Here is a 124,188-nt window from a genome sequence, read left to right as displayed (position 1 = left end):
CCCACGTATCAGTAAAAGAAAATTTCAAAATAAAATATTTTGTTCCCCACCGAAATTACCAAAATTCGTGAAATTTCAGCGAAATTTTAATCCCTAATGTGAACAAGCCAACCAGCTGACAAGTCTTCATGTATCTAGAGGTGGCATGGTCACATCAAGTGGTATGGTGTGTAATCAACTACACCTAATTGTTTGTGTTACTTTGAAGTGGCCATGTTAGCCCCATATTGATATTGGTGTATTACTGTTGAAGTATATGTGGATTGTTCATCTTTCTCTATCAATTTAGACTTTTGACTGAGTTGGTCGGTGCGTAGTAGCTCAATATGGTATCAGGATGCAATTAAATAAAAAAATACAGCCGACTCCTATTTTCACGTCTAATGCCTGGGTGAGTCTCCATGTTGTAACATCCCAGTTTTTAGCTAAAAATTAAATTTTAAAAATCTTTGCAAAAGAAATCAGTTCAAATCATTTTCAAATCAATTTGCAGAAACAAAAGTCAAACCTTTTCTTTCTTCCTCTCGTCGGGCTCAAACCCGACCAGCCCATCTCCTTCTCTCCCTCTCCCCTTTCTTCTTCTCTCCTATGGCCTAGCTTCCCCCTTCGGCCCACTTCCTTTTTCTTTTCTTCTCTCGTGGCCCACGCACGCAGCTGACCCGTCCCCCTCTCCTTTGTCTTCCTCCCGCCTCCACCGCACGCTCGTGCTCACATCGAGCCACCGGCCACTGGACCTCGCCACCGAGCCAACCACTACTGCCCACCTAACTCTGCCACTGCCACCCCGTACCAACGACAAAGTCGACCGTTCACACCGCCGTTTCCCGCCCCTCTGTCACTGCCACCGCGCACGGTGACCACGAGCACCGTCGGCCGAGCACGCATGAAGTAATTGCGCCATGGCCTCGACTGCCGAGCCTGACCCTTCCCCGTCCTGCGCCGCGCGAAGTCCTCGACGCTACACCGACGACATTAACGCTCTTTGACAAAGAATCGCGTTGCACCGCACGCGCAAGCGCTACCATTAGACCACAGCGCTGGTGCTGCCACCCTCCACCCGCCTATAAAAGTCGGCCACCCGCTCCGTCGCACCTCACCAAGCTCACTGAGGCAAGCACCGCTCCTCTCTTCCTTTCTCTCTCTCGCATTCTCACTGTGCTTCCCTTCCGATGGCCGCCACCGTCAATCTGCCGACCCAAAGCTGCCGTCGGCCAATTGACCTCATGGCGAGCTTCACCGCACCACAATCCACCTCCCTAGCCCTCGAGCCAGCTTCTACCCCTCTCTCCCGAGCTTCCACCGTGCCGCCATGGCTGCCGCACCCCTCTTCCGTCGCCGGTCGTCGTGGATGCTTTCTGGCCAAATCAAGCACGGGGAAACCTTCCCCGCACCCCATGCAAGCTTCCACCGCCCACAAATACAACCTACATCACCTCTCCATGTCTTTCCCTTTTTGGCCGCCGCTTTCTCCAGCTCCGACGTGCCACTAGTGCTGGCTCTCGTGAACCTATTCCCGGTCCAAATCGAAGCCGAGAAGGCTGTTACGGCGATGCACCGACGAGCCTGCCTCCATGAGCCGGCGACCGAGCGATGACGCCCGTTTAGCCAGGCGTCGTTGCCAAGGGCCAGACTAGGCCGCCACAGCCCAGCCTAGCCGACAGCCCGTTCAATCCCAAGTGAACAGTACCAGTACAGTAACTTTTCCTAATGTATGAAAAATCCTTTTTCCAGAGAATATTCCATATTCCAAGGAATATTCTCCCCTTTTATTTTTCTCGAATTAATTTGCCGATCAACTTCGGAAGCCCGTTTCTCCTCCGTTTCAACTCCCATTTCGACGATTCTTCCACCAATATTCATCTAAATTCAAATCCTATATTTTCATACCAGTTTCATATTTATTTATATTTTATTTTTATTTATTTGTGTGTATATGTTGTTTGTTTGCTCGCATTTTAGAAACTGGAGAGTTCGAGGGGGAGGAGGAGGAACCGGGAACGCAGGACTTCGAGCAGGACCCTCTTAAGGACTTCAATGGAGGCAAGTCTCAATCTATTTTTCTTTGATCATACTGAATCCAGTTTTGTCATCACAACCCGTAGCAGTCGTTTTCCACATATTAAGTGCATGAAGTATTACTTATCGGCTTAATTTAAACTGTTGATCTAGTTATAACCTACTTTAGATTAGCCAGCCTAATTGTTACCATCCTGAGTATGATCTTGATAAACCTAGGATATTAGTCTCGACTGCCTTAATTACGCTAAGGCAATCACCTTGATACTAGTATGCTTAGGACTGTACACTTTGCTGTTACTTCATGCTTAATCACGGTTAGTTTTGCGAAATGGATGAAACTTGGTGCTTTGGTCTTGTGTGAGTTGCTAGGATGGGAAACTAGTCGGATAATAACTGAGAACCGGTTAGAGCTGGGGCAAATCAGGGTTCTACCGGGAACACCTTGGGAGTTGAAGTGCTGCCTATGTGGCATGCTTCATGTGGAGATGTTTGCCTTAGCTCGATTAAGGATCAAGTTGATGTGACGTCCTACCTAGTATATACAGTACAACCACTCGACTCTGTATATGGCAGGGCTTAGTCAAAACCCCGTCAGCTAGTCTACTGATCGCCTAGAGGCAGGTGTGCAACGGGAAACCATGGAGCAAGTGCAAGTAGGTGCAAGCTTGGAGACCCGGTTGAAGGCCTAGCTAAAGGTCAGGAACCCTTGGTTAGCTCTCGTAGGCGGCTAGTGAGATGATGCTGTGGTGGGTAATGGCTTTGTTGAGTCGCACTGCTACGACGATGGTATGTTACCAAACTCAGCTTGTGGGTAAAGTGTACCACTCTGCAGAGATAAAACTATTCGAATAGCTGTGTCCACGGTCATGGATGAACTATGGTTCGATCGCACCAACTAGCATGTGTTGTGTGAGTTCCCTTGGAGTGTGAGTGGGCAAGGTGTGCCTGTTTTTGAAAATAGGTCCGGCGATGTGCCGTGAGTTGCCGTGGATAGGGTGTCCAACAACATTAAAACTTAGACCCTGATGACCTTCCACCACAGCTGAACCCCCTTCATTTAATAATAATGACATACGATTTCATAAAACCTGCCTTATGGGAAATGAATCTATCATGAGTAAACTTGGAATTTTCGCAAAGTTAACCTTACAGCTTCTCCCCTGACGATATCATATGCATGTATATATACCCCTGCCGTAGGGCAAGGGTTGGAACTTGCTGAGTACGTTTGTACTCATCCTTGCTTGTCCTTTCAGAGGACGATCCGAACTTCACCGAAGCAGACAGTGAGGCTGACGAGTAGGCTTGATCGTGTCCGCACTCGAGTTGCCTGTGGAGTGACGTGTTCAGCATGCTCTCCCTGCTGTGCACTCTGATATCGTGGACCTTTGTGTTTGTGCACCGTTGTGTAGTGTTGTACTGTTTATTAGTTTGGTAGAACTATTTCACCACACCCTTTGTTGTATGACTATGATTTCACCTGTTGTAAGACTCTTATTTACTAGTGATTGGTATAATAAAGGTTTTAAACACTGGGATGACTCGGGATGTTTTACACATGAGAAAAAATATTAAAATATAAGTGAATTATCCACATTTCTACATCTGCTTAGTCTTTTGAGTGAGTCGTCGGTCGGTGTATAGTCGCTCAATAATTACAATTGATCCGAGAAGTGCCAGCTGTTAGCTTATGGGCGATTGGCAAGATTGAAGTTTATGAAGCTACAGTTTAAATTAGTTTATTACTACGACCTCGAGCCCATCTCACGGGTCAGTCAAGTCTTGTTTAACAATCTCCTAACCAGCTGTTTTATGACTAATCTCCCTATATAATCCTGTTTCCAGATGCTCGGTGGACACACAATTCTGGGCTATAGCAGCATCAACTGCTAGTTAATTTCCACCACACTTGCAAACACAACGCAGAGAGATTGGGAGAGCAATGGCGGAGCTCGCCATAGGGATTTCGATGACCGCGGTTCAGGCGCTTATGAACAAGGTCGAGACCGCCATCAAGGAGGAGGTGGAGCTGTGGCAGATCGTGCAGCGTGATACTGTGTTCATGAAGGATGAATTCGAGATGATGCAGTCCTTCCTCGCGGCCGCCGATTGGGGACGAATCAAGAACAATGTGGTGAGGACGTGGGTGAGGCAGGTCCGCGATCTGTCTTATGACGCTGAGGACTGCATCGAGTCCATCCTCCTCTTAGACACAAAAAGCTCGCCCTGCACCTGGTGGTTCCGCTTGCTGCCATCATGCAACTCGGGGGCACTATCGCCGCTGGACCAAGCTGTCGCCGAGATAAAGCTGCTCAAGGCCCGGGTTGAGGAGGTGAGCAGCAGAAACATGCGCTACAGCCTCATCAACAATTCTGGCTCCAAGCCAGTAACGCCACAACAGTTGGCTTCCGTCTCTGGCGCCATGGGTACAACAGCAGTCGACATCCTCAAGGAGGCATGGTCCAACGCGAAGGAGCTGGGAGGCTCAGTAGATCTCACCATGTTGGTCACCGAGAACAACGATGCCCTTCGAGTGATCTCACTGTGGGGACCAGGAGCCGATCTTGGGATGGTATCCATCATCAAGGAGGCCTATGAAAAGCCAGAAATTTGCCGAAAGTTCCAAGGTCGTGCCTGGTTGAAGTTGATACATCCCTTCAATCCCAAGGATTTCATCCGAAGCTTGGTGCATCAGTTCTATGGAAACTCTTCGAAAGAACGAGGCCTGTGGAAGCTTGTTGTAGATGTCCTGACGGGGATGGAGGCGGCCCAAGGCACCAATCTCGTGGAGGACTTTGTGCAGCAACTCAACAAGCATAGATACCTTGTCGTTCTAGAAGACTTGTCCAGCATGGCAGAGTGGCACGCCGTCCGGATGTTCCTACCAGATGGTAAGAATGGGAGCCGTATTGTGGTGTCAACACAGCAGCTCGAGATCGCAAGATTATGCGCGCAACCCTACCAAGTACTGGAGCTCAGGAAGTTACCAGATAATCAATCCATCTGTGTCTTCTTCAATAAGGTACATCTTAAGTAAACATTAACAATTACTATCAGGAAAGTTTCGCTACATGTCACTACTCACTAGGGCATGGATTTATGCATGTTCCATATATTTGCATATACTGTGCTAATAATTCAATGTTCATTATACTGAATTTTAGTGTAGAACCGTAGTAGGAAACTCATATTACCTACACTTTGGGCATGAAACCTAAAAATGTTATTGAACTAATCAAGCGACTATGATCTATATATGAATTTGAGCATGCTTAATTAGGTATTCTGCCCATCCAAGCAACTGTCCATGTAGATCTCTCTCTCTCTCAGAGGTTTTTGGTCCGTATCTTCTCTTATTTGCAGGATTTTAAACGTGTCAAAGAGGGCATGGTGGATGGTGGCTCTTCCTTCTCGGGAACGGCCAACGGCGCTCGCCTTGTCGGGCGCAGTTCGGATGAGGATAAACTCTGGAACCTGATTTCTGCAGCAGGCCACAGCAACAGAGCTCATGTGATCTCTGTACGTGGCTTTCCTGGTGTTGGGAAATCAGATCTAGTAAGAACCGTCTGGCAGCGCCAAGCGAGTAGTCAGAGTCAGACACCCCGTCTGTTTGAGTGGTACGGCTGGGTCGATGTGTCCTATCCATTCAACCTTAGAGACTTCTGTGCGAGAATACTCTCCTATACGCTCAACCAGTCAGTAGGAGAGTACGCGGGTAGGGTCCCACAGTCAGAACCGGATAAAAAGATCATCCAAGAGTGTGAGGAGTATCTGCGGGATAATCGCTGCCTCGTTGTAGTTGACGGCCTACAATCCAAGGAAGAGTGGGACTCGATTAAGAAGTTGATACATGAATCTTCTAAAAGCTGCATCGTTGTCGTTACTGCAGAACAAAGTGTCGCCAAACATTGTGCCGTGCAAGACGATGCAGTGTACGGAGTCAAAGCTCTAGGATCTAAGGCAGCCCTTCAGCTCTTCAGACAGGTGCGTGATCTACTCATGAAAAAAGTTTTGATACTTTAGAAGTTTCCTCGAATGCAGCAGCATTTCCTCGGTGTGTTTGATCTATTTAATATGAAACAAACCCAACATCTGATGCACAAATTTCCATCGTTTTGGGTTTGTGGGTGTACATTAATAATTTATATATAAAAGATTACTATATATATAATACTTAATACATATACTAGTCGTTAACCCGTGCATTCACACGAGGTAGATGTTACATTTGTGTAATCTATATATAATGATAACAATTTCACTATTAAAATAGCATATTCCTTTAATTGAAACTATATCACTTTTAGAAATATAACAAATTTAACGCACAACTCCTTGCTTGACTTCCATTCATAGAGCTGGACAGAATTTTATGTACAATAGCTTAGTCCCACAAAATGTGGGCCTTCGTTTATTTCTTTCCAATGATTTTTTGAAAGAACTTTATACTTACATAAAATTTATTGTTTGAGTGCATCTTTTGAACAAATTTCAAGATACTTTAATTCCAAAATTATATATATACAATTAGACCTTTAAGTACAATGTTTTTTAAAAATAGAGTCATAGTATTAGCAGCAGGGTCATTATTTTCTATAACTTTTAGTCCTAATTTTAGTAATTGTATTAGATATGGAGCCTTGGTATAGTTGTACTAAAATATTATTCACTATTTTTCTTCAATTTTAAATCCGAATTTTTTTAATTCCCATGTAGATTTATGCTTGTCGTTGGTTCTACTTTCTGGAACTCCAACAGAAAAGATATGTGTAAATAGAAACAGTTATCCACCTGTAGACTCAATTTGCTAAACTTTTCCATGATATTGAGTGTATATGGATTTTTAAAATCTGAATTGTTTTCGATGGAAGTAGACATTCAAGAACAAATCTGTGTGCTAGGATACTTCCTCCAATTACGAAAATATGTCATTTTCGACATGCTTCTGATCGAATTTTTAAATATAATAATAAATATAAGCTAACATATAAAAAACATATTTGGAGACTTTTCTTAAAAATGCATTCATAATATATATTGTAACTTTATTGAATGTATAGGTACACTCCATTAGAAAATAGTGGTCAAAATAATGCTTTGGAGAAAATGATGATGTCCAGAATGTCAATTATTTGTGATCAGTGATATTATTAGATATGGAATTAATTTCAGATCTAATATGTTGGTGCTTATAAAGTAATATTAACCACATAACAGTAGCCCAATGATTTTTGGATGCTTTCACATTTTTCCATTTCCTGAGAATTTCTTGCCTTTTCATCCAAGAATTGACATGAGGGCTAAGCTATGCATCCACACAAGTGCAGTGATATCCGTATAGTAAGCAAAGCTTTTTTGGGGGGGGGGGGGGGGGGGGGGTGGGCAGGGGGGTTCTGAATTATATGATATCTTGCCTAGTTGGTTTCAGACACTAATCAGTTCCATCAATAGTGGCCCTGCAATTGTGCAGCTAGATCGCATAGTTATTTGAAAATGCCAATGTATGTTATAATTCATACATTAATTAAGGCATTGCAAAATATATAGTGGCCGTGCAATTGTGCAGCTAGATCGCATAGTTATTTTACATCCAAGTGTAGAATAATTGTTCAACATCACCCAAAGATAGCATCTGATTTACTGAATTCGATGTTCAATTTTTCTGACACTTGTTTCGCATCACCTCTTAAGTAACGACTGAATCGGAGACTCTCGATCAGGACCTTTCTTACCAATATAGAGTACATATCTGTTCTCGGTTCAATAGCTTTGAGTGCTATTTCTATGCGGCCCGGGTACACAAATGTCATTTTCTTGAAATTTATGTCCAAACAATTAAATTCATTTTCCTCTTGTTCTCATGAATTGATTATGTTTTATCCATGTGTATATATATTCATCATGTTGTTCATGGTTTGGTACAGAAACATCTAGGCTACGTTAGGCAGTATAGATATTAACTAATAATAGCTTTTTTATTTATTTTGAACAACAGAAACTTCAAGAGACCAGAACCTCTTGGGATGCACACATGCTGAAGGAAGCAAAATATATATTAGCCAAGTGTGGCGGGATCCCCGAAGTAATAGTGGCTTTAGCTAAATACTTGGACACCCAACAAGAAGACATACGGCAACGGAAGTTGAGCCGTCTGAAAGCCAACTTTATGCATGAGCTGGAGACCAACCCCGAGTTTGTTAGCTTGTGGAATCTGTTGGCCTGGATGCATCTCAGTGTTGATGCTTTACCGCAGTCCCTTAAGGCATGCATCCTGTATCTCTCAGTTTTTCCTCAGGCCGGTAGCATCCGGCGGAACCGTTTTGTGTGGCGGTGGATTGCGGAGGGCTACTCCAAATGCACGGACAGTAAAACCGCCGAGGATTATGCGGGGGAGCTCTTCAGGCTTGCCACACGGACAACTGCCATCGCCGAGTGGCAAGTCAATAGTTTCTTCCACGAGTACATCAACTCACGGCTCATGGAAGAGAGTGTGGTTTTCTTTCCACTGATAGTCTCTGTATTATCAGAGGAAAATTGCAGCTTAACCACAGAACGGCTAGGAAAACACCTAACCATCAGGAGCAACTGGAAAAGAGACGAGGCTGTGTTCGACGACTTGGACTTCTCGCAGCTACAGTCTTTGACAGTGTTTGGAGAGTGGAGGACATTCTTCATCCCTTACAAGATGAGGTCACTTCGGGTGCTGGATCTAGAGGGTACAGAGGGTGTAACTGATGAGGAGCTCCATCGGATCTTGGAGCGGTTGCCTCGCCTCAGGTTCCTCTCATTAAGAGGACACAGGGAAATAACTTGCTTGCCGGATTCCTTGTATGACCTAAGGCTGCTCCAGACTCTGGATATCAGAGACACCTCTGTTGGCAGGCTGCCATCAAGCATCGTCAAGCTTCAGAAGCTGCAATACATACGTGCCGGTACTGCTGTACCATGGATGGTAAATGAAAAGGAGCTATCAGAACCTCCAAGGTGCAGTCCACTTGCTTCTGTATTCTGGTTGTCCAAGTTCTTCGTAGGTGATGCTGATCGTGTCGCCGTTGAGGTGCCTAGTAAGATTGGGGAACTGACTGCCTTGCACACGCTGGGTGCTGTCAAAGTCAACACTGCATCTGGGGCGGCCATTCTGATGGAACTCAAGAAGCTTATTACCCGGTTGCGCAAGCTTGAATTGTACGGTATCAGCCGTAAAAACAGCCAAAAGTTGATTTCTGTCTTCAACAGTGGCACCCATTTGGAATCCTTGACACTGTGCCTTGAGCAGGACAACCATATTGTTCCTTGGGATGATATCCGTTGTATGTGCAACCTGAGAAGCCTTAAGCTGTACGGAGGGCATGTCAAACAGTTGCCACCAGAGATCATGTATCTTCACGATATCAAGAAGTTGAGTTTTCAGATGATTTCATTGACAGAACACGACATTCAGGGCCTTGGGAGGCTAAAAAACTTGCATACTCTACGCCTTCGCGCCAAGACAGTTCAAACTTACCAGCTCCAATTTTCTGTCAAGCCGGACGACGCTGACAGTGACAGGTATACACCCGACCAATTCCTCCAACTCAAGGTCCTCGAGATTGCTTGCAGCTCCAGGTTACATATAAAATTTGGTGAAGGTGCGGTGGGGAAGCTTGAGCAGGTGAAGCTTTACTGCTGCAATGGGTCGTCATTGCAGCTTTCTGGATTCGAGCACCCGATTTCCCTCGAGAAAGTCTGGCTTGGAGGTTCCTGTGACGACTCACTCAAGGAAGCGTTGCAGCAGCAACTTTCAGAGCATCCGAAAAAACCTACTTTGAGGCTGAACTAGGAAGCACATTTGTCCTGGTGGGTACTTCCTGAGCTTTCGGACGATGGTTGTGCCTGCCATCGTCCGAGGCGTTTGCAGCACCACACACGGCTGGGGCCGTTCATCATTTCCCTTCGTTTTTTCCTCTCTACAACTTTTTCCTATCTTTTCAACCGAAGTGCTGTCCTGTTTTCAACCGCCATCAGGAGTAAGATCATTCCAATCATATTCCTTTTATTCATCTCGTTACTTTTCTATTCTTCTCCTCGTTCGCATTCCTTTTATTTTTCTCTCATCTTCAACAGTTTCTCTTCGAAAAGATTTGTAAAGAGAAGCAAAGAGAATCTCATATTGAAGGGAATGATCTTGAGAATCTTTTTATAACAGAAACCGTGAAACAAAACCGTTGGAATATTGAAGAAACGAAAATTCTTTTATAAAGAGATTTTAGGAATCGATTGGAGATGATCTAACCATTAGAGCATCTCCAAGAGACTCTCTAAAACCCACTCCCTATATCCCCATATAGGGAGCCTTTCCAATAAATTTCACTCCCTATATTGCTACCCTCTCCAGCAGATTCTATACTCCAATCCCTATATTCCAATAGGTCTCTTTCCTATCTCACCAACAGATGGACCCCGACCGTCAGCTCCATCTCTCCCGAACTGTTCATCTGCGTTGCCATCTGATTCGCCGATCTGTCTAGGATTGCGTCGAATCTTCGGCTGCGCCGCCGCTCACCGTTCACACAGTGGCTCACCTTCGCGAACACGAACGTGTTGAGCAGTCACGGTAGCGCGCAGGCGATCAACCAGATGACCAACGCAAGCACCAACGCTGACGGCGGGGTGCGTACGCGCAGGAGCTGCACCATAGGAGGACGACGAGATGGGGTGGGCCCAGGGGCGGGAGAGCGTTTTGGGAACCAGATGCGTTCTCCAAAAATAGAGAGCGAGAGAGTGTTTTTGGGACTCCCTAAAGATAGGGAGTGGAATAGAGATACTGTTGGAGATGAATTTTGGATTAAAATCCTTATATTTAGCTATAGAGAATCATTTAAAGAGTCTCTTGGAGATGCTCTTATGCCACTTGATTTCTTGAGCCCCTAGCTGCCGGAGAGCCGGAAATCCCATGCCTCCGTGGACTGCCCGGATGGCTGAGTTAATGTTATTCTGTTGCTATACGGTGGACTGTAAATGCACACATACTAGTGTCAAGGAAGCGTTGCAGCAGCAACTTTCAGAGCATCCGAAAAAACCTACTTTGAGGCTGAACTAGGAAGCACATTCGTCCTGGTGGGTACTTCCTGAGCTTTTGGACGATGGTTGTGCCTGCCATCGTCCCAGGCATTTGGTGATGGGTAGGGTAGGTCGTGGATGGCCGCATCTGCCGCCGACAGGCCCGTGGCAATCGGATCTGAGGATGCTGCCGACCTTGGACGCACGGTGGTAGGAGGCGCAGCGGCGGCGGGGGCAGGTCCAGACAGCGCGCTGGGAGGGGTCGCGTAGGAGGCAGCAGCGCCTTGATGGGGGCATGGAGGAGGAGGTGCAGCGGCTGGAAGAGCCGCGCCGGCAACGGTGGCACGGCGAAGACGGCGCGTCGGGAGGGGCGACGGACAACGCAAATTCCAGCAGAGCAGCGCTCGCTTTTCTCGGTCGGGGCCGGAGTCGCGAGCGGGCGCATGCACATGGGTCGTGGGAGAGCGATTCCTTGGCTGGCCAATGACGATTTTTGCACAGATATATCGCCTTCCCATGCGAGATCCAACGGCCATGGATACGGTAGCGGATGGGACCATTTCCTTTACCGACCAGAATTAGAATATGGGTTTTATTGGTCATCTGCGCACCTTGAAAAGCGCAATGTTCTTTGCTTCAGCCTCCACATATTCTCGTCTGACTGGTTCGTTTAAGTTTCATGTAGGTGAGTTTTTTTATCCTTGGCGCACCTTGAAAAGCGCAATATTCTTTGCTTGAGCCTTTGAAGAGCAAATGTTCTTTGCTTCAGCCTCCACATATGCTCTTCTCTGGCTGGTTCTTTTAAGCATCACTTGCTAGCTTCTGCTTCTGCTTCTGCTTCCACCACACAACGAAAACCTCGGAGTAGAGACCAGAGAGCAGCAATGGCTGAACTCGTGCTTGGGCTGGCCAAGTCGGCGGTGGAGGGGACGCTGACCATGGCCAACTCGGCGATTGAGGAGGAGAAGAAGCTACAGAAGAGTGTCAAGTGCGACCTGATGCTTATCTCGGACGAGTTCAAGATGATGCACTCCTTCCTCAATGTCGCCAAGGACCACGTCACAAACGATATGGCGAGGACCGTGGTTTGGCAGGTCCGCAACCTGGCCTTAGATGTCGAGGACTGCATCGAGTCCGTCGTCCACCTGGCCAACAAGTCAAGCTGGTGGCGTCACTTGCTCCCGTCCTGCTTGCCTCCAGCGGCGCCGGTGGCGGCCTTAGAGCATGCCATCGCCGACATGGAGCTGCTCAAGGCCAGGGTTGATGCCATGGGGCAGAGGAACATGCGCTACCGCCACATTGGTGACTCCAGCTCCAGGCCCTCCCAGCAGAAGCGTCAGCAGGCTTTGACCAATGCAACAGCATTGGACATCCTCGTTGAGGCAAGGGGTGCTATGGATGACAGCAGCCAATTGGATCTCCTCAAGTTGACAAGCCAGAAATATGATGTGCTTCAACTTCAAGTCATCTCAGTGTGGGGAACAGCAAGCAATGTTGGGATGACATCCATTATCAAGGAGGCCTATGACAAGCCAGAACTCTGTGAAAACTTCAGACGACGTGCCTGGGTGAAACTGATGCATCCCTTCAATCCCCATGAGTTCATCCGGAGTTTGCTGATTCAATTCTACTCAAACTGTTGTCTACAACAAGGAAGCGCTGTAGATCTCCTGAAGCCGATGGAGATGATAGAGGCGACAAAAGGTGAACTCATAAAGGAGTTCAAGAAGCAAGTGAACAATCACAGATACCTAATCATTCTCGAAGATATGTCTACCATGGATGACTGGGACACCATCAAGCCGTACCTAATGGACAACAACAATGGCAGCTGCATCATTGTGCACACGCAGCAGCTCGAAATTGCAAGCCTGTGCATCGGGCAATCATACCAAGTATCAGAGCTGAAGCGATTCTCAGACGATCATTCAGTTTGTGTGTTTTTCAAGCAGGTATGTTCGGAACACTATTGTTACTTTCAGGAGAATATTCACTCCCGCTACTAATTGTCGTTTTGGTAGTCAACATGGTCTATACATTTAATCATTACATACTTTTTTTGACATACTTTAGCATAAGTTATTAGTAAAATATATTTTGGATTCAAATCTACTACGATTTTTTATCATTTTGCATATCTAAATTCTTTGATGTATATTAGCCGTTCAATTTTAAGTTGACTTAAATTTCTAGGATGACAGGAAAATAGAATGGTATGGAATTTTTCTATGTACTTGACAAGCCGCTGGTGGGCAAAAATGGAAAAATAGACAATATAGGTCAATGTATTTGCTAAAATAGACAATAGACCGGCATATTTATAAATCTAGCACCTGTATTTAGCACTCAAAATCTGAAAATCCGATTTCAGGACCTGAAACACCAAAAAAGACGGGTCCGACTGCATTTGGCACCTCAGGTGCTGAATACGGCACTACTCACCCGTATTCGGCACCTTATAGTGCCGTATTCGGCACCTCAGGTGCAGAATACGCGCATGTGCTATGCTGAAACTTAATTCACAAATTTTTTTAAAAAAATAGTCCAACAATTATAAACATTTTCATTAGAAAACTAGAGATCAGTAGCAACACATTTTACTTGGTTTGATCTAAAAAGTTTGAGCCAATATTTAATTAAAATTCTCTAAATAAACCAACTTTATAAATTCTAGTAATATTTAATGCCTCAAATAAATTCTCAACAATCTAGAAAAAATCACTATTATTATTCTCATGTGATGTACTAATTTATAAAAATATTTTTAACCCTATATTATTTGGTGAAAAAAATGAATTCCTTTGTAACGCTCCATTTATATGCATTTTTATCATTTCATGTGATATTCTCTTCTTAATTCAATTTGAATAAAAATAATTTAACATGCACAAATCATTGGTTATCATATTAATAATAAGCATTTGTAATGCTCCATTTATATGTATTTTTATCATTTTATATTAATATTAAATCTTGTTGGAAAGAATTCTGCAAGATAATTTTGCAATGAATTAACGTTGGGAGGATACAAATTCTAAATTATTGAACATTAATAGTTGTGAAGAACAATTATCATATAACCTGGTATAGAGATTACATACGTTGATAAACCTTACATTTGATATGAGGTTTTTCGTTGGTGCATGAATGGACAGTAACCATAAAGAGATGACGACAGCAAATATTGTAATGTACGGGACTGAGTTAATAGCGTGCCGCTGCTATTCCTGACATGCCTTAGAAAATGAAAATAGAATGAGTTACAAAAGATGGTCTCTACTGAGTGCACATTGGATATTTGCCCTTCCTCAAAGCATCGGGGCCGAAGCCTTAGCGCGACAGGCCCTCTCCTGCTTTCTTTCGCTTCCATCCTCGCAAGCTTTAGCCGCGACGCGCTCCTCCGCTACCATCTTCATGCGCTCCTCCTCCTGACACTTAAATCGTAGTTTCTCCTGCTGTTACTCGTACTCCCGGCGTTCGTACGCTTCCCTCCTCCACCGCATGCTCATTTGGACCCACTGCTTCTGATCATCACTTTACTCCATATCTAGCCATTCTATGAAGTCACATAGAGGTGGAGGAGACTAGACAAATGAAAGAAGATGAGAGATTAGTAAGACAGTGCATGAAATCATAGGGAAAGTGCCACATGAGAGATGTATGTCGCTATACCGGTGGGTACTCGTACGGTCCATATTGAGGCATGTCATACTAGTAGTTAGCACATATGAAGAAGCATAGACCATAGGTGTAGGAGATATCATGGGACTCGTGAAGCCTACAAGGATCGTCATAGAAACACATCGATGGTTCGACCCCCTGAGGGATGAAAAGCCCCCAATATTTCTAGGGTGGGCTTGATAGAGCTAAGTAAGACATTGCAGTTGAGAGAATTGCGGATGGACTGGACTATCCATGAATGAGGGTGGGGTTATTTATGGTGGCTGGGGGCTGGAGCATAGGATTCCATGTGAAAGCTGGAAAAGTTCTGGCACTGATACTCTACAGAGATTCTCTGCGAAAGCTGTTTCTTGGTGTGATCATTTCATTATGCAAAAGTTTAGCATGAGTTATTGTTGCCTCTGCATGGAGGCATGGATTCCTATAAAAGCTGAGTCGTATAGTCACTTCCTGTCTAAAGACTGACTCACGACAGAGGTGTTGTCATTTCATGGTTAAAGCTATGTAATGTGCTCACTTCCTGTGTGAAGACTGACTCACAACAGAGGTGTTGTCATTTCATAGTTAGAGCTATGTTGTGTGGTCACTTCCTGTCTAAAGACAGACTCACGACAGAGGTGTGGTCATTTCATAGTTAAAGTTATGCCGTGTGGTCACTTCTTGTCTGAATACTGACTCACGATAGAGGTGTTGTCATTTCATGGTTAAAGCTACGTCGTGTGGTCACTTCCTATTTGAAGATTGACTCACGACAAATGTGTTATCATTTCATGGTTAAAGCTACGTCGTGTGGTCACTTCCTGTCTGAAGACTGACTCATGACAGAGGTGTTGTCATTTGATGGTTAAAGCTACGTAGTGTGGTCACTTTCTGTCTAAAGACTGACTCACGACAGAGGTGTTGTCATTTCGTGGTTAAAGCTATGTCGTGTGGTCACTTCCTGTCTAAAGACTGACTCACAATAGAGGTGTGGTCGTTTCATAGTTAAAGCTACACCGTGTGGTCACTTCCTATCTAAAACTGACTCATGACAGAGGTGTTATCATTTCATGGTTAAAACTATATCGTGCCGTCACTTCCTGTCTAAAGACTAACTCACGACGGAGATGTTGTCATTTCGTAGTTAAAGCTACGTCGTGTGTTTATTACAAACATTAGATAAATTAAAGTTATGTACCAAAATTATTTGACAAAAAATAGATAAAATAAAAGTAATTACATCATAATAACAATGAATGAGATGTAATATGGCTGACTATTACATTATAGTGAACATTACATGTGTCATAAAGAATTATAAGTACACCGAACAACAGCGTTACCTCCTCAACAACGATGATGACGACACACGTAGTCCCCAGGAGTGTAAGTGTCTGGCGGGTGTGTTGCCCTCATCCCAGCGGCCTGCGTTGACTCCTGTCTCATGTTCCCTTGACCGTCATCATCATTGTCCTGCCCTGTGTGACCCCCACCGATCATGTATCCAGACCCACTAACTCGACCCTGCATGTACCATGATGATGGATCCTCATATGGAAGTGTTGACGCCCCTAGAACGTGCTCCGATAGAGTCATGTGTCCCGAAGGCTCGGCCTGCTGGTACCACTATGAACCCCTAGGTGCATCGGGATATTGGGGGTACTGTCCACTGAGGAGATCGGTGAAACTTGTGGCTTGCATTGTAGCAGCCCAGTCAAAATCATGTGTACCGCTCCAGCTAGGCGTCTGCTGCGTACAGTCAACGACGTCCTCATAATGCATCGAAGCTGCAAGCGGAGGTGTCATCATAGTATGAGGAGGTTGTGTCCACTGGGGGCTTGTGAACCCAGTGTACACTGCTTAGGCTCAGACGCCTGTGTGCACTCCTCGGCCTCAGCACGAGAACGTGACACATGATGTTCTGAAGCTGAAGGTGCCTCATGCGACTGTGCGTGAACGAGTTCATCATGAGCATTAGACGAGTGCCTGTTGTGGGAGGCACGGGACGGGTACATTGCTGGTACGTCATACCCCATCCAATGTGAGTCACAACCACCTAAACCGCATATAGTGGACATGAAGCGGAACCCTCTCATCCGCATGTTCTCCCGGAGAGAGTTTCGATCCCTCCGCATTGATGACCCACTTGTTTCCCCACAAGCTTGCTCTGCCTGCGTATGCATCGTGTACGCCTCTTCGGTCTGTATGAGATGAGGGACATGTTAGTAATACGGAGGTTTAACCAATTAAAATCGTTATAAGTACCACATCACCTACCACAACAGGAAGAAGACAGGCATAATTCTCGGGGAACGATCTGGGGCTCGGCTCCACAAGTCCGCTAAGTAAGGTGGCACGCGTGTGCGAACGATACCACAAAAGGTACTCATAGTAGGTGCCATCGTCGTATTGTCCAACAGGAACAACAACATTCACTGCGGCTGATTCCGTTCACCACTGTATGTGCTCGGTATTCACAGATGCCCAGTTTCGCATGCCTCCGGCCCCCTATATGCTCCTCCTGTACGTGACATATACAGTTAAAATATATTAATATTGATCACCTTTGGCACTAATGCTACCTACAATAACACACTTACTCGTGCGCTCGACTGGCGTCTCGTGGGGAAGGTACTGGCACCACCTGTCGGTACCCGAACTGCTTCTGTACATGCTCAAAAGAATATACTTCTACGTTGTTTATGTACAACAAGAAGCATCTAGTCATACATAAGCCTGAGCTACACCAACAGCACGATGCGATGAGCCTGCCAGTCGCAATTTTGCCCACTCGTGCCATGCGCCATGGATCCCACTCCACGAGATCTGCGCTAAGGATGTCCAAATCACTTATCACACGGGAGTAGCTACCATGGTCTTGTTGCTGACTCCATCTCAACCTAGCATGCATCAATCGATACCCCATCATAGGCCTTATGCCATCTACAATGCCATCGGAGATAGGGACTGGATAGTAGCTCTTCAGCACCCAAGGTCGACAAACCAGGAGGTACTCTCAGCTCCATAGCTATAAGAGGTGTAGACAGCCTGCTACAGATCCTTTCTTCGTTGATCGCTGTGTTGCATCACACAATCGTCTGTAGGTGGCAGCCAACATAGCAGATCCCAAACTGTAAGATGTAGGCTTGTAAGGATGTGAACCGAGCTAATTCGCTAACCATAAAATATGGAGAACGACATAATCGTCTGCTGTGTTGCAGAACATAATGTCTCCCAGCAAGACGTACAAGTACACATCATAGTGTTGTATTACTGTAGCCTCATTGGTATCCGGTGGACATGGACCGAACTGTGACAGCCCATGAATCCAGGACATGGAGAGGCCAACATCCTTCTTGTCATATGGCAGACCAAACCTACAAGATGCAGATGGTCAATGAAGCTTGAAAAACTATACAATATGTGAATTACAGTACATAAAAAATAATTACCTGCCCTCAACGTAACCCTTCCAATGTTCCTTCGTTGGTCGTGAAACTACTAACAGGCATCCCTGATTGGCAGCTTGGTTAGCATGGCCGCGTCCCTCATTGTTACGGTCATCTCGCCAAAAGGAAAGTAGAACGTGTGCGTCTCAGGACGCCACCGGTCGATGAGACCTGTGAGCAGTGGTTCCTCAATAGGCGGGAGGGGTGTCCTGCCACCACCCGTCATGGGAGCTCCGGCCATCATGAGAGCGAAAGGTAGTAAGCCTGCTCGTGCGAGTAGCTCGTGGAATCGAGGGTCCAACTCTTTAATCGTGTGGACACTCCGGGCTCGCAACGAAAACAACTGTAAAAGGTATCCAATACATGTACTACGTTAGTAGAAAATTATGTTAGCAATGAAAAAGCACATATATTCATGGTACCTACTGCCCTATGAAAATCATCTGCCCTCTATGGTTCTCGTCGTACCGCTGCTGAAGAAGCTCAGAAAGACTAGCATGAGTCATGACAATGATTTCGAGCTACATGGTTCAATAAGTAGGTGAACAACAAATATGAATATATTACAAGCTTCTTGGTTCAATAAATAGGTGAATAACAAAAAAGAATATACTACACTCTTCATGGTTTAATATTTATGTGAATAACAAATTAGAATATGTTGCAAGCTTCATGGTTCAATACATAGGTGAAAAATAAGCTTCATGATTCAATAAAATGCAACAACTCTAAAACACTACAGTATAGTGCATGATAGTTTATTACCGGGTCGGGCATGTCCTCCTGTCATGGCTAGGCTGTTTGCAAAGTTTACCCTTGCATAGGCCGTCAACAGCTATCTGCTTCATCCATGTCACCTTGTAGCCTCGTTGATCTAGGCCTTCCAGGATTCATGCGTCGTGCTCGGGGATAAGGTACCTATGTAGGCCCCTCGATCGCTCTTTAGCTGCTTCCGATGTTGAAGGACCGCATCTTTGCAAGCTATGTGCTCCTCAATGAATCTATCGTGAAGTACGGTGCTACGTACTGTGATCCGTCATTACTGCCCATGTCTCTGCAAGCAGCTAAGACATGCTGGTATAGGATATGGTGTAGTTTTGGCTTATTGCATATGCACTTCGCCTCGTGAGACCCAAGTTAACATTGTTGCACGGTGTCTCCTGCACTATACCCTGAAGCATACCTACGACAGCACATGACCTTAAAGTCATTGTTGGCCATGTCATAGATCCTCGTCCGATGAAAGTGTGCATTTTTCCTCCTTCTGGATAAGATTGCCTCCACCTTAGGTGCGAACCGCGTGCTGCAATTCATAGTAGCACTACCACGGTCTCGAAAGTAGTATGCCGTTCTATAGAATGTGAGCTCAATGATGGCATACAATGGGAGGCCCCATACTTCCTTTAGGACTTTAGGATATTGTTGAATGTCTCTACTATGTTCGTTATTATGATGGTGTACCTAACATGGGATACACAAATTTTAGAAGGTCTATTTGCATAAGACAGGGTTCAATATGTAATTTAAATGCTAAGTGCTAACCTGGCACCATGAGTGTCATGGATTAGGGCCTAACGCTCCGTCGGCTTCCCCGCTATCCACTAGCTAAACGTAGCACGTGAATGGCTAACGATAGTTTGTCCCCCAACCATTTGCGTTCGCAGATGGTCCTCCTGTTCTTGTTGATCTACCATCATCTTGCGAATAGTCTCATTTAACTCTCTCCATATCTCGTTGAACTTCACCAGCTGGTTCTGCAGACATAAATCTTTGAATCTCTTTACAAGAGACTTGCTGCGGTACCTTGTATACAGGTTCACTCCCAAGTGGCGCATGCACCACCTTTTCTCCACATTAGGCCATGCAATGATGTAGTTTGTGCTATCATGCAGCACATCCAACGCATGCAGAAGCTCCTTGTTACGGTCAGAGATGATGCAAACTCGTTCCCTGTTGCCCACGACACGTGTCCTCAACAAAGTGAGAAACCACAACCAGCTATCATTGTTCTCACTCTCAACTATTGCAAAGGCGAGAGGAATGATTTGATTATTTGTATCCACCACCATCACTGTCATAAGGGTACCATGGTACTTGCCACTTAGAAATGTGGCATCCACGCATAGAACCGGCCTGCAATGTCTGAAAGCTTCGATGTATTGTCCAAAGGATCAGAATAACCTAATGAGGTATCGGTTAGTGGTGCTGTATGACCCATCCTCTAGCTTGATCGGCTCATCCGCCATCACCCATTGAGTCTCTGGATTCGTTATGGTAATCTTGTGCAATAGCCTTGGAGTATAGTTGTAAGACTCCTCGAAGCTTCCAAATAGCATCTTCAATGCCTTCTGCTTCGCGCGCCACGCGATGTGGTAATTGATCAGCATACTCGTCTTAGTCTGCACCATCTCCATAATGGATTTTGGCGACAAACAAATATTCGTGCCAACAAGGGTGATGAGGAGTTAGGCTATGAACCTCGCATCAACGGTGTGGCTCACATTCCTAATAGCCTCTTCGATGCATGTATGTGGGGTGTGTCTACTGATCACAAAATAGTTCTCATATTTAGTCTTATATACTCGTACGAAGTAAGGACAAATCAGGTGTTTGAAACACCTAACCTCATACTCTGTAGGGTTCGACCGGGCACACTTGTGGCCCCTTCTTGTCATTACAGCATAGTTGCTAATAAAATGGACAATCTCCCCTCTGTTACAAAATTGTTTCCCGACCTGGATATCCCTATTCTGGTATCCCCAGTTAGATAATGTGTTATACTCAACGACGATACAATCAAGCAAATCAGCACCACAAAAGGACTGGATCGTCGGCACCGGATTGTCATTGTCAGCATTTTCTTCATCCCCGCTACCACCGGCTTCATCATCCATGCATCTTGTATCTATATCAGAATGGTCCATTCTAGCTCCATCTCTACCGGAACTGCCCTCCCCGACATGCCCTCCATCCTCTTCATGCATCACCTGTTGGCCTGGTCCTTCCACGGTACTCACTGCATCAACATGCACCAGTCGTGGCACTATGTTTACGTACACACTCATATCAAAGTTCTCCTCTAATACCTTGTGTGAGTACAAATCTCATACGTTGTTTCTTCTCATCTCGAACAAGATGGACAACGATCGAGCTGAGCTGAAGTGCCCCGAGTTTTTTGACTAATCAATTTCGTGCTAATTACTATTATACAAGACTAACATAAGTAAATAATTGCTATTACACAATAACATGCTAATTACTATTATACAAATTCACGCTAATTACTATTACACTACCTAAGCAAATAATCAGATTCATATAATCAAACTAAGCAAATAATTGAACAAATTTAATTGCCAGGTTAAACACTCTAATTACTATTATTGCTGCAAGTGCTAATTAAAAATATAATTTAAGTACTTATTGTTTCTCACGCTGCTCCTCCTCCTCGCCTCGGGTTGATTCTCCTTTCCTCCCGCTGTTTCTCCTCTCCTCTCCACGCGTTGCGCTGCTGCTTCTCCTCTCCTCTCCTCCTTTGCAGTTCTGCTCTCCTCTCGCACTTCTGCTCTTCTCTCGCGTTGCAGCTGCCCTTATTTTATAGCACAGAGTGGAGAAACAAAGGCAAAGATAACATGATTGGGCGGACCGATTTGATGGGGGCACCGAAAGCACAGACAACATGATTGGGCACGACGCCAAAATGTCGAATATGGGTGAGCAGTGTTGTATTCGGTACTTTAGGTGCCGAATATTGCTAGGCCTATCTTTTTTCGATGTTTGAGGTCCGGAAATCGGATTTCGGATTTTGAGATGTCGAATACAGGTGCTAGATTTGCAAATACGCCAATCTGTTGTCTATTTTAACAAATACATCGATCTATGTTGTCTATTTTTCCATTTTTACCGCCGCTGGTGCGTTATTTGTTCCATGATCATTATTTAGACCTTCAGAGCATAGGAAACACAAGAAAGCACAAGAATGGAGTGCCACGCACCTTGAAATTTAAGAATGCAGGAAAATTTCAAATGAACATTTGGCTGCTGCGTAGGGATAAAACATAGGGTTCAAGAGACGAAGAAAATATGGCTTTGGACCAGGGCTGCAACAAAAGCTTGACGCTCACGAGCTACTAGATCTTCACTCTGTAGGCTTGATTGGAGCTCAGCTCAAGCTCCAAATGAGTTTAACTTGAGCCCGGATCCGAGCTCGAGCATGAATAGTGTTGTTACTTAAGGCTTAATTTTTTCCCCACATATTTTCCTCCCAAATTTTTGAGCTGGGAGCTTACTCAAGCTTTGGCTGATGTTTATACAAGATATAATATTGAGTGTAGTTGCTCAGTTTTCTCAACACGATATTAAGCTCAGTCGAGCTTTTATAGAAGATTAAACGAGCCGAGCTCAAGGCAGCCTGTTGCTTAGGCTCGAGCTCGGGACAGGTTCTAGAAAGCTCACGCTGAGCCTAAGTTGACCTTCAATCTTAGAGCTTGGGCTCCAGGTCGGCTTGGGTAAAGCTCAACCTTGCTTGCGTCGACTCTCAAGAAAGCTTGATGACTACACTTAATTAGGACTATAAAAACAGATTGAGTCTCATGAGCTACTCTAAACTCAATTCAAACTCGGCTCAAGCTTAAATGAGCCGACCTTGAGCCTAGACCCGAGATTGCAAGGCTAATCATTGGAGTACCGTACAAGTTGGCAGTAGGACCTAGAAAAAAAACCAAACGCAAGATGGATTAGTATTTGATTCCCTTTCTAATGCTAGTAGCATGGAGCATTGTCCTGCCAATTCCTTCTAAGCATGTTACCTTTTGTTAAAATGGCATTCGATGAAGCTATGGCTCAAAACATTCCTTTCTCCTCTGCAGGATCGAGGAAACAAAGTGCTGACAACTAAAGAGAAAGCTGCACGTGTCTGGTTAGACAAATTTGAACGTGTACGTGTCGGTCGCGAGATCGATTTAAATGAACTTCATATGGCAGTTCATGCCGCCGACAGAGACGTGATCCTCGTGTGGGGGATTGCTGGTGTTGGCAAGTCATCTATTGTCAGACACGTGTACTGCTCAGAAGTGCTTGCACCCAGATTGAGTACTTTCGAAAGGTTCGGTTGGGTGAATGTATCCCATCCATTAAATATAAGGGAGTTATCACGGAGCTTGCTGTTGGATTTACACTCTGAGTCTCTACAACAGTGCAGCATGTTGAGAATCAAAGATCCGATTCAAGAATGTTGCGATCTTCTACATGAACATAGGTGCCTCGTTGTTATTGATGGTCTGCAGTCCATGGAAGAATGGGACTTGATAAAAGCTACCTTGGCACTTAGGGCAAGTGGGAGCCATATCATTGTCATTACAAATGAAGAAAGTGTTGCCACATACTGTGCAGCAACACTAATGTGGAACGTCAAAGGATTAGAAGTTGATGAATCCCTTGATCTCTTCAAAAAGAAGGTGTGTTTACTCCACTTCATAAGAAGCATTTGACGCCTCTAGTCCTGCAATGATGATATTTTGAAGTGTCAAATTGCTATAATGTGGAATATAGATTAAATATAATTCAAAATATCCGTCAAATCTGAAAGTGAAAAAAAGCGCATATACTTTCTCTGTAGCCCGAATATTACAAGTTTCGAATTTTACTAGCAGAGTACTATTATTATTATATTATGAATATTAATATTAGAATACTGAAACACTTTTCGTTCCTTATTACAGGGCTATAATTGATATTGATAGACTTTAAATGTAAAAAGAGATGACCTCTTACCAGCAATGATAGGAAGAATATTAAATCTTGGGTCAATGTACAATAAACCGTTCACACGACTTGGCGCACCTTAAAAAAAATCCTTAATCCATATATATGGTCATTGTATGTTGCAAGTGAAACATCTCAAAAGTATAATTATTTATATCTGTTGATTAGTCTAGCTTAGCATACCATTTAACGTTCGTCCTTAAATTGCTTGAATAATAGGTATCTGAGATGCAGACTGGTTCCTCTGACCTTAGCCCAGCCGTGATTGAGCAAGCAAAACTTATCTTACACAAGTGTGGTGGACTTCCCAAAGTGATAGTTGCTATAGCTAACTTCTTGGCCACCAGATTAAACACCTCAAATGATTTAGAGGTCTTGACAATGCTGAACGATAGCTTTATGCACAACTTGGAGACCGACCGAGCATTTGGTAGTTTACAGGGTCTATTTGATTGGGTGCATTCCTACTTCCTTACCTGCCCGGATTTCCTCAAGCCATGTGTCTTCTATCTGTAATGACAATGATATGGCTCAATGGAAGAGAACCTTGTATTTTCACTGGAGGGGCATTGCAGGATGAACTCACAACGCATAGGACGGCACCTAGCCATAGGAAGCACCTGGGACAGAGACAAAAATGTGTTTGAGAGCATTGACTTCTCGTGTCTACGGTCATTGACAGTTTTTGGAGAGTGGAGGTCATTCTTCATCTCAGACGAGATGAGACTGCTTCGGGTGCTTGATCTAGAGGACGCAAAAGGTGTAACAGAAAAGGACCTTGAGCAGATGGTGAAGTTCCTGCCTCGCCTCAAGTTCCTCTCACTGAGAGGATGCAGACATATCTCTCGCTTGCCGGATTCCTTTGGTGATCTGCGGCAGCTCCAGACTCTGGATATCAGGGACACATCTATAACCAAGCTACCAAAGAGCATCAGCAAGCTACAGAAGCTGCAGTTTATTCGTGCTGGTACCACCGTACCATTGGATGATGACACGGGCACGATTGAAACCCAACCAGCAGCAGCCGAGAGCCCATCACATGCTTCTCTAGTGTCCTGGTTGTCCGAGCGCTGCATTCGCCGCCGACCTGCTGCCTCTCAAACTTGCTCTGTCGAGGTGCCTAGAGGGATCGGGAGACTGACGGCCTTACACACTCTGGGTGTCATCAACATCAGTGTTGCAAGGAGGAAAGCTATTCTGAAGGAGCTCAAGAACCTTACCCAATTGTGCTGGTTGGGAGTGTCCGGCATCAACCGGAACAACAGCCAGGAGTTTTTTTCTGCCATCTCAGGTCACAGCCTCTTGGAACTCTTGGTATTGTATTTCGACAATGACAATGAAGGTTGTTTGGATGGCGTCTCCCTGCCTCCGGAGAACCTACGGAGCCTTAAGTTGTACGGGCTCGTAGGCAAGTTGCCAGTATGGATCAAGCAGCTTCAGAATCTCAGAATATTGAATTTACAGATGACCATGTTACCACAAGAGGAGATAGATCTCCTGGGGGGTCTACCAAAGCTAGCTATTCTATGTATTTCTTTCGAGGAGTTTCAAGATGGTGAGCTCCGATTTCGCACAGGTTTGAAGCCACTCCATGTCCTGGAGATCACTTGCAACTCCAGGTTACAGTCTGTAACGTTTCCCACTCTAGGGTTCTCTAACCTTGTGGCGCTGAAGCTCCACTGCTGTAGCGTGTCGCACTTGCAAGTTTTCGGGCTACGGTGTCTCGACAGTCTCAAGGAAGTCTGGCTTAGCGGATCCTATGACGAAGCACTACTCAAGCGGCACTTGGGGAGTCAGCTTGACGGGCATCCGAATAAAATCAGACCTGTTTTGCGGGAGGGACCACGTTGGTCCTGATGCGTGTGCTGAGCTCATGATGGTCAAGAGGAGACCCGTGATGTATGCTTTTCATTGGAAGTTATCGCCATGAAGCTATTTGCTAAGCACGGATGGAAGAATAAAGTTAGGCTTTGCAATGATTGAGATTGTAATTGCTTTTTTCCCCCCTCTATGATCGTAGCGATATGCTGATTATTGTAATAAGAACTAGGCTGTGTGCATTTCAAAATGAGGCTGGAAACATATCTAAAAAAACGTACAGTCCAGTTCATTGATTCGATAGTCTGCACTCTGCACAACCAAGGCTCATCAGATTTCATATTCTCGAAGGAAAAAAAGGCTCCCGGTGCATGTACAGTAATGCTATTATCATCCAAACCAATTTAAGGCACGCCATCGTCGAATTTAAACGAAAAGGCCTCAAATTTAAACAAAAGTAGTCCACAGGACCCGAACTGGTTCACAGCTTTCGTTGACTTCACAACAGCGTAGCACTCTCCGTGGATCGAATTTGCCTTTGCAATTTCGGGATGGTTTAGGCTCAAACTTGTAGTAGGGCGGCACAGCCCGCCCTTGTAAAACTCTGATCATCCCGTGTAAGACTTGGTCAGTTGGTCAACGCTCGGCAAGCCCGGCAAGCTAAACTTGATGACTCACGAGTAGAAATGGAGAAAAATCAGAGTGGTCTTGCTGCCACGATCCACTGAAATTCAGTCTTACATCATACAGATTTGTCCCTCTGAAAAAAGAAATGGAGAAAAACGGTGGACACGGATTTATGCCGACGTTCAAGGCGCGCCGGAGTGCAAGAGGGGGAGCCGGGGATCTTGGGGGGGGGGGGGGGGGCTGAGAGGGAGTCTACTGCGCCACAGGGAGATCCCAGAGGCACACCGTCGCTGGCAAGCACGGCGAGGGAAGGCGACTCAGCGCGTGCGGCAGCGACGACCAACGCGAGGTATGCAAGCTAAACACAGTCAGCTTCGATCATGCTACGGTTTGGGCGTTCGCTGTCACAGTCGCAGCTGGCTGGTAGCAAATTATTCCACTAGCAAGCAGACTTTGACCATGTAAGGGCTGGGCCTTCGTCATTACATTCGCAGCTGGCTGACAGCAAATCAATTACGAGTACATAGTAAATGTACTTGTGAATTGTGGTGGTATGCGTGTAAACTTAGTTTATGCTGTAGGTTGTCTAATTAACAAATTGTGTGTTGTTCTTATCAATCTACCCCCATGTCCATGTGGCATCTACCAATCAGTGGCCTCTAGCTGATTAAGACAGTTCAGATCCATTGGTTCAAGGAATCCGGCGAAGATTGGGCTCGCCAAGTCTATGGCTCAATTAATTTTTTAGGTATCAACTGGTCTTGCTGACCTGGCTAATTATATCCAAACTTCTTCGGTGGCTCATTTCCCCCTATTGTTCCCATGTCCAGATGCTCAGTCGATGCAATCATCAACTGCTGGACCGTACCACACACAACAAACAAACAGGTTAGACGAGAGTGAACTGGAGAATTACCTGTGTGCTACTGTTAGGGATCGAAAATCCCCCCACAGATAGATAGCGACATCTCTCTCCAATAAGAGAGAGTTCAAGCTGGAAGAAAAGGAAGAGATAAGCCTAGGACCTGGGAGAGACGGAAGAGAGTGCGAAAAATGAGTGAATGAATGGAGGTCTGCCCTCCTTGGCCTTTGGGAGCTTCTTTTATGCATAAGGGACGCGACGATTACCACTTTTGCCCTAGGATTTTACACTGAGTCCAGCTCTACCACATGACTAGAGGGCATTATAGTCAATTACCCTTGGATCAGGGGGCAATCGTTGCCTTCATATTATTACATTATTTCTTATGCATTGCATCTAATTGACACCCTAGGGGTAGGGCATTCTCCCTAACAGCACCCCCTCTGTCACCAGCCCAGCTCAAGCAACGCCTACCAACCCAGAACCCACGAAGTCCAGGAAGAGTTCCAGAGAAAGAAGGCCCAACCAATTGGTGACCAGGTCGGAGTGGGCCCAGTAGCTTCCGTGCATTGCTAGTTAAGAGAACGAGAGAGGAAGCTAGAGGTTTATCCATTATTGTAATGTGTGAACAATCTTCTTCTCTCTTGAAAGAAAACGTGCGATGTAGCCCTCGGCTTTCTGGTCGATATGATAATCAAGACAGAAAAAGAGTGTAAGCATCGACACACTACTCTCGATCACACGCTCGAGAGTGCTAGCCCCCGAGCTCATGGCTATAACTATTCCACGGTCATCGAGTAAAGTCGAATAGGCGGGTAGGTGAGCATTAAAAACCCACTCCCTCTCATGCTCATTTTCACCACAACCCTTGATTTGACTCATCATCATGACTATGCGCTCCTCTTTACATAGAATAGATAGGTCATAATACCGCAACGACGCCTCAACTTTCGCCAGACGTACTGCGTGACCGAGATGGCCTCATTATCATGCCCAGCGATATTGGATCTTGATGACTCTGTGTGTACAGTGCGACCCGTTCCCACCGCTATAAATAGAGGGGACTCGAGGTCGTTTGTTTTTCACCTCGTCTTCCTCTTTTCTTCCTATATGCTCAATAGAACTCGTAGAGCTTGAAGCCATGGCCTCGATTCCACTGTCATCTCCCAAGCCCGATCCAGAAAGTGAAGAGATAGGATCTCTCATCCCAAGGCCCCTCGCCATGGTTCCTCTGGGAATCATCATTGTTTCTTCTGACGAGGAGGAATCAATCGAGAGGCCTGCGAGGAGAAAGAACAGAACGTCCGTCAGAGGTCACCGACCCTTCACCTGCCACCTCCGGCATCTCCTTGATGTTGATGTCGTAGAATGATCGACACGAGCCGGCAACACGATTCATGCAGGAGGGAGATGAAGATGGTGGTGATCTAGATGAAATCATCGACCGGGTCGCCAACGAGGTCTTCGGTGATGAAACCCCTAAACCTTTGGTGGTAGAGAGAATACGGTCGTCTTCTCCATCGACAACCGCTAGATCGCCTTCGCATCCTACAAAAGACCACTCGGTATCATCCGCGGCGGTCAGTAGCTCCAGCAAGGTCTTTGCCTCAGCCACTCTCTCTGGCCCTTACATTGGCCAACGTCCAATCCTCGACGCGATCAGCTACCATCTGAGGGATGAGTATAGACGGTTCCTTGACTCGTTCAAGGGAAAGTAGAACCTACACTATTTGCAAGAGCTAGGCGGATCCTTTCCGTCAACTTTGCACTAGCTACACAGGTTAGAAGAAAAAGAAAAAGTGTGTAGTCGAATCAAGTATAATTGAACTACCTGTATTTTACCTTTTCTATGAATGAAACTGTCGGAGTTGGTCGATGTTCCACGAGTGCTCGAGTATCTCTCCATTTGAAGCAGATAATTGTACTGATCCTGGTCGAGTAACTTCGACTACTATATATGGCCCTTCCCACTTAGGTGATAACTTATGGCATCGGGTCTGTTTCTGCACCCTTTCACAGGACAAGATCCCCAGCAGTGAGTTTCCTGGGTTGGATTTTCTGACTATGGTATCTATACAATGCTTGCTGATACTTAGACACTTGATCACGATACTCCTCGAGTAGATTAATGTCGTCCGCTCGTAACTGCTCTTGCCTCTCCTCTGAATAACTTTCCACTCGTGGTGATTCAAACTGTAACTCAGCAGGGAGCACTGCCTCTGCTCCATAAACTAAGAAGAACGGAGTTCCATCGGTGGCCCTGTTAGTCGAAGTACGAATGGCCCATAGTACCGAGGGGAGTTCTAATGCTTCGAGTAAGCCTTTAGCCTGTCGAAGACCCGAGTTCTGATACCCTGCAAGACTATGCCATTGGCTCGCTCAACCTGACCATTACTTTGAGGGTGAGCCACTGAGGCGAAACATGTTTTGATGCCAAATTCTTCACAGAACACAGTGAAGGTCCCGCTTCTGAACTGGCTACCATTATCCGTAATTATACGATGCAGAATATTGAATCGAATAATTATACTCCTCATGAACTTCTTAGCCGCTTTTGTGGTTATCTTTCCCATGGGTTCGGTCTCGATCCACTTAGTGAACATATCGATAGCCATAATTAGGAATTTATAACCACTCTGGGCCCTTGGGAACGGTCTTATGATATCCAAGTCCCAAACGGAGAAAGGCCAAGAAAGAGGAATTATTTGCAGAGCTTGGGCTAGTCGAGTGGTCTTCCTTTCAAAAAAAAGGTAGCTCTCGCACTTTTTGACCAGCTCGAAAGCATCCTGGAGGGCAGTCGGCCAATAAAATCCTTGGCGAAAAGGTTTTCAGACTAAGGTGCGGTAAGACGTGTGATTACTACACATGCCTCCATGGATATCAAGCAATATTTTATTATCCTCTTCCTGCGTGATGCACTTCATCAAGATCCCTTTACTCCCCTTTCAGTAGGGCTTGCCGTTTACCAATGAGTAGAGCTTGGACTTACAAGAAATTTTATCTGCAGACGAATCATCATCAAGAATATCTCGACCTTCAAGATAGGCTTGGTACAGAGTCATCCAAGTCGGTTCATTTCGAGTAGTGCAGCATCCGTGTCTACGGATTCTGCCTCGCTGACTAGACCATACTGCTGGTCGAGTTGGGTAGCATTCATTCGCCGAACTGTCGGGATAGATGGTTTGAGGAGTTTCTCGAAGAAGTCTTGAAAGTGCATCTAGACCCCCTAAGTGGGTTTGTCTTATTGATGACAAAATGATTAAGGAACTAATATGTTTATCGAAGCCATGAACAGGTCTTAGTCTCAATTGTGAAGACTCACGACGATTGATGCCCCTCGAAAAGAAAAGAGAAGCAATGAGTAGTACTCAATATGATTTAAATTGTTCACCGGATACTCCGGTCCTCAGTATTTAGGCCGGAGTCTCCGAGAAAAACTCCGCCAGAAGAGCCTCGGTTCCAAATTTTTAATTGTCCAGAGTTCCGGTGTTCACCGGACACTCGGGTAGTTGGTGAGTTTTTAGGTTGGAGTCTTCGAGGGAGACTCCGCCAGAGGTCGTTCGGTTAAGCATTTATTTTTGGTAGAAAAAGGCCGAAGTCTCCAGTGTTCACCGGATACTCCGGTAGAAAAATGTTTTTGGCCGGAGTCTTCGAGAGAGACTCCGCTAAGGGTCGCTCGGTTAGTATTTATTTTAAAAGATCGGAGTCTCCGGTGTTCACCGGATACTCCGGTAACTGGAGAGGCCGGAGAGTCCGGCAAGTCTTCGGACTTTGTCTCTGTGGTAACTAAGTCTGGGCCGGAGACTCCGGCAGCTTAACAGAACCGTAACGGCTAGTTCTGAGACCGTTCTGATGCTGTTTTGGATTTTAGGCCGGAGACTCCGGTGTTCACCGGATACTCCGGGGTAGGTATGTCAAAACAGTAACGGCTAGTTTTTTGAGAGTGAGCTATATATACTCCCACACCCCCAAGCATTAAAGGCTTGCTGTTGCTGCTGAGCTCCACTGTCATAAAGCCTTCCAAGAGCATTTAAAAGCCCTCCAAACATCTCTAGTGCCTAGTTTTTGCGCCAAATTCGTGAGATTGTGTTTGGAGTGAAGTTGAGTCACTTGAGCATTGAGTTCATCATCAAGCATTCATTGTGATGATTGCTCTTGGAGTCTTGTGCTCCTAGACGGCAAGGTGTCGCCTTAGAGCACCCAATCATTGTGGAGTGCCACGGGAAGTTTGTAATCGATATCGACTTGAGTAAGGAAGTTCTAGCTTGATCTTTGTGGTCGCTAGAAAAGGATAGGGTTAGAAAAGACCCAGCTCTTTGTGAGTTCCTCAACGAAGATGTAGGCACTTCTTTGTGAGGTGGCCGAACTCCAGGATAATCTCTTGTCTCATCATTTGTGCAATTTTATTTAGTTGTGTAGTTTTGGGATTTTTCCCATACAATTAGTTTTTGTGATCATCTTGCTAGTATCTCTTATTGTTTAAGCTTTGTGCTGATATTAGACCAAGTTTCACCTTTTAGACTTTAGTTGTTCCTGATTAACTTTAGTTGTTCTCAAAGGTCCCTCCAGAGCCTTCGGCCTACAAACTCGGCAGGAGGCCCCATTCCCAGAGGCAACAAATCCCTTCGAACCACCTCTCTGGCTCATACGTGGCCTTCCGAAGACTCGGGGCTACAACAAGTACCCCCGGAGCCTTCTGCCTCCAAACTCAACAGGAGGCCTTATCCCTAGGGGCTGCGGACCCCTTTGGGCCGCCCCTCCGGTGCCCATGCGGCCTTCCGAAGCCTAAAGGCACGACCGGCCTCCGGAGATAATATCGGAGAAGAAAGGACACCCCCCTCTTTGCCGCTGACCTGACACAAGGTGATGGGTGATAAGTGCCAGTGCAAGTGGTGCTTATCCTGACACCCCAACACGATGCAAGTCATCCTAACACCCCCGGTAGAGCAGCGCCGGGCCGTAATTGGCAGCCGGCTCACCCCTCAAGGGGCAAGCACCAACATAGTTACCACGGTAGATATTTATCTTCTATGTAGGGTAAAATGTAGTTATCTAGGATAAGGCACAGTAATTCAGCCAGGTCCTAGATATTCGTACATCGTGATAACTTGTACACTAAGCTATGTACTGCTTTATAAATAGGGGGTCGTGGTCACTTGGAAGAGGAGAAGAAAAAAGGACATGCTCAACATAGTATGGAGGGGCATATTCATAAAGTTTTTCTGTGATACTCCTCCTAGCCCAGTCCATATCTTTACGATCAATACATTCGTGGTGTTCCTTCCTCTCAAACTTCGTCTCGAAGCTTGAGTCTCCTCCTTAGAAGAAACTCTCGCCGTACTTGCTGGGGCAAGGCGATCTCTTGCACCAACACCATTTATGAAGATTGCTATATCCAAGGAAAGACACTGTTTTGATCGGAATTGGAGTTTGCAAGAATTATATGAACGTAGGTTGGACCAGCAAGCACACCCAAACATACGTAGACATGAGTAATTTGGTTTTTCCTTGAATAGCTTTTCTAGGGGAGTAGCAAACTGGAGGATCTTATTGGGAGTATGATTGATGAGGTATGTAGCAGCAAGAAATGCTTCATCCCAAAACTTCAGAGGCATGGATGCATGGGCAAGAAGGGAGAGCCCTACTTCTACTATGTGCCGATGTTTACGTTTAGTTGAGCCATTCTATTGATGGGAGTGAGGACAAAAAACTTGGTGAGTTATGTCAACTTGTTGGAAGAAGGAATTCAACTTCTCATATTCTCCTCCCTAGTTAGTTTGCGTAGCAATAATTTTCTTAATAAATAGTCTCTCAACAAGATTATGAAATTCATGAAATTTTTGGAAGACCTCAGATTTATATTTAAGCAAATAAATTCAAGTAAACTTGCTGTAATCATCGATGAAGCTAACATAGTATTTCTTTATTCCAAAAGAATCAAGAGCAGGACCCCAAACATCTGAGAAAATAAGCTCCTAAGGAGCACTAGACACGCTAAAAGATTTAGGATAAGACAACTGATGACTCTTAGCCTGTTGATAGGCATAACAAACAGACTCTTTATTGATCTCACCATGGCATGGGAGATTGTTTTCAGTAACAACATGTTGAACAATGGAATAAGAAGGATAACCTAAACGACTATGCCATCTTGCCAAGGTGGGCTTGACAGCACTCAACACTTGCCTTCTCGGTTCTATTGGGCTGGAAGAAAGAGGGTAGAGGCCACATTCACACTTGCTGCAAAGAAGGATTTTCTTCGTTGTCTAATCCTTAATCAAGAAAAATTTGGGGTGAAATTCAAGAAAGCCTTTCTTGTTAGTAGCAAGGCGATGAACAGAAACAAGATTTTTTGCAGCTTTAGGAACATGAAGAATATTTTTTAGATGAATATTACGATTAGGGGTGCGAACAATAGCATGTCTAATATGATAAATATTCATACCTGCACCACTTGTCGTTTTTATTTGATCCTTGCCTGCATATCTGTCATGAACAACAAACTTATCTAGTTCGTTGGTGATGTGATCTGTGGCACCTGAGTCTGTGTACTAGTTTGTATCAACTCCATAAGAATTTGTCACCACACTTGCACTTCTTTCTTCAGAGATATAGTCTTGATCAAATGATGCCAACAATTTGCAGCAGTATGACTGCCCTTGTGACATATTTGGCATCTAGGGCGTCGGGTTTTGTTGCCTTCATTGTTGTTGTAGTTGGACCGGCCACCATTATTGGAGTAGTCATTTCTTTTTCGGCCAAGACTACACCCACATCCTCCTCGGCCACGGCTGTTGAAGCCACCACGACCACCACGGGACGCATCGTTGAACGAAGACTAAGAGCTTCCCTGGAGAAGGTCCACCCGAGTTTTAAAACTTAATAACTGCGCGTACAATTCACTTATAGTGATTGGTTCAACTCACGCGACGATGGCGGACACGACTGGATTTGATATATTGCCTTTCTGAGTTGTTGCCAATGCTATGCAGGTATTGATCGACCACGCACATGTTTGAGAAGAGAACATATCTTTGATTGCTTGCCATGCTTGAGCTACAGTCTTGATTGTCACTACTTGTGTAAGAACCTCTCTGGACAGAGAGGATAGCAAATAGCTAAGCACCTGTTGATCCAAGGCTATCCATCGCATGTACGCAGGATTATGCGCCTTGACTGTCTTCTCTCCTTATTGGACGTCGACTTCTTTAGAGGGTGCAACTTCAGATCCATCGAGCAGGCCCTCCAGCTACGCACCATGCACAACTGGGAACACTTGAGCCTTCCATAGAGCATGGTTATTCTTGGTGAGTTTCTCTGTAACCAGATGACCGAGTAGAGATGGCACGGTCAGGCTAGAGAGGGAGGATGACAAGGATTTGCCGGTCGACATAGATGTGTCGAGTAGAAGAGGTTGCTCTGATACCATGAAAGAATTGGTGAAGCGTTTGTTACCCTTGTAGAGGCCGCTGTTACATGTTAATATAGACCGGGAAACATGGCAAGAATTCAAGCGTATCAGGTACAGTTACGTTGAAAATATATGCCTTCTATATCTCTAGCCTTTATAGATTTGATTGTATCTATGAACAAGAGCCGAACTAAATACAAATGAAGATACATTAGGAAGCTTATCTCTAACACTGATAAGATGAGGCTGCTTCGGGTACTGGATCTAGAGAACGCATCAGGTGTAACAGATTGTGACCTGGAGCAGATGACAAAGCTCATGCCATGCCTCAAGTTTCTCTCCCTAAGAGGATGCAGAACAATCACTAGCCTACCAGATTCCTTGGGTGACCTCAGGCAGCTCCAGACTCTTGATATCAGAGGCACATCCACAATCACATTACCGAAGAGCATAATCAGGCGACAGAAGCTGCAATACATTTGTGCTCGGATGACTGTTGTAGATTCACACGGTGATGGCACGAATGAATCAACACCGCCAAGGCACATGCCATCTAGGTGGGTATCCTTGTTGCCTGATTTCTGCAAACATCGACCTTCTAGCACAGATCATATAACCGCTGGTGTTGAGATTCCTAGAGGGACTGGGAATCTGACAGCCTTGCACACACTGGGTGTTGTTGATGTCGGTGTTGCAGAGGGGAAGGCCATTTTGAAAGAGCTCAAGAACCTCAGTCAACTGCACAAGCTCGGAGATCAATCGGAAAAACAGCCAGGAGTTGTGTTCTGCCATCTTGGTTCACAGGCATTTGAGTCCTTGTGTTAAACAGAGAGGTTAGTTTGGTATGTGATAGATTAGTTTGGCATGTGATTGGTTTTGGTTTAGTTGTATCTGTAAGATTTGTATTCAGCCGATTAATAGGAATTGTATTTGAATCGAGTACTATAGCTATCCGACAATATCTGTTAGGATCATCTGTAATCTGATTTAACCCAATTCAAATGCAACCAATATGTAAAGTCTTGATTCTATATAAACATGAAGGGATCGGCAGGGATCCTTACGGCAAAATTTCACATGGTACCAGAGCCAGACAATATTGACCTTATCTACCACATCTCCCCCAAACACATCTGCCTCTCGATCACCAGCACGTGTTGTTCAAATACGCATGCAGCTCGCCAATTTGAAGAAGAAGGAACTCTCTACAACTGACTACTTTAGGAACATGAAGAACTCGGCAAACACCCTATCTACCATCAGTATGCCATTACATGATGACGATATCATCTCATATATTCTTGCAGGAATTGGATCCGACTATGACTCTCTTGTGACAACTATCACCGCCAACACCAGCGACATCACCCTCGATGAAGTTTATGCTCAGCTCATGAGCTGCAAACTTCGCTTGGAACACAACAATTCAGAAGCGCAACTCAACTTCAACAGCTCGGCCAACTTCACTAGTTGCGCCCATCAAGGCTGTGGCTTTGGTGGATGGGACCGTGGTCGTGGATGCGGTGGACGTGACAGTCGTAATCATGGTGGAAGTAACTCCAGTCAAGGTGGCCGTGGTCCACGTGTGTCATGCCAAGTGTGCGGCAAACCTGGCCACTCGGCTATCAAGTGATTGCATCGCTATGACAAAACATACAATGAAGAATCCTCCTCTGTTCCAACAGTAGCCATGACAACGTCATACCAGGTTGATCCTAACTGGTACACTGACACAGGAGCAAGGATCACATCACAAGTGATCTTGATCGTCTTACCATCAAGGATAAATATCATGGCAGTGATCAAGTTCAAGTTGGCAATGGCGCAGGTTTGCACATATCTCATGTCAGTTATAGTACTATTAATACTACTGTAAAACCTCTTGTTCTCAAACATATCCTTCGTGTTCCTCAAATTTCTAAGAATCTAATTTCCGTTCATAAACTTACCCAAGATAACAATGTATTTCTTGAGTTTCCCCTAATTACTTTGTGATAAAGGATCAGGCGTCGAAGAAAAGCATATTCAGCGGCAAGTGTGAATCAAGTCTCTACCCGATCGAGCCATCCACCATAAGAGGTTTCAAGACTGCCATGCTCAGTTCATCAATCAATAAAGAGCAATGGCATGCTCGTCTTGGCCATCCCTCATACCAAGTAGTCCAGTCTATTTTGCATATCAATAAATTGCAGCATGATAGCTCAAAAGATACAAATGTTTGTAATGCTTGTCAGCAGGCAAAGAGCCATCAACTTCCCTATACTAGTTCAGTTTATTGATCCATGTCTCCTTTAGAACTTGTTTTCTCTGATGTTTGGGGTCCAACAGTTCAATCTGTTGGAAGATACAAGTACTGCGTCAGTTTTATAGATTATTTCAATAAATTTTCTTGGATCTATCTTTTACACTCCAAAGATGAAGTGTTTGATATTTTCCTTTAGTTCCAAAACCGTGTTGAAAGAATTCTTGAAAAGAAGATCAAATGTGTTCAATCTGATTGGGGAGGAGAATATCAACGCCTCTCAAACAAATTTTTTTGAAACATAGGCATTGAACACATAATATCATGTCCTCACACACATCAGCAAAATGGTCCGCTGAAAGAAAAGATCGTCATATTGTTGAGACATGCCTTTCACTTCTTTCTCAGCATCCATGCCGCTCAAGTTCTGGGATGAAGCTTTCTTAACTGTCACATATCTCATTAATCGTCTCCCTACTCGTGTTATTGATAATATCTCACCACTTGAAAGGTTGTTTGGTGTTCAACCCAATTATTCTATGCTCAGAATCTTGTGCCTGTTGGCCCCATCTTCGTGCATACAACAAACACAAACTCTCTATTCGATCCAAAGAATGTGTGTTCTTGGGATATAGTCATAATCATAAAGGATTCAAATGTTTCGATATGTCTTTTGGTCATGTATATATATCTCGAGATGTTGTTTTTGATGAAAAAATCTTTCCTTTCGCTAGAAATTCTGTCACGACATCAGCCACTACAATACCATCATCTCATACATATCTTCCTGTTCCCTCTGCTCCAAACATTATCGAGTCCACTAAACCTTGCAGTAGTGTTTCTAGTGCTATTGATCTTGTAATTGAGAATGTGCACTCTCATGTTTCATCTGAGCCCTTGTAGATAGAACAAGTAAATGATGAGTCGGCACCTCCAACAACAACACATCACTATGGAACACGGCTGCATAATAACATTCGACGACCGAAGAAACGCACTGACGGGACAGTGGCCTACTTCGCCGAGCGTTCAGTGGTCGATCTGGAGCAGGAACACACACAGGTAGATGATACAGATTGTGAACCAACATCTTATACTGATGCTACGAATATTCTCTTGTGGAAGGAAGCTATGGATGCAGAATTTGCAGCTTTAATGAAAAACAAAACATGGCATTTGATACCTCCCAAATCAGGCCTCAATGTTATAGATTGTAAATGGGTCTTCAGGCTCAAACGCTGAGCTGATGGAATAATTGATCGTTATAAAGCTCGATTGGTTGCAAAAGGCTTCAAGGAAAGGTATGGAATTGATTATGAAGACACATTTAGCCCAATAGTGAAACCTACTACCATTCGGGTTTTTTATCCCTGGATGTATCAAGGGATGGAGTATGCGACAAATAGATGTACAAAATGCATTTCTTCATGGTGTCTTACATGAGGATGTCTATATGAAGCAACCACCAGGCTACGAGGACAAGAGGTATCCATATTATTTATGCAAACTTGATAAATCACTTTATGGATTAAAACAGGCACCCAAAGAATGGTTTGCTCGACTCAGCTCCAAATTACAAGATCTTGGGTTCACTCCATCCAAAGCTGATGTGTCCTTGTTTATCTTCAACAAAGGAGGTATTACCATGTATATATTAATATATGTTGATGACATAATTATTATCAGCTCTTCATCTCAAGCAATAGACAGGCTTCTGCATCAGTTACAAAAGGACTTTGCTGTCAACGATCTTGGCTCTCTTAATTATTTTCTTGGCATTGAGGTAAATCAAGTGGATGATGGTGTTATCTTGTCACAGCACAAGTATATTCAGGATCTGTTAAGAAAGAACAATATGACTTTGGCGAAACCTGCTAGCACTCCAATGGGGGTTTCGGAGAAACTATCTAAAGGTGTTGGTACTATTTTAAAAGAAGAGGATGCAACAAAATATAGAAGCACGGTAGGGGCGCTACAATACTTAACCTTGACTCGTCCTAATATTGCATATAGTGTCAATAAAGTTTGTCAATTCCTTCAAGTCCCAACTGATGTTCACTGGATTGCTGTAAAAAGGATTTTGTGATACCAAAAAAGATACTGCAAAACTTGGTCTAGCAATTAGACGATCATCTTCCTGCTTGGTTAGTGCATTTCTGATGCAGATTCGGCTGGGTGCCCTGATGATAGAAGAAGTACTGGTGGTTATGTAGTGTTTCTTGGATGTAATCTTATCGCCTGGAGTTCACTGGAACATCCAATAGTCTCTCGATCGAGCACTGAAGCAGAGTATAAGTCCGTGGCTAATGCAACTGTAGAAGTAATGTGGGTACAAGCATTGCTAGGAGAGCTTGGTATATCGCTATCTAGACCTTCGTGTCTTTGGTGCGATAATTTGGGCTCTGTCTATTTAACAGCTAATCTAGTGTTTCATGCAAGAATGAAACACATTGAGGCGGACTATCATTTTGTTCGTGAGCAAGTTGCACTTAAAGCTCTGGAGATTAGGTTCATATCATCAAAAAATCAGCTAGCTGATTCATTAACAAAACCGCTACCAACTAAACCTTTTTGTTTGGAGTAGAAGCAATTTGAATCTTGCTGCACCACATCCAGATTGAGGGAGGGTGTTAAACAGAGAGGTTAGTTTGGTATGTGATAGATTAGTTTGGTATGTGATTGTTTTTTATTTAGCTGTATCTATAAGATTTGTATTCAGCTGATCAATAGGAATTGTATTTGAATCGGGTACTATAGCTATCCGATAATATCTGTTAGGATCATCTGTAATCTGATTTAACCTGATTCAAATGCAACTACTATGTAAAGTCTTGATTCTATATCAACATGAAGGGTTCGGCAGGGATCCTTACGGCAAAATTTCACACCTTGTCAGTGCGGCTCAACAAGAACAATCAAGATGGCTGTTTGGATGGCATCTCCCCACCTCCGAAGAACCTACGGAGCCTTAAGTTGTATGGGCTGGTAGGCAAGCTGCCAGTATGGATCGAGAAGCTTCGGAGCCTCACAATTTTGAATTTACAGATGGCCATGTTACTGCAAGAGGAGATAGATGTCATTGGGAAATTAAACTTCCAAGTCCACGTATCGTACGCCTTTGTTTCAAGGAGTTTCAAGATGGTAAGCTCCAGTTTCTTAACGGCTTTGATTCACTCTCCGTCCTCGAGATCACTTGCAACTCTGGGTTACAGGCTGTAACGTTTGACTACCGATTGGTACTGCTTGAGGTGCTGAAGGTCCACTGCTGTAGAGGGTCGTCACTACTGCAGTTTTCTGGGTTAGAGCGTCCAAGTCTCAGGGAAGTCTGGCTTACCGGATCCTATGACGACGCACTCAAGCAACACTTGCAGAGCTAGCTTGACAAGCATCCAAAGAAGATCAAGCCTGTTTTGAAGGAGGAACCACGTTCATCCTGATGGGTACGTACTGATGAGCCGCGTGATGGTCATTGGCTCATTGCCTCTACCATGGCAGGCGTGTTTGCAGGACCACACATACGGCTGTCGTTGTTCATTTCCTTTTTTCTCTGCTACTACTCTGTTCAGCCTTGTCAATCAAATAGGAATAGATGCATTGTGTAACTATCTGAGCAGTATCCGGCATCAAAAACTGTCAGGAGTTTTTCTCTGCCATCTCGGATCACGGCCATCCGGAATCCTTGTCAGTGTGGTTTGACAAGGACAATCAAGCTGGCTGCTTGGATGTCATTTCCTGGCATCCGGTGAAACTACAGAGCGTTAAGTTGTGTGGGCTGATAGGCAAGCTGCCAGTTTGGATCAAGAAGCTTCCCAATCTCACAAAATTGAGGTTACCGCAAGAGGGGATAGATGTCCTAGCGAATCTAAGTGTTCTGAGCTTTCATTCCATGGACTTTCAAAATGGCGAGCTCCAGTTCGCCACAGGTTTCAGGTGGCGACCTGATGGGTACTGATCCGTGATGATCATAGCCTCTAAGGTACCAGGCGCTTTTGCCCAGCACTACTCTGTTCAGCCATATCAATCGAACTAGGTTGATTGGCGCGCTTATGCGCCCCCGTGGGATTTTAGTACCTGGTTAGAGCAGAGGAGATAATGTCTGAGTAATACGATTACGGTAATGTTGTCTGATAAAAGAAGACTAAAAAAAATTAGGGCGGAAGGCGCACTATGCTGCACCCATTCTGCTTTTCGTGATTGAACTTTTTTTCCATGCACAGAGCATGCCAAAAGAAGTCTAAACAAATTGGGTTCACTAATTTTGGGCATTTCAGGATTTAGATATGAATTTTTCAATATTTAACACATTCAGTTAATTATAGTAAAAGCAGTATCAATTTCATACATGCACATAATTTTGAAATGTAGACGACAGAAATACGAACCCAACAAAATTGGTTTAATATTTTTTTTTAGTCCTAGATGTTTTTCTATGGATTTTAGATTATTTCAATCGATTTATCAATATAACTAATATTTATTTTGGCATATTCATTTCTTCAAAATCAAAATACTCTAAAATACTTTTTTTAATCGTGATCCACCTGGTTACAGTCTGGATTGATATGTTCAGACCCATTAGATCAGGTTAAAATGTTTGACCTAATCAATATATAGTGTTTGGAATGTTTTTTGAACAGTAGGAAGTACGATAGGTAACGAAATCAAGGGTCAAAACATAAAACGCAAATTATTTTGTTGTCTAATTACGCAATTTTGCAGGAGACGAGGGCTTATATAAACTTGGAGCAACCTACATCTACATGCCGAATGGGCCCAGGCATCCTGGGTTTAGGATGTCGTACTTTGTTTAATTTATTCGGTTGGTCGTGGATGTAAGATCTTATAGTGTAAGATCTCTATATAACTATGTATATATGTTGTAATCGTATGTATGTAATTACTCGATAATATATTTACTCGATAATGTAATTTTGTTTATATGTTGTAAATTTATCAAAGGTTAGGGAGGATCCAATACACTCATGCTATATCTTATAAAATCCCCTTTGATCTGGCGCTGCACATATGCCACACAAACAACGACCTCTCTTGTTAGCGAGTCAGTGATTTTCGGATGGTACGCAAATAATGCATAGATGACTGAGAATTCATATGAAATGATAAAAATAAATATAAATAGAGCATTACGAAGGAAGTCACTTTTTTAGCAAATAATCTAGGGTTGGAAACATTTTTAAAAATTAGTATATCACATGTAAAAAATATTAGTGAATTTTTCAAAAAAAATTGGAATTTATTTGAGACGTTAAAAATAGCTAGAAGTTATAAAAGTGAGCCTTTTTGGGTGAATTTTAATTAAATATTGGCGTATAATTTTGGATTAAATTAATTAAAATGGGTTGCTAATGAGATCTAGTTTGCTCATAAAAATATTTAGAATTTTTTAAATCACTCTTGTACCGTAAATAAAATCAAGAGGTAAATAAAAAACATGAACATTACTCATTAGCTTCTCTTGCTAGCTAGTGAGTTGCCGAACGGCGTGCGCCACACGTCGCGCTGCGAGCCAGTCAGTGGTCGACCGGAAGGCACCAACCACCAATCGGCAGGGGCCACGTCCGGTGCAACGTGGAAGCATGAGGGCTCTGGCGCGCGGGCTCCGTTGGATCGTTGTTGGACGGCAGAGCTATGGTGCTACAGTACTACAGCCGCAGTGGCATGAGCACGCGAATTCTTAGCTCGATAATATATTTACTTGATTCCAATAGGAATACATGTTTCTAAAATTTTCAATTCAAAATACTCGGTATGTGTATGAATGCCTGTCGCCAGGAGAAGAACAGGATTGTATACGTACAGGTCAGCTTTACATCGCTATGGTAATGCTCTTACTATCTTGTAATTTAGTGCTGCGTTATATATGGTCCAAAAAGGCCCGTAAGTGGAGCATTGTTGTCAAAAACAATACTGTATGTTTATATACAGACGTACCGTTTGATGTATCATGTATGAATGAAGTAGGAAATCTGTTTGTAGCACACCATGACCATGCCTCGCCCACCCCCGCCGCCTCCACCCTGAAAGTTCTGTTCTGAGGACGTGCGCTAAGCAACGTGCCCGCGCTCGAATTTGTCCCTTCCCGAAACGGTGCAGGTATGCGTGGCCCCCCTCCCCTCCCTAGCGTACTGCCCAGCTTTCTCCTACTCCCAATCTCTGCCATCTCTCTCGCACTCTTTTTTCTTAGGTTCCTTGGCTAAGATCTCCAACGGCTTCTCTTTGCGAGTCATGTTTCCTTCGTGAAGGGATTCTTATTCTTTTCAGTACTTCAATGATTTTTTTACATTTATTTTCACGAAAGGAGTCTCTCTCATATTCCCTTCACTCCGGGATTCTCTCTCCTTCCCTTTACGAATCCCTTCGAAAATAAGTTGTTGGAGATAAGAGAAAATTATTGAATATGTGTTGAATAATTGTATGGAGTTGGTTACGTATAGGACTTAGAGTTGTATTAGCGGTACATGATGGACATGGTGGAATCCTAGTAGGACTACTGTCTCCAGCTCTCCTCATAAATATAAGAGGAGGGTCGCTGTTTGTAACCATGACAGCATAGCGACAGGTTCGCAAGGGGCAGCAAGTCTGCGGGAACCCCGGGAAGCAGCCGGTGTTGCTAGTTGGGGAGGAGCGCCCGTAGTCATGCCCCGAGGATGTAGGCTTCGGCTGAACCTCGTTAACAAACATTGTGCCTCTAGTGTCGTCTGTGATCGTGCGCATCATCTCGGTAGATTCATCCGTTGCTTCCGCTAATGGCTTATTTCCTAACAAGTGGTATCAGAGCCATGGTTGAATTGGATCTAGAGACGTTGCATGGAAGATCACGCAGAGGTGCGAGGACTATGCTTCTACAAGGCGTCGTGGAACGCACGGGCAGTGTAGACGGATACGACGCAAGGTGGAGCAATATGGCGGCGGCCGGTATGTGCAGGCAAGGCGCTTGTGGCCGCGGCGGGTCGACGCGAGCGTCGGTGGAATTGTCATCGGAATATTGCAACAGGCGAAGGAGGAGAGACAGACGATCGGTTGGCCAGACCTCATGCCATTGTTGCGATGCTCGGTGATGAGCATGGGATGTCGATGGTGTTTTGATCATGATGCGCATGACGACTGATGAGAGTTCGACAGTGGTAGCCGCATAGTTTGCGGGCACATGGCAAACAGTCTAAGGGAGGCTGACGGACAGTTCACTTGGAGGGTGAACATACCGTGGTGCAGGGCGGACAGGCTGATGGTGACAGGCTAGTCATACCGCGATGGCAGAGACGATGAGACTGGCGACAACGACATAGGAGCGTGAGGGCTAGTGGTGGTTGTTCTTTGTGGTGTGGCAACACGTGGCGCGAGCTCAGGATGCAGGATGGCATTTGAGAGGGCTTGTGTGTTTTCAAATCAGCAAGGGCGCGGATCGATTCGAATTGTGGCCACAAGATTTCTGAAGTGTGGATCGATGGGCGTGAAGAAGCTTCAAGGGCTGAATTGGAAGGAAGTATAGATTGTGGAGATCTTTACTTGCAACTAGAGTAATCTGGTTGGTCTAGGACTGTAGGAGGCTACGATGTAAGACGTCAGAGAATCGTAACCTAAACAGTCAGGTAATGGAGCAATGCTAATGTGTCAATTTCTATGTGTGACTCAGAAAGCAACATTGAAGTTCTCAGTATCAAGAAACAGTCAATTGGGACCGTGGATGTCGGATTCAGTTGGTTTTTTTTCATGTGACGCCCAACGTGGAGCGGTTTTCTTCATGAAGTCTGGTGATTTTGGTTGTATCTACTTATGTGACGACGCGAGCTACCGTGCTGTTTAAGTAAGGTACTATCAAAATCAAATCTATAATGGAGTTGTGTGCTTCGGGGAGTCAGGCATGTGTCAAGGCTAAAGAGGAATTTGATTTCGCTCAAGGAGACTGTGTTGATAGAAGAGAAATGTGCTCAGCTGCAGGTGGAGTCATGGAGTCAGAAGTTGCAGGGATAGCAGAATCTCTGGAAGGCAGTGAGTCTGAGCAAAACTCATCGGACAGCTCTCGTTGAGCGGCAAATGTGACAACTCAAGTTCGGTGTACATGGAGATTCACGCATGACAGCTTCAAGATGGCAAATTATTCGTCAAGGTGGAGTTTGTTGAATATGTGTCAAATAATTATACAGAGTTGGTTACGTATAGGATTTAGAGTTGTATTAGCGGTACATGATGGATATGGTGGAATCCTAGTAGGACTACTGTCTCCAGGCCTCCTCATAAATATAAGAGGAGGGCCGCTGTTTGTAACCATGACGGCATAGCGATAGGTTCGCATGGGGCAGCAAGTCTGCGGGAACCCCGGGAAGTGACCAGTGTTGCTAGTTGGGGAGGAGCGCCCGTAGTCATGCCCCGGGGATGTAGGCTTCGACTGAACCTCGTTAATAAACATTGTGTCTCTGGTGTCATCTGTGATCGTGCGCATCATCTCGTTAGATCCATCTGTTGCTTCCGCTGATGGCTTATTTCCTAACAAAAATAAATAGTATAGGAATGGGGAGGAGAATCAGAAAATAAACGAAATGAAGTAAATATGGTTAGAGACTATCTAACAAATCGGAATCTGAGGTGTGATATACTAGGGTGAAGGGAGGAGCCTCTAAATGCATAGCATACAACTGTCCACCATTTACAAAATACAAGGAGTAATACTTTTTCGACCTGACACAATTCAGAACGAGAAATTCCGTATGTTTGCTCCAACTCACATTAACATTACGTAAGTACGAATAGTGTCCAAAATGTTCACTTCAAACCGATCACCTGCAGTAGTGATCATCTCTGTTTTCACCTTCCCTCGTGACTTGCTCCGATGATCGTTGGTGATTGGGTGAGAGGGTCGATCTCTTTCTGCCTCCTGAACTCAGCGGTGGTAGACCCCCAGTTGCTGCTCGTGGTGCAGCTACTGTTCCCGCCCAGCTGCCATTCAGTGATGTAGCTTGGCTTCGCCACCACGTCAGCCACCTCAGCTTTTCCGGTAAGCATTGCCACGACCCTCGACATCGACGGTCGCTGGTGCGGTGAGCCCTGCATGCAGAGGAGTGCGACACGGATGACTCTGAAGGCTTCCTCGGCGTTGAATTCCTCAAGTCTCGGGTCCACGATTCCGAGTGGTTGCTCCCTTTCATATAGGCCCCAGGCCTGCAAATTAACATAGGCACATCATGCTTCAGTGTAAACAGTAGCTCCTACACAAGAATGGGATGCTGAGTTCTCTTGGATGGAAAGATCGCTGAGCAGCTTACCCACTCAAAAAGATAGATCTTGCTTTCTTCGAGGGAGTTGTCAGTGTTGGATCGACCAGAGACTGCCTCCAGGGTGACCACCCCGAATGCGAAAACGTCGGCCTTTTCAGTCAGATGGCCTAACATTGCATACTCAGGAGCCAGATAGCCACTTGAACAATGGTCAGGCAAGTTCAAATTAGCTTCGGTTTTGGAGGTACCGTCATAAGAAGAGCAATGGTGAAATGTTCTTACAATGTGCCAGCAATTTTCGTCGTGCTGACATGGGATTTCTTCTCATCGTAGAGCTTAGCGAGTCCAAAGTCAGAGACCTTGGGGGTGAGATCGGCGTCAAGTAGGATATTGCTGGCTTTGATGTCCCTATGCACGATGCGAGTGCTGGACTCCTCATGAAGATAAGTTAGGCCTCTGGCAATGCCTAAAATGATCTCAAAGCGTGTTGGCCAGTCTAGTTTCAAGCTACTATGTCCTGTAAATGCAGAGATAAGACCTTGGAATTTAGATGATGGCAAAATACAGAGAAGAAAATTCTTGAAAGTTGATGAAGCAAGGGAATTTTATTAGTGGGAATGAAATAGAGGCAATTTCATAGGTGCTAGGGATGTGTGCTCACCGAAGAGAGCTCGATCTAGGCTTCCATTTTCAAGGTACTCATAAACCAACAAATGTGTGTTACCGTCAATGCAGCATCCATGCAGTTTCACAAGGTTCCTGTGTTGCACGGCTGAAATTGCTGCCACCTCTGCCACGAACTGGCTTTTCCCCTGATGAGATGATTGAGAAAGTTGCTTCACAGCTATCACTCTTCCATCAGTTAGCTTACCCTGCAGAAGAAGAGCATTACGTACTAAAGTTACATGTATATTTTGACCCCGGAGACCAACAAGGTCGCCAGAAAGTTGCAGTTAATACGAAATAAGACAAATAAATACTCGGTTGCAATTTTGCAATACTAAAACGGGGAAAATAGGCAGGCCACCTTATAGACAGGCCCGTATCCGCCTTCTCCAAGAATGTTTTGAGAGCTGAAATTGTCTGTAGCTAATTTGAGTTCAGCGTAACCAAAGACATCAGGCCGTCCAATTAGGTCATACAAATCTGCAATTTTAAGAAAAAAATTAGAATAAATCATTTGAAAATTTTGATACAACACTAATACATTTGATACCTTGTTGCTGTCGTGCCCGTCTTCTTCTCTTTTTTGTGAACATAAATATCATAAATAAGGCTGTTAATCCTAAAACTGATGCACCAATCACAATTCCAGAAATTGCACCAGCTTTGCTTTTCTTTTTTGGAACACCATTTCGCACGGTTGGAGTAAAATCTGAAAAAAGGGTTTTGCTTATCTGAAAAAAGCCGATGTAATTCTTCTTTAAGTTAACTTTTTAATGATTGGGCTTACTTGGAGTGACGCTTAATGCTGAGATCATCGGCCCATAGTAACCTTGAGTAGGAATGCAACAAGTGCCCTTGCCAGCCCAGAAGAGATGGATCTCAAGGAAGTTTTTGGACACAGTTGCCGTGTAACTCTTCTTAACTGCAGTAAAAGAATTTCCACCAGCCGTCTTCCTTATATTGAAGTTCTTTTCTTTCAGAGAACCCTATGCAAATAAATGTCAATAATACTTTAGGAAAAAGAATAAAACGATTTATTTATTTACTATACCATGCACTCAATTTGCACATACCTGGACATATATGTCAAAAACTCTCCTTCCTAAGCTTTGCCAAGTCTGCGTGTCGGGATAAGCAGTTTCTGCAAACTGAAGCACAACAGTGTAATTTCCATTCTCAAGTCCAAGGCCATAGTATCTCAGCGATGACGGTGACATCCTTGCAGTTTGGAACAGTTCTGAATCCGCTGCATTCTGAAACTGCTGCTTGGAGCTGTACGAGTATATTAGTATGTTACTTCCATTTGGGGCCTGGTTGAATTTTCCTACATTGCTGACACCCCATCTTGTTTCACCGGTAACATAATATGATGCCGCCCCAAGGTCTGTAGGATCTACATCGTACAGAGTATTATCTGACCCTGTCATAGATCTATTACTGCCGCAGTCTACCGCAAAGGAATAATCTGCAGTTAAGATGTGCATAATTGTTATAACCTTTACCAAAATCCCCAACATTCGGTTAACCTGCTACGGTTGATGAAGAGTGAAAAATATACATCGTGGAGAACCAAGGAAACAAGGAGTGTCCTGCTGGAGGCAGTTTAGTCCTGAAGGTAGAATACTGTGCACATAATTGAATTTAAAAATACAAGTTGTTAGAAAGATTTTGTTAAAGTTTAACTCTTGCAAAAGTACAACTAAATGTCTACCTGTTGTTGGCGCTACCAAGAGAGAAGTTGTTTGCCACCAGATTCCTTGTACAAAATAAAATGCTGAGTATATCCAATTTTTTTTACCCTAGGCAACACATATTTCAGAAATTTTAACTTACAGTTGCAAATTGTTCTCAGTAGCCCAAGAAGGAAAGCTTCCAGTGAGCTGGTTGTATGAAAAATCTCTGCAAATAGTCTAGAGTTACTACATATGAAATGAATACACCATTGAATTAATCAAATAATTTGTGCTATGTTGAATTGGTTGACATACAATTTTTTTAATGAAGCGCTTTTCACATCTGGCAGCCTTCCTGTTAGGCTATTGTTCCCGAGAAACCTGAATTGGGTACAGTACAAGATGATGAAACATGGACAGCAGCTTAGGAGGTTTTTGTATATAATTGAAATGATTAATCTCCAGAAAAAATTCCTTACAGGAATTCAAGGTTGTCCAGAGTCAGGATTGATTGAGGTACTTGGCCTGTGATATTATTAAAACTCAAGTCCCTGTGCCATACGACAACAATGTTACTTGAACAGACACTTCACATTAAGTTTCAGAAAAAAAAAAAACTGTGGCCCATAATTAGAAACTTACAGCAAGATTAATCCTGCAAGCTTAGAAAAATCTGCTGTTCCAAGATTACCAGATACCTTGCAGTTCCTTAATATCCTGTAAGAAAGATATCCAATCTCAGTAACTTGCAACTTTGTTAACATATAAAACTGTAACCTCTAAGGTTAAAGCTGTCACGTACAGTATACTCAAAGATGTCAGATTACTGATGAAGGCCAATGAAGAGCTCCCATCTACAATATCACCGATCCATCTGCTCATTGTGTTTAGAACATCAGCTATCATGACAAGCTTGACCTTTTAAATCAAGGGAACAATGTCGCCAAAGTACTTACAAGTTTGTTAACTTGGTTAGATTAGACAAACTTTCTGGGATCGGGCCTTCAAAAGAATTTCCTTGGAAGGCCCTACAAGCTCATACTTTAAGAAAAAAAATAGGGAGATGCCAAGTCCATTTGAATAAAGGAAAAAAGCAAGCTCAACGTATCAAGATGCCGTGCGGTTCAGTTTAGGAAAAATGCTATTGTCCTAATTCAAATGGAAAGAATATATACAGAAAAGCTCTGCCGGACAATTTCCATTTGTCTCCTGAATAGGATACAATGCATAACGTATCAACAAGTTAATAACTAATCTTACAGATCTTCCAAATCAGTCAAACTCCCAAAATAATCAGGTATTTTCCCTGTGAAATCATTATCCGATGCCCGCCTGCAAGCACAACAAAATATTTAACATTGAACATATGGAATCACAACGAACATAACAGCTGTGGCTCTGTTATTGACCGTACAGGGTCTTCAGCTTCTTAAGCTTTGAGAACGTCGAAGGGAATGGACCGCTGAAGCCAGAACTATCAATGTACCTGTTATGGAAACATTGCAGTAATTATCATGTTCAACAATCGAGATCTCGATGGTCCAAATTTTAGTTCTTTTAGAAGTAGCGTTTGGCAGTTAGAAAGGAGGCGGTTTACAAGTGCTCAAGTTTGGACAGGTTTCCAAGTTCTTCAGGAAGTTCACCACTAAAATTGTCCAGACTAATGCCTCTGAAACAAAAGGAAATAGTTCAGGAGTGACAGAATTTATTTGCATGTCATGCTACTGTCAGAAAAGGGGCATAGTTTGCCCTGATGAGTCTTTTGATACCCAATATTCACCATTTGGATCTCACTCGAACATATGAAACACCATCTGAAAATTCATGTGCTTAATATATAAGTTACGATTTTTTTAGAACTTTCATGTTGAGAAGTTATGCGTTTAGTTTGTGCCATATGGTTATGTCACTTCAGGTTATCACTAATCTTTAGTTGAAAATTGAGCAGCTATGTAAGAAGAGATCTCTTACAGCAAGTTGAGATTCATGAGATTCCCAAGTTCCTTTGGAAGTGGTCCAGAGAGTGGATTGAACCCCAGGCTCCTTTAGTTTTTGTATTAAAAAAAATGCAAGATGGTTCAGACAAAACAATAACTGATGGACATTACAAGAATCTACAAACTTGAAGTATAACTCCTACAAGTGTTGCATTGCAGTAAATTGCCCAATGAATGATGGAATGGGACCTGTCAAGTAATTTTGATCCAGGTTCCTGAAACAGCACCAGAAACATCTAGCCCATTAACAGTAAAGAATACTAACGTTTGCTGAAAAATATTAATCTACCGCTTAACAGTTGTTCATCATCAAAAAAGAAGATAAAGAGTTAGGTACCATACAGGTAAATTAGGTAGGTGAGGTTCTGCAGTTCTGAAGGTATCTGACCGACAACGTTCAACGCGTATACCTTCCTGCATAAATAAACAAGAAGTCAGAAAATTGTTCACATGGTAACAAGTAAATGATGGAGCAAAATCGATGGGGATTGGGAAATTTCCAGATCCTCCAACTTGGTATACATATACGTATATAGAGGTTCATCTGGAAATTCGAACGAGTTTAAAAAAAAATCCAATAAAAAACAAGTTTAAAAAAAATCCAATAAAAAACATAGTCTTTATCTCGAATTTAAGCAAACACAAAATAAATTATTGGAGACACTTTGTCTGTGAAAAGAATATGAAAATTTCTTCTTGTGGAGTTTGAATATTTCAAAATGCATCTCATGAATTTTAAACCATACTTTATGCGTTTTGCAAAAGTTCAACGAAAGCCTTTCAATAAAATAACAGCACAGAAAAAGGATTGTCCAGACTACTTGATGCATCCCAAAATTTCAATAATGGATTTTATACATAATAGTTATTGGAGTAATTTTTAGGATGTTTTTGATGTTTGCAAGCATGAATACAACTTGGGCGAGCTTGTGGATGATCACCTGTATCGCTCCTGTCGGGATTTAAAAAAAACGAAGCCCGATTCATTGACCACCTGGTCCCACACTTCAGAAATTATTTTAAATACGAACACACTAATCTGGGCGAATGGCATGTGGGCTAACATCTTTAAATCTGGAAAATGCGCTTTAGTTAGTTATGAAATCCGCCTTATGTAGAAGAAAACGTATTCTGCAGAGCTCACTAAAGGCAATCTGCTTTCTCTTTAGCAAATCGTATATTTCATAATGCCCTTCAAGCAGAGTAAACCTTTTCCAGTTTCTAGGGTTTTCCAGCCAAGCCAAATCCAAATGCACATAACTTCCACATATGAACTCTAAATCAAGTGATCTTTTTTCATAAATTGATCTAAATTCAGGTGACACTCTACCGCTGAGTTATATCCCTTCCCCATCCCATCTAGAAAGAGAATTAACGAATCCTTACGAACATGAAAATCCAGTGGATGGTTTGGAAGGCTGGAAGAGTGAAGAAAGGTTCTTTACCCCCGGAGACCGGCTTTCGTGAAAGCACCTTTGGGCGATGGTATGCAAAAATATTTGGATTTGATTTCTGTTTGAATTTATTTACCTCATTTGACTTGTTATTGCGTAGAGTTTTGGACTCCAGATGTTTAACATCGTACCGGTGCAGGCACCTCATCACTTGGATTATCTAGAGCAAGGCAAGCACCCCTTTTACCATGTTGCTTCAATTATTTAAATAGTCTCTAACGTTTAAAAACTGATGTATGCATGCATGTATGTTTGAACATCGCTATTTTACAAGTACCGGCAGTATTCTCGCATTAAACATCCTTGAAATTTCCATATCCCTATTGTTGTTTGAAAAATGGTTTTAAGAAAAATAGTGGTTTTGATTATTGTTGACGATGTGCCATGGCAGTGAATAAAATGAATCTCACAACTGTGTGTGTCAATGATACTAAAGAAAACTCTCTGTATCCCTGATATTTCACTCCATCCCTTTCATATACCCCCGAGATTTGCTCCATCCTCTACACGCCCCTGAGTTTTATTTTTGATCCCCTACGTGCCCATTCCGCCACTTAGCCGTTAATTGGCTCTTAAGCGGTCACGCCAAAAAATAGTTTTGCCCCTCCCTTTCAATTCTTCTTCTTCTTCTTTTCTTTCCTTTCCCTCCTAATTATCTCACGTTCAATGAACTACGAATACATATTTATCAAGAGCTTCACATCACACAAAATCTAATCCGAAGAAGGTGTTTGATTTTTTTTTTTGAATCATGGGACCGTGTTCCTGCAAGCTTCCACGGATAAATCGACAGAACATAAACTAAAATTAAACCATGTCACGCTTGCCCATCAGTCGTATTTTCGTGACGCGGTGGCCTCTTGGAGCCACTGTGTCGAGCACCTTAGTGTGCAGCTGAAACAATACTGGGAATACATACAGCTTGGTGATGTGGCAGACGGTGTTGTTGTTGAAGGAGCAGTCGCACTTGATGCTCGGGTTGAAGTAGTTGTTGCCGTCGATCTCGGTGTTGTCGACGGCGGCGCCGCTGCAGGGCTCGCCGCTGATGTTCCACGCCGGCCACCGCGACGCGTTCTTGCCCCATCTCCCCAGGATTGTGTTCAGCGCCGCCACTGCATGCACGCGCGCGCGTAACCCCGCGTTAACATGCATGTAAAATTAACTACTAATTAACCAAATTATAACTCCCGATCCTCCGACGGAAAACCATGGTAAAGGAGGTAGCGCATGGTAATTTCAAACCTTCGATTGGATCAGTTCTTGCTGCTTGCTGAGCCTGAACCCGAGGTGCTGCACTGCATGACCACCAAAGCACTAGCCACACCAGCACACCGTTGCTGCTGCTGTAACCACGCCTCATCCTCTCTCTCTCTCTCTCTCTCTCTCTCTCTTTCTCTCTCAGAGAAACATTGTCAAGGCTGCTAGCTTGTTAAATAGTACTCCCTCTGTTTCCTTTTTTACAGAGGGTATTAGGATTTGAAAAAAAAATATTTAAACGTAGGAAAAATTTCATGTTAGTTGTCCAACAAACCGGTTTGTCCATCTAACACCCAAACAAAATCTTGACTTATTTTACTACCCCAAACAATCCAATATTTGAAGTTTCACCCACTGACACTGTTTTAGACAATAGTTTTGCTGTCATGGATATTTCCCTGACAATGTGGAGCGGTTTTGCCATATCTGCAACCCACGTCATCTCCGCCCATGGGCTAGTTAGATACATCTCTGAATATATATTTGAGTAACACTAGAAGATATATATAGTCCCTTGTACACTAGAAGATCTATATATATCTAATTAACACTAGAAAATATATATGGTCCCTTGTACAAACGTACTGTGTACAGCTACAGCAGCAGCGTACCAAGCATGTTTGATTACATACATGTTTTGAGATTTCATAGGATGCATTACAAATAAATTCAGGATTCGTTACGTAGTAATGGAGTGGGAGTTTCCCTTTTTTTTAAAAAAAATTCAGGATTTGCCATCCCAAAGTCGCCAACATGTGAGGATTTGCATGCATAAGCCCACCTAACATCGACTGATCCAATTAATGGCAAATGAACAAGTGTACTTTTTTATAGGAACTTATCAATTCCATCAATCAGACGGCATAGCTAAATAGCTAGCCACATGACTCGATACAAAATCTGGAGCAACATCAACCCACTGATGGGTTTCTAGCCCTAAACCAGCGACATGTCTAGCAATAGCATGCACGACACTATTAGACTATCTAAAGCAAAGAGACACTCGGACCTTATCCAAAACAAGTGTACTTATGTGTTATTTGATAGAATTTCAACTCAAGATCTATATTGAATTTAAAGTTTATAGGATAAAATTAAATTATTTAAATATTTGTTTTTAAGTTAAAATAAGAATAATACTCCCTCCGTTTCGTTTACTTATCATTGTCTTTTACTGTAGCAAATTTGATCGTGCATTTTTTCCTAAAAAAGTTTTATAGATACTTAAAAATTTTATATTATTAGATTTATTATGAAACAAATTTTATTAGTATTGTATATTTTTAAGTATCTAAAAATTTTATTAGTATTGTATATTTTTAAGTATCTGTGATCGATACCCTTTTAAAGCGGCCAAGCGTTTGCTGGAAGCTAGTTGCATCATTTGCCAGGAAAGTCCAAAAAGAGAGGTGAGCTGGGTTACCTTTGTCATGACATCCATCCATCATATCAATTGAATAAAGACGCTGACACGTTTTAAAAACTAATATGAAACATTTAGTCGCTACAAGGATCGGTATCGATCCACAACGGTGACTTTTGTGCAACACGTAAGAGAGAAAAACAATCTCAACATGTAATAACTAATAGTAAGTATCAAACATTTACCGCGTGTTTGGTTCACCGAACTTACGCTGGATGGAATCATCCTGTCTAGCTTTTTTTTTCGATCCGATGTTTGGTTCGCGGACAGGGTCATCCAAATCAGAAGAAGATTTGAATAGATTCTGGATAAGCCGATCCCGGAAAAAAAACCGGACAAGTCCATCCAAGTTCGTCTGCCGAGCAAAAGTTCGTTGTGGTACGTGTGATTTTATGTTTTTTATTTAACTCTTGATTTTATTTAGAGTATAAGAGTGTTTTAAAAATTCTAAATATTTTTATAGACAAACTAGAGCTCATTAACAACTCATTTTAATTAGTTTAATAAAAAATCTACACCAATATTTAATTAAAATTCTCTAAATAAGCCTACTTTTATAGTCTAAAATCATTGTTTCTTTGCTTCGTGTCATATTGTGAGGAGGGCGCAACTTTCTCCAGGATTTTGTCTTTGTATTGGTAAGGCATGGTCGAGGTGCTGATATCCTGGCTTTCTTGTCATGTGCTCGCTTGCTTCGCAGTCCTGCATTTTTGCCGCCCAAATGAACCCACTAGACTATATAATGCAAATTAATTTTCCAGAATTGTATTAGACATGGAGTCTTCATATAATTGTTATAGACATGGGCGTCATAGATAGGTGTCAGAAGATTCTTCTCCAACTCATACTCAACCAGAAGACTTGCATGCCATCACCGACGTTCTGAATATATTGAGGTCTCCTAGCTGGACTCAGGACCTGAAAACATGTCGGACGCTAGGAATTAATGAAGTATTGTTTATGATGACTAATATGGATACCACATTTTATTTCTTCTTGAAAATAGATTGGCGTAATGCTCAACAGAAATTTGATATTGAACTGCTCAACAGAGACCATATCTGCAATGTTCAATGCATTACTGTAATGTCTACTGTGTGGCAAAATGTATGTTATTTCACTTATGGAGTTCAGTGAGTTATTTCATTACTTCCCCTTTTTTTTTGTCGATTCTCCTTTCCCATAGTTGATTAAAGCACAGTACTTTAGAGCTGCAAAAGGATCACTGTTGCCATTTCCTTTACATGTATTTTTGCAACAAGTTGATACTTTTTCTCAATGTGTAAACGTTTCAGGCCACTGAGTATTCAGAACAAGCTGTGGTGAAGTCCTTTGGCTTCGGAAGAAACTATGATGGCAGAAGCTCTTAACTATATAAGATACGCATGCATGAGCCTTGAGATGCAGATACCAAAAACCTAGAGAGAAGCTGGCTGATTGCAAACTTATGGTTATCAGATTGTAAAGTAAGTTAATAGGAGCACCAAAAAAATCATGCATGTTTATCATTTCTTATGGTGAAAAGATGAAACTGCATGTCTGCTTTTGAATTCAATTGTAAAATGAGATGAATATCATGTGTAATATGTATTATATTTGATGCTTATGCTGACTTGTGATGGGCTGAAAAGAGTATAATTTATGATGAAAAAACAAGTCATTGATTGGACTTGTGAACTTAGCTGGGCTGTGAAAACGTAGGCTAGAAAGTTAGTTGGCTGAAAACCCACAATGGGCTAAAAAACATGGGCTAGAATAATTTGATTGGATTGGACTAAATATGCGTTGTGAGATTGGGCCAAGAAAATGGGCAAGGCCTAACCACATTGGGCCAACAAAATGGGCTAGCCCACAAATAGTTGGGTCACTATATGGTCTTTGACACAACAGACTAGGCAACTAAAATGGGCTTCACACACATTATGACAAAAAAAAATTATGAGCCTCGTATAAATTATGATGAAAGAAAATCGTCATAAATACAACCATGTTAGATGCCAGGTTAGTTGCTACGTGGGCTGACCAAGTTTTCAATGACGACCGGAGTCTAACGTGGCAGTGTCACAAAAATTATGACGTCAAAGTATTCGTCACTAATTATATGATGATTTTTTCTATTTTGTCACAGAAAACTATCATAGACACACTTACCAGTGACGGTCGATTTTTTGTCACATGAGAGTCACAAATTTCATGGTATGATAAAAGTTTCCCAATTCGTGATGAAATTTGATTATCACAGTTTAGCAGATTTCTTGTAGTGTATAGGTTTTTAGTAGTTAAATCTAAGGTACCTAACATATTTGTCGATACAATTATGGAGTTTAGAGATGTTATTTTCTTTGAGAATATTTTTCCTTTGAAGAATATATATAACACTTCTAGTTAAACTTCTGACATAATTCCTGAACCTAGCATACCACTTAAGTATTCTGAACTACCACACGAGCTAGTGCTTGAGGAGGATGACAATGAAGCTCCAAGGAGTAAGATACAAAGGACAGTAAAATCCTTTGGTGATGATTTTACTGTGTACCTTGTGGATGATACTTTCAAATCTATTTCAGAAGTGTATGCATCATCAGATGCAGACTACTAGAAGGAGGCAGTTCGTAGTGAGATGAATTCTATTCTCGTCAACGGGACTTGAGAAGTCACAGATAGACCTTATGGTCGTAAACCCGTGGGTTGCAAGTGGATGTTAAAAAAAACTTATGCCTAATGGTACTATCGAAAAGTATAAGGCTCGGCTTGTGGCCAAGGGTTATACCAAAAAAGAAGACGAAGATTTCTTTGATACTTATTCATCTGTCACTAGACAGACCATGATAAGAGTATTACTTTTCTTGACTGCCTCACATGGTCTTCTTATTCATCAAATAGATATTAAGATAGATTTCCTTAATAGAGAGTTGGATGAGGAAATCTATATAGATCCTTCTGATCGGTTTGTATCAGAAGGTTAGGAGGATAAGGTATATAAGTTGCTGAAATCTTTGTATGGTCTCAAATAAGCTTCTAAGCAATAATATGAGAAGTTTAATAGAACTTTAATATCTACGGGCTTTGCAGTTAATGAAGCTGATAGATGTGTGTACTATCATCATTGTGGGGATGAGGGAGTTACTATGTGCTTATATGTAACATCCTGATTTTCAGATTTCTCAAATTTCTAAAATTTTTCAAGATTATTGAATAGCTTCAACAGTAGTATAGGTTTAAAACCTATTTTTTTAATAAATCAATCAATATAGGTTATTATTTTGTGTGCATTGTATGCTGAGTTCTGTTAGGAGCCAGGTAAATGCATTAGAGTTCTTTTTCCTTTTCTTTCTCTTTAGTGTTTTGAGTGAAAAAGATTTTTAAAAGGTTTTTACAAAACTCTATAGTGAATAAGTTAAGGATCTCAATGGTTGGAATTCAAAATCTTTGAATTCATCATCTATTCAATCCTTGATTATACCTGATCCTTCTTCACGTCAATTCAAATCTTATCCAAATCCTTGTTTAAATTCAATCTCTCCTCTTTTTCAAATTCTACCCAAATCCAAATTCAAATTCCTTATCTACTCCTATTCTTGTTCAACCTCATTTTTTTTCGTTTCTCTTAAATTCACTCCAAGCTCAATTCAAATTCAAACCATATTCAAATTTCTCTGCAAAAGTTTCTTTTCTAAACCCTAGATATACCTAAAGTGTCTTTGGACTCAATCTTGCTTAAGTTCAAACCCTTAGCCAAGTCTTCTAGATGGCCCAACAAAGAATCCACGAAATCTGTAAATTTTCGCGGAGTCCTGGGCAGCCTCATCTTCTCATGACGTTTCGGAGTTCAAAACGACCTCAAATGCAAATCTTGACAATACCAAAGTTGTAGGTCCCGTCGAGAGCTTCGATTTGAACCTATGGAAGTCCTCTTTTGGATAATGGATCTAGGAGTTATGGCCCCCGAAATTAGTACTGCGCAGAGAAGTCCGAGTTCAAACAGTTTATGTTGTGGTGCATTTTTCGAAATCAAGACGACGTTTTCAGAAGTTCCAATGACTACCAAAGTTGTAGATCTTTTCGAGTACTACAATTTAGAATCAAGAAACGTCCAATTTGATATCCGGACGACGGAGATATCATCCTTGTAATAGAGAGCTGCGAAAAATAAAATCGTAACCGACTCGAACTCGAATCCGATTCGTGTTCGGTTTAGACTCCACCTCAACCAGCCGGCCCTAGCCCTATAAATATGAGTTGCATGCCCTCTCCTACCCCTATTTCACGCTCCCAAGCCCTAGAAGTCGCTGCTGCCCCGTCCGTACGTTGCCGGAGCGCCGCCGTTCGCCGGAGCCGCCGCCGCCGCCACCCATGATGCGCTACGTCGTCTTCTCCGCGAATCCTCCTTCCTTGACCATAAAAGCAATGTGAGGACCCCTTCTTCTCCTCCCTTACTACAGTTTTAGCATCATACTAAGTCCCTAGCCAAGCGCAAGCCCCGGCCAAAGCCCGATCTACGCCGCCACAGTCGTTGCCGTCGCGGACAGCCTCGAGACAGCAGCGCTGTAGCTAATTGGCATCGATGTTCCCGGCCAACTAGTGCACCGTTTGCCATGCCCTTTTACCAGCACATGTCCCATGATGTTCCCCACGCCCTAACCAATCGGTTCGGCCATTAGAGCAGCCAAACTACCGCAATCAATGTCGACATACCTGCTGTCCGGTTTCTGGACGTGTTTTGTGCGCGCACCGGATTTGCATTCGTGTCCCCCGTCAATCCAAAAGCCGTATAGATGCACCAACCATGTCACGGTGTGTCCCGTGGAGTCTTCTACGTTACCCTAGGAGCCCATCCCCGTTTGTGCAGCGACACGACCAAGACACCATTGCCAACCACAGCATATCGCAGCCATCACCCGTTTTATCTATGCTGATCGTTCTTCCTCTCAGTGGATGATCTATCAAAACCCATGCCATAGCATTGTATTCCCGGATTATATGAACATCCTTGTTCAAACGGTTCCTCAAAATTCATAGCCAATCTCTGGAAACGCGAGCGTCTTCATTCCTGCATTTGCTCGCGGTCACCACCAAACCTAGAAGCAGTCATCGCTGTTTTGCTGCTACCTCTGATGACCCCTTCCAAAACCAACCATACCGCTGAGTTAGTATTTCCACGTTCTACGCCATGCTTCCCTCGTTTCACTGAAATACCACTGAAGCCAACATCGATGTCAGTGGCCATGTGCCCGATCGTCATCTCCGACGAAACCCGAACCACCACTGCTACATAGAGTCACCAGTAGTATCCTTAACCTAGAAGCGTAACCTTCGGCCTTTTTGATCCATCATAGGTGGTCGATACTAAACCTCAACGTATTCCTTATTTAATCCAAGACGGTACTTGCATAGTATGCCAAGTCAGCGCCACATCATTATCCTTAGCCTAGTCAGTGAAGTCTAGTCTGCCCTACACTTCTTGAACCATGCTTTATGACGTTGTCAAGCCTAGCGCAATGATTGCGCAATAAAACCTTTCCCATAGGAAGATAGTTCCGGTAAATCAGCATTTTCTTTCAGTCTAATCCATCTTCCGAAAGCCCGTTCTTTTTCATCTTAACTCCGATTTAGGCGATTCTTGTGTCTAAATGTTTCTAAAATCATCACTATCCAACCATAGTGTTTTTAAAGTATTTTGATGATGTCTGGTATGTTGTTCTTAGTGTTTTCTTTTGTGTTATTTGTTGGTAGTTCTCACGATTAGTCGATAACATTCCAGAGCAGTTCGAGAGACTTCAAGACCAAGATTTCGACAACACTGAGCAGCATTGGGTAAAAGGCAAGTGTCCTTGATCATCTTGAACCTATGTTTTTAAATGTTTTGTTTTACAAAATTGCATGCAGTGCTAATATGATGGGTAGTCACCTATGTTAGGGTTTTTCCCTAGATTTTCCTTATCATCCCTTGGAACCTAGATGGTTTATGGTTAGGTGTCTTTTATGGGTAGATTGCTTAGCCATGCTTTTGGGATGTTGAGAAGTGTCATAATCTTGACTAATGAACATATGCAACAATGGTCGTTAATATGTTAATGGTTTAGCAACATGGAACCTTAGGCCTTGAGCAAAGTTGGGTCAGTGATGATGAAGTTATGATGTTGGTTTAGTCTTTGCTCAAGTAACCTAAGTAAGGACCGGTTCGTGGAGCGACAACCCAAGAAATATCGTACCAACCACGAGACCTGGTATGGGACAGGCCTAGCCTATTAATTAGTGGATTCCAGTTTTTGTGCGTGACAAACGGAAGAGTGGTTGTGTGGGGACGGCAAAGGCTAGAACCATTTGGTTAGTGGTATGAGATGTGTAGTGGAAGGGAAGGGTGAAAACTTTTCGGAGCTACAAGGCGCAAAAGGGGGCTTCTGGGTGGTGTGATGCCACTTTGACGTCGGTGAAACCTAGCGGGCATGCACATACTAGATGCAACTTTGTAACGGCTTTGAAGTGACTTTCCGGGCGACACACCACTGGCGTGTGTTAAGTATCTAGCTAATACGGCAACATGGAAATCACGACTTGTGGGGAAAGCTGGACAACCTCTGCAGTGTAAAAAAACTGTTATAACAGCCGTGCTCACGGTTATGAGAGACTTGGATCCTCACATGATTAGTGGATTGTGGTTATGAGTTTTGTTGTGGTTGTGGTTATGGTTCTGGTACATGGAGTACTAGATGGTTGTGGTTATGGTTCTGGTACAGGGAGTACTAGATGGTTGTGGTTTTGGTTATAGTACTAGGAGTACTAGACGGTTATGGTATGCAAGGTGGGGAGCCTTGTATGTTGCGTGTTGGACTGTGTGGGTTACATTCATTTAATAATTGTTTAATGCTTTTGAGTCCAAATATCTTTTCATTACTCGCATTTACGTAAATATACCATGTGATAGCCTATTCTTGATATAAGCTTGCATATCATTATTTTTCCCACACTTGCTGAGCGCATCATGTGCTCACACTTGCTATTTTCCCTATACCATGCTACCTGTATGCTGCTGCTCAGTGAGTGAAGATGTTGAAGACTATCAAGACGAGGTTGTGACGTTCTAGGCGCGTGTCTCCCGGTCGGTTGCCTGCGGTGTTGTTGGGCACCAGTGCTTCTGTTCCGCTGCAGATATCTTCATAGAAGACAATATATGTTAATTGCTGTAAGAGTTTAACGTTTATTTAATAAAAGTATTGCTTTTGTTACTTCACCTGTGACGTCCTTATGTGTGTTGAACATCCTGGGCACGCATACCATATTGACGAAGTCAACCATGGAAGCAGAATCACAGCATTAGACATATCTACTGTTGAGGTAGAATGGCTGCATGAACTCTTGATGGATTTGCTAGTGGTTAAAAAATTGATACCGACTATTCTTATGAGCTGAGATACTCAAATGTTTATTGTCAAAGTGAACAATTATAAGGACAATATGAAATCCTCAAGATATGTAAAGAGAAGATTGAAATCTGTTAGAAAACTGAGAAACTCCGGAGTGATACTGTTGGATCATATCCAAACGGCTAAAAACTTGGTAGATCAATTTACAAAAGGACTATCACGAAATATGACAGATAATGCATCGAAGGAGATGGGTACGAGACCCATGCGAGTTATACCATACTAGTAACCCAACTTATGTGATCGAAGATCGCATGAATTAGGATATGGGAAGAACAAGCTATTGGTTAACTGAAGGAGAGTACCACACAACCCACTCGAGTGGAGATGCAATACACTCAAAATCTGAAGGCAGGTTGGCTATTGCCTTAATGTATTCTGTTGGCTTTAATTAGCGAAGATGCTATCCTACAGGACATTCTTGATAGAACACACCTATATGAGCCTGACTATTGGCTATTGGCTTAATGTATTCTGTTGGCTTTAATTAGCAAAGATGCTATCCTACATGGCATTCTTGATAGAATATACCTATATGAGCCTGACTGTTGGTCGCAGTCTATGAGACTTAGGTGATCTCTAATAAACTTTTAAAGAGACCATGGAGTATGACTTATATGCTGCACCCGAGGGGTAGCCTACCGATAGCCAAGTATTAGATATGACTTTAAGTGAACTTGTTTGCACAAAACTTGCAATTCAAGGCTTAGTCTATTGTCCAAGTTGTGAATGAGTGTAATTTAATGTTCTAGGTGGATGTTCAATCCTAACAGGTCTCCATCGAAACACTAGTATATCAAATAGTATGTAGAAAAAGATAAATCTCCGTAGGAGTTTGAGATCTTGTGAGGGATTGTTAGAATATATAGGCTTATCCTAATATATTTGTTTAATTCTAAATAAATCTCAAAGGCCCAACCATATGGAGGTGGGTGTGCATCTTTTAGTCTTACATTGCTAGTGAGGTGGAGGGAGACCAACTTAAAAGAGATTCTCTCATCCACCCACTTAGCATGTGTGAATAAGAGGACTAGAAGAACACATGCACACGCTGGCTCGCCTCGCTAGGCCAGGCCGTGGCTGGGGCGGGGCAGGGACGGAGGGTGCGGGACGTCTTCCTTTTATAATTTTATTCTTTTTGCTGCATTGGCAAACAGATAAATATATGAAAATCATGTTAGTTAAGAGTCTGATCGTGGCGCATCTCAACTGCACGATTCTCTCTATATATATCTACCAGCCGCCGCCACAAAGAATATACCCAATTAGGGTTTTGCCAATTTCTCTCACTACACCGTCGCACGTAGTCTAATCCATCCTACTGCTCCAGCATGCACCAACGAACGGGAAAGTAGGTCTCCGGAACCCGTCGCTCTTGGGATCCTGCACCAGGAGAGTGCGAATAAGGTTTTTAGAAAGCGCTCAACGCGACTGCTCACGATCTGCTTCGTCTACATCGTTGCGATCTACTTCGACTACTTCATCTTCGCATCGTCTACTACTTCGATATCACAGGGCCTCTGCATCTCACGCTGCCATCGGGTATGTACATTGCGATCTGTTTTATTTACCTAGTGGGAGTTTGTAGAAACTTTGTTGAGGATCGTCGGATCTAGTCTGAATCATGCTCGGATCTAGTTGGGCCTCGTCGGAGCTAGTCCAAACCTAATCAGAATTAATTATTTGCATATGTTCATGTTCATGTTATATTTAGAAATTGAATTAAATTAAATATGAAAATATGAAGTGCACCCTATGCACCACCACCATGTCGTCGGGGTCAACCGAAAGGACAATGATGTCGCATAAAGGGGGGGGGGTGAATAGACATTTTTTTTAAAAATTTATCCCCTTTTACCGTTGGCCTAAACTTGTAGCGGAATATAAACTAACGGATTTTTCACAAGTGAAAAATCTGAATATGCTAGGCTCAACTAGTGCACAATCACCCTAAATAAGTGTGAAGGTTACACTCTTAGGGTGACAAAGATTACTTAAATCTAGCAAAAGACATGCAAGAAAATGTGAATTGAAAAATCCTGAAAATATTGTTCACTGGAGACTCCGGGTTGACCCAGATACTTCGAGTTCAGAACTGATTGTACAATATCAGGAGTATCCGGGTTAAATCGGAACCTCCAGGTTCAGCAGAAAAAGAGCTCAAAACTGAAATTAAACAATGTCGAAAGGGTTCTAGCTCAAACCAACTGAAGCCGTGTGTTCTAAGTGATCATTCCAAGTAGATCCACGGAGAACCTACAATCAATTTCACACGAGCAAGTAGATTGAGCAATATGCACAAATATTGAGCAAGAACACAATAACAAGGAAATAAGAGAGAGACACAAGATTTGTTTCCTGAAATTCGGACACCTCCTCTAGAGGTTCCTCGATCTCTGCTGAGGGGCTTGGTCACACTTGATTCGGGTCTCTCTCAACCTTTTTCCTCTCCAAGCTCGATCACACTTGAGCTTGAATTCCACTCTTGATTTCTTCCCTTACGGAGGCGAAATCGAAGCCTTTACAAACTTCATGCGGCACACCACAACCTTGGGTGCTCGTTGGCGACGCCTAGCCGCCTAGGAGCTCAAAGCTCCAAGAGTAACAAACACGGTGATGAACTTCTTGTCGATTAACTCGAGTGCTCAAGAATGGATTTTAGCTCACTTACACTCAATTTTTCAATCTCTCAACCCAACTCACTTTTCTTCTCAAATTTCTCACTAAAATGGAGTGGGAATGAGTTCTTTTGGCTTTGGCTTTGAGTATTTTGTGGGGAGCACCAGCCACAACCAAAGGAGGGGGTGAGGTGGTATAAATACTCAATCTCTAAAAACTAGCTGTTACAACACTTTTTTGTACTCACCCAGAGTCTCCAAGTAAACTAAAAAGGCTCAAACCGAGACCTCAACTCGGAACCTCACCCAGAGCATCTAGAACCTGGAGTATCCGGGTCAACCTGGAGAATCCGGGTAAACCAAAAAGGCCCTAACAACACCCGGCTCGAAGCTAAACCCGGAGTCTCCGGCCAACCCGTAGTATCCGGGTCAACCCGAAGTATTCGAGTTCAACAGAACTGACTCCTAAAAACGGCGATAACTTTTGATCCCGAAGTCCGATTTCGACGATTTTAGACTCTATGGAAAGCTTATTCAGAGGGATACACATCCAAACTGAATTCATGATCCCAAATATATTTTATCAAACTAGAAACACTCCAAAACCCAATTCAGACACTTTCACACTTTTCGCACCGGATTTCTAGAAAGAACTCTCACTTGATTTTAGTTAGAAACTCTTGAGTACTGAGACACGGCAATTAGCTCTACGTTGCATCTCTCTTAATAGTGCAACATACATATACTCAAATTCAAATGTAAAACTCATTTGAACCTATTTGAGCTTTTGAATACCTTCAAGTACCGCTTCTTTCTTTCAAACCTTGAGGGTCGCCAACCTCCATATAATCTTCACTCCATCTCTTCTTAATTCTTCATATGATTGATGCGAATCATTCATAGCTTTTCATGGCCTCACAAGGTCCATTGGCGCAAAGCCTTCACTCGTTCTTTACCATCGCCTTGGTCCTTCAGCGCTAAGCCATTTGTTTGCCCTTCACCACGGATGATCCATCGTAGCCGAGTCTTACTTGCCCTTCATTGTCTTGCCATAAAAAACTACTTTGTATTCGACATGTTCAAGGAATTCACTTTGTCATATATGGAGTCTAGTCTTATTCTTCACTCCTTGGCCTATAGAATATTTCAGTTCAACTTATATCTTTTTATGGAACATAACCTTAACTCACTCTCAAATATAAAACACATACGTTAGTCTATAAAACTTAATTGATCAAGAAGCTGTATCTGCCATAGCCATTGCGCTTGGAGGTGCTGCGCGGTGGTGCCCATGACGAAGGAGCCGCACGTGAATCGTGTGACCTGGACCAACATGAATGTGGCATCAATCAGGAATTTCACATGAGGTGAAGTCAGAGTGACTTCATATCTTCATGAGCTGTTGGATCTAAGGTGGATGGATAATATTTAATGCTACAGTATGTATGTAAACAGTGTACCTACTATCGTACGTAGTGAACAGTGACCGACTGCACCTTGCGAGAAGTGAGAGGATTTGGATGCATCAATATTGGGTCCTCCAACCTGATGTATGAATGTACTGCTTCATGTTCCGGAATATCTGATACTGCTTCGTGTGAAAATCTGATGTATTGTACTGCTTGCCTTTGTGAAGTTGTGCTCATGTTGCTTCTGGATGATGTCCATGTCCTTTCCGTATAGCTGTAACTATGAACTGGTGCCAGGTACGGAACAAATCAGAGCACAACGATGCACAGCACGATCGGTACGCTCTGAACAAATCAGAGCACAACCACGCATGAGCGCTGCATATCTCCGCTCCAAATTCAGCCAATCAGACACCTGAAAAGGCCTAGACAGAACCAAGGGCAAAACAGTAAAATCTTGCTCCTAACGGAGGCCTGACCGAAGGAAAGAGGCTGCCTGTTGGCTGCGGCGGCGTTTTCGAACAACAAATTTGAGACTGGACGGCAAAAATAGAACATGGCACAAGACAGTAAGACAGTGGCTGAAGCAAAATCTGGACCGTGCTAATAGCAAGAACATGCACGTCTCAGCGTCATGCAAGGTTTTGCTTACCCACCGGAGCTCGGTTAGGTGGTAATAAAAATTCACAGTTACCATGATAACCGGTTGAAATTTAAAAAAATTCGAGCAAAATTCATTTGACAAAATTTAAAATTTAGGGAAAAAATTATGATTTTACCCGTTCGGTAACCGGTCGAATTTCGACCGGTTACCGAGCGGTTTGGTCGGTAAATCGAGCAGTTTCGTCGGTAACCGAGCGCACAAAAACCGTCCGAATTACTGCGATAACCGAACGATTTTGAGCGATTACTGAGCGGTATTGACGTATTATCAATAATTATGTAGGAAAATCATAAAAAACAAAAAATCACCAATAAATCATGGAAAAATAGTACAATACCATGGTATGTTTTGTAACATCATAAATTTTTTTGGCATGCCCTTTGCTCTATTTTGGAAGTTTCGAAGGCAATAAACAGATAGTAATAGTAATGCGAGCATGGACATATAATTGTTGCTTCGAATATATGTGTACATTACATATACAATGCCTAAAATTAATAAATATATATCAAATTGTCCGTAGTAAAGCTAAAAACGTAATTACATCCCATCCTTCAGTACTTACCATGGTATCCACGCCACGTGCAACCTACGAGATGGAAAAAATTAGTGTTATAACATGGTATGGAAATAAAGTAGTTGCAAAAAGTAAATTTGCATCACCTTTAGAACCACCAGCTTGGGAGGTGATTACATTCGGCCATATTGTACTCATCGGTGGACATTAGCATTAGCCGTCGTGTTAATAGCAACTCTGCCTTAAACTCAGCCCATGTTTGCCCTGTCCATGCAGAAATGGTTTACCATTGTCCTTGCAAAATGGCGTAAAACTCAGGGTCTTGCCACTCATATACCCACTAAATAGGAGGCTCTGACTAAGCATCGAGGACAGGATAGTGGTATGGATACGATCTAGAACTACTCTCCATGCCATAGCTGCTGGAATAGCTCCCACTATCTTGTGGTCCATTGTGGCCACCATGTATTATATGCCTTGGTGAGGATGGGGCACCGTGGTCCTGATCCTGTGTGGCATGCGAAAACTAACTCTCACCAGTGAATTACACGGGAGGAACGACAGAGGATTGGCATGGAGGAACATCACCGCCCTGACCATCATCATCACCGCTGTCAGTCTTTGAACTGCTGTCATTCGATTCTTGGTATGTTGGGCTCTTTGGGTCACTATCCGTGCTCTCATCGCTTTGCACTTGTCTTTTGCCCTTACCCTTAGTCTTCTTGCTCTTCTTTGTATGCGTCATTTGCTTCTTCCTCTTTACCGTGTGTGTGTCACCAACCACCGTAGCAGCCCACTGTTGTAAGTCAGGTGTGTTTGCTATGTCTATCACTAGGTGAGTAGGTAGGGCTACGTCGCTATCTGTGTCCTCCTCGTCAAGCTCAGGGGCTGCATTTGATCTCCCGGTCTCCATCCAGTCCCGGAGCGAATTGTTATCCTCGTTCAATGTCAGCTCCATAAGCCGCTGAAATGGATCATCATCAACAGTCGACCTGATACCTGCATCCAAGTTGTTCTGTATTCTCAGGTTGTAGTTGACATATACTAACTTATGGAGCTTCTTGTAGCTTAATCGGTTGCGAACTTTGGTGTGGATGAAAGCAAATGTACTCCAGTTCCTCTCACACCCACTAGATGAAGCGCACTATGACACTAGGCGTCTGACAAGCATTGATAGTGTAGGTGTAGACGAACCAAATATAGACCACCATTGCGCTGCAAGTAGGTTAAGTGATATGAGGCTCGGAAAAGTAGATAAAATGATGCAACGGATAGATATGTAAAGGTTTTCGTACCAGGATGAGTCCTGCCGTCACTAGCCATCCGTGCAGCTAGAGGACCTGAGAACGAGAGAGACTTTGTCCGATATGTTTCAGCCTCAATAAGTGCTTTCGTGGCAGTACTAAGATCGGTCATCCTCTTGAATGCCGCACGAAGATCTTCGAACAAGGTTGGACCCATGCCATACGCGTAATGCGTGCGGGGGTTCAAAGCGGCCGCTACAAGTTGATGATCGAAGCATTAGTACCACAAGCATTAGAAACACAAGCATCAGTACAAATAAGATAGCAAGTGGTTGGAGTGTATTACCGGCATTCATGTAGGTCCCATTGGCTAGATTATGCATTCTGCGATCGATAATTGCCATGTACTTTTCAAAAGAATCTCTATCATTACGATACAACGCCTCATACTCCTGCTTCACAACGGTGTATCTCAGGAGCACCTCACTCAATGTTGGCACCTTGTTCTGATCAGCAAAGCGGAGGAATGCATACAATGGCTGCACGGAATCGACAACCATTTTTAGATTGTCCCACCATGGTAAGCTGCTTAGGCAATTATGTGCATATCTCCCAATATCAGAACTAATGTATCGAGACTGCTGGAGTTCACTAGATGCTATCCATTGCATTAACTTATCCTTTCATCGTAGAAAGCTATCAAGAAATAGGTAGTTTGTGCCAAATCTTGTAGTTTTGAATGATTATACAGCCATCGCGATATGGACCTTGCACTTTGGATGACCATGTCGTGTTCTCTAAAATCACCAACCGATTTCAACATTAAATTTATCGTGTGCGCCACACAAGGCTGCCACACGATAGCAGGATATTCCCTTCTGAGAACCTCACAGGCCTTCTTGTAGTTAGACCCGTTATCAGTCACAATCTGCACAATATTTTGTAGCCCCAAATCATTTACCACTGCTCTTATCTCCTGCATAAAAGAATGAATCAAATAAATATGCAACAATTGAAATACTATGTTAGCACCATAGGAAAATAATGTACCTTGTTCAAATATTTTGCATCCTGACTGTAGCTAGTCGCATCTACAGACTTGTGAAAAAACATTCGTCCATTGCAATATAAGAGAAAATTAATAATACTCATGTGCGTCGGTCCCGTCCATGAATCGCACATTATGGTAACACCATACTCTGGCCATTCTAGCTTCCACTTGTCAAATATTTTCTTCAATGCATTTTCATTCTCGTCCAGATACTTACCATTTATATCTCGACCAGTTGGAGATGGTACACCCTCACCAGTTACGGAACAAATGATCAGATGGTAAAAAGAAAGAAGTATGACAACAATAAATTCATTACAAACTTAATCACTCACCCCATTTCTATGTTTCTTTCACTGCAACGACAAAGAATGCATCATCCACCCTTCTACCAGGAATGCCTGAAGTGTGGAAAAATTTGGACCATGCCACACCAATAGCTTCCTTCGCTTTCTTTCCCTTAGCACTCCATGACCTGGTGTCAATCCTCGGCTGCACAGGGGCTTTTGCTAAAGCAACATTGTAATCTCTGATACTTGGTGGTGGCTCCCTTATTGAAGATGCTCTCCTAAGCATCCTCTTTAACACAGAGCCCTCTCTGTCACTACCACTACCACCTCCATGCTCGTAGGACTCGCCTGCCCTCCTCCTGAACTCTTCCTCGTCCCTCGATTGAGCCATGGCACGCTGCACCTGTTCCTCTTCTGTGTCCTCATTGTCGCTTGTCAAATCTACCTAAACTCTAGCTGATTCTTGCCTCCGAACCCTCTCCTCAGCCTTTCCCTTCCTCTTATCTCTTTCCTTATCCAGCTCACGTCTGAAATAATCATGTACATCTGGAGGCACCCTATCACAATGTATAACATTCGATCCGTGCTTTACCAAATGTTCTTTCAATCTTGTGGCACCACCGCCTCTCTTTTTCTTATTGCAGTAATTGCACCTAAAACCCGGGGCCAAATTGTCCCCATCCTGCCACACCACATCTTTATCTGTCATCGCTTAGTTTGCAATTTCTCTGTTGGAAGAAGAAAACTCGATGGTTAGCCTACTAATAAATATCTCCATACATGTTCAAATCGCTAGTCAACTCAATTGAACGAAAATTATCAATGGTTAGCCAACTAATAAACTTATTTGAACGATTATTAGCACCATTTGCACCTAAAATCGATAGTAAATGGCCAATTATCTTGCACGAATATTACCAACATTCGCATGTATACGGACAATTCAATGTAATAAGGTCCATAACTCAGCGAATCAACCACTACATGTTCCTAATCGACTACATGACGAACTACTGCTGTAAGACCCGCGTTGTCGGGATCTCCTGTGCCTCCTGTATCCGTCCCTGGATTACGTGCATGACATCGCTACGGGGGTTGCCTACATGCTAACTACGTGGCTCTAGGAGGGCGAGGGGGCTGACCAGAAGGGCAGATGGCGGCAGGTCGTGGTGCCCGGTGTTTGGTCGAAGGATGACGGCAGAGCGGCTCAGCTTCACTGCACGGGCGGCTCGCGTCCGGTTCCTGATGATCAGGCGGCGGCACGGGGACGACGTCTAACCCTAGGTCCTCCTCGACAACACGTCGGCGACGGGTCATCGGCGGCGAGTAGCGGTGGCGTGAAATGGAGGCAGCGGCGGTGAGTTTGGTGAAAGAGGGTAAACAGGGGCGCGGCCATGCTATTTATAGCGAGAGAGGGGGGGGGGGGTACCACGGCGAGAGGGGCATAGGCACGCGGTGCATCGCGCTATCCTCGGTGAGCGACGCGAGGATGGCAGCATGGCGGCAGAGTGGCGGCTCCGGTCTATGGCCGGGCGACGCGCGGCAAGAGGCTGCCAGCGCGCCTACGGCGGCGCTAACGCAGCTGCTAGGCATGGGCGCGGAAGGGGCTGAGAGAGGGGAAGAGAGAGGAGAGTGTGCGGCAGCCGGCGTGAGCTGGCGCGCAACACTAGTGAGAAGAGAAGGGGGAGGAAGGAGACGTGCGGGCGGCGGCGATGGCTGACACATGGCACGAACGGACGGATCGGACGAAGGCGCACTCGACGCGGCGTCTTCCAGCGCAGGCGAGCGGCAACGGGCCGAGGCCGAGGGGACGGTGAAGCGGGCCGAGGCAATGCGGTTGCGGCCCTGCGCGGATAGAAGGCAACGGCCGAACGGGCCGGGGAGCTGGGCTGCGCAAAGGAGAAAGAAAAAAGGGCCGGCTAGGCTAAGAAGAGAGAGGGAAGGAGAGAAGACGGCCCACTTGGAATATGAAGGAGAAAAAGAAAGAGAGAATCAATTGGAGTTTTGGGATAATTCAATTTGGAAATTTGAATTTGGATTAAGATCAAGTTCCTTTGAAATATTTGGACTTGGATCTCGAGACTTTGAAGATGATTTGAATCCATGAATTTGAATTCAAATTAGATTTGAGCTGAGCAGAGACTAAGAGTAAGTTTGAACTTGAGAGACATTCAATTTCAAACCTCCGCACAAAGATCCATGAAAATCTCCAGCAACGCATATAAACCAACTTGATGCACCGACTATATCGGAACTACTTCTAGTACATTTTAGAATACCTACTCAACTCAACAACTCCAACCCATATGAGTGTGCATATACTGACATATACACACATCCACACACCTATCTTAGTTAACTTATCTAATCCTAAAAAGTTTTAATTTGGAGCTAACTTGTAATTAACAACAGGCCTAACTCAGGATATCACAGATCTACCCCACTTAAACGGAATCTCGACCCCGAGATTCGGAAAGCCCCCCTAAGAGATCCAAAAACTCCTTCTTCAGATCATCTTCACGTTCCCATGTTGCTTCAGCCTCCGTGTGATTGCTCCATTGTACTCTGCAGAACCTGACTGCTATTCTCCTAGTTTGACGGGTTGCCACGTCTAAAATTTGGATGGGTCTTTCCTTATACTGAAGATCTTGTTGCAAATCCACAGTTTCCAGGGGAACTTGTTCCTCAGGAACCCTCAAACATTTTTTTATCTGGGACACGTGAAACACATTGTGCACATCGGACATCTCTGTCGGAAGTGCCAACTTATATGGCACTGCACCGACCTTGTCGAGTATCTCATAAGGTTCCACATATCTGGGTGCTAGCTTTCCATGAACTTGGAATCTCCAAGTGCCCCTTATCAGGGACACCTTGGGGTAGACATAGTCTCCCACCTTGAATGTCAATTCTCTTCTTCAGTTATCCACATACCCTTTCTGTCTGCTCTGAGCTGCTCTCAGATTCTCTCTGATCTTGGCTACCTGATCTTCTGCGTCTTTGATTAACGCAGGTCCAAAGAGCGAACGCTCTCCTACCTCCGACCATAGGAGAGGTGTTCTGCATTTTCTTCCATATAATGCCTCAAAGGGTGACATTTTCAGACTGGCTTGATAACTGTTATTATAGGAGAACTCTGCATACAAGAGACTTTTCTCCCAATCCTTCTTGTAGGTTATTACACAAGCTCTCAAAAGATCCTCTAAGATCTGATTTACTCTTTTAGTCTGACCATCGGTCTGGGAATGATAGGCAGAACTGAAGTCTAGTTTAGTTCCCAAAGCAGTGTGTAGGCTTTTCCAGAACCTTGATGTGAACTAGGGGCCTCTATTGGAGATGATCCTGCTTGGGATTCCATGCAACCTCAGAATATTGTCTATGTACAAGTATGCCAACTTGTCTCCACCATAGGTCATCTTGACTGGTATAAAGTGGGCCACCTTAGTCAAACGATCCACAATAACCCATATGGAATCGTTACCCTTCTGAGTTCGGGGTAACCCAACTATGAAATCCATACCAATCTCATCCCATTTCCAAGTTGGAACCTGTAGTGGTTGCAGTAGTCCTGCTGGCCTTTGGTGTTCTGCCTTGACCCTCTGATAGGTGTCACAACGAGCAACGAACCCTGCTATATCGAACTTCATTCCTGTCCACCAATACTTGATCCTCAGATCTGTGAACATCTTGGTACATCCAGGATGAATGGAGTAGGGAGAGTTGTGGGCTTCATCCATAATCAACTCCCTAAAATTTTCCTTATCTGGTACACACAACCGATCCTTGTAACAAACAGTGCCCTGATGATCTATCCTGAATCCTGGTGCCTTATTCAACACGAGATTCTTTTTTACTTCTAGAATCTCTTCATCTTCTAACTGGGCCTCATGAATCTTATCCTCTAGTGTTGGATGTACTGCTAGAGTGTGATCTTGCCCTTGTGTTATGTGCAGATTCAGATGTTGCATTTCTGCAAGAAGCTCTGGCCTTAACTCTTGCACTTGCAGATTATGACTGTAAACTTTCCTGCTCAAGGCGTCAGCCACAACATTAGCCTTGCCTGGGTGATACTGGATACTTAGGTCATAATCCTTTATCAACTCCAACCATCTTCTGAGTGAAAATGTACTTCAGGCTTTTGTGATCAGTGTAGATTTCACACTTATTTCCATGGAGATAGTGTCTCCATATCATAAGTGCATGTACTACTGTTACCAATTCTAAGTCATGAGTTGGATAATTCTCTTCATGTGACTTCAGCTGCCTGGATGCATAAGCCACAACCTTGCCATCTTGCATCAGCACACAACTTAAACCTTCGTGTGAGGCATCACAATAGACCACAAAATCCTTCTAGATATCTGTCAACTTTAACATTGGGGCTGTAGTTAGTCCCTTCTTGAGCTCTTGAAAGCTTTCTTCACAGGCTTCATCCCATTCAAACTTAGCGTCCTTCTGGAGAAGCTTGGTCATTGGCTTGGCTATTTTCGAGAATCCCTCAATAAATTTGCGATAATAACCCGCCATTCCAAGGAAGCTTCTGATTTCTGAGACATTGATTGGTTGAACCCAATCAACTACTGCCTCATCTTTGGAAGGGTCCACTGATACTCCTTCCGCTATTAGAATATGTCCAAGAAATGCCACTTCTCGAAGCCAGAACTCAAATTTGCTGAATTTGGCGTAGAGCTGATGCGATCTTAGCCTTTCCATAACCACCCTCTAATGTTGTTCGTGATCTTCTGCACTCCTTGAGTAGACCAAAATATCATCAATGAATACTATCACAAAGTTATCCAGTTCATCCATGAACACCTTGTTCATCAAATTCATGAAATATGTCGGGGCATTTGTCAGTCCAAAGGACATTACTGTGAACTCATATAATCCATACTTTGTTACAAAGGTAGTCTTCTGGATATCACTTTTCCTGGTCTTCATTTGATAGTATCTAGATCTCAAATCTATCTTGGAGAAATACCTTGCCCTTCTGAGTTGATCGAACAGATCATCAATCCTTGGCAGTGGGTACTTGTTTTTGATGGTTACCTTATTCAAGGAGCGGTAGTCCACACACATTCTCTGACTCCTATCTTTCTTTTCCACAAAAAGAACTGGCGATCCCTAGGGTGAAGAACTAGGTCTGATAAAGCCAATTGCTAACAATTCTCTAATCTGTTCCTTCAACAATTCCAATTCATTGACTGCCATTCTATATGGTCAATTGGCAATTGGGGCTGCTCCAGGTAAGAGATCAATAATGAACTCTACGTCACGATCCGACGGCATACCAGGTAATTCCTCTGGAAATACATCTGGGTATTCGCATATCACTGGCACATCTTCTATAGACTGGACAGACATACGGCATGCCATTGGGTCAGACTTGGGTCCTTTGGGTTTGAATTCTACCTTGATTCCTTTGTGATTGACCAAGGTAACTTTTCTATTAGCACATGCTATATTGCCTTTCTGCTTAGTTAACCAATCCATTCCCAGAATGACATCCATTCTATTTGAATTCAGAATTACCAAATTTGCTAGAAACTCTACCCTACTTAAACGGAGTTTAACCCGGGGGCATCCCAGACAACACATAATATTTCCCGTAGGAGACCGAACCAGCTTAGGATTCTCAAGTACCATAGTAGGCAACTTATGCAATGCAGCAAACTTTGAGGACACAAATGAATGCGAAGCTCCAGAATCAAACGAAACTGTTTCAAGGATTGAGTTGACGGGGAACTCACCGAGTACCACTTTAGGTGCTTCCTGGGCTTCCTGAGTGTCAATGTGATTGACGCGGCCTCGCCCAAAGTTTCGTGATTGTCTGGATGATGGATTTCCTCCTCGTCTTACTCCTGCTGTTGGGGCTGAACGAGCTAGGGCACTGTTCTTGTTAGCATTGGGACAATCCTTCATATAATGACCGGGCTGATCGCAGATGAAGCATTTCCTCTACGTAATTGCTGGGGTCTAGGCACTGCTCTGCTGAGATTTTCCTGCATTGAAACTGCGAGGAGCTGATGCTACTGTGTGGGAGATGGATCCCGAAGTCTGGTACTGCATAGTTTGCTGCTGCCGATACTGAGTTCTCTGCTTCCGGTTGTAGCCAACCCCCTGGGAACTACCGCCTTGTTGCTTTCGGTCAGCAAACTTTCTCTTCCTCTTCCTTTCTGCCTCTAGAGGAGCACGAGCCTCTTCTAGAAGAAGAGTCCTGTTCATCATGGTATTGAAATTGGGGTAGATAACAGGCACAAGCTGAACATACAAGCTACGCTGCAATCCTTTCTTGAAGTGATCTTGCTTCTTCTTATCTGTGGATACATCTTCCGGTGCATAACGGGAAAGGCGAATGAACTTCCGGATGTACTGGTTTACCGTCATCAAACCTTGCTTCAGGTCACGGAACTCGTCAGCCTTCATCTCCATGATCCCTGTTGGAACATGGTACTTCCTGAACTCCTCACAGAATTCTTCCCAGGTGATGGCATCGGCATCCACTGATGCCTCAGAATAATTCTCCCACCATTCTGCTGCTGACCCAGTGAGTTGATGGGTGGCGAGATTCACTCTGTCACGGCCTTCACAGTTAATGACCTGAAGCTTCCTAGTGATCGCCCTGAGCCAGTCATCAGCCTCCAAGGGATCATCGATAATGTCAAACGTTGGAGGTCTGATCCTCATAAATTCTGCCATCTTGTTCTGAGGTCCATAACCTCTGTTGTTGATTCCTGCTTGAGCTATGGCTTCCAGTAGATGAGTTTGAATGGCCATCACTGCCACTAGATCATTTTCTGGTGGCGGGGCAGTGGGGTTCTTTGACTACTATGGTGGCTTTGATGGACTTCATGACTGGGATGAGAGTCAACATCCCTGCCCCTCCTCCTATCGTGGCCCTCAGAGTGCCTTCCTCGGGACCCTACTGTACTCCCTACATGAGATCCCCTCCCGTAGGCTTCATTGACAGGTACAATCTGGCATTGTCGTTGATGATGAGAGGACTGCCTTGATGATTCCATCTATTCTCTGAAGATAAGAGAGGGAACAAGAGCTGAGATACAGCAATAAACTAAGGGCAAACAAGATATGATCAAGGACAGCCTTGCTAACCACACCACCAAAGATGCAAGCAAGAAGCAACACCACCCAAGAGTACAAGCACATATGTTAAACAGACCTAGGACTACCTCCCCTAGGTCACTAGTACGAAAGCTGTCAATCTATAAAGTCCAAAAGCATGCTCACTGATTATCATGCTACAGGGTTATCTACAACAAAATCTGCAAAAGAGGAGCTACTCCTACTGCTAACTAACTATGACACGCCACCCTCAGGCGTTGTTTGTAGACCTGTCAGCGGTGCTGCTTGTAGCGGATTCAATAGGTGAAAGAGTCCCTGCTAGTGTTGGAGTAGAGGCGGGGTCGGAGGTCCTGTCAGCGTTGTCGTCGTTGTCACTAACGAGCTCACGCTCGTTGGGGTCCTCCTCCTCCTCGGACCCGTCGGCTGATAGCTCCATGTCTCCATCCTCGATCGGCTCCGCAGGCACTGATGAGGACATCACTCCCTCGGATACATACAATGATCCTCCATTGAACTTTCAAGGTCCAATCACAAGAGCTCGCGCACGACAATTAAATTTAGAGGTGAGCTCGTTCCTAAGCAACTCTTTATATAATTTTGAGAATAGATTACTACCTAATGATTATGTGTTGGTTAGGAATCATGGAGAGGACAAGGAGACACATAGAGGAAGGCTTGGAGGCGTGGAGGAGCAGCTAGGACGTCCAACAACAGCAGGAGGTCCAGTCCAACTCGAGTCCGAATCAGCCTCGACCTCCAGGACCAGCGAGCAGTAAAACGGACGTCCAGGACGCATCCGGACTCCGTTTTCGACGATTCACATATGGTTGGAAAGATAATTTCATAAGGAAACCAATGGCGTTGCTTTGAGGTCCAAATTCCTTCTGAGTCAACGGGAAACGTCGAAACAAGTCAGCGTCCAGAATCTGTCCCGGTGCTGCGTCACCGTTTTTGGTCCGTTGGGCCATGTATCGTGTTGGAGTCCATTAGGGACACGTCCAGGGGTCCTTGGCCGACCCTAATCCTTTATATACAGTAGCCGCCGCCCTAATTAGGGTTGGGTTTTGCTTAGATTATTCTGTCAAGAACAGTTTCACCGTTTCGTCGGTTTGTGAGACCCCAACTCGTGAGATTAATCATTCATCTGCAATTTGGTTGCATTCTTCCTTGTTCTTGCTTGTGTTCTTCGATTCGCAGGCAAGGATTTTAGCCTTCTTGGCGAGGTCAATCGTGCAACGCCGGTTGATAACCAGAGGAGACGTGGTGCTGCGATTGCGGGGTTTCGGATCGTGTTGTTCGGAAGCCGGATCGACTTGTGTCTCGTTTCCACCAAATCGAGAGTTACCAGAACCTTTCAAAAGATCGGGAACCCTTGTTCATATTAGGCACTAAACCTCCCATGGCTGCGGGAACTGGCAAGGGTGCAATCCAGCCATCTGCTATGGCCTCTGCTATACGTGTTGGTAGAAGAGGAACACCTGCAAGGACAATGTGCTGGGTCCAACTCGCAGGTATACTGAAGGTGCTCTTCCGGGCTATCGTCCTGATCCGGGAGCCTCTCATGGGATGCTGGCGGTTGAGATCCCTGCGATGGGCTCTCACCGCCCTCTGCCATCCCTCTCGGTTCCTTACTGCTGTGTCCTCTGTAGTTGCAGCCTGTCTAGCATAACACGGAGAGCTCTCTCCCGTGTCTCAGACTCCTCTGCCCTCTAGCGACTAGCCTCTAACATCTGATAACTCTCATTGTGCATGTGCTCCAAGGCGTGGAGATATTGTGTTGTGACTGCTATGGTGGTGTCGTCCTCCATCTATTAAGGAAAAAAGGGTAGCTCTGAACTAGTATATCAAGCTTTTAAGGTTAACATAAAAGAAGGTAAGCACAGAAGAAGTTTTGGATAACATAGTTTTGGGAAAATAAACCGACACGGGCAAGTCTATCCTAAGGTCACGTCCTACAGCCAAGCATGGCTCTGATACCACTTCTGTAAGACCCGCATTGCCAGGATCTCCTGTGCCTCCTGTATTAGTCCCTGGATTACGTAGCTGATACACACAGTATAACAGTTGTAGTATCACAGTCAAACTTCGTACATAAACTTAAGGTACTGAGTATAAAAGGTTTACAAACCGAACTACACATTACAAACCTGGCCTAGCAGCCATCAAAATACACAGCAGAAACAAAAGCCCAAGCCACAAGCAGCGAGGGTGCGAACACGACACTTAGGACTACTCTTCATCCCCGGCTTCACCTATGGCGAAGTCGGCATCGGCTTCTTCTTCTGAATGACAGCAAGAGTGAGTACGGAAGGTACTCAGCAAGCCCTATACTACTTTAAAGTGGTTGATAGATGCATAATGGTGTAATTCAAGGATAAGGTTTTACGGTTATAGTTTTAGCGTAAAGCCGTTTTATGAAGGTATTCCATTATATCATCAGCTACTGACTTTAAAACAGTTTCAATAGTTCAAAAACCAGCAACCAGCTGTATCTGGGGGGTTTTCGGTCCTAGGATGGGCTACACCTCTCTCCGCAGTCCCTTACTTTCACCTTTGGTGTACCTCTAGTACCACACATATTCTGGCGGCTCGGGCCAGGAACTTCATCACACGGGCATCTAGTCCACACACTCACTCATCAAGACCCACGCATCCAGAGTCTAGTCAAAATGGTAACTGTTGTCGCATGTCCATAACCATGGACACGGCTATTCGAATAGGTTTATACTCTGTAAAGGTTGTACAACTTTACCCACACGATATGCTCAGCCTCCACCGTAGCTAGCGGAGGAGCCAATCATACCGAAACCCTCCATAACACCTTTCCTGCCGGGCTTTTCCACGTGATCCATCAAGTACCAGAGGCCATGTTCCGCATGCCAGTCCCATTTTTAAGCCTAAGCCGGCTAGCAACCTCCAAACAGCGGGACAACTGGTAACTTGGCTCAAGCGTTGCTCTCAGCCTCCTGGTATTATGCCCAACTCAGTCTGGCGAAAGAAAAGTCAAGTCCTGCCTATACAGGACGCATGGTTGCACGAGGTGGCTAAGCATGACGGTGCATTGACTCGGTCCTTAAGTGACCAGGGCAGGCATTTTCCGGCAATGAGTACCCCACGATACCTCACGCCCCCAAGAGCACCCTCCACGGAGGACTACTCTACCTACCCCCGCCCAAGCAGTTTTTTACCCATTTTTACACACCTCCCACCATATCCCACACCACATCAAGGATTTCACAACCATGACGGAATTCACAACCATCAAGGATCATGGCATATGAGTTGATATTGGTAACAGTAATTCATCATCTCCGAGGAGATGCAGTTTAAAAGTGACGTCTCCGAGAAGACGTATTCAATCCTAAGCATGCTAGATATCAAGGTGTTGTCCATCGTTAATATAGATAACAACAGAAAATCCTAGGGTGATATGTATTCTGGGTGAAGGTAGTTAAGGCACGGCAAGTGTTTGATAGGATTAACTATTACAAGCAGTTTGTAAAGGCGTAATACATAGCACATGCAATTCTAAATCCAGTTTTAGTTGATCATGTAGATTATTGCAAAAATATAGGTTCAATATGATCGAGAAGATAGGACTTGCCTTATCCAGAGGTTTCCTTGAGGTCTTGGTTGAAGTCAGGATCCCCCTTAGTTCTGACACTCCCGGCGTAGAACTCGCAGAACAAGTGCTCTTGCTCTTCTGCAATTATAACTACGATCAACTACGAGCTATACTAGAGAAGAACCAATTAACACCAAATGGAAAGCCAGATAAGTCATAAAGGATATCACAACGTGACCAATGAGTAGATCTCGATTTTAGATGAATTTCAGTGAGAGAATCGCTGAAATCGGAGCCAGAACGGAGAAGTTATGGCTCTCGGAAGATTAAATCTAAATTAATTCAGAAAATTACTAAAAGACACTATTCATAGATGGGGCCCACGTGAACAGTACCAGTGGGACCCACTTGGGTTCAACCCGGGCCTAGATGGGCCAGGTTCAGGCTTTGAATGGGCCGGGCCGCACAGTGCCAGGCCCGCACAGTGGAGGCCCGTCTGGTCTCTGGGCTGGTGGCTAACGGGCTCGAGGAGTTGGGCCGGCCCACTAGGCATGGCCCATTAGCGGTTAAGCCAGCCAGGCTGGCTACTGGACTGAGCCAGGCCTACTGGCCAGGCCGAGCCTACGGCTCGAGGCTATTTCGGCACAGTCGGGCGCGGACATGGCCCGACGGCGCGCGCGCGCTGGCGCAAGGTGGAGGGAAAGGGATTAGGCAACGGCGGCGAGTGGCTGCGGTGGCGCAGCACCGGGAACCTCGCCGGCGGCGCGCTCTAGCCGGAACTCCGCGACGACGATAGCACGCCAGGCTTCTACACGATGCGGCGGATTCGTCTAGGGGTCCATCGACGGCAGCCGGCGATGGACGTAGTGCCAGGCGGCGGCTGGATGGCAACAGCGGCGCGGCGCAAATCGGGCAGCACCTCCCCTACACGGGGAGGTGATCCACCTGCAAGAAAACGGGGCTTAAGGCCCCGTGCAGCACGACACGAAGGCCGGCAGACACATGGAGCGCAAACGGACGCCGGCGGCGGACTCAATCACACGGCGGAGCACGGCTACGTGCATGAAATCACTACGGGGGTCGCCTACATGCTAACTATGTAGCTCTAGGAGGGCGAGGGGGCTCACCAGAAGGGTGGATAGCGGCGGGTCGTGGTGGCCGGCGTTTGGTCGAAGGATGACGGCGGAGCGGCTGGGCTTCACTGCATGGGCGGCTCGTGTCCGGCTCCTGGCAATCAGGCGGCGGCACAGGGATGACGTCTGGCCCCCAGTCCTCCTCGACAACACGTTAGCAGCGAGTCGTCGGCGGCGAGTAGCGGTGGCGTGAAATGGAGGCGGCAGCGGTGAGTTTGGTGAAAGGGGGTAAACAGGGGCACGACCATGCTATTTATAGCGAGAGGGGGGGAGGGGGGTAGCGCGGCGAGAGAGGCATGGGCACGCGGCGCATCACGCTGTCCTTGGCGAGCGGTGGTGGCGGTGCGAGGATGGCAGCGTGGCGGCGGCGTGGTGGCTCCGGTCTATGGCCGGGCAACGCACGGCAAGAGGCTGCCAGCACGCGTACAGCGGTGCTAACACAGCTGCTAGGCATGGGCGCGGAAGGGGAAGAGAGTGGGGAAGAGAGAGGAGAGTGAGCGGCGGCCGGCGTGAGCTGGCGTGCAACGTTGGTGAGAAGAGAAGGGGGAGGAAGGTGACGCGCGGGCGACGGCGATGGTTGACACATGGCACGAACGGACAGCTCGGACGGAGGTGCACTCGGCACGGCGTCTTCCAGCGTGGGCACGCGGCAACGAGCCGAGGCCGAGGGGACAGTGAAGCGGGCTGGGCCAACGCGGTTGCTGCCCTACGCGGAGGAGAAGGAAATAGCCGAACGGGCCGGGGAGCTGGGCTGTGCAAGGGAGAAAGAAAAGGGGGCCGGCTAGGCTAAGAAGAGAGAGGGAAGGAGAGAAGACAGCCCACTTGGAATATGAAGGAGAAAAAGAAAGAGAGAATCAATTGGAGTTTTGGGATAATTCAATTTGGAAATTTGAATTTGGATTAAGATCATGTTCCTTTGAAATATTTGGACTTGGATCTCGAGACTTTGTAGATGATTTGAATCCATGAATTTGAATTCAAATTAGATTTGAGCTGAGCAGAGACTAAGAGTAAGTTTGTACTTGAGAGACATTCAATTTCAAACCTCCACACAAAGATCCATTAAAATCTCTAGCAACGCATATAAACCAACTTGATACAGTGACTATATCGGAACTACTTCTAGTACATTTTGGAATACCTACTCAACTCAACAACTCCAACACATATGAGTGTGCATATACTGACATATACACACATCCACGCACCTATCTTAGTTAACTTATATAATCCTAAAAAGTTTTAATTTAGAGCTAACTTTGTAATTAACAACATGCCTAACTCAGGATGTTACAGCTGCCCTTATAACACCGCTTACCGAGCATAATACACGATAGAACGCTACTAAACAGTCCAAAACCGAACGCATCACGCACTGCATCGTCGAAATACCACGCAATCTACAACTACCGACCATATATCCACGATTACCGATTGAGAAACATGCAAAATCAAAGAAGTGGCGACGGTTACCGTAGTGCGGCGAGAAGTGGCAACGCGCTGGGTGCAGCCCGTCGGTTACCGGTTGGATGTAGTCGGTAACCAACCTCCCCCGCTCAATTACCGCACCTACGTCATCGGATTTGCGCCGGAGAACACCAGAAACGGTCGGGCGGTCACCAGCGCCGTGCTTGCTGCTGCGGGAAGTGGGGTGGGGATTGTCTGCAGTGCACAGAAGCCTCCATATCGACGCAACCTTATCCACTGAATGTGGGCTAAAACGGGTCGGTCCGTACGGTTCATTCGGCCGAGTAGACAAAACAACCCATTTAAAAGAAATCCGAACTTTGCTTGCCAATTTGGAGCTCCAAAAGAGATTTGTTTCAAATTTTATTTGTACAGATACTCTTAAAATTAGCTCTAGTTTCTTATCAGTTTTTTTTGGAATTTTTGATTTTTTCAAAATCGGTTTGAATTTTTTGAATTCAAATTCGGTTACCGCTCGACTTATGAAACAGAACCGGACCGAGAAGGTCAGTAACCGCGATTTTTGCTCGGTAATTATCGCATTTTTTGAACCATGCATGCAACCACTCACACGTTTGCGCGTTTGTGAATAAAAAAACTAACTACGGTAGGCGACGTGATTATCTCAACAACGAGCTCCTCGGCGACGCCACCGCTGGGGTGCAGGCTCAGCAGCTCAGGCGTTGGCTCTAGCGGCATGCTGCTGCTGAGCGCGTTGTCGGCTGTTGCTTCCACACGATGCCGTTAAGCAGGATCGCGGGGTTGCCATCGGGGTACACGCCGAGCCGCCCGGCCCACTCGCGGTACTCGGCCAGCGGCGCCCTGGCGAGCCCCGCCTCAAGCACGGCACGGCGTTGGGTGGGATCGGCGGGAGGAAGAAGTTTATACCGGAGATGTACATGTTGTAGTTGAGGTTGTCCAACACGGTGAGCGGGGGCGGCTTCCGCTACTGCAGACTGTCACAAATCCTAACTCGATCCCACACCACAAACAGCACAGATGCTAGCTCGAGGAACACTTGATTATCCACTCTTAAGGTTCTCAGGTTACAATTGGGAGGATGCGTCACGACCACGGTAGACGACGCGGGAGAAAGGAGCGCAGCCTGATGAATACTAGTCTGGTTCCAATGGGCAGCGTGTGTTGCGGGTGGACCCAACCTGTAAGTGAAGCGTGTTGTGTTGCGGAAAAACTCTTCCGCGCGTAACACTACTACAAAAGCTATTTTTCGAGACACCTAGATTTCAATTTTACAGGCGATTCATAGAACAAACCGTTTGAGTAAGTGGTTGCAGCTCTGTGTTGTGAATCGCTTGTAAAAACTAATTTTTTCAAACGGTTCCTTATGTGAACCGCCTATGGAAATAGGAAATGCTCTATTTCCACAGATGTCTTGTTCAAGAACGAAACGTATGGCTGAGCTCTGGGGTACTTGGTTTACTGATCTTATCTCATTGCCGGGTTATTTTCCTAAGGTCACATCCATCTTTGATAACTAATATTGTGTGGAAAATAGTATATCACTAGTTTAAGATTTAAATTCATACAAAGTTTATAAACATTGTGTTATGTCAAGTGAGTAGACACCTTTTTTAGCAACAAATTATGATCAGCTAGATAAAAACATTTTTGTTCGAGAGATACCATATAAGTACTACTCAAAACAAAATTGTTCTGAATGTCATTCTAAATAAAATATACTTCTTTTGAATGCTATGTATTTTCAAGATCCAATCTAGCTACTATACCTGTTCATTCTATGCGACAAAATTGAGCAGTAAGATTAGTATCTTGCGCAAGATTGGTATTTGCTTGATCTCCTGCTCTCTAACGAGGGAGTACGAGCTCCGTGATCGACCGGAGATGCAGAACAGTGGGGAAAAGGCCATGTGTTGTCGCGCTGGCGAGGACTCCAATGATCTTTTAGGATTGAGTAGAGAAGACAACGACGTAACGAATCTTTTACGATATGTCAAAATGTCATCAAAATATATCAACAGTTTGTTTAAAGCACATAGATTGATTCCTTTTCTTTCCTCTAAAATAATATTATTGCATCTTGCTTCACAATGGTATCTTTCTAGGTAATAATAATCCAGTGGTCGAGTAAGTATCATGAGACATAAGAAGACAGTTACCCCTAAGAAACCAGAAGCAAGCAGAAGGTCGGATTCGAGCCCAAGCCCGCTCGCAATAGAGGGCGCCTCGGTACAGAGGATGCTCGCAATAGAGGGCTCCCCGGCACAGAGGCCGCTCCCAATAGAGGGTGCCCCGGCACAAGATGGGGCGGATGCAAGCAGGAGGTCAGATAGGAGCCCAAGCCTGCACCAGCCGTCCTCCGATAGCAGTGAAAGCTCGGGCTCGTATCACAGCTCGAGCCCTGTTCCGTGCGATAGGGAGATCTGACGTCGGGAAAGTGACAACGGCTATGATCCCACCGAAGAGGTATTTAGTTGCGTCAATGCATTTTATACTTTTTAAATGGAGGAATATTTTTTTTATGTGAACTCTCCTTTGTTTTCTCTCTAGAGGGTGAGGGAGCAAAGATCTTCGCGTCGATCATTTGCGCCACAACATTCTGCGCCATAACCTTCTACTCCCTCTATGCCCGAAACTTCAGGTCACTCTGGGGGTACGCTGAAATGATGACGGGGTGAGCGTAGCAGAAACAAGTTACCGTCTGGCATTTATACAATTACACAAGTCGGTGTTGAAGGGGAGCTTGTTGCACCTTGTGAGGCCTGCACCAAATTCCGCAACAGTTGTGGATTTCTTGTAAGGAGTACGTCCCAATCACTATAATTGATTGGCGGTTGCTACCGGATGAGACGAAGGAGTTCCTGTGGGCAACATTGCAGAGAAACATCTGATTCCCCTCGGGAACAGAGGAAGTAGCCAAACAGAATGCATTGAAAACTATGGGAAAGAGCTTCCGGGGCTGGAAGAGTGAGCCGAATAAGGACTTCGTGAAGAAGAACTTGGTACCCTTTAATAAATACGGAAAGGTTACACCAAACCAATAGACAGAGTTTGTTAGGCAGGAGACCACACCTGAGGCCATCAAACTGGGTAAATTGTTCAAGCACCTTGCGAAGAAGAACAAGCACCACTATCACCTGGGATCGTCTGGGTATGCCCCCAAAATTTCTGAGTAGAGGAGGCAAGAAAAAGAGGCTGCCCGGGCTGGGAAACCCAACCCTTTGGGAAATTGTGACGAGCGATGCAGGAACTGGGTCTACGCTCGGTCGCAACGAACCGAGTCTGGGGACTTAGCCTTCCAAAGCCCCGAGACTATAGAGGTGACCCAGAGCATTCAAGGGATTGCTAAAGAAGGGTCTTTAGAGCCGGACAGGGAGAATGACCTGCTTACCAAGGTACTGGGGAACAAGAAACACCCGGGTCGCACTCGAGGCATCGGATCAAAAGTGGGTTGGAAGCATGGGTTCCCAGACGCCGCGAGCCAGTACAAGACCCGTAATAGATATAAGAAGACCATAGCGGAAGAGATATAAGAACAGGTTAAATTCCAGTTCATGAAGACGTGGAATGAAAAGGAGAAGGAAAATGCGGTATTAATGATGATAGAGCAACCAACAAGCCCAGACTTTCGGAGCAGCGTCGGGTCCACGCAGGTCGATAACCAGAGATATCATGTGGATGATATCACAGAGGCTACCCCTTTGTACTTATGTTAAATATTGAAATATATGTTGTTGAAATCTGTATTGAAACTGTGTGAAATCTGGAGGAAATAAAATATATACTCATTATTTTTTAAAAAAAAATACATACCACAAGCGAGTCCTTATGTCACCCGCCTGTGGAAATCTTTAGTGATCCACCTGTAGAAAACCATTTCCAAAGATGGTTAGCTTAAGGAACCGACTGTGGAAAATAATTTTCATATGCGGTTAGCTTAAGTAACCGCCTATGGAAAATAATTTCCACAGGCGGTCTGTTTTGCGCCTGTAAAAATCGTTTATTTCCATATGCCTTTGATCCCAGATAGATTGGCTAAACGTCTTTAAAAATAGGTTACGAACCGCCTTTAAAAATTCCTTTCGTAGTAGTGTGAGCGCTTGGTCGCGAGCGACGCTGTCCGAGGAAAGAGCCGCGTTCTCAGGTGAAACAGATGGAGGAACATCCAACGTTCGTCGGAACGTCGACTTCATCACCGCTGAAAGTACCTGCTATGGTAACGCCGCCCATGGGTGGGTGTTCCGGGCCTGATGGCCGCCGCGGCTCTACTAATCACCGGCGGTTGGCATCTAGGTGTCTCATCTCTGGTCACAGGTGCGCAGCACTCTTCTTATGCGCAACACTCTTCTGATCCTCACTTTTCTGCATCTCGTTCGATAGATGAGCAATTTTCTAAGCCCACATTCACTGGATTCTCCGATTCTTCTATGTTATCTGTTGGACATCATTTTAAATTGGAGTTTCCTTGTTTTGATGGATCCCATCCTCATCTCTGGCGGACGCGCTACAAGGACTACTTCGAGCTGTATGGCGTTTCGCACGAGCAGACTTCAGTCGCACCGAGTACAGTTCGCATAGCAGATGGGGGGCTTTTGCACTGCAACTCTCAGGTGGCTGACTGTGAATGGTGGGTCCAAGGTATCTGTTTCATTGCCAATTTCCGCATTCTGCAATTGGGCTGTTATGATTTGGTTCTCGGGATGGAATGGTTAGAGCAGCACGACCCCATGGTGACTGAATGGGCACATAAGCGTCTCTCTTTTCAGTATCGTGGCTCAGTGGTGACTCTCCAAGGTGTTCAACCCAAACTACATCATTGTGCTCTATTGTCGGGTATTCAACTTCAGAAACTGTTCGTACATAATGCAGCTCATCACCTCATTCACATGGCTAAAGAACCGACAACAGACATTTGTCAGACAGATACCAGTGATTCAACAACTTTTGACGCAGTACACTGAAATTTTTGAAGAACCAAAACATCTACCACCTCATCGACCGTGGGATCATCACATCCCACTGTTCCCAGGTACTAAACCTATCAACTTGCGCCCTTATCGATATACTCCTGTACAGAAAACAGAAATTGAAAATCAAGTAAATGAGATGCTGAAGGCAGGCTTAATCCGACAAAGTTCTAGCCCGGTCTCTTCTCCTGTGCTGCTAGTGAAAAAGAAAGATAGCTCGTGGCGCTTTTGTGTGGATTTTCGCCATCTCAATGCCATTACCATTAAGAATAATTATCCGCTTCCCATTATTGAAGATTTACTCGATGAGCTCAGTGGCGCGCACTGGTTTACTAAGCTGGATCTCCGTGCCGACTAGCACCAATTCAGGTTAGATGAGTGTAAGATGGCTTTCCAAACTCATCACGAGCACTTCGAGTTCCGTGTTATGCCTTATGGCCTTTGCAACGCACCAACGACGTTTCAAGGAGCTATGAATGACATTCTACAGCCACTTCTCCAGGTCTGTGTTCTTGTTTTTATCGACAACATATTGATCTACAGCTTGGACTTAGATCAACATGCTCACCATGTTCAAGCAGTCTTTCAGATACTTAAATATTATGGACTAAAAGCCCAGAGCACCGCAACATCGACCCAAAACCCCTAACCAACTACCTAGCTAAACTAGGTCTGCGAATGTCCGTAACACCGTAGAGCAGATGAAAGTCGGAACAAAGCCAACAGTCATCGAAGAATGCGGGGAAGGCAACTCTAAGACGATGCCTCCAAGGAGGGCGCGACGCCAAGGACATTGATGTCACCCATCCGAAGTGGAATTGGTTTTTCACCCGGAGAGCCTCTTGGAGTAGGAATGAGAGCACCACAGTGCCACCTCCATGGAGGTAGTGGCGCCCTCGAGTGACGCAAGCACTGGTAACGACAAGGGCTTTCGCCCAGTGCTCCCGCACCCACCCATGCTGAACGTGGTGCCGCACAACGACGGCAGCATGCAGAACATGGTGGTTGTGTGCAGGATTGGCCATCGGGCGCTACTCAAATGCAGGCATTGGCGGCACCATGTTGTCACACAGAAAACGACCCCTGGGCGCCGCCAACGTGAAACTCTGGCCGCCGGGCACCACCTCTGAGCGCAGCCGGCCATCGGGCCCTACCGGCGCGAAGAAGCAGTCACCATGCACCGCTGGGCACTGCAACCGTGCAGATCCAACAGCCATCGGGCACCACCAGTGGCCGTCACGCAACACCACCACGCGGAACCTGCCATCGGCCACTGTCGGCACGAAGACCCACCTTTGGGCGCCACCAATAGGAAGCGCCAGCTGTCGGGAGCCACCGCGCATTATCGGCGCACATAACCTGCAATAGGAAGAACCTGTGCCGCCACCGATTGCCAGCCGTCGTCACGTATCAATGCTGCGTGGATCTTGCAGCCGGTCTCCACCAGCACGAAGACTCGTCTCCTGGCACCACCAACACGAAGCGTCGGCCGCCGGGAGCCGCCGCACACACAGCCTGCAGTAGGGCACCACTGGCACGAAGTTCGGCCTCTATGGCCCACCGACGCACAGCTTCGGGTGACAGAGCGCAGATTCGGGTGCCGACGATGCTGCTGGACACCACTGCGCCATTGCACCAGAGAAGGGCGAGACGAAGAGCCGACGGGAAGAGAAGAGGAGGAGAGGGGGAGAGGAGGGGAGGAAGGGAGCCGCGACGACCGCCACCGCCACTGCCGGCCAGCTGTGGCGGCGGTGGCCACGTTGAGAGCCCTTTCAGGGGTGGAGGAGCAGGGCGTCGAGGTCACCCCTGAGTCACCAGAGGAGGCGTCACGAGGGCCTATGACGATACTGGTGCAAAATGCACCCCCTAAAAGTGTATATAAAATTCTAACACAAATATGGATGGATAGAGCATGTCATCGTCTATCGTCATGAAGAAAATGAGCTTGAACAAAAATTTGTGCAAGGAGAAATGAAAAAGAGTAGATGGATAGAGCATGTCATCATCTATCATCATGCAAAAATGAGCTTGAACAAAAACTTGTGCAAGGAGAAACGAAAAAGTGAATTCGTGTAGGAATTCTGGGAGTTTAGCCTTTTGTTCCTTTTTGAACGATTCTTACGATTTTTTAACTCTATTTTTAGCTCTATTAATATATAATTGGTAGACGAACTGCCAATTTTTAATATTTTTGGTAGCTCTTAGTCATTTGAGATTTTGCTTATGTCTCAGTCGATATTTTTTTAATGTTCTAGTAGGTTTTTTTCTATGTTGCAATAACTTTTCGGTTTTTTGTATCTACTGCAATATCTATTACTGTATGTTGCGATCGTTTTCCTTATTTGTTGCTTCTTGTTGGAACATTAGAGAAAAGATATGGGAACTACCACTTACTCTATGTTGCAATATGTATTTTTGTTTGTTGCAAAAGTTTTTCATAGATGTTGCAGTAGTTAAGTAAAGTGTTCAAGACAAAAGCATAATCTCAGTCACCGTACCTGATGTGGAGCCATAACCCTTTTTTATAGGATACTGAGTAGGAGCAAAGAAAAGGATCACAGAAAACGAAAAATCAAAGAGCAGTCAGGACCACTACTATAAAACCCCATATAATAGTCACTACCTTCAGTGCCGGTTCTAAAACTTCCGTCTACGATCGAGGGCTTGGAGCTAAGAACCGGCACTGATAGTAACTATCAGTACCGGTTGGTGGTTAGAACCGGCACTGACCACAAACTGGCACTGATAGTGGTGTTTCAGTACTGGTTCCTCTTTAAACCGACACTGATAGTATCCTACAGTATATATAGCCCATCTTCTTCCCCGTCTCGACCCAGAATAGAGCCGCCACCGCCGCAGCCCAGTGTTACAGCGCCTCCTTGCCATTTTTTTTGGCGATTCAAGGTTTTTTTTTGCGTGGGAGCCTTCAAAATTTGGAGGAGTCAACTGTTTTAAGGTTAGTGAGATGATCTATATTTCATTTTTGGATAGATTACTTGGTAGATTGCTCTAGGGTTGATGATGGATGGTGCTTGTTCCATAGTTATGGATTTAGAGATGTAGTTGAGATCTAATTTAGGTAAAATTTGCAACTTTGTCGTTGTTAGATGTATAGAGATGATCTACATTTGATTCTTAGTTGGATTTTAGTTGCTAGATTGCTCTAGGTTTGAATTTAGGTGGTTGTTAGTTGGTGTTGAAACGTGGAATGAGCAAGAGCTCAAATATCCATATAAATTAGAGAAAGGTCGTAATTTTATCATTGTAGATGATTTAACGAGTAGATTAAAAGTCACATGTAAATAGAGTCGGGTGCCTACATTAAAATCTAGTGACAATTGCAAATTTGCCACTTGTTGAACCGTTATTGCCATTCAAAAATTGCAAAAATACCACTAGAATTGTCATTCAAGTGGCATCAAAGAATAAAAATCAGGGAGGTATTTGCAAAATGTCCCTAAAATCTAGCTCTAATTTTCTAGTATGTGGATTGCATATATTTTTAAATTCATAAATTTTAGTAATAATCCAGTGGATTTCCTCTGTTAATTAATCAACGTAGTGAATTTAACATGTACAGTTGATAACATACTGTATTGTAGGGATGGCACGTCCACCCACGGGTCGCAATTGGACTCGGCAGCCTTTGGAAGGTGGGTCCCCCGACCCGGCCCAAGTACCGGAAGGAGATGGGCCCTCAAATAGGGATCAATCAAGATGTGAGGTAATTCGATGAATATGTTCTAGATTTTGAAATTTTTAATGATTATAAGTCCAATTTGTTTAATTATAATGATTTGCAAATGGATCGGTCATGGATGTACAAGGAACGAGGGCCAGAGTTCATTGTTGGCATCGAGGCTTTTTTTAGGGCTGCCGCGGCGTACAAGAAGCCAAAAAGGAAGCGTGACGAGCACTATATATGATGTCCGTGTGTCGACTGCAAGAATGAGAAGCAGTTTTCAAACATAGAGCAGATCCATGCACACTTGATTCGCAGGGGTTTCAAGGCTGGCTACACCCATTGGACTGAGCACGGTGAATTTGCAGATGTTGGGCGTGAAGGGCAACCAACAGTCGAAGGAGACGGAGGCAACGATCCGACGGCTAACGAAGACTTCGATATCTCGGCATTTGAAGATACTTTTGTCGAGAACGATGATTGGGACACTTTTGTTGGCAACAATGAAGAAGGCATAGAACAAATGTTGCGCGTTGGGGAGGGGGACTTCACCGGTGAAAGACAACATCAAAAGTACCAGCGCATGATAGAGGACTCTAAAACACCAGTTTACCCGAATAGTAAAGATGAGCACAGCAAGTTGCATATGGTGCTGACACTGATGCAAATGAAGGCTAGCAATGGTTGGGCCGATAAGGGCTTCAATGAATTGTTAGAATTCTTTAGGGAATTGCTTCCAGAGGGGAACGTGTTGCCCAAAAACACGTACCATGCCAAGCAGGTTGTCTGCCCGTTGGGATTGGAAGTAGAGAAAATACATGCATGTGGAATCGACTGCATGTTGTTCTGCGACGAGGATGCAGACTTGGAAGCGTGCCGCGTTTGCAATGCACCACGGTACAAGAGCAACGTTGATGATATCGAGAGTGGTGGCGTGGGGGTGAAGAGAAAGAAGAAAAGACCCCCCCCCCCCCCCCCGGTTAAGGTGGCTTGGTATTTCCCTATAATCCCCTATTTGAAGCGATTGTTTGCTAACAGAGCGAATACCGAGCTGATGCGACGGCACGCCGAACAACGCAAGAAAGATGGAATGCTTAGACACCCTGCTGATGGCATGCAATGGGGGAGATTTGATTCGAAATACAAGTAATTGAGAGATGAAGTGAGGAATATAAGGTTTGGTTGAGCACGGATGGGATGAATCCTTTTGACAACATGAGAAGTACTCATAGCACTTAGCCCGTGACTCTCTGTATCTACAACCTTCCACTTTGGATGTGCATGAAGCAGAAGTACCTTATGATGCCTCTGCTGATTAGTGGGCTGAATCAACCAGGCAATGATATCGATGTGTACCTCAAATCATTGGTGGAAGATCTTCTTGTACTGTGGAAAGATGGCGTACGGGTATGGGATGAGTACAGACACGAGAATTTCACCCTGCGCGCGATGCTGTTCATGACGATCTCAGATTGGCCTGCTCTTGGTAACCTATCAGGGCAGACTGTAAAAGGGTACAATGGATGTATTCAGTGCTTGGAGGAAACGGAGGGGCGGTGGCTGAAAAACAGCCGGAAAATGATCTTCATGGGTCACCGTAGGTTTCTCCGTCCGGATCACCCATACCGTAAGAATAAAAGAGCTTTTGGCGGGACAGTGGACCTTCATCAAGCTCCGAAGATTCGCAGTGGAGAACAGGTATTTAAGATGGTTAAGATACTTAGAGTTGTACTTGGAAAGGGGCCAGGCAGTACAAAAATGCAGGTTGGGCTTGCTCCCATGTGGAAAAAGATGTCAATATTTTGGTTGCTGCCTTATTGGAAGTATCTTATGGTCCGACACACAATTGACGTCATGCACGTGGAGAAGAATGTGTTTGATAGCTTGATTGGTACCTTACTAGACATACCCGGCAAAACAAAAGATACACTAAATGCACGGCTGGACCTGGAAGAAATGAACCTCAGGAAGGACCTACACTACATACAATTAGATAATAGCAAAAAGAAACTTCCCACAGCTTGCTACACTATGAGCAAGGAAGAGAATATCCGCATGTGTGGTTGCTTGCGTGATGTCAAAGTTCTGACCGGTTACTCCTCCAACATCAGGAGCTTTGTAAACATTAAAGATACAAAGTTAGTTGGCATAAAGTCTCATGATTGTCACGTGATGATGACGCAGATACTTCCAGTTGCAATTCGAGGTATTCTGCCGGATAAGGTCCGAGATCCAATCATTAAGCTGTGTTCGTTCTTCAATGCAATTTCACAGAAGGTCATTGATCCGAACAAACTGGCAAAGCTGCAGGAAGATATGGTCCATACTATATGTCAGTTTGAGACTATTTTCCCTCTGATATTTTTTGATATAATGCCCCATCTAATTGTTCACATTGTGGGTGAGATAAAGAGCCTTGGCCCCGTGTTTTTGCATCAGATGTATCCTTTCAAAAGGTTCATGGGGGTTCTGAAGAAATATGTTCGTAACCGAGGTCGGTCGGAAGGTTGCATTGCCCAAGGGTGGAGTACGAAGGAGGTCATTGAGTTTTGCATTGACTATATGAAACTGAACGCGATTGGCATGCCTATATCTCGCTATGGGGGCAGGCTAAAGGGGAAAGGGACGATAGGTCAAACTTCAATCCATATCAAAGATCGTGCTTCATTCACTCAAACACACTTCGCAGTTCTGCAACAGGCAATTGTAGTGATCCCGTATGTCAAAATGCACGTGAGCATGCTACGCTCCACAAATCCAACGAAGTCAGATAATTGGATCGCAAGAGAGCACAGAGATAATTTTGGTAATTGGTTACGTCAACACATGATTGGTAAGGATACCGACAATGCTCTATTGGAACTACTGGCAAGTGACCTGTCAACTACGATTCGTACATTCCAAGCATACGAGATTAACGGCTATACATTTTATACGCGAGCACAAGACAACAAGAGTACTAACCAAAATAGCGGTGTCCGTACTGATGCCTGTGACCGCGCTGGCAACAGGGAGACCTACTATGGATTCATAGAGGAGATTTGGGAACTTGAATATGGCGAGTTGATGGTCCCTCTGTTTCGGTGCCAATAGGTCAGACTCCTAGGGGGAGTCAAGGTCGACAAGTACGGTATGACTACAGTGGATCTCAAACTTGACGGATACAGACAACAACCATTCGTGCTTGCCAACGATGTTGCACAAGTCTTCTATGTAAAGGACCCAAACCCAGCTAACAAGGAAGAGCGTCACGTGGTTCTTCAAGGAAAAAGAAAGATCGTCGGTGTTGAGGATGTTGTCGACGACGAAGATTGCGACAAATTCGAAGACCTGCCTCCTTTTGGAGAGAATGTCGAACTTTCTCTCATTGATGACACTGCGGAAGCTACCTAAATACGCCACGACCATAACGAAGCATTAATCGTTTAGTGAAAGCAGCTTTCATGTATTTGGTGAAATTTGTATAATATTTAGGTTAAGCTTTATTTTGTATCAAGGACATGTATGGATGATGTAATAATATGCTTTAATTTATATCGAGTGCACATAGATTTTAAAAGGCCTAAACATTTTTTTGAAATTTTCTAGAATTATTTTTCAACATAAAACAAATTAAAAAGATTTTATAAAATTTATTTGCATTTTTCTAGAATTAAAACTAATTTTATATGCAACAAAGCATATTAAAGCATTTATTTTGTCAAACAAAACATTTTTAAATATTATAAGAATTAATTTGGATTTTCTAAAACTATTTTCCAGATTACAACATTTATTTTATAATATTAAAACTATTTATTATACTTCCAGAGAATTTAACAATAGAAGAATATTTGCTGGGAAAACTAGTATCAGTGCCGGTTCTATGTAGTAACCGGCACTGATACTTCAACTATCAGTGCCGGTTGTACATATAACCGGCACTTATACTAGTATTAGTCAGTGCCGGTTAGAAACTAGAACTGGCACTGATACGTCTCCTATATTTGTCTCCAACACTTAGCCGCATCCTCTCTCCTCTATTCACACTAGCGCCGCCTCCTCGTTCGCTTCAGTCACCCGAGCCCCGACGCGCCGCCTCCTCCTCCCGATGCCACCACGACGCGCCGCCGCCTCCTCCTAACACCGATTTATCCCCGGAGCCCTCGCCGCCGTCACCCCCCACGGAGGAGGAGCCGCCACCGCCCTTGACGCCGACGCCGAGGACCACCTCTCTTGCTCTCCTCCATCCCCTTCAAGCCCAACGGGTAAGCACCATCCCGTCCTCCCCATCGAAACCCTAGTTACCTCCCATCTCGGTGATTGCGTGATTTCGGATACGGCCCTCCCCATCGAAACACCTTCTTGCACTACCTTCTCCGCCTTTGAATATGTGCTGATGATGCTTGCTTATGATAAAGTTATGACATGATTTTGTTATGATAAAGTGATTCTTCAATCTAGATCACATAACAAAAAAGTTATGACATGATTTTGTTTTAGAAGAACCCACAAAGTAGAAGTAATAACATTTTACCTGTTCAAGAAGGGGCATCTTCTCCAAAGATGGTTTTCTCCTCAAAAGATATTGAACACGTGCTAGAGCCTCAAAGCCAAGAGATACTTTACTTTTCTCAAAGCTAGCTTTTGCAATAGAGCACTGCAACAGAATGCATGAAACCAATGAAATTGTACCAAACAGGTCCATGAAAATTCTGCCATGCAGTTTTTTTTTTTAAAAAAAATCTTGTTTGGTTCTCACCTCAGCTAATGCCATTGCAAGAAGCACGTCATGAACATAAGGTTTAGAATCAGGGCGTCGTAGAGCTGCCTGACCGATATCCAAAACTAGCTTCTCTTCTTCGACCTACAACAACACTTCAGCATCTTACATTGACAACAAACAAATAGACCAGCACACAATGGTAAGCCAACAAGGCACATATATCTTTGATAATTGAGGTCCTATGATATCTTTCGTGCTTGGGCTTTCAAAGCTCACGGTGTGTGCTCAATGTTTTGATGAGAAGTGTCTGTGTTACACAGTACCTCCTGCAAAACACACAGAACTGTGATTTAGTACTGCACTAATATATTTGCATTTGTGAATGAATTATTATGTTTTAACTGAAAGCGAGTGGCTATTTAGAAAAACAACCTGCAGTATACAGGGTGGATATTCCAAAACGGTGAGTTCTTGAAGGTTAAATTAGTATGACGTAAATTTTGATTTTGTTGGCACTTGATCAAAACATTTTTCTCCTTGTTCATATTCTAGAATCATGAAACTAGGTTTGTTTTACTGAATATTCATCTCTGTGCTTGCACGTCCAAATAGAATTCTGATCTCTGTGCTTTGTATATATAGCTTTGTCATTGATTCTAATATGTGCATTTCATTTGAATATATAGCTTTGTATATATAGCTTTGTCATTGATTCTAATATATGCCTTTCATTTGAATATATAGCTTTGAATATAGCTTTGTATATATAGCTTTGTCATAATTTGGTATGTCATATGTGTTTTTCTATCCGTTTTGGATGGTTGTAGAATAATGACTAATGGTTGGGCGTGGACCATCGAAAAGATCGATGATATAGTTGTAGACCTAAGGAAGATGGCTAACGAAAGCTTCGATCCCTGTTCGTGCAAGTGCTCTATGGATGTGAATCAGCTTGTACTCCAACTTGAGGACGTAGTGAGCAGGTTTCAGAAATTGTCCATTCAATCGGCCGAGGTGCTGAACCGTCAAGATGTTGGTCACCTTGAGGGTGATGATGTGGATTCTAGCGTGAACCCGAACGACGTGGTTCCTTGTGACTACATTGAGGACGATGATGTTGGCCACATTGATGTTGGCAATAAGCGAAATTATGTCAACAGAGGTACATTATGCTGCATTCAGATCCTAAAAAGTATAGGTGTTTCGTCTGGCTTGGACATGCATGACAAGATCAATACAATACTTATGGAGACGTGAAAGAATAATCACTTCTTGTTAGGAAGGCCTAGTCCAACTGCCTTTCAGCAGCCCATGTTAATCGTAAATGCGTATACATGTATGTATATATTGTCTAATTCGCAGGCTGCCGTCAAACTTGACACTGGTCTCACACGGCGGAGTAATAGCTCGTCAAATGCCATTCCTTATTTTGGGCAAGTTAAAAGAGCACATACATGTATGCATGTAGTCTGAGTTCACGTCAGTAAACAAAAACGGCCACAAAACCATGCATGCGTATGTCCATGACTCTGCGGGCTAATCTCTCTTAACGATGGGCTTAATTAGCTGGGCCTTTGTTTTAGCGCTTGGTACATCAAGTGATTAGCAGATCCAAATCATGGCATGTGGGTGTCTCGATTGGATGACTGGCGTGCCCAACGAAATAGTGACGGTGCTGGTTTTACTTGACCCAACCCTCTGGTATATATAGCTTTCAATTCCTCTGCACGTAAGAGGTTTCAGAGGGACTGAGATCCTATGATTTCACTCATTTGCGAAGTCAAGTGACTTCAAACGGGTCTGAACCATTAGATTAAAAATAGACTGTTTATATCTGGTGCTACAGTGTTTGATAAATAGTGGAATTGTGGTACAGTGACCTATTAAAAATACTGTTCACCAAGACTCAGTTTACTGTGCACACGTGACTTCGAAGTCAGAGGATCTCGGTCCGTTCCACAGGAGGCGATTCACATCCACACCAAAGCCGCCACCCACCTGTTGTTCACATCCACATAGAGGTTCCATCTACTTCCACTACTACAGAACCCCACATAATAGCCGTCACCTTCAGTGCCGGTTCAAAGGAACCGGTACTGAAAGTGGTATCAGTGCCAGTTCTAAAATTCCCGCCCGCGATTGAGGGCCTAGAGTTAAGAACCGGCACTGATAGCATCCTACAGTATATATAGCTCATCTTCTTCCCCATCTCGACCCAGAACACAGCCGCCGCCGCTGCAGCCCAGTGTTACAGCGCCTCCTTGCCATTTTTTTTGGTGATTCAAGGTTTTTTTTTTTGCGTGGGAGCCTTCAAAATTTGGAGGAGTCAACTGTTTTAAGGTTAGTGAGATGATCTATATTTCATTTTTCGATAAATTACTTGGTAGATTGCTCTAGGGTTGATGATGGATGGTGCTTGTTCCATGGTTATGGATTTAGAGATGTAGTTGAGATCTAATTTAGGTAAAATTTGCAACTTTGTCGTTGTTAGATATATAGAGATGATCTACATTTGATTCTTAGTTGGATGTTAGTTGCTAGATTACTCTAGGTTTGAATTTAGGTGGTTGTTAGTTGGTGTTGAAATTTGGAATGAGCAAGAGCTCAAATATCCATATAAATTAGAGAAATGTCGCAATTTTATCATTATAGATGATTTAACGAGTAGATTAAAAGTCACATATAAATAGAGTTGGGTGCCTACATTAAAATCTAGGGACAATTGTAAATTTACCACTTGTTGAACTATTATTGTCATTCAAAAATTGCAAAAATACCGCTAGAACTGTCATTCGAGTGGCATCCAAAGAATAAAAATCAGGGAGGTATTAGCAAAATGTCCCTAAAATCTAACTCTAATTTTCTAGTATGTGGATTGCGTATATTTTTAAAGTCATGAATTTTAGTAATAATCCAGTGAATTTCCTTTGTTAATTAATCAATGTAGTGAATTTAACATGTACAGTTGATAAAATACTATATTGTAGAAATGGCACGTCCACCCACAAGTCGCAATCGGACTCGGCAGCCTTTGGAAGGCAGGTCCCCCGACCTGACCCAAGTACCAGAAGGAGATGGGTCCTCAAATAGGGACCAATCAGGATGCGAGGTAATTCGATGAATATGTTTTAGATTTTGAAATGTTTAATGATTATAAGTTCAATGTGTTTAATTATAATAATTTGTAGATGGACCGGTCATGGATGTACAAGGAACGAGGGCCAGAGTTCATTGTTGGCATCAAGACTTTTTTTAGGGCTGCCGCGGCGTACAAGAAGCCAAAAAGGAAGCGTGACGAGCACTATATATGCTGTCCGTGTGTCAACTGCAAGAATGAGAAGCAGTTTTCAAACATAGAGCAGATCCGTGCACATTTGATTCGTAGGGGTTTCAAGGCTGGCTACACCCGTTGAACTGAGCACGGTGAACTTGCAGATGTTGGGCGTGAAGGGCAACCAACAGTCGAAGGAGACGGAGGCAACGATCCGATGGCTAACGAAGACTTCGATATGTCGGCATTTGACGACTAAGTGAGATCAACAAAGCCAACCCCCAGAAGAACGTGTACCCCCACAGAACTGGCTCGCGTGGGTACGTGAGGAAATACGACGATTGGGATGAGATGGAAGAACAGGTAACCCACAGTGGTGCCACACCTCAGACGGCCCTCTGGATTGAACAAGCGAAGCACTATCTGTACGCGAGAGGGGTGACCTTGGCGGCAGATGGCAGTCTGAACTTCAAAAGTGACAGAGAACAGGAAGTGATGCAGAGAATTGCAGATGCTCACGCCCAGTCTTCCCAAGGCTCTTTCAGGCCGGATAGGGAGAACGACCAGCTAACCTTGGCATTGGGAACCAAGGAGCACCCAGGTCACACCAGAGGCAAGGGTGTGGTGCCCTGGAAAGAGGGATTCCCATAATCCACCGAAAGTTACAGGAGTCGGAAGAGAATGAGAGAAGAGCTGGAAGAGCTGATGGCTGTAATGCGACAAGAACTTGTGCAAGAGCATCAGATGATAGACGCCAAAATCAAAGAAATCAAAGAATCATTTCAGCAAGGAATCAGGCAGTAGCAAGGCGAAGAAAATGTTGTGAGACCTGGTGGTCGTCGGAGCATCTGCGCATCCGCGGGGTTTGGAGAAGAAGAATTAGCCCGTTTCCCCGTGTACGACATCACAGAAAGCAAGGTGTGCAAGATTGTCGTGCCCACCATGAACATTACCATCATGGTGGCTATGGGGTAGGTTGACCAATGCGTCGAAGAGGCTCTCTTTAACGATCTCCCGATACCACGGGGATACGCTAAGGTCCACGTGGACTCCGTGCGAAAGTCGTACCGTAAGCTTGACATGGATTACCCTGGAGAGACGGGTTCCAAGAGGCTCGGATCAAACGTGGCTGGCTTCGTTCTGTGGCACAAGCGCTACATATTGTTTGAAGATGAGATAGACGAGTCGTCTGATGCGGAGTCGGACCCAGCACACAGAAGAGATCCAACTCCTCCACGGTCGCCGCCAGTGCCACCGTCACCAGGAAGAGATCCAACTCCTCCACTGTTGCCGCCACTACCACCGTCACCGAGAAGAGAGCCGACTCCTCCCCCATGCAAGTCGCCAACAAGAGAGTCAACTCCTCCCCCTCAAAAGTCAGCAACAGTGCCACCAAGGGAGCCAACACCTCCCTCTCCGAAGTCAGCACCAGTGTCTCCAAGAGAGCCGACTCCTCCTCCTCCGAAGTCAGCAACAGTGCCACCAAAATTGCCAACTCCTCCTCCGAAGTTGACAACATGCTCTCAGTCTAAGAAGGTGGTAGCACCTGAGAAGTTGCCTTATGAAAGAACTGCAGAGGAAAACAAAGCGATAGTGAACGTCAAAGTCAAGAAATTATTTAAAAAGTGAGAGCCTAAGAAGAAAAAACCACTCACTGCAGAAACGAAAAAGTTTCTCTTGACGCTGAGCGAACCTGTTATGGCTAAGCGTCAATCAGACTACGAGCGTATCAAAGGAAAGAAATCCTTGAGGCATGTTTCTATCGACCAGGTACGGGAAGAACAACAACTAGAAAGATTCCTTAAGGATGCCAATATGACAAGAGAGCAATTTTTTAACGAGTCCGTGGCACCCAAAGCAGCCGAGAGATGGCAATTTAAACTGGGCGAACTGTTGGTCGCGCCAGACGAGTGGGCCAAATTGACATATCAACTTTAGAAATTTCATGTGTGGTACATGAATGAGTCGAAGGAGGGTAGGAAAAGTTTCGAGGCTAGAGTCAAGGAACAAGATCTCCTCCACGGGGACGATAGTATTTTTATATTCTTCGAGGAAATGTATCGACTGTACCAGCATGATGCCCTCGACATGTCTATCTTGAGTTGTTGGACTCTGTAAGTGTCGTATACATATAATTTACAATATACATTTCTGTACCATTGTATTGAATCTCTTAACTTATTCCTTGTGTAGAATGGAGGTACAAAGATGTAGAACCGAGGACTATGTATTGAAGTGTCTTCTGGAGCTACAATTGAAGAAATACATACTTTTACCCTACCACTGGGGGTACGTGTTTCTACTCTTTTTGAGCAATACATCGTTAGAAATTAGGACCAACTAACCTATGGTGATCTATGTGCAGTTTTCACTGGATCCTCCTTGTCATCCAGTCAGATATTAGCAAGATCTTTATTTTTGACTTAAAAAATAATCTGAAAGAAACCTACCAACCCGTCATTGACTTGCTACAAAGGTAAAAACTGACCATTTCATTACTGCTCTTGTATTATTTGATTTGATTGAATCTAAGTCTACTTACGGTAATAATCACACACATACAGAGTGTACCTGCGATACACCAAGAAGAGCGTTAGATACAGGCCATACACGAAAGAATGAACAGTCCGACATGGCTTTCCTTGTAGGAAGCAGAGTCCGGGCAATAATTTATGTGATTTTTATGTAATGGAATTCATGCACAGCTTCAACAGAGAGGATTCGATCCTGCCGGAAGATCCTGAGGTAGGCGGTATACATATTGATGACTAATTTTCAGGTTCGATACGTCAAAATCATATGTATTGTTTTCTTTAATTCTTAAAATTACAGATCCTCGAGCTATCCAAAGAACATCTCATGCCTCATGAAATCAACGCACTTCAAGAACAACTTGTCGGGTTCATCAATGACGAAATCATCAATCCAACCGGCGAGTTCCATGAAATTGGATAGTCTTTCTCGTTACCTTTAACCCATAAGAAAAGGCAGAGTTTAGACCCATTGGTTCACAAGAAATCTTAAACTCCATAAGATTATTGTAATGAAACTTGATATGTATGCGGTGTATATATATATTGTGACGAGACTTGATATTTTATAAATAAAATTTATATGTACTTGTGTATATATGCTGTGATGAAATTTGATATGTATGCATGTCTATTGCCGGCAACGTCTAAAATTTGAAAATGGTACGGTACTGACAGCAACCGTCACGTTTTAAAAAAAAGTGGGAAACATCTATCAGTGCCGGTTGGTAACAAACAACCGGCACTGATAGGTGCACTATCAGTGCCGGTTCTCACCTCGACCCGGCTGCTGGTTCAAAAACGTGATCAGTATCGATTTCTGAACCAGCACTTATCACCTGTTCTGTAGCAGTGGACCAGGATGCCAATCCAAGCTTTGGTCCCGCAGATCTGAAAAGAAGGTATCCACCACAGTGCCTGCAGCTGATCAGTATTCATCAACAAGCAGGAATACATGTTCAGAGTAGTATCGCTAATGGCAACTGTTTTAATATACCTCAGATCGCAAGGAAGAACATCTGATCCATACTAATTTGTTCATGTTGAGTTATTGAATTCCATCCATGCCTTTTCAGCTTTTGTTGAACAATTCTTCAATTCTCTTTAATTAGACTGTCGATCAGGTCATAGCTTTAAATCAAACAGCATATTAAGTCTGTACTGCACTGCAAGAGGCTAAGAAGCTTCGAAAGTTAATTAGGATAGTTTGGAAAAAAAAAGAAATTGATTAGGACATATGAGTCATTACAGCATGTAACCCTTTTCAGTTTTCACAACCTAGCTTAGTGGCTCTTCAGCTAGAATTCTCGAAGGAACACTGAAATGATTCTCGTCCCAGCGTCCTTTAGATCTGGCCACGTGCTTTCATGTTCGCAAAATCGTTAAGAAAGACCTTGGTACATGAACATGATTGCATACCAAACAAATTTTCATGTTCATCGTGGTGTGTTGCCGGAGGCAAAGAATCCATCTCCGATCCATAGGAGAGGGAGGAAGAGCTTAACCAGTGGTCCAGGACAATTTTGCAGTGGGCTTTTGTGAAGTATACATTTTATACATTGCAGCTTAAGGCAAACTATGTATGTGCCCATATAGACGAAGAAAATTATGGCAAGTGCTAATAATCGAGAATAAGGTATGTTGGATTTAATCTTTGTCGTGGACCCTAATCTTCTTATGGGTCTAGATTAGGAACTCCTAATAGATATTGTATGACCATCAGCTTTACCGTCGGCATTGCCTTTGTTAGAGTGTTAGCTTGTTGCTCCTCCATACAGATAAAATCTACCTCAATCTAGCCTTTTCCAACGCACTCACAGATAAAATAAAATTTGGTGTCAATGTGTTTACTGCAGCCATGAAACACTGAATTCTTCATCAAAGCAATCGCTGACTGCTTTGGGCGCTTCTCCTGTCAGCTCCCCCAACAGACTTCTAAGCTACAGTGCTTGACATGCCGCCGCCGTTGCCGCCATAAACTTAGCTTCGCATGAAGACAAAGCCACTGTTTTCTACTTTTGCAAGTTCCATGATACCAGACTATCATTAATGTAGAAAGCCATACCTCTAGTACTCTTTCTGTCATCTATGTCACCAGCCAGATCACTATCTGTGTAGCCAGTGATCACCTCTGTTTCTCCTCCTCTGGTATACACAATACCATAATGCACGATGCCCTTCAAATACCAAAGAATCTGCTTTACTGTCTTGTAATTCATCACAGTGAGCTTCTCCATAAATCTGCTTTCCACTCCGACAGCAAAAGAAAGATCTGGTCTTGTATGGAGTAAATATCTCAGGCAACCGATGATGCGACGATACTCAGTTGCATCAACCAGTTGTCTATCTGAATCCTTATGCAGTTGCGTCCTTTGTTCCATGAGGAATTTTGTAGGATTGTAATCTAGCATACCGAATTGACGAAGAACCTTCTTCGCATATGCTATTTGTTTGATTGTAATTCGCTCATCTTTTTGCGTTACCTCAATCCCGAGATAGTATTTGAGCAATCCGAGATTGGTCATCTCGAACTCACTCATCATCTGCTGCTTGAATTCCATGATCTCCTTTGGACTTTCTCCTGTAACAATAAGATCATCAACATATACTCCAACAATAACTCCTTGTCGACCTATTCCTCTTGTGTATACGGCATGATCTTGAGCACACTTCACAAATCCAAGTTGCTTCAAGCTTCTATCAAGCTGGATATTCCAGGCCCGTGGTGCTTGCCGAAATTCATACAGTGCCTTGCTGAGTTTGAGCACAAGATGCTCTTTATTCTTCATTATAAAACCCTCCAGCTGGGTTTCGTATACTTCCTCTTCGAGCTCAGCATTTAAGAATGCTGATTTGACATCCTGGCAAAGAATCCATTGCAGTGGGCTTTTGTGAAGTATACATTTTATAGATTGCAGCTGCAGACAGACTATATATGTGCCCATATAGACGAAGAAAAATGTTGCAAGTGCTAATAATCGAGAATAAGGCATACACACAAGCCCAACCATCGGACGATTAATGCCAATGGCGTCGGACACCACAAACACAAAGAAACCTTCCAACTCGCTCAACCCAGCGAATGCTGCGGCGGTGCAGCTGCACCCGGAGCTTCTAATGGCCGCAAAACGCGGGGATTGGAGCAGGCTAGAAGATCTCATGAACAAGGAAGGCGCATTAGTGCCTGAAGTCTTGGTCGATATCGATATGGAGGATGACGAGCCCCCGGCAAAGTGGACGCACACCTACGGGCCGGACTCGATCCTCCACGTCGTCGCGTCTGGTGGCGACGGCGAGGCGTTCTTGATGAGCGCAGGGGTGATCTACGGCAAGGCCAAGCACCTCTTGGGCACGTGCAATGCGAAGGGCGACACGCCCTTGCACTGTGCTGCCAGAAGTGGGAGCATAAGAATGGTCTCCCATCTCATCGACCTGGCCAGACGCGACGACGACGACGGCGCCGCAAGGGTGCAAGTGGCGCTGAGGAAGCAGAACAAGCAAGGGGAGACCGCCCTACATGAGGCGGTCCGCTGGGCCGACGAGGAAATGGTCGGTGTGCTAATGTCGGCGGACGCGGAGCTGGCCCGTTTTCCGCGCACCAACGGCGAGGACGGCGCCTCGCCGTTGTACCTGGCCATCTTGTTAGGACACGATCATATCGCAGAGCTGCTGTACGAAAAGGACAACCAGCTATCTTGCTCTGGACCAGATGGACAAAACGCCTTGCATGTTGCAGTTCTAAGAAGCAAAAGTAAGTGTCGTTTTTATCTAGTATACCTGACAAAATGTCTTGCATCTTGTATTTGACGAATATTAATATTATATATTGTATGATAATAATGTCTTTGTTTTTTTCCTTATGTATTTCACTTAAGCAGTTGCATTTGGATCACTTTTCGTTTGCTTAGTATTCTTATCTGGCTGCCTATCCTATTGTAAATGTAGGGATGACGAAGAAGTTACTGGCGTGGAACAAGAACCTTATCAAACAAGGAGACCGATCAAGCGGAAGGACGCCTCTGCATTTTGCAGCATCAAGAGGATCTGACACTATGGCCAGGCTACTATTAGAAGCTGACGAATCTTCAGCATATCAGTCCGACAACAATGGATCATTCCCTATACATATGGCAGCCTTGGGAAAGAACCTTGCTGTCGTTCACGTCTTGCTGGAAAAGTGCCTCGACTGCGCCCAACTACGAGACGCCCAGGGCAGGACCTTCGTCCACATTGCTGTCCACAAGAAATGCAGCCTTTGGAGCATTTGTTCTGTTTTATTGCCAAGAAACCATGACGCTTGTCAGGTGCGAAGGTTCGCATCGATCATGAACATGCAGGACGATGAAGGCAACACCGCACTACACCTTGCTGCCATGGATGCGAGGCGCCGGACTATACATCCTTTAGTTTGGAACAAGGAAGTTGAATTAAATCTACAAAATAAGAAAGGGCAAACAGCGCTGGATCTTTCAGTGAGCAACAGGCCTCGAGGGGTTTCCTTTGCATTGGTACGTAATCTATTTATATCACACAAACTATTGCACGACAACACAACACGAGACACCTTTCTTGTTGTTCGGAGACACGTATAAGAGTCATGAGAAATTTGGTGACCAACACTTTACTTGTATGGTTTAATCAGAGAAGATGAAAGGGTCTATTCAGTATGTTGAGAATAAAAATATAAAAGAAATATTGGCAGCCGAATGAAACATACAGAAAATTGTGGTCTTCAAATATACATAGATTCAGAATTAATATTTAATAAATCCCCTTATGGTACACCAGATCTTTAGAGGTACTAAGATTAGATCAATCCTAGCCATTGATTATTTAATTTTGGAGATATTAGCTTTTAAAATTAAATTCAAACTATAATATTGTTAATATGAACTGCAAATAATCTAGAAGTGGCCTGTGTGAATGAACACTTTCCTCTTGCTTTTCTTTTTTTGTTTGCGCTTTGCAGGATCCAAAATTTAGTACACAAATGCTGCTAAAGAGTGCTGGTGCTAGATTTGGTGTTCACCGAGGTGGCGAGAAGAAGCATACCACTCCACTAAATGTGAAGGAGGAGGCGAAGAAAATCAAAGATTCCGCAACGACCATTGGCGTTGTATCAGTGCTCATCTTAACTGTTTCATTCGCCGCAGCTTTCCAATTACCTGGAGGATACAATAGTACGGGTGATAAATCGGCAGGTACACCGGTACTCACCAAGAAGTACTCGTTCCAGGCATTCCTCGTGGCCAACACCCTCGCGGTTTTCTGCTCCAGCATGGCCACCCTCTGCCTCATGTACGCTGGACTGACCATATTTGACATCCAGACACGCATGACTGCCTTCGCCAGATCCATCGTCTTCCTCAACAGCTCAGCCCGTAGCCTCGTCGCCGCATTTGCATTCGGCACATATGCGGTGCTGGCTCCGGTTGCTCACGCATCTGCTGTTCTTACATGGCTGTTAACGGGTTTCGTGCTGCTTGACATTGCTTGGATCGCGTACATCTTAGCCAAGGATGAGTGGGTGCTTCTTAACAGGCATGGTATCATGGCATGCTGGAGATTTGCAGGGTCGATCATGGGCTTCCCCCTCATGGTACTGTGGCCGTACGTAGTGATCGCCGGCTTCATAGCATATACAAAGGTCCATGGGATTCATTGAGCCTTTGCTGAGGCAGTCGATCCAGCTGCTTGTTTATGCGGCCCAAACCGATCAATTAAATTTATTTGAATGGTATTTTATTGGTAGTTATTTATGGCTCTCCTTATGAGGGTAAACAAGATTTTTTAGAGGGGTTGGAGTCTGTGACGACAGCTTGACAATCTCATGTAATGATTGATGAAGACTTTAACTTATCTATGTTTATGTGTGGTAAAAATAATCTTTTATCTCCTGCTTAAAAAATCAGTAGTTTCCTCCGTCCCGCGTCAGATTTTCTTCCGCTCCTAACATTTTCCTCCGTAATTTTTGTTCCGCCCGTCCTCCCATCGTGGGCCAATACGTGGGCCCTGCTTCTCCCGCAGCATCGCGTCCACCCGCACGCACAACCACGACGCCCCCGAGCTGCCATGCTGCCCCCGCACCACCGCACCGCCGCCTTGCCTCTTTCTGCCCTCGCTCCACCGACCCCCGGTGGCCCGACTGCAGCAGCGGATCTGCCGCTGCGGCGGCTCTCGCGCACGCAGCATCCACTCGTGCTGTTGTGCCAAACCCCCCTTCAGTCGTGCCCTCCGCGGCGGCCGCCTTCGGCCTCGCCCTCGCCAGGAATGAGTGGGCCGTGACTCCATCCCCCCTGATTCCGTCGATACGCGCCCGCGCTGCCGCGGTCCCCACATGATTGATGCGGGGAGGACAGCAGCTGCCGCGCATTCTCCACCACATCGGACGACAGCCCTGACGGCAATGGAGGCGACCGCACATAGCACAGGTACAAATTTTCTCCTCCGCATGCCTTGCTTATGTCCATGTGGCTCACGTTCGATGATGGTGCCAGGATGATCTCTGTTGTTGGAGGCTCTCAAGACTGCATTACACGCCTTGTGCTAACATGTGCGGCAAAATTTCTGTGCGTTCCTATGATATACATGTGCCAGATGATTCGAATCTTACCACTGAACATTTGTAATCCACAGTTGCTGCTTTCGGTACACCCTACATTTACTTGATAGTTTGCTGTATAAGATCATCAACAATCTACATGCTACTGACGTGCAGGAAGTTAATATGCAGCTGCAACTAGCTTCATGGCCTCCCGGGTGGTGTCCGCTCCGTCCTGGGCTACGCGGTGAAGGCCAATGATAACATCCATGCATTATTGCAGCCCCCGCGTGAGCTTGGATATGGCGCCGTTGTCCGAGGCAACAAGGTCTGCCTCGCCCTCCCAGCAGAATTCGACCCCTACAGGTGTTCCTCTAGGATGCTTGATTACATATTGCTGAATTCAGTTCTGAGGCCCCTGTAGTCTACTTGTTTGGATCTGATAATGTCTTTCCTAAGAGGGGCGTGTGTGCATGTTACTTGCAAGGAGAAGGGCACAGGATATGGCGGGCACACGAAGAACGACATCTTAGTATTCAGAGAAGCTTTATGCGTTTTTTATGTTTGGCCTTCGTTATTGGTTTATGCTGTCACCACTTGTGCGTCTTCATTTTGTTCTTAGATTGTTGTTTTTCTAGGATGTTTGACTATATATTGCTGTTCAGTTCTGGAGGACCCTGTAGTCTACTTGTTTGGTAACTTTTTTCCATCTAAATGCTAGATGTTGAAGGATCGAAGATCATCAGACCAATGAGACTGAGGTCACAAATAAAGTGGAGAAGGTATACATTATTCAGTTAGAGAAGGAAAATCTGAGCCAAGAAGTGTATGTTATAGGTCAGAATTTTGCAAGGTGACTATCGGAGGAAATATCTTAACCCGTAGATAATACTAAGGGGACAAAGTCAAGAGCTTCTCCGACGTTCTTGGGCTCCCAACTCCCTACAAAAGCTAAGGCTTCCGGAGGCCATAAAGCCCTCATGCCATCACCTCTCGAGACAAGGAAAGAAGCTGCCATCCAAAGAGAATATCAACAAATGGAGAACACCAACGGTAATTGGTCTGACACGAAGTGACCGACAGTTAATGTCGGTGCAAGTGGTAGCCACTCTGATATTCGGGATAGTGAGACACTGCAATTAACGACTGGCTGGGTACTACGTCCCTAGGACCACTTGCACTACTATATTTGCCATAGTAGATAATGCCTTCTAAGTAGGGTAAAAGTATTCAACCTGGGTCTGGGATGTATGATTCGACCGACCCCAGGTCCCTGTGGTATAGTGATAACTTGTATCCCTACATCTGTAAGGGTATACCTGTATATTTACACCTAAAATGGCACTATAAATACATACTCTTGGCCACCAGACTAGGGGACACATCTTTTTTACTATCAACATAGTTTTGGTTCTTTTTCCTCTCCACTTATTCTTTAAGCTTGAGTCTCCTCTCTAAAAGAGACTCTCATCGCACTTTGTTCGTGGAAGACATCTTCTCTTCCACAAACAGCGCGGCGTCCGTGGGGAGGTGAACATAGAAGTACAAGGGAAAGTAGGATACCACCAAAGACCACCAAGGCGCTAGCCTAAGTAGCCATTTCCATCGCCGTACCCATGCAAACGTATTCATGGCAGCCACGACCGGGCACACTGTGTGCACCCACCAGCTCCGCAACTGGGTCGAACGGCGACCATCCAGCCACCGCTAACCCAATAGCTTGGGTTGGCACGGAGGCCAAAGCTGGCGCGAAGGCGTTCCAACAGTGGTGCAGTGAGGACCCCGTTGCACCGTAGGGGGGTTATAGCCGAGGCCGTAGCCAGACAGGTTGCCTTGCACTCATATGTGGGCCTAGCCCCTAGACGCCTCCTGTGGCGATGCCCAGGTCACCTTCATCGAGCCAGTGTCCTTTGAGAGCCTGGTCACCCAGCGGCCCTAACAGCCTCCTTAAGTAGAAGCAAGCTTCGGGAGACCACCGGCCCCGGTGGGTGCATATCGCCCTGACGTCCTTGGCACCGACCACAAGCTCCAGAACCATCGGAAGGGTACTGGTGCATCCTGCACGGACCCGGACGTGGTTATGATACATATGGTTGTTGGACCCTCATAGCTTTCCGGGAAGATTAGCTAAAGAGGTAGACGAGGCGCCTGGTAAGGGAAAAAAACCAGCGATAGGCAACCAGGGGTCGCAAAGCCTGCTGCGGGCCGCCAGGTGAGCGGTTGGGCCTTACCGATCCCCTCGACCCACTATGTCACCCCCAACTCTACCACCAATAGTGCAATACCCCAGTGTCAGTGATATGGGATCCGGGGGTTCCCGAGGCCAGGACAGCGCGGTACCACATGGCGCCTTCCGTCGGGGACCACCTCCCCGAGGCTCCGAGGGAAGCACGGTCCGGGAGTGGGTGTTCGGGGTCAGGAACTGTTGGTCCCCGAGCACCCGGCAAGCCCCATGCTAGTGGACCCCACAGGGACTCCACGATGAGGTGTCGGTCGGTGGGAGGCCCCATGCCGTATTTAATGGGGAGCATGGACGGTCACATCCAACCACTCTCCCCCACGCCTGCCGTTTTGAATATATCAGTCCCTGCCGCCCCCTGGCAGGAAGGTGTAGGCACAATTAATACGGCAGGTCCCATCGCATGTCCCCTCACGGGGCCCATGAAGAAAGACGGCTTGAAGATATCTTTGATGGGCTTGAGGCTTATCGCCCTGTTACATCAGACCGCGTCAGACCTACTCTGACTAACGTGCATGGGAGAGCACTCAGAAGTTGGCCGGTGGGCGCCCCTGCGCCTGCTAAAGCTGGAACGCGAAGACCGATCGAACTGTCCGAGGGATGTATTTTCAACCCTCTGTAACATTAACTATAGACCAATGATGGTCACTTTCCATTTATTGTTTACGGGAACTTGTGCCCTCGTTCTGGGCACTCCCTGAAGGGCCTCCCCCCGGTAGATAAAGGGGGGGAGCACTTTGTAAAGGAGATGAGATAGAAAATGAGATAGAAAAAGAGAGAGAAAAAGAGGAGAGAAAAGAGGTAGAAAGAGAAGGGAAAGAGGGAGACGAAAGGAGAGGAGCTTTGACAATATATTGGACACACAGGAGTAGGTTATTACGCTTCCCCGCGGCTCGAACCTATCTAAATTCTTGGTGCATTCATTTCTACTAGATGACGACAATTCATCCTGCCTAAGTCCCACTCACATTAATCTCGCGTACGAGGTAGTTCCAGGACCAGCCCCTCGACCGAATCTCAAAGGGGGTCCCTCAGGATCCCTGCTCGTGGTGTTCATCCACCGACAGCTGGTGCGCCAGGCAGGGGGGTTGTATTCCTGAATCCACCTCGTTCTTTGCAGAAAAAATGGCGGGTGGACATCGTTGTGAGCGCGTTGATTCGGACTCGAACGAGGAGATGGAAAACCTAGCCCAGGGGGCCCCGGCTCCTGCTCGTCCTCAGCGGCGTCGACAGCCGGCTCATACGGCACCTCCTTGCGTCGGGGACAATGGAGCTTGGCCCAGTAGGGCCGCGACCGCCGTGGACGGGCCGCTGAACCCGCAGCAAGCAGCGATCGTCCCTGCCGCAAGATCGGCATCCTGATAACGCTGAGCACCGAGACGACGCAAACTCAACTTTGGCGACGCCAGCCCTGGGAGTGCCCTGCTTGCGGCGCAAACACTCGTTAGGCACTCGCCTGTCCAGGTAGCAGGAGAAATGCCAGAGGGCCGTTGGCTACAGGAGGTAGCCGGCTTGGTGGGCACGGCTCATCGGCGAGTACTTGCCCAGAGTTCCCGTACCACCTCTCTCTACGGTACAACTAAGGCTGGAGCATCTTTGGGTGGCAGTGGAGCCGGCTAGGGGGCTCCAAACGAAGTACCGCTCCCCTGAACACGACGAGAGCTCAAGACCTCCGCTTGCACATTAATGAGCGGAGGGCCAGTGAGGATGCGTTTGTCACCCTCGAGCGCCGTCGAGAGTCCCGTCGCGAGCCTAAGGCAGTGGAGGACCAAGCCTCCTCTATGCCAGCTCGCGACCACCGGGGTTCCCCGGCGCGCCGGCGTTCACCCCCCAGGGGCACAGCCGGCGCTGAGGTATACAGCATGGGCTGCCGAGCGTTCACCGGCGAGCTCCGCCTGGTCAACTGGCCCAAACTATCGGAGAAGTACAACGGTTCCATCGACCCCGTTGAGTTCTTCCAGATCTACACCACCGCCATCCAAGTGGCGGGCGGGAAAGAAAAGGTGATGAAAAATTACTTTCACGTGGCCCTGAGGGACTCTGCCTGCTCTTGGCTCATGAACTTACCCCCAGGCTCTATTTGCTCCTGGGAAGATCTGTGCCACCAGTTTGTGGCAAACTTTTAGGGCACCTTCGCGCGCCCTGGCCTGGAGTGCGACCTCCATGCAATCAAGCAGCGGGAGGGAGAGACGCTGAGACGGTTCATACAGCGCTTCAGCCAGGTCCGCAATACCATCCCGCAGATCACCCCCCACGCTATCATAGTCACCTTCCGGCAGGGCGTTCGCGACAAGTGGATTCTCGAGAAGCTAGGCACGCATGAGGTTGAGACCACCGCAGAGCTTTTCGCGCTGGTCGAAAAGTGCGCCAAGGCGGTGAAAGCTCGGGCGTGGCACAGTCCGTGCCCTGAGCAACCCGCAGTCGACGAAATAGGTCCTTCCCGCTCTGATAAGCCGGAAAAGAAGAAGAGGAAAAAACGCGATGCTGCCCTTGTCCTACAGGCGGAAGGCGCCGCACGCAGGCTGGCATGCCGAGCGGCTGGTGAGAAAAAGCCCACTCCCGCGAGGCCAGAGGCAGGGAAATGGTGCAAAATGCACCAGACCGACTGGCACGACCTCACCGAGTGCCGATCGGTGAAGGGTCTCGCGGAGCGGCGCAAAAAGGAGTGCGAGGAGCACCGCAAGGGTGACGATTACAAAGGCTCCCCCGGAAACGAAGAGCTCAGGTTTCAAGAGCCCGAGCACACCATTGCCTTCATCGATGGGGGCGCGTACACGCCCTCCTCTCGCCGCTGTGTCAAAACAATGCGACGTGAGGTGTGCTCGGTAACCCCGAGCGCGGCGGCCACAAGGCCCCTCAAGTGGTCGGAGACCCCGATCACCTTTAGTCTGGTGGACTATCCCGTGAGTACTACGGGGGTGGGGCGACTGCCTCTAGTGGTATCCCCCACCATCTGCAATGTAAAGGTCAGCCGAGTGCTGATCGACGGGGGTGCAGACATGAACCTCCTGTCCCAAGAGGCGTTCAAAAAGCTGCAGGTGCCTCCGAAGCATTTGAAACCGTCCCTCCCTTTCTATGGGGTGACGCCGGGGTACACCCTCCCCCTCGGACAGGTCGAGTTGCCCGTCATCTTCGGGAGCCGGGACAACTTCTGGACGGAGAAGGTGGTCTTCGACGTTGAGGAGGTCCCTCTTCCCTACAATGCGATCCTCGGGCGCCCGACGCTCGCCAGGTTTATGATGGCAACACACTACGCCTACCTCACCGTGAAGATGCCAGGCCCGGCCGGCCCCATCTCCGTGCTCGCCGAAATCGGCAACGCCGTCTCCTGCGCCGAGCAGTTGTACTCTGCCTTGGCCTCTGCTCTCGCTGAGGTCGAAGGACACCCGGGGGGTCCGGGACCCTCTTCGTCCAAGTCATGACTCGCCATCGACGCCTCTGTCCCCACGAAGGAGGTTGCGCTGGGCGAAGACCCGTCTAAGGTCACCAGAATCGGTGGTGACCTGAACGCCAAATAGGAAAGCGCGCTCGTCGCCTTCCTCTGGGCTAACGCTGACGTGTTTGCATGGCAGCCGTCGGATATGCCTGGGATTCCTAGGGAGGTGATCGAGCACCACCTTGCCATGCGCCCAGACGCATGGCCCGTGAGGCAGAAGGTTCGTCGATAGGCACCTGAGCGCCAGGAGTTCATTTGGGAGCAAGTCGACAAGCTCCTTGATGCCGGCTTCGTCCGAGAAGTCCTTCACCCGGAGTGGCTGGCGAACCCCGTCATCATCCCAAAGGCCAACGGCAGGCTGAGAATGTGCGTTGACTACACCGACCTTAATAAGGCATGCCCAAAAGACCCTTTCCCTCTGCCTCGCATAGACCAGATTATCGACTCTACTGCGGGGTGTGATCTTTAGAGTTTTCTTGATGCAAACTCGGGCTATCACCAAATTCGCATGGCTAAGCAAGATGAAGAAAAAACTTCTTTTATTTCCCCTGTGGGGACTTATTGCTATGTGTCTATGCCCTTTGGCTTACGCAACACTGGATCTTCGTTCCAGCGAGCCATCCGCATTACCCTTAACACGCAGGTTGGTCGTAACGTCGAAGCGTATATCAACGACATCGTGGTCAAGTCCCGGGAACGGTCCACCCTGCTGGAAGACTTGGCTGTCAACAGTCTCCGCAGCACGCGCCTGAAGCTCAATCCCGAGAAGTGCGTATTCGGGGTACCCACAGGCAAACTCCTCGGCTTCTTGGTCTCCAGTCGCGGAATCGAGGCCAATCTCGAGAAGATTCAGGCCATCGAGTAGATGCGTCCCCCGGCTCGGCTCAAAGAAGTACAACGTCTCGCTGGATGCATGGCAGCCTTGGGGCGCTTCATCTCCAAGCTAGGGGAGCGGGGGCTCCCACTCTTCAAATTGCTGAAGAAGACCGGTTGTTTCGACTGGCCACTGGAGGCCAAGCAGGCCTTCCGAGACTTAAAAAGTACCTCACCTTGCCGCCCATACTGGTGGCCCCCGGCGAGGGCGAACCTCTATTGCTCTACGTATCGGCCACTCGTCAGGTCGTGAGCATGGTGCTAGTGGTGGAGCATGATGAGTGCCTGGGGCGAGGTGCTGGGTCTGAGCTCCCAGCCGCCCCCGAGCAGCCTCCAGGACGCGGGACTGGTCCCGACCAGGGAGTTGAGCTCGAGACCTCGGCAGGCTCCGAACTCTGCTTTGAGCTCGGGGGCTATGGCAAGGCCTCAGGCGAGGCCGCGGTCGGGGGCCGCCGGATACAGCAACCGGTATACTTCGTCAGTGAAGTCCTCTGGGATACCAAGACGAGATACCCTCAAGCACAGAAAATGCTCTACGCAGTGCTTATCGCTTCCAAGAAGCTGCAACACTACTTCCAGGCGCACAAAGTCTCGGTGGTGACCACGTACCCACTAAGACTGATCCTACGAAACCGAGAAGGCACGGACCCGCAGATGGCGGCGTACGTGGCAGAAGCCAAGAGGTTGGAGCGGCACTTCGATGGCCAAGAGCTGCGGCATATATCCCGCTGCGACAACACCGTGGCCGATGACATCTCCCGACTGGCTTCCGCCCGGGCGCTCGTCCCGGCCGGAACCTTTGAAGAAAGGCTCACACGGCCATCCTCCTGCCTGTTGACCAGGATGAAGGGGAACCCTCGAGCTCAGTCGAGGGGACCCAGGCCGCACCTTCAGTGGGAGGTCCCGTCAAGGTGCCGCCGCCCAGCAAGTGCATTGCACTTGCCGGTAGTCCTCAGGAACCCTCGTGGATCGACGAAATCCAAGGGTACTTGAAAGAAAACATCCTTCCCGAGGACAACGCCTCTGCAGAGAGGATTGCATGACAGTCCAAATGCTATGCCTTAGTAGATGGGGATCTCTATTGGCGCGGCACGGATGGTGTCCTCCTGAAATGCATCACCCGAGAAGAAGGCAGTGAGCTCCTCACTGAGATCCACGAGGGCGAGTGTGGTGACCATGCATCGTTCTGCATGCTGGTCGGGAAGGCCTTTCGGCAAGGTTTCTACTAGCCAACAGCACTCCTGGACGCTTCCGAGCTGATTTGGCGCTACAGGGCATGCCAGTTCCATGCAAAGCATATTCACTAGCCAGCTCAGGCTCTTCATACCATCCCCCTGTCTTGGCCCTTCGCAGTCTGGGGGCTGGACATCTTGGGTCCATTCCCCCGAGCAGTGGGGGGCTATGAGTACATGTACGTCGCTATCGACAAGTTCACCAAGTGGCCGGAGGCGGTCCCAGTAATCAAGGTCAACAAAAACACAGTGGTCCAATTCATTCGTGGCATCACAATTCGCTTCGGCGTCCCGAACAGGATCATCACTGACAATGACACCTAGTTCACAAGTGCCTTGTTCGGGGAATACTGCGAGGACCTCGGGATCAAGCTTTGCTTTGCCTCTGTTGCTCATCCTTGTAGCAATGGACAAGTGGAGCGCGCGAATGCCAAGATACTGAGGGGTCAAGACCCGGACCCACGACGTGCTTGCAAAGCATGGGAAAGGGTGGATCGATGAGCTACCCACTGGGTTATGGGCCAACCGGACCACGCCAAGCCGAGCCACCGGGGAGACGCCTTTCTTCCTAGTCTACAGCGCTGAAGCTATCCTCCCCTCCGAGCTTATGCTCGGCTTGCCTCGGGTGAATGCATACTCAGAGGGTGAACAAGAACAGCGAAGACGCGATGACGTCGAGTACTTGGAAGAGCGTCGGCGATGAGCTGCCGTCCGAGCCGCCAGATATTAGCAGAGCCCGAGGCGCTACCATCAGCGCCGTGTCCGGGCTCGATCGCTCGAGGTTGGGGATTTGGTTCTCCGACGCGCTCAGACGCGCGAAGGAAAGAACAAGCTCTCCCCCATGTGGGAAGGCCCCTTCGTCGTGACCAGTACCCCACGGCAAGGCTCGTTTCGATTGGCCACAGAGGACGAGCAGCCTCTCCCGAATGCATGGAACATCGAGCACCTTCACAAATTATATTCATAGGTAAGCGTGTCTGTGCTCGGGCCAACTAGGCCAGGGGTCTTTCCCCTACCCAAGTTGGCCAGGGGCTGATGCCAACCACATAAGTTATCACTTGCTATTTAAATTATTCACATCTTTATGAATCATTAATATACGTCTATATTGCTCTTGTTCCAAGTTTTTCTCTGGAATCCATGTGTTAATCTGCTTGATGAGATGCTCGACATGCGCGCGAAAAACACGCTCTCTCTCGTTTTCCCGCTGACAAAAAACGGATGCCACTCGGTATGCGGCACAGGCGGCGATCGCTGACCTAAGTCCTTTGTGGTAGGCTGTAGTGCCTGGCTGCTGTGGCAATACCCCGAGCACTACCGAGCCTCTGGGGTTCTCGGGTAGTTCTACCGCTCGAGCATGAGTGGTCGTGACCACCTAGTCCCCGGGGGCGGGCTGTCGGTGCTCAGCCTAGTTAGTCCCGCCCGGTACACCACCGAACCATGGGACCTCTTGGTCGTATCTCCGTCTGTGCACTTCGCTGGTCCGGGCATTTGAGAGGTTGCAGGTCAAAAATGAGAGCAAGCTATAATGAGTACCGCACCGACAAAGCGCATCAAGCAAAGAAACCTTGCCCACTTGAGCTTGCAGGGAAATGCTCGAGAATCAAGCGACCCGAGTACCAGGGCATCAGTACCCAGGGTGCTGTCGAGCCTCTGGGGTCCTTGGGTAACCCTACCGCTCGGGCATGAGTGGTCGGGACCACCTTGCCCCGGGAAATGCTCGGGTGCTAAAACGACGACCTGGGGGCTAAAGCACTCTGCACAAGGGAATCCACGTTCCCGGGCACCCTGAGCACCGGGGCATCCACCCTTTCCTGGCCTGGTCGGCCGGGAGGCTGACACCAACTCGGTAAGTTACTACTTGGGGTATCTTCATAAAAAAGTCATGTGAATTTCCGTTCATACATACGTAATAACTATTGTTCCCGAGTTATTCTCGGAACCCTCTTGCGCTAATCTGCTCGGTGAGGCGATCTCCTCACACGCAAAACCCCGCCCTCGTATTCGCTTTTCCGGAATGACAAAGACAAACGGTAGTCGGTGTACCGCACAGGTGGCGATCGCTGACCTAAGTCCTTTATGGTAGGCTGTGGTGCCCGACTGGCATGGCAGTACCCCGAGCACTACCGAGACTCTGGGGTTCTCAAGTAGTCCTACCGCTCGAGCATGAGTGGTCGGGACCACCTAGTCGTCGGGGTCGGGCTGTCGGTGCTCGGCCTGGTCAGTCCTACCCCGGACACCACCGAGCCATGGGGACTCTTAGTTGCATCTCCACCTGTGCGTGTCTCTGGTCTATTTGTTTGAGAGGTTGCGAGACAAAAAGCGCTCACGAGTCACGGCGGTACCATGCCAGGTGGACTTACTTCTCGAGCAAAAGAGTTTCTGTCTTTTCGACTCAGCAGGCTCGGGGACTGGATGCTCGGGAGCGAGTACCCCGAGCACTACCGAACCCCCGAGGATCTCAGGTAGTCCTGCTGCTCGAGCATGAGTGGTTGGGGCAACCTTGTTCTCAGGGGTAAACTGCCGGTGCTCGGCCTGGTCAATGCCACCCCGGGCATCAGTACAGACGAAATCAAGGAAGGAGAAGTACAAAACGGAGTACGATTCCAAGGACGGCTTCTACTATACTGAAGGGAGCCAATCAACAGGGAATCACTTCCAGAATTACAACTTTCAAAAAGAAGAGAAACCCTAACTCATTGCGGGCTACGAAGGAGATCACGTGTCATCACCGCTGTCGCTGTCTAGGCCCAGCTCCGGCACAAAAAATTCTACCACTTCGGTGGCAACTTTGCGGATAGCTTCCCGAGTAGCGGCTTCCTCCGCCTCAACCACGCCATGCCGCGCTGGCTCCAGCGGGAAGGCGGGGTCTCAGCTGCGGTAGCAGGCGAGAACGTGCTCGGCCACATCCTAGGATAGCACACGCCCCCTCCCGGGTCGCCAGTTCCTGGACCATGGAAGGGAGAGCCTCGAGGCGCCAAGCGATCTCCGAGAACCCAAGGGCAAGATGACCTAGCGTATCCAGCCCTTGGGAACCCACCATCACGTACCCAAGCCCGGTCGCCTCCACGGGGCCCATGAAGAAAGACGGCTTGAAGATATCTTTGATGGGCTTGAGGCTTATCGCCCTGTTACATCAGACCGCATCAGACCTACTCTGACTAAACGGGCATGGGAGAGCACTCAGAAGCTGGCCGGTGGGCGCCCCTATGCCTGCTAAAGCTAGAACGCGAAGACCGATGGAACCGTCCGAGGAATGTATTTTCAACCCTTTGTAACATCAACTATAGACCAATGATGGTCACTTTCCATTTATTATTTACGGGAACTTGTGCCCTCGTTCTGGGCATTCCCTGAAGGGCCTCCCCCCCGGTAGATAAAGGGGGGAGCACTTTGTAAAGGAGATGAGATAGAAAATGAGATAGAAAAAGAGAGAGAAAAAGAGGAGAGAAAAGAGGTAGAAAGAGAAGGGAAAGAGGGAGACGAAAGGAGAGGAGCTTTGACAATATCATGGACACACAGGAGTAGGGTATTACGCCTCTGTGCGGCCCGAACCTGTCTAAATTCTTGGTGCATTCATTTCTACTAGCTGACGACGATCCATCCTGCCTAAGTCCCACTCGCATTAATCTCGCGTACGAGGTAGTTCCAGGACCAGCCCCTCGACCGAATCTCAAAGGGGGTCCCTCAGGATCCCTGCTTGCGGTGTTCATCCACCAACGCCCAGTGATGAGGACTGAGTCGCGAAAAGGCCCTAGCCACAAACAGAGTCCAACAAGCCTCCAATGTAGCGGGGCCCGATTGAGTCTCAGGAGCGGTTGGGCCCCCGACGTTGCTCCCTTGTCGAATTTGACACTGGTGGGATTTACAATGGCGAAGAGGTGCAGGGCTCTGGCAACAGGGCTCCGAGTGCTCGAGATGCCCACGCAGCCCAAACCACAGCTAAGGGCCGAGGGGGTCGTGGACTGCCTCTCTCGGTCAAGCCATCGACTTCACCTCTAGCAACCGCCGCTGGGCTTTGGATGGCCCTACCTCTGGAGCCTCGCCATGGCTAAGGGCCAAGGGGGTCATGGATTGCCTCCCTTGGCCTAGCTATCGGCTTCACCTCTGGCAACTGCCGCTGGGCTCTGGATGGCTTTGTCACCGAAGCCTCACCACGGCTAAGGGCCGAGGGGGTCGCGGACAGCCTCCCTCTACCTAGTCATCGGCTTCACCTCCGGCAACCGCTGTTGGGCTTCGGATGACAAGGCCATCCGAAGCCTCTCCACGGCTAAGGGCCGAGGGGGTCGCGAACTACCTCCCTCGGCCTAGCCATCGGTTTCACCTTCGGAAACTGCCACTGGGCTCTGGATGGCCTTGCCTTGAGAGCCTCCCCCCGGTTAAGGGCCGAGGGGGTTGCGAACTGCCACCCTTGGCCTAGCCATCGGCTTCACCTCCAACAACTGCTGCTAGGCTCCGTATGGCCCTACCTCTTGAGCCTTACCATGGCTAAGGACCAAGGGGGTCGCGGACTGCCTCTCTCAGCCTAGCCATCGGCTTCATCTCTGGTAACTGCCGCCGGGTTCCGAATAGATTGCTTTGAGTCAAAAATCTGGAACAAATTTGGAGAGGAGTCTGTACCGTCATCGGATAGAAGAATGTGTGTATCATGCTGGAACCTAGTGGCGGCCAGAGCAGTGGGGGTCACAAACTGGCTCCGTCAGCCTTAATCATCGATTTTTGCCTCCATCCACTACCACTAGGCTTTGAAACTAGCTCGCCTCCATCAAAGAACTCGTCTCATGGCCCCACTATCGGCTACACCTCCTCCGCCAGGAATGACGAGGTCAAAATCCCCCACCAAAGGCGTCGAGGTCCAAACCCTCCGCACGTTGATGACACCTACGTCGATTGCATTCAGGCCTAAACCTATGAATGACTTCATCGCTCCAGTCACCCCTAAAACACTAAAAAAACCTAAAATTGCACTCTCCGACAACTAGCAACCACTGTGTGCGAGGGGGCCGGGGAAGGTGAGGCACTGGCACTTGGGTGCAGACACAAAAAAACATGTCTGGCTGCATGCCCGGAGGATCGTCATACACTTTGATCAAAGAAAAGAACACTTAGCGGACCCAAGGACTTAGTTATATTAATAAATTCCACATCCAAAAAATGCTTACATGCCTTCCCAAGTTTCTGGTATCTAGACTACTCGAAACCAAAAGCACTGAAAAAGGATGGGGAAGGAAACTACGAGCCCTAACAGTGGCACATGAAGAGGTGTATGCCTTCATTTGCCGCCTACCATTGCGGAAGCTGATGCAGTAGTCAGCCCCTGCACTATCAGTGACGAGGACGAAGAGGACTCCTCCACGGCCTTCTCTCCCTCCTCCTTGGCCTTCTTCTTCCCTGCTTGGGCTGCCTCCTTCTTCGCTTCCGCCTTCTCTTCCTCGTCGACCTCCTTCTCCAAAAGATGCCAGTCGACCCCCTCTCCATCGTTAGAGATATCGATAATCTAAACTGGAGCGACCGATCAGACTGGAGATCGAGATGAAATGGCGGGGAGCGGCTCTCTCTGCAAGGATGGAAGCATGATGGTTGTCGGCTCCAACCTTGCAAGCATGCCACGGGACAGCTCGCCCCCGGAGGCACCACGATAAGCGGAACTGGCGCCAGCACTAGAGGAGACCCACCCCAGTGGAGCCAGTCAAAATCATCGACATCTCCAACGATGATGAGGAGGAGGACGCTATGATCAAGCCAAAGAAGAATCACTCCCTTACACAGCAATGAAGGATCAACTGGGTAGACCCCAGTTTTTATAGCCAGACCAATAGTTTGCGTATGCCTAAGGAAGGAAACAGAATCGCCATGGGTGTCATCCCGCGGCCTTCCCAATTATTATTCTGAGGGGCCGTGGCCACATCCCGGTCAAATCCACGCACACACGGCAACTCCCTGCGGCAGCGCCCTAGTTTTTTTGCATATACATCCCGTCTCATTTATCATTTGAATCCTTCTGATGCATGCAAGGGAAACCGACACAAGACCTCAGGAAAACTGGCGCATTACCCCATCAGATGAACTGAAGTTACCATGCGTCATTAAGTACTTATGTCAAAAAACAAGGAGAATATCTTGCCTTCACATACGATCTCCATTATGATGGTTCAAATGGAGAAAAGGCTTGCCATTAGAGAAGGTGAAGAGCTTTCTCTGTCCGCTGTAGGGCTTCAAACGGCCTTCGGCTCCAACGTCTCTACGCCTTCGGCCTCAGCATAGGCTCCAGAGCACATTGCCTCCGTTCAAACCTCGACGGCCTTCGGCTCCGACGCCTCTACGCCTCTGGCCTCAACATGGCCTCTAGAGTGTGTTGCCTCCGATCAAACCCCAATGGCCTTCAACTTCAACGCCTCTACACCTCTGGCCTCAACATGGGCTCCGAAGTGCATTGCCTTCGTTTGAACCTCGACAGCCTTAGGCTCCAACGTCTACTATGCCTTGAACCTCAGCATAGGCTCCGGTGCACATAGACCCTAGCAAACCTCCATGGCCCTTGGCTCCAGCATTGGCTCAACCTTAGGCGATCCCGCCTGGGCTCCGGACTGCATCATCCCCACCGAGCTTTAGATAAACAAAGTCAATATCTCCGACTCTCATCATTGGGCTCTGGACAATGCAATTTCCTTCAGGTTATGCTATCTCCATCTGGGTTCATCACCATCACTTACTGTCATCAGCAAGAGGCTCTTCAATGGCTAGAAGTTATATTATGATATCTTGACTATGAGGCTAGGATGAAGCTAGTTCCTTCTACATCTGCTCACCCCTCCACACCTTGGGGCTAGCAGATGAGGGGGTACTGTTGAGGGAAATATCCTAGCCCACAGATAATACTAAGGGGCCACCGCCAAGAGCTTCTTTGGCGCTCTTGGGCTTCGAACTCCCTGCAGAAGCTAAGGCTTCCGGAGGCTATGAACCCCTCAGGCCACCACCTCTCGAGAGAGGGGAAGAAGCTAGCATCTGAAGAGAATATCAGCAAAGGGAGAACACCAACGGTAATTGGTTTGACACGAAGTGATTGGAAGTTAATGCCGGTGTAAGTGGTGGCCACTCTAACATTCGGGACAGTGCAGCGCTGCATTTAACGACTGGCTGGGTACTGCATCCCTAGGGCCACTTGCACTACTATATTTGCCATAGTATATAATGCATTCTAAGCAGGGCAAAAGTATTCTCCCTGGACCCGAGCTGTGTGATTCGGTCGGCCCTAGGTCCCTGTGGTATAGTGATAACTTATATCACTATATCTATAAGGGTATACCTGTATATTTACACCCTAAATGGCAATATAAATACAGACCCTTGGCCACCAGACCAAGGGATGAATATTTTTTACTATCAACACCTACCTCCCTCTCTTTTTGGGCCCAACACTGGCTCATCTCTTTCCCTTCTTTTCTCTCCACACCGAGCCGGTCCGAAGGGAGCCCTTTCTCCTGTTCTTCTTCCACCCGAGTTGGGAACGGGGCGATGGTTCCCCAAATCATGCCACCACCACCTGCTCCCTACGTCACGCTGCACATCGAGCCACCCCGCTCTCTCCCTGGCCACACTGCACCCAACTGCACTGCCACTTGCTGTTCTCGCACCACACCGAGCCACACCGCATCGTGCCCGTAGTCACCAGAA

At 45.7% G+C, this 124,188-nt stretch overlaps 6 protein-coding genes and 1 non-coding gene across 11 annotated transcripts; 6 read left to right on the top strand and 1 right to left on the bottom strand.

Moving 5' to 3' along the window:
• Positions 1 to 3,790: 3,790 nt before the first annotated feature.
• On the top strand, positions 3,791 to 9,998 carry LOC133886121 (disease resistance protein Pik-2-like). Its single transcript, XM_062325854.1, has 3 exons — positions 3,791 to 5,041; positions 5,383 to 6,003; positions 8,015 to 9,998. Exons 1-3 carry the CDS (start codon positions 3,962 to 3,964, stop codon positions 9,836 to 9,838), a joined length of 3,525 nt encoding a protein of 1,174 aa, XP_062181838.1. The 5' UTR covers positions 3,791 to 3,961; the 3' UTR covers positions 9,839 to 9,998.
• A 1,912-nt stretch (positions 9,999 to 11,910) lies between these two features.
• Positions 11,911 to 24,510, top strand: LOC133886961 (uncharacterized). Its single transcript, XM_062326874.1, has 3 exons — positions 11,911 to 13,010; positions 23,036 to 23,623; positions 24,150 to 24,510. The coding sequence occupies exons 1-3, from the start codon at positions 11,943 to 11,945 to the stop codon at positions 24,444 to 24,446; spliced, it is 1,953 nt and encodes a 650-aa protein (XP_062182858.1). The 5' UTR covers positions 11,911 to 11,942; the 3' UTR covers positions 24,447 to 24,510.
• On the top strand, positions 24,372 to 25,815 carry LOC133886962 (disease resistance protein Pik-2-like). Its single transcript, XM_062326875.1, has one exon. The coding sequence runs from the start codon at positions 24,465 to 24,467 to the stop codon at positions 25,785 to 25,787; it is 1,323 nt and encodes a 440-aa protein (XP_062182859.1). The 5' UTR covers positions 24,372 to 24,464; the 3' UTR covers positions 25,788 to 25,815.
• A 10,100-nt stretch (positions 25,816 to 35,915) lies between these two features.
• LOC133887573 (small nucleolar RNA Z247) lies at positions 35,916 to 36,053 on the top strand. The gene has a single exon (XR_009903609.1). It is a non-coding gene; the product is annotated as a small nucleolar RNA Z247 (small nucleolar RNA).
• Positions 36,054 to 45,525: 9,472 nt separating this feature from the next.
• Positions 45,526 to 53,315, bottom strand: LOC133886598 (probable LRR receptor-like serine/threonine-protein kinase At1g56130). 5 transcript variants are annotated; one of them, XM_062326303.1, is made up of 25 exons: positions 53,156 to 53,315; positions 52,833 to 53,025; positions 50,802 to 50,873; positions 50,603 to 50,674; positions 50,434 to 50,505; positions 50,232 to 50,276; positions 50,060 to 50,131; positions 49,877 to 49,948; positions 49,723 to 49,794; positions 49,419 to 49,490; positions 49,265 to 49,336; positions 49,105 to 49,179; positions 48,942 to 49,013; positions 48,778 to 48,843; positions 48,623 to 48,688; positions 48,501 to 48,545; positions 48,348 to 48,412; positions 47,863 to 48,254; positions 47,577 to 47,775; positions 47,340 to 47,498; positions 47,151 to 47,269; positions 46,785 to 46,995; positions 46,406 to 46,640; positions 46,172 to 46,322; positions 45,526 to 46,067 (listed from the first exon to the last, which is right to left on the bottom strand). In XM_062326303.1, exons 1-25 carry the CDS (start codon positions 53,271 to 53,273, stop codon positions 45,714 to 45,716), a joined length of 3,141 nt encoding a protein of 1,046 aa, XP_062182287.1. In that variant the 5' UTR covers positions 53,274 to 53,315; the 3' UTR covers positions 45,526 to 45,713. The 5 variants fall into 5 exon arrangements, with proteins under 5 accessions (XP_062182287.1, XP_062182290.1, XP_062182288.1 ...); XM_062326306.1 differs by lacking the exon at positions 53,156 to 53,315 and adding an exon at positions 51,401 to 51,533 and having other exon boundaries at positions 52,833 to 52,966; XM_062326304.1 differs by lacking the exon at positions 50,232 to 50,276.
• Positions 53,316 to 105,220: 51,905 nt separating this feature from the next.
• On the top strand, positions 105,221 to 107,858 carry LOC133886479 (uncharacterized). Its single transcript, XM_062326170.1, has 3 exons — positions 105,221 to 105,944; positions 106,139 to 106,701; positions 107,163 to 107,858. The coding sequence occupies exons 1-3, from the start codon at positions 105,221 to 105,223 to the stop codon at positions 107,856 to 107,858; spliced, it is 1,983 nt and encodes a 660-aa protein (XP_062182154.1).
• A 6,114-nt stretch (positions 107,859 to 113,972) lies between these two features.
• LOC133886478 (uncharacterized) lies at positions 113,973 to 114,395 on the top strand. The gene has a single exon (XM_062326169.1). It carries the CDS (start codon positions 113,973 to 113,975, stop codon positions 114,393 to 114,395), a length of 423 nt encoding a protein of 140 aa, XP_062182153.1.
• Positions 114,396 to 124,188: the final 9,793 nt, after the last annotated feature.

This window comes from Phragmites australis, chromosome 12 (assembly GCF_958298935.1).
Source record: "Phragmites australis chromosome 12, lpPhrAust1.1, whole genome shotgun sequence".
Lineage (NCBI taxonomy): Eukaryota > Viridiplantae > Streptophyta > Magnoliopsida > Poales > Poaceae > Phragmites > Phragmites australis.
The sequence above is the reverse complement of the archived record's forward strand: the minus strand, read 5'-3'. Positions and strand labels throughout refer to the sequence as shown.

Bases quoted from the DNA above. Each gene is read 5' to 3' on its own strand.
- LOC133886121 (XM_062325854.1), top strand. From the start codon at position 3,962: ATGGCGGAGCTCGCCATAGGGATTTCGATGACCGCGGTTCAGGCGCTT. The intron at 5,042-5,382 runs GTACATCTTAAG...TCTTATTTGCAG, and splicing joins TCTGTGTCTTCTTCAATAAG to GATTTTAAACGTGTCAAAGA. The intron at 6,004-8,014 runs GTGCGTGATCTA...TTTGAACAACAG, and splicing joins CCCTTCAGCTCTTCAGACAG to AAACTTCAAGAGACCAGAAC.
- LOC133886961 (XM_062326874.1), top strand. From the start codon at position 11,943: ATGGCTGAACTCGTGCTTGGGCTGGCCAAGTCGGCGGTGGAGGGGACG. The intron at 13,011-23,035 runs GTATGTTCGGAA...TCTCCTCTGCAG, and splicing joins TTTGTGTGTTTTTCAAGCAG to GATCGAGGAAACAAAGTGCT. The intron at 23,624-24,149 runs GTGTGTTTACTC...CTTGAATAATAG, and splicing joins TTGATCTCTTCAAAAAGAAG to GTATCTGAGATGCAGACTGG.
- LOC133886962 (XM_062326875.1), top strand. From the start codon at position 24,465: ATGGAAGAGAACCTTGTATTTTCACTGGAGGGGCATTGCAGGATGAAC.
- LOC133886598 (XM_062326303.1), bottom strand. From the start codon at position 53,273: ATGAGGCGTGGTTACAGCAGCAGCAACGGTGTGCTGGTGTGGCTAGTG. The intron at 47,499-47,576 runs GTAAGCCCAATC...CCCTTTTTTCAG, and splicing joins AGCATTAAGCGTCACTCCAA to ATTTTACTCCAACCGTGCGA. The intron at 47,270-47,339 runs GTATCAAATGTA...TTAAAATTGCAG, and splicing joins ACGGGCACGACAGCAACAAG to ATTTGTATGACCTAATTGGA.
- LOC133886479 (XM_062326170.1), top strand. From the start codon at position 105,221: ATGGCGTCGGACACCACAAACACAAAGAAACCTTCCAACTCGCTCAAC. The intron at 105,945-106,138 runs GTAAGTGTCGTT...TTGTAAATGTAG, and splicing joins TGCAGTTCTAAGAAGCAAAA to GGATGACGAAGAAGTTACTG. The intron at 106,702-107,162 runs GTACGTAATCTA...TGCGCTTTGCAG, and splicing joins GAGGGGTTTCCTTTGCATTG to GATCCAAAATTTAGTACACA.
- LOC133886478 (XM_062326169.1), top strand. From the start codon at position 113,973: ATGAACCTCCTGTCCCAAGAGGCGTTCAAAAAGCTGCAGGTGCCTCCG.